The sequence below is a fragment of the Malaya genurostris genome, chromosome 1, assembly GCF_030247185.1.
Source record: "Malaya genurostris strain Urasoe2022 chromosome 1, Malgen_1.1, whole genome shotgun sequence".
Lineage (NCBI taxonomy): Eukaryota > Metazoa > Arthropoda > Insecta > Diptera > Culicidae > Malaya > Malaya genurostris.
This window is the reverse complement of record NC_080570.1, coordinates 104,736,004-104,880,182: the sequence shown is the minus strand read 5'-3', so window position 1 is coordinate 104,880,182 and position 144,179 is coordinate 104,736,004. Positions and strand designations below refer to the sequence as shown.

General features: G+C 36.9%; 2 protein-coding genes and 1 long non-coding RNA gene across 3 annotated transcripts; all 3 read right to left on the bottom strand.

Annotated features, from left to right (window-relative positions):
* Nucleotides 1-37,622: 37,622 nt before the first annotated feature.
* LOC131425312 (uncharacterized) lies at nucleotides 37,623-114,412 on the bottom strand. The gene is made up of 6 exons (XM_058587104.1): nucleotides 113,301-114,412; nucleotides 96,029-96,182; nucleotides 95,651-95,865; nucleotides 47,536-47,669; nucleotides 47,193-47,448; nucleotides 37,623-37,753 (listed from the first exon to the last, which is right to left on the bottom strand). The coding sequence occupies exons 1-6, from the start codon at nucleotides 113,344-113,346 to the stop codon at nucleotides 37,638-37,640; spliced, it is 921 nt and encodes a 306-aa protein (XP_058443087.1). The 5' UTR covers nucleotides 113,347-114,412; the 3' UTR covers nucleotides 37,623-37,637.
* Nucleotides 114,413-125,743: 11,331 nt separating this feature from the next.
* On the bottom strand, nucleotides 125,744-126,078 carry LOC131440297 (uncharacterized). The gene is made up of 2 exons (XR_009231370.1): nucleotides 126,046-126,078; nucleotides 125,744-125,987 (listed from the first exon to the last, which is right to left on the bottom strand). It is a non-coding gene; the product is annotated as an uncharacterized LOC131440297 (long non-coding RNA).
* A 1,692-nt stretch (nucleotides 126,079-127,770) lies between these two features.
* LOC131440295 (uncharacterized) lies at nucleotides 127,771-129,916 on the bottom strand. Its single transcript, XM_058611436.1, has 4 exons — nucleotides 129,680-129,916; nucleotides 129,565-129,621; nucleotides 129,285-129,509; nucleotides 127,771-129,229 (listed from the first exon to the last, which is right to left on the bottom strand). Exons 1-4 carry the CDS (start codon nucleotides 129,813-129,815, stop codon nucleotides 127,914-127,916), a joined length of 1,734 nt encoding a protein of 577 aa, XP_058467419.1. The 5' UTR covers nucleotides 129,816-129,916; the 3' UTR covers nucleotides 127,771-127,913.
* Between the last annotated feature and the right edge of the window lie 14,263 nt (nucleotides 129,917-144,179).

Sequence of the window (144,179 nt, the reverse complement as noted above, 5' to 3'; positions counted from 1 at the left end):
ACACACACACACACACACACACACTCACTCACACACACACACACACACACACACACTCACACACACACACACGGACATTTGCTCAGTTCACCGAGCTAAATCGATTGGTATATGACACAAAATTTTCTAAAGTTTGAGCGAAATCTATACCTATTTTATATATATATATATATATATATATATATATATATATATATATATATATATATATATATATATATATATATATATATATATATATATATATATATATATATATATATATAAAATATATATATATATATATATATATATATATATATATATATATATATATATATATATATATATATATATATATATATATATATATAAATATATATATATATATATATATATATATATATATATATATATATATATAAGGGTAAAAATAGGGAAGTTTTTATTCTTTACGCGATAGTATTGCAAATTTATCTTGAATTTCATCGAATTAGAGCTGTGAATCAAGACTTCCCCGGACCTCAATATAGGATATTGTTAAAACGTTAACTCGGAAAGTCTGTGAGTTTAGTGGTGCATTTAGACTCCTCTTCGCCAAGCTTGTATTTAAGTTGTGCATACTTGCAGTTATTTTTATAGCGTTAAGTTCTCTACCATTACTACCATTCTGTGATTTCGATAATTAACCGAGTTCATCTTACTTAATTTAGAAATCAATCTTAAGCACTAAAAATTTACCCTGGGATACTAGCAAATTTCTCAGATGGAAAAGATATCTTAAGGAGCTAGGGGAAGACGTGCAAAAGGTCAGGCGCACTCGTAATGGTGAGATGCTCCTCGAGTTGAAAAGAAACCCCAAAGCAGGCAGCATCTCGTACAAGGAGCTTATGGAGAAAGCTTTCGGAAACAAGGTGGAAGTAAGAGCCTTGTGCCCGGAAGTGACTCTCCGGTGTAAAGATCTGGACGAGATTACCACGGAGGAGGATGAAAATTAGCCCTGAAGGAGCAATGCGAGCTAAGAGAGGTCCAGATGACCATCCGTATCAGGAATTGACCTGACGGCACCAAGGTAGCCTCAATTAAGCTGCCAGTAGATGCAGCTGATAAAGCGTTGAAAGTGGAGAAAATATGTGTGGGCTGGTCTGTGTGCCCACTGAGCGTTTCCCAGCTACCGGAAGTGTCTGGGTTTTGGTCACTTCGCACGGAACTGTCAAGGGCCGGATAGGAGCAAACTATGCAGAAGGTGTGGCGAGGAAGGTCACAAGGCAAAGGATTGCACGAAGCCTCCGAAATGCCTAATTTGCGCTGCCACGGGAGATAACAAACATCCTACAGGCGGTAGCAAATGCCCAGCCTTCAAACGAGCGAGTACAACTAAATCCCAGTGGAGGTAGTGCAAATCAACCTCAACCACTGTGATACGGCACAACATCTTCTGCGGCAATCTGTTGCGGAACATAGATGCGATGTTGCGATAATTTCGGAGCCATAGCAAATTCCACCCGGAGATGGAAACTGGACATCAGACGGAGCCAAAACAGCAGCGATATGGGCAGTGGGAAAATACCCCATTCAAGAAGTGGTGCACTGCGCAGATGAAGGGTTTGTTATAGCCAAAATCAACGGAGTCTTCATCTGTAGTTGTTATGCACCTCCACGATGGACGATCGAACAGTTCAACCGGATGTTGGACAAACTAACGGAAGAGCTAACCGACCGAAGACCAGTAGTAGTAGCTGGTGACTTCAATGCCTGGGCGGTCGAATGGGGCAGCCGCCTCACGAACTCAAGGGGAAGCAGTCTTCTGGAGGCCCTAGCTAAGCTGAACGTAGATTTTGCCAATGACGGTACCACCACCACCTACCGTAAGGATGGTCGAGAGTCCATCATAGATGTCACTTTCTGCAGCCCGGGAATGATAAGGAGCATGGACTGGAGACACCCACAGCGATCACCAAGCGATCCGGTATTGTGTTGGACGCGACTCGCAGGTGAAATCAAGCAGAACGCAGTTTGGTGAGCGAAAGTGGAAAACAGCGAACTTTAACAAGGACGTATTTGTGGAAGCACTGAGGCTCGAGCGAAACACAATAAACCTCAACGCGGAAGAGCTGACTGCAACACTATCACGTGCGTGTGATGCAACCATGCCTAGAATGAGAAAACCCAGAAATGGGTGACGTCCGGCGTACTGGTGGAATTCGACGATCGCTGACCTGCGTGCACGTTGTTTCCATGCCAGGAGAAGGATGCAGATAGCTAGAAACAGCGGCGAATGGAAGGAAAGAAGGTTACCCTATAGAATAGCAAGAGCCGCACTCAACAAGGCAATCAGGCTCAGCAAGAAAGAGCTGAACAACAACGCCAACGAGAATCCGTGGGGTAATGCCTATAAGATGGCCATGGCAAAGATGAAAGGTCCAGCAGTTCCACCGGATAGGTGCCCGGTAAGGATGAAAACTATCATCGAGACCCTGTTCCCGAAGCATGAGCCTACGATCTGGCGGCCAGTACTGTACGACGTACAGGATGTCCGCGGCAACGAAATCCGAGTATCAAACGAGGAGCTGCTTGCGGTAGCGAAAGCCTTACCGGTGAAGAAGGCTCCAGGTCCAGGTTAACATTCTGAATCACTAAACTAAAACTGGAGCAATGAACGCAAATAAACATGTTATTTTAGATGTCGTCGTTTTCAAAAACATAATACTTTAATTGTTAATGCTACAGATTAAAAGAAATTCTTCGAGATTTGCACTGTTTTGATATTTAAATGTATATCATTTGAGACATTAGTTAAAAGCGCGTAAAAAATGCGTTCATCACACCATTCCATTTAATTCCTATTTGAAATCTTAATATTTTAAATCATAACACCTGAATTTATGTTGCAAAGATTACCATCATATCAAAACACGCCTAAAGTTATACCCAACAACGTCAAGTGATTTATGCTTAAATTTCAACGAAATCAGTCCAAATTGATCATGATCCGAGAACTTTTAATCATGGTGTATTATCATAACAAGAAAGTATACTATTTCCTTTAAATCATAACGCGTTTCGCTCAGTTATATAATTGGAACTTTGGCCGTGTTGTCGAACCAAAACAATCGAACTCGTGAACGACTGAACTCGATAAGAAATGGTCGAAAGCTTTATTGTAATCGATTTTAAATTTTCGAGTATGTATCTCTATGCGATTTATTTAATATAATAAAAGTAAATCAAAACTAAATTATGTCCAGTAACTGTAGATTGATAGACTATTATGTTTTTGTGATTTTCCGCGGTATGTTTAATTAAATTAAATTAAAATTGAAAATTTTATTCACCTATATATTAGATGTGTTCCAATATAATATTTGTCGGTAATACAGAAGTAAAATGTATTACAAACAATCACTTACGTAGCGCAAATATCAGAATATGCGTACAGATTTATTTACAGAGCAGTGTGTATAGGCTGCTGGACAAATGCATGTTAAGTTAAATCCGAAAAAATGGTTCACAATTGTAATGGAAGGAAAAATATGTGCCGTTCAATTTACTTAAGGGGGGTACGATGAAAAAATCATCATTTTTACGATTTTTTCCAGAATTATCGTCCAACAAAATCAATTCAAATGTTTTGCATGATAAAAAGCATCATTCGAACAACATTTTGAATTTTTTTGTGGAAAAATATTGAGAAATAATTCTGTGAAAAGGTATCTTTGAGGACGCTTCCTCAAAATCACGGTTTTGTGGTGTCTACTGTATCTCAGCGCAGACTAATCAGGAGAGAACAAATGAACGCATCATAGTTAGAGAAGAAGTTTTTTTAGACCCCAACGTTTCTGTTTGATTTTTTTTTTAATTTTTCGTGGTGAACAGTGAAAACCACAATTTTTCACGAAAAAATCCGCCATTTTGTAGCTGTTAAACCTCCCAATGTAACAAACAACGAAAAGGAAAACGTTGGGGTCTGGTTTTTTATATGCAGAAAGTGTGTGCAAAATTTGAAAAAAATTGGTGCAGTAGTTTTTGAATGACGATGAACACGGACTTTCAAAACATGCTTTCGAGAAAAACGCGTTTAAAGTTTTTTGTCTATAAAATCATTGGAAACAATTTATTACTCCAGGGAGCCCGTAGGGTCTAACATTTTCAAAAAATCGTATTTTTTTAATAATTTATTATAATGAAACATTTCAAGAATGTTTTGTTAAGTTTTGAAGTCAATCGAAGTAGAAATCTTGGGCCTGTGCTCCGAGCTCTTGCTTCTTCGTCGAATGAGATAGCCATGTATGAAGGTCTATGACTTCCATAGTTTCGTTCCAATAGGCTTGAAAATTTCACTGGAAATTATAGAAATGTTTCACTATAAGAAAATATGAAGAAAATAATAAATGATTTTTTAAAAGTGTTAGACCCTACCCGCCCCTTAAAATTCATATCACATATTTTTTTCACAAATTATTTTGCAAGTTAAACTATCGATGTTACATCTGTCTCGCGTGCATTCACAATTTATGAATAATATTTTATTAAATCGATAAGGAAGAATTATATACTTTATTTCAGCATTTTATTAATAACTATTTATTGGAATATGAGTTAAAATTAAATTATTGAGATTGAGATTTGAATTGGGTGTTCAGCCACAAGTGGTGACTTTTCAGCCCTATTATATACATGATTTGGTTGTTACCATGAGGACATTATTTGCTCCGCAATTCTGGGATTTTTGTGTAGGGAAAATTCTAAACCTACTTGTATTGTGTAATGGGGAAAAGGAACTTATATACTAACTTACTAACCAATACAGAGAGCGAATCGATTCAATTGAAGATTGCATCGATTTTTGTCGGAATTTACTTATAATATTATGTGACATTACATCTAATGATTCTATATTTGTGAGTCTGTGTAACTCATTTGTACTAAACCAGGGAGGACGCTTCAAAATCATTTTCAGAATTTTATTCTGAATCCTTTGAAGCGTTTTCTTCCTGGTGGAATAACAATTTGACCAAATTGGTACTGCATAAAGCATGGCTGGTCTGAAAATTTGTTTATAAATTCACAATTTGTTTTTTAGACAGAGCTTAGAATTTCTGTTTATAAGAGGATATAAACATTTAATATATTTATTACACTTTGCCAGGATTCCTTCAATGTTATTTCAGCATTATAAATGCAACTGACATGTTATACACAGAAAATCTTTTATTAGTCTTATAATTGCCATTTCCACTTTATATTAACATTATAATATAATTAAAGTTTTTCGGTATTTATAGAGAGTCACACAGAATTCATGTATGTATACAATGTGTTGTGGTTACCTGGGTAAAGTGAATAACAAAGAAAAATTATCTCTTCCATCTGGTGTTAAAACTCAGTATTGGCAGTATTGACAGGTTTTATGTTGGCCGGTATGACTAAAACGCGAATTCAATTTATATATAATTTTGCTCGTAACATTTTTTTTTGTTTCAATTACAGAGGCTTTAACATTAATGTCATTCGCTTTTCGGGCCAGAAAAACTTTCTGACCCTATGTGCGGGGTTGAGAATCGAATCCAGGCGGGCTGCGTGAAGGGCATCGACTTACCCATCACGCTACACCCGTCCCCATTGCTGGTAACAAATGATAATCGGACGGAACAATGTCCGATGAATATGGCGGAAGAAGTATGTACGATGGTTACACAGCTTATAATAAATAACGCATAGTTGATCCCACCCCATGCATAGTGATAATGTTTGTTATCTTCCAAATCAACTTACAGTCCAATATCTACGGAAACAAATTCATTAAGACTGTAAGTTGAATGCCGTAGTGACCAGGTACAGCGAAGCATGCCGGGTTTCCGTTTAGTCAATTGGACTTTCTCTTTATGTGTTTTCATATGCAGGGTAAAACAATTTCCCCGGTTAGAAGTTAGCAACGGGTTCGAGTCCCGTCTCTGCAGTCACATTTTGCGGTTTTCATTACATAATTGCATTCGAATGTCAATTTTTCCATCTGTTTCCCCCGTTAGATACTGAACATATTTAAAACTAGCTCAAGACGGATCTACGTCTTAACAAAAATTAAAAAAAAAACACAAAATCACCGTTTACTTATTTTAAAATACAATGACTTTACACGAAACTTTTCTCAATGTAAAAGTAATGAAGTAATGCTTATGACAGACATGTGATATTGGAATCACTGTACACTATGAAATCACATGTCTGTCACCCTGAATCACGGTGGTATCACGCGAGCATCATGATACAACGGTGATTTCCGTACTACGGTCATTGATCGTTCTACTGTGCAAAATCTCATCACTGTTCACTGCTACCAGCGCCATTAGCGAGCAATGGTGAACTCATGAAACAATATTTCCTTCTTTTAAGCATCAAATAATAAACAACCATCGCTTTATTTTGCAAAAAAAATCTCGGTTAAATGCTAACAAGCAGCATAAAACTTATATACATTATCAACGTTATAGCATATTTTCAAAATGCAGTCAACAAATAAATTTGATGAAGTTTTGAAATACAAATAAGGAAAACAATATATTCATATTTGTTCATAAAACCAGCACTATTGAGTAATTGTTTTCCATTCAATAACAAGTAAATTTATTGTTAAAATGGATTTAAAACATAAGAATTCATATTTTGAATGCACATGTGGTGAATAAATAATAAACGATAAATATCCAATAGCAAACATAAACCAATTGAGTGATCATCCTGTTTATTGATGACCTATATTGAATTTCATTTATCACATTGATCCCCTATATTCATTTCTGGAAACTCTAAATCTTCTAATTACTTTGTCTTATATCATCACGTTGAATGCCGTTGAATAGAAAGAAAACTTGTTTCGAAATTGTTTAGAAAAAGTTTTATTTTGGGTATGAATAGAGAACAGCGAATCATGTCTTTCAGTGTGAGTAAATTGAAGCAGAACACGTACTTCTAATAAAACCATTGTGAGATTATATTCCAGTCTAGTAGACCATTTTTCACACCATTTATGAAGCAAAATGAAGCATCAAACCTATGTCATATCTATTTCGGATTTCGTAACGAATAAATCGTTACGTTGATAGAATTTTTCTGAAATATGTGTATACCATGCCGTTTCTGATGGTTACATACTAATAATATCTTAGATGTATTTACTATTTTGATGCTCAATGTTAAAAGTTTATGGCTCTTAATTTTATCGTGAATATGCGGGTGAAAAAGGAATTATGACTTGAAATTTATTATGCAGATTTTGCAAAAGTCCGCATGATTTATAAATAAAATTTGGCTATTCATCACCTTTTTGGGTAGATATCAGCTTCTTTGCATAATAAATAGTGCTACTGTCTATCATATTTCCTCCGTTTTCTATTTTTATTTGATGTCAGTAAATGTTACGGTAGAACATCAAAATTATGGACATCAAATTTTCCCTAATGCAAATTACATTTAAACAATGAAGGAAAAATTCTGTATCCCAGAACAAATGTGTCATAAATGTACCTTAAAACCATAAAATTTGATATGAGTGAAACAGTCATCCGATGAACACTCACACACAAAACTAATTCAATAAATCAGAGAGGCATTGATTACATCTGTCATAAACCAGCTACTGGGAATACACTTCAAACCGCAAAAAATTGTAATTTCTATATTATCGATCATCGGAGCTGGGCAATCAAGCTAAGTTTTGAGTTGTTTCTTTTCACTGTATATTCATTCTGTGCGCAAAACATGTCTGTCACCTCATCGTTGTACGCGTACATCGTTGTACAGAAATCATTGTACGGAAATCACATATCTGTCAGCGGTATAACATTCTCCGCAGGAATGATTTTTCAGACACCTCGACACATTTGACACTACACAACAAATACTGCAAAATGATAAAAGGTGTACAAATAAGTTCGTGCCGTTTTCTAACAGATGGCGTAACTAGTTTCTAATTCCAGCAATTTACTTTTCAATTTATCATACTTTTTCAGAATCAGTGCGTCATTCAACTGAAGCGTAAATAACAATACTTGTTTTACTATGAAAATCGTGAGTTTTGTAGCGAGTAAAGTTTTCTGCGGGAAGTTCTTCTTCATTATTTAAATATGAAAGTCAGCGTGTTTTAGTGGAAGTGCATACTCTAGTACGTGCCAGTATCAATAGTTGTTTTTTTTTCGTAAAACGCCACGAATTCATTGCAATACCTAATAGCGAATTATTTCCTATACCTGATAATCAATAATATAATGATATATGAACAAACGTTACGAAAACAATAATTATTTGTATTCCAAATCTAAACTCCTAATAAAACATAACGATCTACAATTGAAAAGAACGCCTCAAAATCTTCTGACGCCCTTTCTTTGGCCCGCAACGGAGATACTTGGTTGGATTTGGCATCGTGCCATTTCGCGAACTCGGTGATGAAGTGGTACGAAACCAACGATATTCGTTTTGTGCCGGAAGAGGAAAATCTGCCAAACTCAGTAGAACTTCGTGCAAGAGAAATACTCATGGTGATTATGAAGTAGACGCTCCGGAAAACGGGGAAGCTTATCTAAAAGGAGCAAGATTCGAAGATAGAGCTGATTGATCCACGGCACCAGCGTTGTACAAAATTTGCAATATTACTAATATGTTCGTTTATTCCCTGTGAGTTTCAGAAATATCCAATCTGAAAAAAAATGTCGGTGCTAATTTTTGTCTGTTGATTTTTTTTCGAGAATAGTCTTTAAAAATGGGTTTCAAAGAAAAACATGATCAAATTCATCCCATAAGATCTGGTTCACTTAGAATTCAAGCACATAGGAGCAAGCGTTTTTTGGGGTTGGTAGAAGAAATTAAAATTTAATTGTAATGAGGAAATTTGGTCGTACTTTCATTAAAATAATTAGCGTCAGGAATCGTTTGGAAAGATTTGCCGATTTAACTTTTTTTATCATCTACCGCATCGAGCGACAATTATTTTCAGTTTTGCACCATTTGTGCAGCCTCTGAAGTGGATTCGAGAGTTCTGAGATTCACTTTTTTTGACCGCAACACCATCCTGCTTTGATTTCGATCCACGTAGCATTACGGTGTTCAAGCCACATAACTTTTATTAATGTATCGCTTGAAAACATTCGTCCTAATTGACATGGAAGTTTTCTACTTTTTCGCAATACCTAAAAATGATTTAACTCGCTGGTTGAATAGAATCAGTTTTGTCTCGCATTCCATATGGAACCAGTTTTTCAATGCTACGCGCATTCAAAACATGAAAACCTAAATATTAGAGACGCTGCTAAATATTAATTAAAGATTCCTGAAGATCCAAAAGGCACCAAAGATTGTTTTCGGATATTGAACTAATTCCAGAGAAAAAATTATGTATGACTACAACGATATTGCATGTTTACACGCGTTCAGCAAAAAATACATGAAATTCTGTTATGAGTTTCAATAATAAACTACTAAAATTGATTTCATACTCACCTGTCAGCCAAACACGTGGTACCGGCTTAAATAGATTACTCGGTAATGGGAAACAATTGAATTAATTTTTTGCGATAATCTCAGCTATAAAGGTTGAAAGGTTGAAAACAAAAAACTTGACTTTGTACAAAATTCGAACTCTAATCGCTGTCATACAACTATCGAGAAACTATGATGATTCGAGAACCTTCGAAATTCTACTAGTAAGACTCACAAACTCCCAATTATTCATAAAATCCACCGTTTCCCTCAGTAACATAACAGAAATTTCGGATAGTCAGAAATTTTCCTCCAGGAGCAAAGATCAAACGCTTCTGTTAATGTAAAATATATCAGTTTTTATTACAATTATTTTTAATTATCATAATTCATTATCCATTTCAATGCTTTTTAATACGCTTTAATGTTGCTGTTCTGCACACGAGAGCCTCGGTGTACGAGGTTTACATATTTTTTCTCCCCGATTCTCGGTGATTTTCCTCTCTGTTAACCCTACCATGTTGGCAGCACGGTTTTACATTTGAAAGTGGCGCTTTTAATATGCTTTTTTTCCTGCATTTATTGTGATTATTTTAATAGTTATGCCTGTTTGACAACACCACGCTCCCCCCGGTTTTGGTGAAGGGAAGGTGTTTGCGCTCGTTTACCGGGGGTAATCGCGCGCTCGTGTATGTGTGTGAGAATGATTCGTTTTCTGCTCTGGGTTTCTCTTATTTCGACGCGAATTCAAAATTCAATAAACGATGATTAAATAAAAAATTGAATACCGGCATAGATTGTCCGGTTCGATGACCGAAGAGAGCGGACGGACGTTTATTTCCGTAGTCTGGTTGTTCTCGTATGAATTCTTTAACAATTTTGTGCGGTCTATGGATGCGTTTGAATGGAATGGCTGCACGTGGACATCAAATGGAATTCCTTTCACAAATACCCGTCAATTGAATGAGCAGAAATTTTGTATTTAACTTTGACGGCATAAAAGCAAATATTTAATATACAAGAATATTTGGATTTGGGATAGCACAAAATCCACAAGAATTCTCCAATTTTCCAAGCTCAGCATGTTGAATTTTTCCAAGTTGCGGATTCAAATTCAGTAAGCCGGAGGCTGACTCAAACTTTATCATTGCGCTTCCATGTGTTATCACTTATGAAAATCATGAAGAGTACAATTAACAACAAAATTGTGTGAACAAAAGTTTAACACAGCAAACAAATATGGGAACAGTTTCCGAAAATCGGCAAGTGTTGTTCGAAACAAATGATTTTTAAAACTGTTCAAAGTAAGCGAAAGAACTTATTTTACTCTCTATCGGTGACTTTCTCATTGCTAAATTACTAGTTCGATTTCCACGATTGTTTGTTAAATATCACAACTAGCAAACTGCTGCTCAGTCTAGTCTAGAGCCATAGAGCGTAACAAGTGTAAGAAAGAAGAAGCAATGGCTCAATGCAATGACAAGTTTCAACCAAATAATAAAGCTTCTTTCATCAAAAATAGAGATGCAGTTTCTGATAATTTCGATCGTTGGAAACAAATCAACATGTTGTACTGCAATATATCCTTAGCTAAACATTTCAACATCTCATTCAGGTATACTTCAGCATATCAGTACTTTGATATTTTATATATTTTGAATAAACCATTACGCTTTTAATCTCATTTGGCCTTTGAATCAGAAAAACTTTGTGAGCCTATGTGCGTAGTTGGGAATTAAACCCAAATTGCAGTATTTCAGAATTTCGTAAGGTCGACGCAACTCTCCATTGTTTCAGTATATCAAGGCACAAATCTCTAAATAACTAGAGGAACGTGCCACTTGAGCCAATTAGTTCTGGTTCCTGATGTCAGTTTTCTAACATTGGAGTATTTCTGCAATTTTGCAGTATTCTTGTGTTTCAAAATCACCGCATTTATATATTTATGTAGATCTGTAGTTTTATAGTTCTGTATTTTTTCAGTTGAGTTGTCACTGTCAAACTTGTTCAGTTTGGTCTAAAATTTAATCATGAATTGACTTACGAACGAACAACGCTAGCAAATGGGAGCTGGCAAAGTTAGATGAAGATTCCATACTTCTTCCAAGGCGACGATGGGCGGAACGTTACTGTCAATGGCGAGCGCTACCGTATGATGATGAAATTTTTTTTTGCCGAAATGATAGAATTGTCCATGTCTGACATGTGGTTTCAACAAGATGATGCCACATCTCACATGGCATACGAAACAATGAGCCGCCTTCGGTAAACAGTTCATCTCACATTTTGGTCCCATTAATTGGCCGACTAGATCGTGTGATTTAGTTTGTTTGGACTATTTATTTAAGGTTCATGTTTGTAAGGATCAACCAGTAAAGATTGACGCACTGGAAGGTAATATTGAAGCTTTTATTCGAGAAATACCGGCCGATATGTTGTAGAGAGAGTGTGCCAAAATTGGGCCTTACGCATGGGCCATTTAAAGCGAACCCGCGGCCAACATTTACATGAAATCATTACCTAACATTAAATGATATTGATTGTTGTATCGATTCCAACAGAGATTGTAATCAATTTTCAAATCAAATCTTATAACTCTTAGAAAATCACCCTTTATTTCAGTTGGGCAGTAGCTTAGTACTTTATGCAGCTTTGTAACTCAGAAGTTCAGTAGCTCAGAAGTTCAGTATTTCAGTAGTTCATTAGTTTAGTAGTTCAGTAATTCAATAATTAAGCAGTTCAGTAGCTAAATAGCTTAGTAGTTCAGTAGTTCAGTAGTTCAGTAGTTCAGTAGTTCAGTAGTTCAGTAGTTCAGTAGCCCAGCAGTGCAGTAGTTCAGCCATTCAGTAATTCAGTAGCTCAGTGATTTAGTAGTTTAAATATTTCATTAGTTCTGTAGCTCAGTAGCTCAGTAGTTCAGTACAACTGGTTCTTAAGACCAACGGTGTATGCATCGAACCGCAAACCCGGGATTAAATTGTTGTACAGCCGTTTTTTTACGAGCATTGATTTATATTTTTCCTCAGATATGCATAAATGGTGTCATCTCGACAAAAATTGTTTTATGTCGACTCTCTTCGATTTTTTTTTCAAAATCTTTTATTTTGGAGCTTACACCAGATGTCAACGTCTCATGTATTTGTAAAACATTTGACATTCTCAAAGGTCCAACGGTAGATATCTTTCAACAATTTTTTTTTGAGAAATATCAAAAGTTTCGACGTTTCATGAATTTGAAGACATTTGGCATAGACAAATTTGTTGATAAGTTTTGCGTTTTTTTTAAATATTTTTACAAAGTTATGCGCATAAAAAAGACGTGAATATACTTCCGTACACTGAGGTCTTTTGGTACACTAGGAATATCACTGTGGGCAAAAATTAGTAAGACTTTTGAATTATATTTCGCGCGGAAACCTTACTCGACGAATTGTTTTTTTTTTTTTCTATTTTGGTGTGACTGTCAGTGATATATGTGCCAAATGTCACATTAAAATACTCAGTAGTATTTAGTATACGTCTGTCTTTTTGAAATATTAAAAGTGCAATCGGCAATTTTTACAATGAGTGAAATTATTCACCAAAGAAGTAAGCGTGAGGAATCAAATTTCTGGTGCCGAATCGTTAAGAATGTTGGAAAAATCCTTCAGTGACAATTGTATATCACGAGCAAGTGTTTTTGATTGGTACAAGTTGTTCAAAGAGGTTCGAGAACGCGTTGACGGCGAACAACATCAAAGCAAGTCAAAAATCACGGTACTGTTGAGATTGTATCGAGTTCCTTCCGACCGGCCAAACTGTCAACAAGGAATACTATTTGAGTGTTATGCGTCATTTGTGTGAAACTATTCGTGAAAAGAGGCCGGAATTATGGACCAACAACTCTTGGGTTTTGAACAACGATACTGCACCGTCGCATTACATTGATTCTTTATGATGTTTTCACCTAAAAGTCAACCAATATCGTTCCGCAACCACCGTATTCACCTGATTTAGCTCCGTGTAACTTCTGGCTACTCAGCAAACTCAAACGACCGACATCAAACATCAAACGTTATTCGCTACGCGCATTGGCGACTATTCCGGAAATTGCCTTAAACAACGTTGGCACAAGTGTATTGGGACGGGAGGAATTACTTTGAGGGAGTCGAAACAGATTTGGAAGAATAAAGAAAGAATTTTGAAATTATGAAATTATTATAGTCTTACCATTTTTACCTTTTTTTCTGCAGAAATCTGCGTAACAAAAAACAAATTTTTGTTGCCAAATGTCTTCAAAAATTCAATCTCGACCAAAATTTGTTTAAAAAAAACGGATTTCCGAAATATAATTTTTTTTATTCCAAATGACTTAAAAATGCGTGAAACGTCGAGATCTGGTGTAATCTCGAAAAATATTTTTTTGACGAAAATCGAAAATTTTTACAAACAACGAAAGTGTCAGAGACTGGACTGAAAATTCGCATAATAGAAACCGCGTAGTTTTGGAAATCCACGTAAAAAAAACCGCGTGAAAACCGGATAAAAAACGCGACCTCAGTGTATTCCCCTACTTTCTTACATTCGTACTTCCCAATTTCCGTTCGATCATTCCTCTATACTTCTGTGCATTTCTTCATCCATTCTTCCGTATTTTCGAGTTTTTGTGCTTCTGTATTTTGTATTTGGACGGCAACCTGTGGCTTCCGTAATCCGGTCATGCGCCTCTTACGCAGAGCTAATATCCTTCCCTTTACTTGGCATCGGCTGAGAACTTTAGGGGTACCTAGTCTAAAAGGTCGGTATAGTTATGGTTGCATGCTGACACTGGAGGAAGGAATACAGTCTAGTATCCAAGGGCAGTTTAGGTCAGCGCTCAATGCGACAGTCAAGATGGCAGTTGGATCACAAGATCTACCAATCGACAAACGAAACGGCAATGTTTAATGGAAGCTGTTTGAAAACTTGCTAGTTGAATCGTCAGAAGTCTTTTGGAACCTACGCGAATCAGATTTCTTGCTCGAGAGTTACAAAATTCTACCGAGATTTTCATCTCCTTAATCAGAAATCAGAATTTTCAGGGTGAGAATTCATTAGATTTTTTTTTGAAAATTTGACTAATTTTTCAAGATTCACTGCTGCAAAACTTTTTTCTAGCATTGGCCATTTAAGAAAATTAATAGAGCAAGTTTAGCCCTTTTTAAAAGACGGTCTAGATCAATTTTGGAAATAAAAGGTGATTTTTTTGAGGTTAGGATTTTCATGCATTAGTATTTGCTCAGATTTTTTGAGGTTATGATTTTCATGCATTATTATTTGCTCAGTATGCTCTGACATTTCATCATGAATAGACTTACTAACGAGCAACGCTTGCAAATCAGTGAATGGGCCCTAGAAAAGTTGGCAGAAAATCCGCTTTTTTATCGACAAATTTTGTTCAGCGATGAGGCTCATTTCTGGTTGAATGGCTACGTAAATAAGCAAAATTGCCGCATTTGGAGTGAAGAGCAACCAGAAGCCGTTCAAGAACTGCCCATGGATCCCGAAAAATGCACTGTTTGGTGTGGTTTGTACGCTGGTGGAATCATTGGACCGTATTTTTTCAAAGATGCTGTTGGACGCAACGTTACAGTGAATGGCGATCGCTATCGTTCGATGCTAACAAACTTTTTGTTGCCAAAAATGGAAGAACTGAACTTGGTTGACATGTGGTTTCAACAAGATGGCGCTACATGCCACACAGCTCGCGATTCTATGGCCATTTTGAGGGAAAACTTCGGAGAACAATTCATCTCAAGAAATGGACCGGTAAGTTGGCCACCAAGATCATGCGATTTGACGCCTTTAGACTATTTTTTGTGGGGCTACGTCAAGTCTAAAGTCTACAGAAATAAGCCAGTAACTATTCCAGCTTTGGAAGACAACATTTCCGAAGAAATTCGGGCTATTCCGGCCGAAATGCTCGAAAAAGTTGCCCAAAATTGGACTTTCCGAATGGACCACCTAAGACGCAGCCGCGGTCAACATTTAAATGAAATTATCTTCAAAAAGTAAATGTCATGTACCAATCTAACGTTTAAAATAAAGAACCGATGAGATTTTGCAAATTTTATGCGTTTTATTGTTTAAAAAAGTTCTCAAGCTCTTAAAAAATCACCCTGTACAAAGTATGCAGAGGGGCTTTATGTGACAAAGTCTACATGTTGTCAGAAAGTTTCACTAAAATCGAAGTACCTTCTTAGATTCTGAACACGATTTGGCACGAAATTCCTGGGTTACCAAAATACTAGTTTTCCAATATGTCATTAGACCAGTGATGGCTTATTTTATATTTTCGTTGAATTTTTGCTTCTTTATTCCTGTATTTCAGTAATTGTTTTTCTCGTTTATAGTAGTCAATAATTCTTTAATTTCTTTTCAAGTAATTTTATAATTTGCATCCGTGTCAATTGGAATTGTATATTGCTGTATTTTCATACATACCTGTTTATGTTTATCTTCTGCACTTCTCTATTAGCATTTGAAATATTATTCAGGAACACTGGTTCATTAGTCACCGAATATCTTACATTTACCCTGGTGAAAAATAATCACACTCTTGGTCAGCTTTTCCCAAACTGTGGTTCGTGTGGACCCCTGGGAGGCCTCCAATCATTTTCATTAACAACTTTTTTTTTCTATCAGCATGTGCAGTTGTATAGCCAAGAATTCAATATAATAAGTGTTTCTGTCAACACAATAATCATGTTGTTAGTTTTTCCAAACTAGATTGCCATTTTCCGTTGATACTGGGTATGTAATTTCCATTATAGAGTGTGAATATTTATTTCCAACGTACAAAGCTAATTTAAAACGTACGGGTTCGAAGAAAATTATTATGATTCCTGAAGAGTCCGTGATATGAAAAGTTAGAGAGTCACTGCTCTAGGTTGAAATTTTTATCTACTCTGTTATAAAGTCATTCGAATGAATGTGACATAACTGTAACAAAAACCTTCAACTATCGGACTAGAAAAGCTTCCTGGCCCATCGAATCGAACACAGGTAGGCTGCGTAAAAAGCATCTACTTAGCAACCAAGTTGAGCCCATCCCCCGGTAATTCACCGTTTCCATTGAATATGTAAATTTTATAACCAATAAACCCGCGTTTTTTGGATACACCTTTCACCATGCTGTGTCAATAATGGACCAATAAATCACGAAAACTCTGTTTCACTCCTTGAAAAGCGCCGATCAAAAACAAAAGGCAAAAATGTGTACAATCAGCTGTGGACACCGATGAAACAATTCCCTGTCGGTTTCGGCACTCTTCCACTTTTTGTTTTCATCTTTGTTGATTTTTCTGTCCACTTTCTCTACTCCCTCTCGGTCGTTAAAAAAAAAGGCTTGACTCGTTCCGCCACGCTCGTCGGCCAAAGAACCTAATTGAATTTTATCGAACCCATCAATTATGCGCAGTATTATTTTTGCTTTCTGATATGTTTAATTACTTTTACAGTTAATTCAATTGTTATTTTTTCTGGTTTTCGCCACACTCACGCAGGATGCTTCTGTCGAATTATCGAGTTTTATCATTTTTCAATGCCATTTTTTTAGGTTTAGGCGATTTTCATATCTTCATCCATATCGATTCGATTGGGAATGGAAACAAATGAATGTGAAATATGAACAAATTACCGAAAAGTTGATTAATTAGTTTCTCTTTCCAAGCCTTAGCCACTATAGTTTACACTTATTCACTGGTATTATTCTAAGTAGCAATTTGTGTGTATGTGTTTGTGTGTGTCTGTGTTTCACTCCTATACTAAATAGCGATAGCTTCTTTTCATTTAGTTTACTCTTAGGGTGTTTCCTTATCTTACAAAATTATCCCGTGCATGAACTGTGTGTTTTGCTTCTTTTTAGATTTCTGAATAGTACTCCATGAATTATTTCGACGATACTTCGTAGCGTTATATTCTTTGTTGTGTTTAAACAAATAGCATTGCTTTGGTTATATCGTTTCTTCTTGGCTTTTGCACCGATCGCAGGTTAAATTGTGACAAACCGTGATAGAGAGTCTAGTAGTTAGTTCAGTACACTTTAATTTGACATTTTATTTCGTTTTCTGTTATTTCTTCGAGTTAGAAAAAAAATCCTCCATCAAGTTACGCAATAGATACATACATCATATTGGTTAAGGGGTTAAAGTTTTTTTTTGTTTGTTTTTGCTAAACTTGATCTACTTTATGTGAATACTCTTTCATTTTCTTAACACACTTCAGTGCTTCGCATTTTTAGTTTGCTCTATAGAATTCATTCGACATTTCACAAGTGTTTTGTTTGTTAATTCCATACTAAATGTACAAATTATAAGGCCTCTTTTCATCTTCTTTTTCGTCAATGTATATGTGATGTCAACTGTGTCTCTAGGTAGTTCTCTATAATACTATGTAGGATTTACTAGCTCAACAAAAACAACACCACCACACATGAATGTCCCTCACTCGAAGCGACACAGTCAACCACCGGCATGTGCAGCCCAAAATAGTGAAGCAAAATTTTGAATCTAAATCCCAAACCATTAGAAGTCGGTCGACTTAACCTTAAATGAGTCGAGTAAACGTCCCACGATAGCGAACCGCTCACGATTCTTAACGTCGCAAATTACGTCGACAAACACAAACATTGCCCTACCGTCACAAGAATAACAAGTCAGGCGGCTAGCTCATGCATAAAGCTGGCTAGCTCTCGGTATATCGCATCTCAAGTTTGACTCCTCGGTATTAAATATGCAACAATTCACTTTCCCATAGAGAACTGACTCCAACAAAATGCGCAAAACAGACCGAACTGCTGTTGATATCATCCAGCACTGTTCCGTTCGAGGCTTTCCCCCCACACACATAGCGGCGTGCTGAATAATACATGGGCGGAATTTTTAGGGGGGATTGAAACAACTCGCACTAGACACTTCAGCATAATAATGTTAGCAATAATACTCGGCTTGCTGACAAGCGGGGGCGACATTTTGCGAGCCGACGGAAACAGTGTTTACATCTTGATGCTTTGTTATTGGTGAGAAAATTGAGCTTAACGAAGTTGGTTCTTCTGTTTGATGTATGTGCCGGTTCGTCAACTTTTTTTTCCAGTGAAGTTTAAACTGATTGTTACGGATACTTTCTGAACGAATTCTCCTGACAACTGTATTCTGTATAAGACCAACGTTTATCATAAAAATGGAACTATGAAAAGAAAGTTTACGCGGTTGTTAAAAGAAATCAGAGTTTCAAAACGTCTTTCAAAAATCAAATAAAGCAGATATTTACTATCTTTAAAATAAAAATTTTAGTATTAAAGCCTGGTTATTGTGATACTAGGCCAATCGCAGATATCCATTGTCAGAGTAAATTGGCTCAAGTAAAAATCAGCTCTGACCAAACGAAATCATTCGTTGCACCTACTCTTGCTTTTTCGTTTCCACTAATACCAGACGAAAAGAAATATTTCTGGCAAGCTAAAACGCTGATATTTTCTATTTAATTTCTACATGTGATCACTAGATTCGACCGTGAGTCATTCGAACTAAGTGTCTTTAAACAACATAACTGTCAGAATAAAAATAAAGATCTATCAGATTTCAGATTATCTGCTGAAGTGCTGATTTTACACCACAAAGAGTAGCGAAATTTTCTGCTTGGAAAACAGTACACTATCTACCAGGTGGATGGGAATGCTATAACTTCCTTTCACGACAGTAGACACCAGCACCGGACCCAGCATGACCGTCTAATGGTAAATCGTCCATATAACAAACTATGTGTTCATCAGCTTGATAAGTTTATTAATGAGAAGTAATATTTACCAGTTTATGAAATTCGTATATTTACAAGATCCTTCAAAGTTCTGCATTAAGCGATAACAGGTTGAAAAATCATTATCGATTTTTCCGCTAAATCAACAAGAAAATTGAGATCGCGAAGCGAGAAAACAGCCGTACCGCTAATGACACAAGAAATTTCTACGAAAAGATGAGGCCATGTGCCACAGGCTCATAAACGACTGTGTGGTGATGCAGAGGTGACGACAGCATTATAAAAATCACTTTAATGGAGTTGTAACGGGCAACGAAGGTATTGTCGCGGTAACGAACTTGTGAGCATGTACGTAGAATGATAGATCACCGTCCCCATATCTTCAAAATTTCGGGGAGGAGACATTGAATACACTAAAACCGCGAATTTCATTTACGCGACTTGTTTTACGCGTTTTATTTGAAATAACGCAATTTTTTATTTAATTTACGCGATGATCGCGTACAAAAAGGTTTTTTCAAAATGAAGGAAATCTCAATTCATATATACCTGTTTTCACCGAAGTTCTTGAACGACTGGGAACCTAGCTGGAACAGCTATAAACAGACAAGTAAGCGATGTTTTGTAGGGATACGCGAAGTCATTGGTTTATGAGGATAAACCAACAACGATTGATGCTTTGGAAAGCAACATTCATCGTGTCATTGCTGTCGCCCTCAAATGATTGAAAAAGTGGTCGAAAATTGGACCTCCAGAATGAGCTTTGTGATAAATAGTCGTGATGGCCATATGCCCGAAATTATGTTTAAATGTTAAATGCCAATAAATTATCTACCAAATAGAAATAAATATTTGGCTGTTTCGTAATTTGGTATACGTTTTATTTAAATTCGCAGAAAAGGTACCTGCATTCTTCAACTGACAGTTCAGTTCGCTTTTTCTAACTTAATCTAACTTAACAATCGTATGGAAGGAGTAATTGATTCGAAATCGTTTGTTGGACTCGAGCCCGCGTTGGTTCGGATTTCATACTGAATTCCACATTTTTCGCCTACTCGGATTTGATTCGGAATTCTGTCCGAGCTGCTAATGTGAGAATGTGCCAGAGACCAGCTATGAAAGATGATACCCGAGTACAGATTTCATGACAAACCTGTACGTCCAAAGGAAATCCTTCAATACGTTGGACCGTTGGTCCGGTGAATGCTAATGCCAATCCAATAAATAATCCATCTGGAGGCCTTCATTTCGAAACAGACCCTTGAACCGCGTGCCATTTTTTTTCTGGGAATTTTTTAACAAGCGGAACGTGTCACTTGTGCCAATAAGCTCCTTCGCTCCACCTCATACTCTGAGTATTTCATGGCCCTTAACAAAGTATATACAGTCTGGCACTGTGTGGAATTTACCAAGAGAGAAACATGCAAGTTGACAATTATCGCAGAAAATCGAATCGATGATTCGGCTGGATGATGCTCATACTAAGTTACAATATTTCAAAACCCTTATGTGCATTCATAGACATTTTCATTAGAAGTCGGGTTCAGGTTATATGAACATAGTTAGAATAAGCGGTAAAAATGATTCTATCGCAATTATCTACTGCCCGTATAGAATCAGATCTCAAAACGAGAATGAGTGACAGTTTGTTGCTTCAAAGCGAAGCCTTACAGCAGCGTGCTAACCGGCGATGATCAGACGGGTCATCGAGAGAAATTCGCTCTCGTACTGGTGTCCATTCTATGTTGAATGAACCATGCCAGTTTTTTGTTGCTGAGATGATATCCGTCTCTCTTTGATGGCACTGATTGAATCGTGTGAAGAGTTGCTAGAGAGCGTTCTTTGATACGATAAAAGTCATCCTTGCCTAGAACTTCGTTGGGTTAGTTTTACTGGAGAAATTAGGAAGTTACTAACTACCCATATTTTATAAATAAACACTACATAGCAGTACATTAATATATCGATTCGATGCATTGGCACAAGTGAATGTGTTTTTGTTTTTGCGAAAATGTAAAGTTTTTAGAACGCTTGCGGCCTATGTACAAAAGAATCGATGTTTCGGGTAAAAATTGAGGTGAAGTGGCGTCTATCCCCTACAATCGCAAAAAATCACGGAGGGAATAGTTTATAAGAAATGTAAAATTTTAAAAAGGTGGGAAATCTCACCTCGGTTTACCCTAATAAAATTTCTTGGTTAATTTTTAGGACTTTATAATAATACTCCTGTTGAATTTTTCAATAACAAGCAATGTTTATTAACTTTACTAGTTCAACATTTTACGGTTCATTTGGTTCTTTTCGAATTCATTCTTCGCAAGGGCTTTTAGTTTTCACATTATAGAAGGAACTCTAACGGCAAGAAGGTGGTCTTCCGTACCTGTTATTAAACATTGCTTGGGGACTGGTACAAAAAAGCGGGCATTTTCAGGAAATTCGTATTGACAATTGGTTTTGCCGATGACATCGACATTTAAGCACACAACTTTGAGAAGATTATGGAAATGTACAGTGAGCTAAAAACTGAAGCCAGGCGTCAGAGGTGAGGAAAAAACCGCACCGGTAGGTACATGCGCCTTTGCGAACGGCGCACACTGTGTAAAGCAAAGTCTTGGTATTACATTACTTTTGTAGAATTTGGTCTTTCTGTTTCACAGACTTTACAGCCGATTCATAGCGTACAGAATCATTGAATGGCTAGTACTACGATTTTACTGACACTAAGAATACTTCCAGGTCGGAGTTCGAACATACAATAACTTGCTTGTAGGACCAGCACCCTATGCATTGAACCACCAACCGGGGCTACGTTGTGCGCGGTGTTTTGTTTCGTACACGCAGTAAAAACCGATACCGAAGCTCTGTTTTGAAAACACAACCGAGTCCATCGGTACCGAGTACACATGTGCACGAGTTTTCAACCGTTATGAAGAAACCAGAACTGCTCGTTACATAGTTGGAATTTCGTGTTGCGAATATGTGTTTCAGCAGAGGAGAACATATGTTGAGATTAGGTATTACATGGATTGAAATGCCCTGGGTCTCTTACAGAAAAAACGTGCTTAATAAACTAGCAGTGAGATGATACTTTTTTTTATCAATCCGCATGTGTTTTCTGCATGAATATTCTTCGGTGTTTCAGTTTTCATGACATTATTTTAAAGACCGTCGTTTTAAGCGACAATCTGAGATTTTATTAACTCATTATTCTGTAATGTCAAAACTGCAAATTGGATCGAATTTGAATCTAAAAGTGGGACAATCGATTAATCATTCCATGACATGTCGAAGTAAGTTCCACTTTAGAGTTTACGATAATTTAAGGTCCTTTCAGAGCCGGTATTTAGGAACCAGCATAACCCAAACCGATTCGTATGGCCATATGACGAATAAATTGCAATAGTTTTGAGTCCAACTTTAAAGCTTTTCGGGATTGTCATCTTCTAAATCGGTTTGAATTTTAAAAATTCATTATCCTGTAATTCCAGAATCGGAAGTCAGAATTGAATAAAATTAATTAATTTTGTATGGGACTATAAGTTTATTTTAAGTTAAATTTTTGTTTCTGAAATTCAATTTGGCTTTTTTTTTTTGAGAAAACGGTTGAGCTTTTAGAAACGATTCGATACTGGAACTGAAAATCGAAAATCGGTATGGCCGAAGTCAGATAAATTCACTTGAGTAGCTGTATATTTTACATTTGTTTCAAAATGTTTGAAAATCAGTGTAGACATCTTTGAGAAATCGAAATTTTTTTGCTGCCTTCCGAATCGAAAACTGAATACCACTAAAACTGAAATAGGTTTATTCGGTTATCGACTATCCATATCTGCTAATTATCGGGTTAATTTATGTGAAATAGACATTTTTATACTAATCACCCTGTATCCCCGAAACCAGAGGTCGGAACCAAACATAATTCAGGAACCTTGTTTGGGAGCAAACGACTTTTCATATGAATCTGATTCTGTAAAAAACGATTAAGACATCTCCGAAAAAAAGGTAAAAAATTGAGTAAAATTATTTGTCACACACGCATTTGCTGATCTCGACGAACTGATTCGAATGGTATATGGGAGTTATGTTATTCCAGCATTTATTGCTGTAAGTAGTCTAAGTGCTGCTTTGCACACGCGACCCAACTAGCTCAATTTATTACAATCTCAGGGTCGGCTACTCGATCAACCCGAAACTTACCGGTTAACAAAGCGAACTTATGGAGAAATGACTCTGAAAATGCGTTCTGACTCTGAAAATGCGTTCTGACTCTGAATAAAAAAATATATTTTTACAATAGGTTCGTTTATTGATGGATTCCAAAATTTCTGTACGGCGGTGTACGATGAACGGTGGGGCCCATTGATGAACGATGAAGAGAGAAAGGAGAATGGCATACCTGGGATATTTTCGACGACGTGCGTGGCGGACAACAGGTGGCGTTACTTCTGGTGTTCACTGTTGGTCGACGTAGTCTGCAATTCCGACGGATAACCGTCCCAGCTGCTTGGAGATGTCTGCCGATCTGTCCAGGCGGCTAAACGAGGGACGCCGGCCTTCCGATAACTGCACTCGTAGGGTAAACGGGTTTTAACGTGCACTTTCACCGGCCCGCCGGTCAATGGTTTCACCGACACTTGTGTTGTAGGTGTTCCGGTGGATGAAAGCCGGAACAACTTATATGGCACAATCGATCTTTTGGCGGCTTTATTTCCACGCCGCGTTGAGCTCACTGAACTTTTATCGAAAATAAAGGACTCAACAGAAAACGTCCTATGCCACTCAAGATCACTTATCGAATGCCTTCATGATCCTCCGTCCAACTGTTTGCCATCCTCACTTCTCTCTTTCTCTCTCTTTCTCTCACTCGTTATCCGGATACAGTAGTGTTGTGGAGTAAAAATTCCCAAAAAGTGGTATAATTTTAGCTGTACTCCCGGTTCTCGAATATATTAGTATTTTAGCTATTAGTGCGGTCTTTTTGCCGTCTTTTGCCGTTGCGGTGTTTCCGGTACATAGTGGTTCTATATTTTTTTGTGCTATCGTTTGAGAAGTACAGCTGCGTTGATAAACAATGATTCTTGAATACCAAAAGGGAAAACAAGCTAAGCCCCAACACCTGGTATGGATGTTCCGGGGTGGACGCAAAAGGTCTCTTTTAGGTTTACCTGCACCATATGTTAAGCAGTGGGTCCGTAATTTCTCTAACGATAGCGTTTACAAACTTTTTTTTCTAATTCTTTTTGGTTTGTGCGTAGTTATGGGGTAAATATTTAATAGTGTTAGTACTTTTACTTAAAAACTATGTTAAACAAAAATACAAATTTTGATTTCAACAAAAATTAATAAAGCTAATGACAGTCTTTACAGAGCCAGAATAACAAAAAAAAAAACAAAATTTAATTAACTTAGGTACTAAATCTTAAATACTAAAAAAAAGCATTACTAGACATTTCTCCAATGTTAAACGTTCCAAAGGAACGGTAACAATTCTCCCCGGAACCGACCAAAAAAATAACGAAGTTATTTTTCGTCAATTGCCTCTACCTATCCTCAGTGACCACCCCCATCTATTCCCGCTATTACAATAGATCACTGGACCAACATAAATTGAAGCGAAAATCTGTTGGACGCCGTTGTGTTTAGGTTGTTCTTTTGTGCCTTTCATCTTCTAATCATGAACAATCGTATTAACTGCAAAGTTAATACCTGGGAGATATTATTTTTTTCGCCTAATCAAAGCAACAAAATCTAATTATCGCTGTTGAGAAATTATACAAGTTTCCTTTCATATCGACTCAATCATCCTTCTCAATCAATGGACGCGTCCTCCATAATTTCACTCATTCTTACATTCATCGTTCTCTATCATTCAACTAATTCTTATATATATCAGGGACACCTATTGAGGTAACTGTCTCCGGAAGGTAACCTAATACTATTTATTTTCAGAGACACACTTAGAGTTTTCTGCCTCCCGAAAATAATTGTAACCTTGAAAAGGCATTATTTTACTGCCTTATGGGTTGATAATATTATTCGAAAAGCATAAAAGGTCGACTTATCGTTTCGGGGTCATAAGGCATCAGTGTTGAATATTTCAACTCCGCTCAATCTCCAGAATCAATCTTTATATTAAAGAAAGTCTGCTACGGACCATCAACGTCGAATGACTCCGGTCTCCAGCGAACACGGTCGTTGCAGTCTATACTAAGCCGAACAATATTACCAATATTAAATTTAAATATGCATTTTTTTTGCGTCGTACAAATTCAAAATTTAAATTTGAATTGTAGAGCAGTATAATATCTACTGTATCGGTGAGCCAAGTAGCAACACTATTTACAAATAGAGATTCTGGCCGGTATGTGTTTAGCTATCGGGCAGTTCAAAATTACACTAACTGGTTCCCGGTGACATCTGTCAATTAATTATATCTATCTGGTAGGTATGAGAAGATGGCACTTTGTGGAGATTATTCGCAAAATTCGGTTCTGTATCTTTTTACGAACAACTGGGAAATTATAGACGTTTCTTCGATGGCCAGGATAGACAAAAAGTCACATCGTGAATGGATAAGATGTAGTTACCACGATGGAAACGACGAAAGAAATTCAAACGGACAGTGCTCATCGGAGGAGGTATACATTTAATATTTTGAACATTTCATGAGTCTCACTCGGTCTCACAAAACACTAATCAACAGCCATGCAGCGGAATAGATTTTTAACCACCACGAAGTGATAAACACAGATTACAATACCAATAATAATAAATTATCCTGGTTTTAGGTGGGCTGCAGGCCATACCCCCAGGTTTTTTCCTTGAGTGTCTTCCAATATGTAGGAAGATGTCCCTTTTCGCGCAATTATTTTAGCCGGAAGGTACATCGGCCCATATTTCGCATTATAGTTCTCGGCAGCATTTGATTGTTTCATATTTCGGCGGTACACAATCTGTCCGACCTGAAACGGTTGAGCTGTTGCCTTGTGACGTGAGTTATATTTGGCCTTCCCTTTTTCGTAAGTTTTTTTTTAAATTGGATTCAACCAAATCGTACACTCGTTGGAAAAGATCTCTTTTCGATTTTACTCTCTGCTCAAGAGTTAATTCTTCGTTTTGGTTAAGCCAGCGGTGTTCATTTCCCTTGGTAAATGCCTCATGCCCATGAATGACGAAGAATGGTGTCAATTCCGTGGCTGAGTGCATTGAGGTATTGAGTATATTCTCTATTTCTGCCAGTTGACTGTCCCACAGTTTTTGATCTTCTCGAACGTAGGTTCGAATTGCTGCGTTAATTGATCGATTGACCCTCTCAACCGGATTGGCCTGTGAGTGGTATTTCGAATTTAACCAATGGCGAATATCGAACCGTTCAAGAAGCGCTTTAAACTCGCGAGACAAGAATACTGTAGCATTATCGGTGATTATGGTTTCTGGCGTAGAAAAGCGCAGAAACCAATGGTTTTTCAGAATGTCACAAAGGGTGGTGCTATTAATTTTACGTACTGGGGTTAGCATAACCCACTTACTAAAAATATCAAGCACCACGAGAATATGTTGGTGACCCTTTCGGCTTCGAGGGAGGGGGCCGATGAAATCAGCGGCGATCATTTGCCATGGATGGGTGGTAAGTCGTTGCTCTCCCATTAAGGGTATCACCGGTCTACTCGCAGCTTTGACTTCCTTGCAAGTAACACAATTTTTTATATAATCTTTAACGTCTTGTGCCATTCGCGGCCAGTAATATTTTTGACGAATTTTCGTCAAAGTTTTATCGACACCTATGTGCATCGAATGATCATGGCATTCTTTCATTATTGTTTCTCGCTGTTCATGCGGAATTGCTTTCTTCCATTCAAATCTATAGTCAAATGGGTGGTTTGGGGTGGGTACATATTTATATAGGGCGCCATCTAAAATTTGAAAGTCTACATATTCATCCGGTTGATTGAGAACTTTCTTTTTCAGATTTTTATACCATGTGCATACGGACCGCGTAGTCACTAAGGCAACACATCGCGACAAGGCATCGGGAACTACGTTATCTTTCCCTCTGCGATGGATAATTGTCATATTGTAGTGTTGTAAAGAGAGACTCCATCGGCTGCATCGCGAGGAAGTTTTCCATTTTGTATTCATAATATGGGTCACAGCGGAGGAATCGGTTATTAGGGTAAAATGTGACCCTTCGATATACCCACGAAAGGCCTCGATAGACAAGAGAGCGGCTAGCGCTTCTTTCTCGCAGGCATGATAATTCCGTTGGGGTGTTGTCAGCTTGTGAGAATAATAGGCTATGACCTTCTCCTGTCCATCGTGGTCTTGCGTGAGTATACCCGCTATGGCCACATCGCTGGCGTCCGTTTGGATGGAGAATTCTTTCTCGAAATCCGGACTTATTAAAATAGGAGATGTTATGAGCTTTTCTTTTATAGAACAGAAAGCTTCCTCGGCTTCATTGTTCCAGCTCAAAGTTTTGGATTTTGTTTTCAGTAACTCCGTAAGGGGTGAAGTGATGCCACTGAAATCATTGATAAACCGACGATAATAGTTGGCCATTCCTAGAAAACGTCTCAACTTTGTAATCGTATTTGGACGAGCGTATTCAACAATCGCCCGCACTTTTTCAGGATTAGCCTGTAGGCCTTCGGTGGCCAGTAAGTATCCAAGGAAGGGTAACTCGTCAACTCCGAACTTCGATTTTTCCAAGTTAATAGAGAGGTTAGCCCAAGATAGACGCTTGGCAACTTCTCTGAGCAAACGCAAATGCTCCTCAAACGATTCGCTAACTATCACCACGTCGTCTAGATAGACGAAAACGTTAGGCTCTAACTCTCCATGCCCCAAAACTTGATCCATTAGACGGGATAGGGTGGCGGGGCTGTTCACTAAACCGAAAGGCAGTCGCGTAAACTGGAACATGCCCTTTCCCTGTATACTGAAAGCCGTAAATCTCCTGGATCGTTTTTCCAAGGGAATTTGAAGGAATGCTTCGGAAAGGTCGATTGTGCTTAAATATCTGGCCTTGGGAAGCTGACCCAAGATACGACCAGGGTGGGGTAAAGGGTACGCATCTTTAACTGTGCGTTCGTTGATCTTTCTGGCGTCTAAGCACAATCGAACCTTGCCGGACGGTTTAATCACTGGTACTACATTAAGAGACCAGTCAGAATTACAACGCTCCATTATTCCTCTGCTTAGCAACCGATCCAATTCTTCGGCAACCTTTTCACGCACCCTAGGGGACATGGTGTACGGATATTGGCGAATGGGAGGTTTGGATTTCCAATCATCTGAGATCTCTATCGTATGTTCGATTAAAGGAGTAGTTGGTAGACAATCAGTTCGCGCGATCTTGAACATCTGTTTTACCTGTTCAAGTTTGTTGAGTTCATCTAATGTAAGTGTCGACACTGGCTCACCAAGCTGGGCTGTGTCTTCCCGTGTAACAGCACACTGTTGTATTTGAGGGTAGATGTTAAATCGCGACCAGAAGTTCATTCCTAATAAACAGTCAACTAAAAGATCGTTGATCACTAAGGTTGGGACAATTTTCACTTGCCCATCGAATTGAAACGGTAGTTGAATTTCACCTACAATATGCAAGTTGCTACCATCCGCTGATTTCAAAATAAGAATGTCGTTGGGTTCTTTAGGTTGGTAGTGTCGTAGTCGTCGACATAATTTATTACTGATTAGGGTGCGATTACTACCTGAATCCAGCAGACCTTTTATCTTCACATGACCCACGTTGACCCAAGCGTACGGTCGATTGTCGTTTGCATTGGGCAACGTGATTTCTAGAATCTGTGGTGATTGGTTAATATACCATTCTGGTTCTACAGGCTCCCAGTAATCGAATTCCGAATCAGATAATGACGAACTCACGCTGACCTTTCGGATGACCGGCGACTTTCGGTCATCGTTAATCCGTTTTTTTGACAATATGGACAGTGTTGGGAATCAAAACCTTTGAAACCACAAATGAAACATATGAGACCTTTGAGTGATCGACACTGTTCCACCAAGTGGCTAGGCTGTCGACAGTTAAGACATACGCCTGCGGGTGGAGGTTTGAAGCCAGCCACTAAAAATTCTATGGTTCTCCTCGGTTTCGAAGGACCTTCTAGAGGATTGTTCGTAAGAGTGCTCTTGACATCGGAATTATTTTTCTCATCACTGTTCGATGGATGGTTTGACTTACCGTTTCCAAAGGAATCGGATGGTGGTTTGTAATTTTTATTTTCATTTTGATTCTGCCGCTGAGGTTTCGCCCCAGTGGTTTTAAAATTCGTTGATTCTTTCTGAGCAATGACATTAATAGATTTTTCATTACCAAACATTGTCTGATATAATGAAAAATTTGACGCATCAATCATATATCCTGCTTCTATTAATTCTGGAAGACTGTTTAACGGCTTCCAAAACAAAGCTTTTTTATAATCCGTCCGGAGATTACGCTTAAGCATTTCCAATTTTTCCTGATCATCCATTTGCGCAGACATGGATCTCAACATTTTTTCGACATCAAAGAAATAGTTTTGAAACGTTTCGTTTCTTTGTTGTCGCCGTAAATATATTCGAGACCGCATCATCGAGTCAAGTTCTGGATGACGAAAGGTTTTTCGAAGCTCATGAACCAGATGTGGCCAGCTATGCAAACGGTAACTGGATCGCATCGACATGTACCAGCTTGCTGCTGGCCCTGTAAATAAGTGGAATGCCGAATCAAAAAGCTCCTCTTCTGAAACTCTTTCAGAAAGCGCCAAATGCTCGACTAATGCTAAAAATTCGTTGAGCTTTAGGCCCTGATCCGTACCGGCGTACTTTTCAATATGCCATTGAGATACTGGTAATGTTCTGTGTAATGATCGTGCTTCATTTACTGGGGTTCCAGTAATCGATCGTGAAATAGAAGTTTTGCTCCCCAGCTCGTGGTTGGCTCTCTGAGTATAGGTAAGATAATCAGGGTGAATGTTATGAATAAACGCAGACTTTGAAAATGGTTGAATCAAATCTGCTGCAGTGGTAACTATCGGGTAGCCGGTTTGGTAACTCACGTTATGGGGTGGGTACCGATGGTTAATAGTTGATGTTGGTAGCGCTGTGAGAGGAATGTTTGAAGTAGAGTTTGTAGACCCAATATGGAAATAAGAAACATTTGAATTAGAAGATATAGCAGGTTGAACCAGTGGGGTAGTAATTGGTCTTGTATAGTTCGTAGTCATTGTAGTATTTGTGATAATAGTTGTTGAAGTTTTGGGGATTGTACCGGTGTTATTAACTGAAATTATAGGACTGTAGGGGGGGTTGATTTTATCTGGATCACTACTTTCTATGAGTTGGATTGATGTAACCTGACTACTGCGCTTATCACTCCTTTGACGCTGTTCATCGGGATGAGTATTCGATTGAGACTTGTGTTCTGCTCGAAACTTTCTTAATGAAGTCAACTCAGTTTCGAGAGCCAAAAGTGCGTCTCGAGCTTTGTTAATATCTGTTGATCCCCCTTCATCTTCTGCGATTCCCAATCTTTTAAAACATTGAAACATTTCTTGTTCCGCTGGATCGTTCAACTTGATGGAACTAGAAACTATTTCTCCGATACCAAGCACGTTAGAATTGTTACTTGATTCACTCACATTAATATTATCAACAGTGGGATCTTCGTTTCCTTTGCCGAAATATCGATTAAGATGCTCTAAAACTCGTTTCAAGAGCTCTTCTGCCTGCTGTTTATCTGAGTTACTGGAATAACTGGAAATTACTAATAACCGGTTCGCTAGATGTAACAAAAGAGATTGATTTTTGGGAGCGACACTTGTACCTGCCATTGCCGCCATTTCAAATCTGTCTAGCTTGTCCTGGCAAACATCTAATTCTTGCTCAGGAGTTCGATATAAAATTTTATCGAAAGATCCGTTTTCCCTTTCTTGTTTAAGCGCATCACGCAACATGCGTCGAAGACGAGACATTGATGAGTCTCCTGTTACTATTATCTTCCTCATGGCTAACTCTACCTCTAGCTCATCACCATCTAGAAAATCTACCCGCATATCCAAATATCTCTTTAACACATTTTCTCTAGAGAACATCTTGCCTATCTTCCCAGCACCTACTTTTTCAGATGAAACACTAAAAGTTGACCTAAACCTCTGTTCAATGGAATTCAAGGACAAAAGAACAATAAAACTGCACGTGGCATTCAACAAATTATTGTCACGCGTTTTTCAAACGGTCAAACAGTTATCATCTCATGCAAGAAATTTAGGAAAGCAATTCAAAGAAAATGATGGAGACAAGTGACGAATTATTTTCGATTCTCCCCTAATACGGCTAAAATATTCTAATTGAAGATTAGAATATTTTTATTTTACGTAGATCGCCAATTGTAAGTGCTGCTTTGCACACGCGACCCAACTAGCTCAATTTATTACAATCTCAGGGTCGGCTACCGTTTAAGGGAGGACTCGATCAACCCGAAACTTACCGGTTAACAAAGCGAACTTATGGAGAAATGACTCTGAAAATGCGTTCTGACTCTGAAAATGCGTTCTGACTCTGAATAAAAAAATATATTTTTACAATAGGTTCGTTTATTGATGGATTCCAAAATTTCTGTACGGCGGTGTACGATGAACGGTGGGGCCCATTGATGAACGATGAAGAGAGAAAGGAGAATGGCATACCTGGGATATTTTCGACGACGTGCGTGGCGGACAACAGGTGGCGTTACTTCTGGTGTTCACTGTTGGTCGACGTAGTCTGCAATTCCGACGGATAACCGTCCCAGCTGCTTGGAGATGTCTGCCGATCTGTCCAGGCGGCTAAACGAGGGACGCCGGCCTTCCGATAACTGCACTCGTAGGGTAAACGGGTTTTAACGTGCACTTTCACCGGCCCGCCGGTCAATGGTTTCACCGACACTTGTGTTGTAGGTGTTCCGGTGGATGAAAGCCGGAACAACTTATATGGCACAATCGAACTTTTGGCGGCTTTATTTCCACGCCGCGTTGAGCTCACTGAACTTTTATCGAAAATAAAGGACTCAACAGAAAACGTCCTATGCCACTCAAGATCACTTATCGAATGCCTTCATGATCCTCCGTCCAACTGTTTGCCATCCTCACTTCTCTCTTTCTCTCTCTTTCTCTCACTCGTTATCCGGATACAGTAGTGTTGTGGAGTAAAAATTCCCAAAAAGTGGTATAATTTTAGCTGTACTCCCGGTTCTCGAATATATTAGTATTTTAGCTATTAGTGCGGTCTTTTTGCCGTCTTTTGCCGTTGCGGTGTTTCCGGTACATAGTGGTTCTATATTTTTTTGTGCTATCGTTTGAGAAGTACAGCTGCGTTGATAAACAATGATTCTTGAATACCAAAAGGGAAAACAAGCTAAGCCCCAACACCTGGTATGGATGTTCCGGGGTGGACGCAAAAGGTCTCTTTTAGGTTTACCTGCACCATATGTTAAGCAGTGGGTCCGTAATTTCTCTAACGATAGCGTTTACAAACTTTTTTTTCTAATTCTTTTTGGTTTGTGCGTAGTTATGGGGTAAATATTTAATAGTGTTAGTACTTTTACTTAAAAACTATGTTAAACAAAAATACAAATTTTGATTTCAACAAAAATTAATAAAGCTAATGACAGTCTTTACAGAGCCAGAATAACAAAAAAAAAAACAAAATTTAATTAACTTAGGTACTAAATCTTAAATACTAAAAAAAAGCATTACTAGACATTTCTCCAATGTTAAACGTTCCAAAGGAACGGTAACAGTAGTTTAAGCCAACATAATTATGGAATTGCTTTCAACTCGAAAATGCTGTCATCATCTGGTTTACATATGTCATATTCGAACGATTATGTTGCCAAAAACGGACCGTGCTAAAAACGGTCCGAAGCAAAATGTCACGAAAAAGGATACTGTACACAGTCTTTTTGGTGCTTAGAAACAATTGTATGTAACAGTATTAAAAATCGTGTTTTACGTTGCTCCCAAGCATTTCTTTGTCATACAGCGCTCAAAACTCCCACTGCTGGAATAGGGGGAAAAGTCGCTTACACAAAAATTTTGATATTTCCGTTAAAAATGGACGGTTTTGAACAATCTATGACTTGTTGAATAGGTATTACCGTGCGGAATCTATGTCTGAAAATATATACTAGCAAAGAAAAAAGTGTTGTACCACCACGACAACGCACCGACGCACTCATGCATCAAAGCAACGGTGAAATTGAATGATTTGCGGTACAGATTGGTCCACCATCCTCCGTATTCCCCAGACCTGGTCCCCACCGACTATTATCTATTTCCAAACTTGAAAAAGTTTCTATAGGGAAATGAATTTTCGTCGAATGCTGACGTCATTGCAGAGACGGAAGCCTATTTTGAAGACCTTGACAAATCTTTTTTTTTTCAAAGGGCATCAAAATGTTCGAGGACCGATGGGTCAAGTGTATCGCTCTAGATGAAGATTATACTGAAGATAAAAAAGTTTTCACGGTTTAAAATCGACTTTTTCTTTATTAGACCCGGGACTTATCATTCCATGTAGTAAAGCGTCCCGTACCGAAAAAGGTATTTTACCAACGAAATTGTAAAACCTTCCATTAAGAGCACAAATTGATATAGATTAAGTTAAAATGGTTCATCGACTATTTCGTGTACTTGAGATCAACGGTGACTAATTACATCAGTAAATAAACTTGGAGATGCGTCGCAAAAGAATCAAGGTTACTTTTGACTTCGATTAACACTTCAATCGAGCAAAGCTCGCTTTCGCACGAAGTTTACCGTCTACAAAATTCAGATGAGTTCGGCCATTCTTCGCGATACGAGTCTTGAGCAACGGCCTAGGTCGGGAGCCAACAGTGGGTCGTGCGTATTACTAGAACATCGGTAAACAACCCGGAAAATAATTTTCGACAATGACCCGACCGGAACAAAAAGAAGGAGATGCGCGCAGCGGACAAATTAAATCGATCCAGTTGAGGATGACTCTGAACGATATTTTCCAACTAATGTCATTTACTTCTTCAAGACCATCGTCCCTGTTATAGAAATATCATGAACCAATACAGCGTCTTAGATTTTTAGCAAACGAGATACTGTTCGCTAATGATTAAAATATTGAACACCTATGATAGTGCATACAGATTTCAACCATTCAAATCGAATACGTAAGAATGTTTTCTAGCCAATTAGTATAAAAATATATCATTTCTAATAGTAACAAAATTTACTCAGCTGTAAGAGTTCAAATTCTGACAAATATCTCAACACTTCATCTAAAACGGTCACTCTAAAACGAACATAAAAATTGAACAGGTTTTATTCAATATACGATTGTAAATAGTACAAGAATAATTGTTTATAATAAAACATTAGAGTTTTGTTTAAAAAGATATGCGCACAGCTAATTTTACCCGAAGAAAAATTCGCAGCTTAGCATTTCTTAACTTTTTTCTAAGCAAGAAAAACTCATCGTAACGACGGGTTAATTGAAAAAACATTCACATAAAAATATTGTTATTCGGACTTATTATATCCGAATGCTTTAATTTTACGTTTGATTCCACTCACTAAGTTCTGCACAGTGCCCTCAATCACCTATCTGAAACCACTCCTGAACCGGTGTAACGAAAAAACTGGCCTAAACAACACAGAACTCTCAACTTTTGTCCTAATGATGGTAGCCGTTTTGGCGAAAACTTGTTGGCATTAACTTGTTGGGTAAGTTACGAAGATTTAACTCTTCAAACCACAACTAAAAATAGTTTGCCAAACCATGTGCTTTCTTTGAGAACTTCAACTTCAACTTTTTTACTTTGAAATGAAGGTCGACCTTACCAGGTTCTATTCATCCAATTTAATACAAATGGAATGTGTCCACACACTGACGATCACTCTACTGCACTAAACTTCACATTCCAGCACACAACCTTCGCTGTCGCACCGAATGGGCATCATCCTGTCCTTCATTCGTTTCTGTTTCTACCGAAGCTCAGTTTAACCACCGTCAGTTTATCATTGAGGTAACAAAATATCTCTTCCAATTGAGTGAGAGAGAGGCCTTTAAGATCAATTTAAGATAATGAATGAAAGGTAACACATATTATCGATAAAATATAATAAAAAGTAAGTTCTAGTTATGAATCATAGAGTGTAGTTGATTTTTTTAAAGTCCGATACGGACTTTGTTTTTTAACTCGCAGTATGGAACCCAAAACCGCGAAGTTGTTTGCAGTCTGCTCTTTCCTATTTAGAATTTTTATTATCTTAAACCGCTTCCTTCATAATTTGATCGGAAAAAGGACCTTCCGAACTTTTTAGCCATAACTCCGAAGGAAAAGCTTGCATTTCACAGGGATTTCAAATTGTCCTTCTGCTCGTTACCAGACTCGGATGTCCAATCGGGAGTCAACCGGTCTCGGATACTTTCGAAAACGCTACTTACAGTCAGACGAGTGATTACAAGAGATTTTATTATGTCATGATGCAATATATACGCGGTTTCCTCACTTTTGCGCAATATGTTTTTACGCATTTGTTTTTCGGGCTGTATTTTCAAAACAATACTTTTGCGTCAACAAACCGTTATTGTTATTTCGTTAGTTACTTGTTCACATGGATTGAAAAAAAATGTGTCTAATAAAGCATGGTTAAATTTTGCTGTTCTTATACCTTAACCATTAAAGGAGCCTGCATGAGCTAAGCTATGAATTTTAAAACATTTTTTGCTGCTCTTTTCTGAAATATTCACATACACGTATGCAGTCTTTGAAGCGAATGTCAATTTACGTCACTTGATTGAAGTTGTAACTTAAAAGTGCTTGCAATAATATCGTTTACAACACACGACGACAGTTAATTGAAATTCGAAATTCTCACCGTGCGCTAACCGCGAAAAAAAACATACTTGCTGTTGTTTCGGACAGCTATGACGACAGCAATGGAGACAGCCCCGGCTGACTACCGTGCGCGTGCCATTCTTACGTGCGTGCTTCATCAGTCCTCCAGACCATCCCCATGCCACTGGCACCAGAGGACAATCCTAACCAGACTATCGTAACGTAACACCACAGGACGTGGCACGCTGCGAGTATGGCCGACATCCGCATCCACTAGGTACTGGTAGCATAAATAGCTGACAGAGCGCGAAAATCGTGTTGTGTCTTTGGATACCATAAGTATAAACAGAGGACAGCCCACTGACTGCCGACAGAAGCGTCGCGACAAGGACTTTTTAGGGTTTTGCTGGTGGTGCCGGAGGCTGGTTGTGTTTGACTGTGTTTCTTTCGTTCTGAATGGGGCACATCGTGGAGCAATAGGAGGAAGCGGAATGAAATATGAATGAAAACGAAACCAAAACGAGGGAAATAGATTACGACAGCAACAGAGATGATGAGAAAAATTCTGTTTTTTCTATGAATTCTATTTTTTTTTTGTCTTTAACGCTTGGGTTTTGTGTTTCAGTTGCATGTAGATATACTTCTAGTCGTCTGGCTTTGGGGTTGGATCTGTCGTATTTTGCCACCCTAAGCTAACGCAAACGCCCCGTGAGCGCCTTTGGCTTTGATTTCGCAATTGTTTAACTTTTATGCTTTCCTTTTTTTCTAGTTATACTTTCGTAGCTTCGAAGATAGGGCTTCCCGTCAGTTTCAGTCCTCATGTGACCTTCTGCTTATACTGATACTGACGGCTCCGCCCCATTAGTTTCTCCCAAGCTATGTATGCTGTTCTCTGTATAAATATGCTGTTAACTAAAGGTTACAAAAATATTTATAAAAACTATCTAACTTTTTTTTCCTGCTGCTCATCTTTCATTCATATTATGACGCTAGACTTTCTCATTTTTGTATTATTTTTTCGTTTTTTGTTACTGCTAGAACTCCTTAGAACTCAGTAGGATCGGTTTATCATAATCGTATGCCAGGAAAAGGGGAGGTGTAGTAACATGTGTCAGATCCACGTTGGGTCTCTTTCCCTATCTTTACGTTTTTCGTGTGGCTCTTTTTTTTTTGGTTTTTGCAGGGAAGAGTTTGGCTATTTACAAGAATCATCATTTCTGTTCTTCCCTTTCTTGTATTATACAACATACCCGATAGAGTAGAAAGAAACTGTAACGAGTAAACGAGTTTCAATTCGTTCTATGTGTGAATGGGATTAATATTTATATAAAAAGGATCAACAGAAATTGCATCGCAAAATTAACAGCTCTAGTATGTTTCTTTTTTTTTTTTTTTTTGTTCTGTAGAGGTCACTATCACGCTTCTTGTTACTTACTTGATTTTCAGCTTTTATCATTTTTTTCCCACGCTTACCGAAGATTGTTACCACATTTGCCGGCAAAGATCAACCGCTGTCACTGCCATCCAGAGGTCGTCATCCAGCTTAGATTGGACTTTACAGGGCAAATAAAGTTATCACCAGCAGGGATAGAGCCAGCAACGATACGAACATTTGCTGCTGCTGCAGTTGCAGCTGATGATGATAGGACCGATGACGATGTAGAGATTGCGCTGCGGGAGCAAATTGGGAAAATGAGTTAGTAGAGATGGTAGTTGGCTTCGTGGTTTCTGGTTATTTCATACATCAGGACTGGAATAGGTTTGAAGATTGCTTTTTTCAGCTATAAAAAGAAACTCGACTACGGTAGCAAAAAACAAGAGGATTTGTGGAATAGCACTGTCAGTGCTGTTTGTGATTATTCGGAAACTAACATCCATCAAGCGACAAAAAAAACTTGCGATGAAATGTGAGTTAAGTTTAGTTGAAAAAGCCGGTTAGTTCAGCCAGAAGTTGTCAAGGATGGATTCTGATCTCCATTTCAAATCACAAAAACTATGAGACTCATTATGATGACATTCAACTCGTACTGAGACTTTGGTAACATTTCCCAAGCGTTAATCAATATCTCCGATTGGACAAGTTCTGTTTCAACTTTGAAACAGAGGAATATGTATTTTTTTAAAAGTAGAGTAATATTAGTTGATTCTGGCTTTCGATGTCAATGGAATGCCTGAGTTATTTTGACAACTATCAATCAATTATTACTTTTCTTTACGTTTCGTCTTAGACTCGTCAGTGCAGAGCAGTTCAAATTGAACTGCTTAGTGCAAACTTGAACAGTTCAATTTGAACCGCTAAGCAGACGTAAAGTTAATGCTACTTGCAAAACACTTTTTCAAATGGCACCGAAGTGCCATGTCTTTTCTGACGTGCCGAACGAAAACGTCTTTTTCGACTAATACTGGCCGATTCAGGTATGGTCATTTAGGGGTTATCCTAAGTTTGTGCTTTGGCACATAACCGTTTTTACTTTTCTTTACGTTTCGTCTTAGACTCGTCAGTGCAGAGCAGTTCAAATTGAACTGCTTAGTGCAAACTTGAACAGTTCAATTTGAACCGCTAAGCAGACGTAAAGTTAATGCTACTTGCAAAACACTTTTTCAAATGGCACCGAAGTGCCATGTCTTTTCTGACGTGCCGAACGAAAACGTCTTTTTCGACTAATACTGGCCGATTCAGGTATGGTCATTTAGGGGTTATCCTAAATTATCAATTAGCTTGATCAATTCGATTCAGTAAACTTCAATGTGCTACAAACCATGTATTGACACATCACTCAATAACTACAAAAAATACAAACACAAAAATCGATTTTATTCATCAATGTAATTTCCTTGTAGAACGATTTGTCTTTTGCTTCAAAACAGGCTTCAGATTCAGCAAACGCTACTTTATTTAACCCTTAGAACGCTCTCGTAAGGTAGATTTCTGTCCCAGAGCTACTTCAAACGTCCGTTATTGGTTACGGTTTACTAGAACCTTCGTTATAATTCTGGTGCATCCGACCGACTGAGCTTTTCAAATTGGAAGGGGTAGAAATATACCTCAGGAGAGCGCTTATGTTAGTGTTTTGTTGGAAGCGGAAAATATGGAAATTTAATTATAGCTTTTTTCGTGAGGAAAACATCTAAACATAGTAAGCGAGAGAAATGTATTAGATATTACTTGCTGCAACATTTTTTAACAAAAGCAATTTCTATCTTGTATATAGAAGTAACCATTTGATGAAAAATATTCTAGAGTAGTGTGGTATATACGAGTGAAGTAATGTCGATATTTTTGGCTTAACTTATAAAAGAGACAAAACACATTCGTTCAGCTGGAATATGCTATAATTTTTATACCTTGCAACACCAATGTTTATCAGCTTGCAACACATGATTTCTTATCATCTGCAGCGTATCTTCCTATCTTTTGCCTAAGTAATATACAATAGTTCAAATTACAAATACAAATATATCGGAACAAATACACTTTTTAACTGGTTTGGAAAACATTAGTCATTCATCAAAAAAACAATTTCAAAATCTTTACAATGCCACAAAAACTTTCAAAATCGGCTGTGAAATGCTGGAGTTATACGGAAATTAAGGTAAAAAGGGAAGTTTGACGTATTTAGGGACTTGTTTTAAAAAATATATATATCGTAGAAAGTATTAGAAAATTCAATTATTATCATGGAGGCTCCATTCCACTCAAGAGCGACCCAGATACTCGGACGTAGTACATCACTCTATCCATCGTTGCTTTGACCAATCGCGTCACTTTATCCGGAAAACAGTTTCCGTGAATGATCTGCCATAGCTATTCTCAATCGACTGTGTCGTATGCCGCTTTGAAGTCGATGAATAGGTGATGCGTGGGTACGTTGTATTCACGACACTTCTGGAGTACTTCTCGTCATCGGATCTCGTCTCATGTGGCAGTGCACGTTGATGATGCTGTAATTGAAGAATCAACCCTTTGATCTTCTATACGCACCTCCTATCACTGATTGGCTGCCACCCAATTACGCACTGACGCATCTTGCTTACACTACAAATCCCATTCCGAGAACGCTGGTTGTGCCACAGCTCTGGTAGAAGGTAGCCGCTCGATGCCCACTTTTACACACCTTATGCCCCGTCCAACAAAGTTCCTGCAATGCTACGACATCGAGGCCGCGGATTTGAAGCTCATCATGCAGCATTCGGTCGTATCCTGGAAAGCCAAGCGATTTGCAGTTCCATGTGCCAAGCTTCCAATCGTAGTCATTTGTTCGTCGCCTAGGACTTTGCCGATTATTCCGAGTCGTAGTCGTGATTGTACGTAACATGTGTTTTCCGGGCGACCTGTTAGGCCTGCACCAATCTCCGATTTTGCCGGACGGTAATCAGCCGCTCCTAACCTGGAGAACAGCCTGTTTCGAGCCATCCCAACATGGGTAACAGACGCACGGGTAGTCTAGCTCTCGGTTAAAGAGAAGCGTAGCCACGGGCAACATTTGTATGATATCATCTTCAAACATTAAATTATATTGATCGTTCTATCGATTCCAATAAAGATCTCTGTGTTTTGATTTGATATTATTTTAAATTCTTATTGTTTGTTTAAAGTCAAAACTGCGTTTTTCAAGGAAAACCCCGAAAGCCTCCCCAAAATAACAAAAAAAACGAAAAAGAAAACGTTGGGGTTGGGTAAGGAGTGTATCGATAAGTAGTTAGCAACATTGATTATTGAATAAAAAAGCGAAAAAAAAAATATTTTGACATCAGTTCTCGATATATTGTAGAAAAATAACATTTTTATGCATTTCACTGATTATAGAGAAGAAAATCCTTGTTTTTGTGAAACGCTCGCACTTTGGACTTGACATTCTTCATTAAATTCAGAACAGTTACTTTTGTGACTTTCCTGGTGGCAACTGTCCAGTTTTTTTTAACTCCTGTATGTTTTGGGACACTGTACCTTCCTTCCGAAAGTGCCGCTTGACAATTGCCCAATACCTTTCAATTGGCCGAAGATCCGGGCAGTTCGGTGGGTTGTTGTCCTTTTCCACGAATTGTACATTATTTTTTGACATCCAATGTTGAACGGATTTGGCGTAGTGGGCTGAAGCCAAATCCAGCCAGAAGAGAGGAGGAGCCTTATGCTTTCTGTACAGTGGCAGCATTCTCTTCTTCAAACATTCTTCCTCGTACACCTTGGCGTTAGTTATGCCCTTCGTGAAGAAAATCGACGACCGCAAACCACAGGTACAAATTGCTTGCCAGACCAACACCTTCTGCCCAAACTTTTCCATCACCACCGTGGTGTCAGCGTCGTCCAGGTCCTGGTACACCGATTTCGTATAATATTGCGGTTCGGGCAGCGCTCGAGAGTCTTCCTTGGCGTAGGTTTCGTCGTTGATCAAGATGCATCCGTCATTATTCTGTAGAATCCGGTTACACAGTTCTTGCGCTCTTGTTTTGGCCTGAACTTGCTGTATCAGGAACTTTTTCGGCACCTTCTGTTTCATGTACGTTTTCAGGGAGTTCCGAACTTTGATCCGTTGAATCATCCCGATGCTGGTGTTGCACTGCTTGGCCAAATCCCGCGACGACGGAGATGGGTTTTTCCTGATGTACTCAATCAATTTTAAGTCCCGGGACCCGTTTCCCTACCGGATTGGAGCAGATCCTTCATGGAAAGAGTCTTACCGAACTTCTCGATAATATTTTTGACACTGGTGTGGTGCACTTTCACCCGTTTTTCAATTTCGTTGTACGTGACACCACTCTCTGAGCACCAAGTGTACAGAATTTTCTTTGGCGTTTCCGGATCAATTCGACTCATCATTGAAACGATAAACCGTACCGTAACCAATCGATTGCGCAGCTGTTATTGACATGTAAACAAACATGTCACCGCAAAACACGCTGCAAAAAAGCCATTTCAGAGTAATAACTATTTGAATGTTGCTAACTACTTATCGATACGTTCCTTATTTTACATGTAGGAAGTGTATGCAAAATTTGAAAATAATTGATGAAGTAGTTTCTCAATAACGATAGATACGGACGTCCAAAACTTTCAAAGTTTATTGTCCATAAAATTGAAGGAAACAATATATTTTTCTAGTCGAATATTTTCGAAAAAAAATATTCTCTCTTCGCGTATTATTAGAATAATTCATTTCAAGAATGTTTTCTCAAATTTCCAAGCCAATCTCTTGGACCTATGTACCGAGCTCTTGTCTCTTCGCAGTCTGGGACAAAAAAAGGTAAAGGCCCTTAACTTGCGGAGTTTTGCTCCGATAGCCTGGAAAATTTGATGAAATATTCGAAAATGTTTTACTATAAGAGAAAATGAAGAGAAAATGAATAATTTTTCAAAACTGACTTTACGTCAAACCAAATTAACCAAATAAAATAATAAATCGTTAAAAACAATTACGGTTTGATTTTCCCGTACTAATCTGCATCTGGTAGTGAAGAGCAGACTAAGAACTGCAGCAACTGGAACAGTAGAGAAGGCAGCAATTGATCAAAAATATACTCTTCTACACAGTGCTTGAGCGAAAAGAATAGGTATAGAGCGAGAAGACTGTTTGGATATATGATACCGGTCGTGAGGCGGCTAGGATTTAAAAAAATGGCGAAATGATAATGGTAACGCGTATGCACGGAATGCTCAAGAACGCAAGTGCGAGTCCTGTCTCTGAGCGTATCTTTGTCCAAAAAAACATCTCTTCTGTGAGTTTACCATTCATTCGGCTTTTCCCATATATGTTTCACTCAATCATTGAAAAAACTGAATTTAGTTATGGCGGCTTTACCTCAAACCAACTAAAATTAATAAATCACAAAAATTACAATTATATTAAACGTAAAACAAAATAGAAGAATATTATCCGATTCCGACTTAAAATTTTGAAATTACAGGATGATGAGTTTTTACAATTCAAACCACCATAGCACATAACGATACCAAAAAATCTTCAAAGATGGGCTCAAAACTATTTCAATTTATTCGTCATGCTAATTCATGGACACACGATCTATTTTTGGGAATGCTGGTCTCTGAATACCGTTTATGAAAGTACAATAAATAATGACAAAAGCGTTGAAGTGAAACTCACTTCTAAATCTCATAGAATTCTTAATCGATTGTCAAACGTTTGGATTGAAAGGAATCATTTTAAAATATCATACAATTTCTATTTCCGATTCGTCTTGCAGTTCCAAAAGGGTGCAGCCAGGTTTGCATATAAAAGCTGCCCCCAAACAGAAAAAATAATTGATATAATACGTTTGAAAGGGTTAATATTAGAGATGATTTTCCCAGAATTTTACCCCTTTAGCAGCCATTTTGGTGGAGTTAGGGTGGTTCTTCTGACTTTCATTTTATTTGAATTTTTCAAAAACCTTTTGATCAAAAAAATCAGAAATAACTTAGGAATTCTGGGAAACCTTTCTGATTTTTTTCAGAAATTTTTGAAATCAATTTCGCACTTACAATGTTGATACCACTCTAGATTTTACATTAAAAATAAATCATTTATGAGTATATTACGCTGTATTTTTTCAGATTTTCAAAAAATGTGGACGGGTATAATATCAGACTTAAAATTTTTTTTCGGAAAACCATGCGTCTCCATCAAATTGTCATCATCCGGTGGAGACGCATGGTATTTAGTTCTAAAATCATATATCACATACGCTTAGAACTAAATACCATGCGTTTCCAATACAACTTGAGTTCAGGGCTTAAGAAAGAATTTTCATAAGGAAGGACCAGTGAGCGAAACATGAATTAGAACTAATGAATTGACAAATAAACATACTGTTTCAAGTTTTTATTTATGAACTGTTAAGTCATTTTATATTTATTTTACATTTATTGTATTCATATCAAATAATGACTATATTTAGTTAAAATTCTAAAGGACGATAGTTCTTTTGCAGAAAGAAGTATTCCTAGATACCAAGCGCAAAATCATGGAAAAAAAATAGAATATAACACCTTCCTACTCGAATAATGGCGCGTGGCGACGATACCGTGGTGGTTCATGAAGTCGTGTATTCATTCCGCGGATAAGGATACAAGAAAACTAATACGTCACCACAAGAAATTAATCAACGGCGTATAAACCACGGTTTTCAACAGCTACTCGGAAGCCCACTTTAGTATAGCTAAAATTGGACAGCTACGATCGGCAGGGCATGTCATCAGGATAACGGACGGCAAACATTTGAAAATAATTCTTGAATGTGATTCGGAAGGCTCAAAAAAAAGAGAAGCATAGCGAGCAAGGTGGATCGATCAAATGGAGGCAAAGAGTGATCATAGTCTGAGCTGTATGGAGACGACTTCTAGATACACAATAAAAGGGCTTGAGCTGATACATGAGAAAAGTACTCCACGAAACACCAGAAAAAGACCACTAAGTGCAAGTAAATTTGATGAACTATATTTGCGAAAGCGTTTGAAATTCAATTTTTATACATAGCTCGGTTCCTCATTCATTCTTAGTAAAGACATTGTTGATTTGTATACTAAATTTGGCCGCACTGCGTGTGATAATTATTTCTCACATGAGATTGGTGCTAACGGGGGACGGTGAGATAACAATTATGGCCCTTCTGGCAACTAGGTTTTCTGATCACGATCGATAATATAGCGCTCCCGCTCGCTCCGATCAGTCAGTAGAAATTTAACTTGTGTCGCAGCAGCCAGCAGCAGAAAATCGCTAATCCTGGTCACGGCACCAAATTTATGATGGCGCTCACCACACGATTATGATGAGGCTCATCTGAACCCTACGTTGTGTTTAAATTGTACGGAAATATGAAGTCTGGGACGGCTTCCAACTTAAGCCTGGGACGGCTTTCGTGCAGATTGGGACACTGCGGACACTTCGAATACATTAAGCCATGGCACGGCTTTCGCACGGATGGGGACACCGCGGAACACTTCGGATGTGATGTAATAAACTGGTACGCGTTTATTCTTGTTTAACTGACTAATATATTATAATGACTATGACAAACAATTACTATGACTACGACAATCACGACGAATATAAAAACTTGATATGCTATCGAAGTACCGTAGTACTGTAGTACCGTAATACCACAGTACCGTGATACCGTAATAGGTATCGTAATACCGTAAAGAACAGTATCGTGCCTGATCTGATCTGCACTGCCCTTATATAGTTTGCGTACATTATTATATGAACAAAGTTTGTCTCTACCGGAAAGCATATTACGTGGAATATGCCGGAAAGCCTATAACGCAGACGAATGTAATCGCAAACTCTCTCAACTACTAATAAAACTGATCGAATAATAAAGTTGATCGATTTCTACTTCATGTACAGTGAAGCTCACTTAACTTGTCTTCTGACATGCAATTGTGCATCAACAACATATTTCGATTAAAGCAAAAAAAAAAATACAATTTTCCGAAACTGTTTAACAAAGGGTGTCTCTTCAGGAAATAGCAAAACTGAAAACATTATGTTTAATAGAACATGTTGTTTGTATAGAAAATCGACGATGCGAATTAATACGTTATTTTTGGGTCTTCGGGACTTGATGCAAGCGATTCGACATGATATCTGTTTGGTTTACAATATTTCTTAAGACTGCTAATAGCTAACCTCGAAGCCTTCAGACTATCCCGCAAGATGTTGAAGTTAAAAACGAGTTACAACCGTCCGCTGGCATACATGTTCACTAATGCATTCCCTACATCATTGCTTGGTAAAGCGACCCAGGCGTGCGGGCGTGTATAAATAACATAAGGAATATAATTCTTTTATCATTATTAATTAAGTCAATAATCAAGCCCTGAGCTCAAGTTGTAGATGGAAACGCATGGTATCTAAGGGCATTTGATATATGATTTAAGAATTAAATACCATGCGTCTCCATCGGATGATGATAATTTAATGGAAACGCATGATTTTCCGAATGGTTTTTTTAAGTCTGATATTATACCCGTCCACATATTTTAAAAATCTGAAAAAATACAGCGTAATTTACTCATAAATGATTTATTTTTAGTGTTAAATCTAGATTGGTACCAAAATTGAGAGCGCAATTAAAAAGAAATCGAAAATTTTGAACATTTTTTTCACATGAAATACATTTTGAAAAATTCTGAAAAAAATCAGAAAGGATCCTCATAATTTCTGAAATATTCCTGATCTTTTTCAATTCTTTTGCTCAAGAGGTTTTTGAAAAATTCGAATAAAATGAAAATCAGAAGAACCACCCTAACTCCACCAATATGGCAGTTAAAGGGTTCAAATTTTGGGAAAATCATCTAAAATATAAACTTTTTCAAACAGCTTATATCAATTATTTCTCTGTTTGGGGGCAGCTTTTATATGCAAACCCGGCTAAGCAAAGCAAAGTCTTGGCATTACATTCCTGTGGTGGAATTTGGCCTTTCTGTTTCAACAGACTTCGCAGCCGATTCTTAGCGTACAGAATCATTGCATGGCTAGTACTATGGATCCTACTGACACTAAGAATCCTTCCAGGTCGGGGCTCGAACAGACGACAGCTGGCTTGTAAGACCAGCGTCGTATGCATTGAACCGCCAACCCGGGCACAATAACACGGCTACACTCTTTTAATTACAATTCGTTCAAAACGACGGTCATTAAAATAATTTCATGAAAACTAAGCACATCGAAGAATATTCACGCGAAAAACATAAGTTGATTGATAAAAAAAATAATAAGTAATAACAAGAGAAATAGTTTAGATATGAAACATTAATCGGGACTTGTTACCCATGGTCATGTCACAATAAACAATTTCATTACACATCGAAGCACATAAAATTGCGTTATTAGGAATAACATAATTTTGATGATGATACTCAGCCTCTACATTGACTCTGTGAAACTTATCTTTTATAGTAGCTTTGCTGAAGACAAAATTCCTCGGAAATCACATTTTTATTGTGCTGTTAACTACGACGAGATGAAAACATATGTCCAAATTTTGTAGCATTCAAAAATCACATGAAGAATTTTTCGGACAAGCAATTAACAATTGTAAAAATATTTGTACTACTTAACCAGACACCACGTTCATAAACCCTCACTATCTCCAATCCTTAGTTACTCACCCGAGCTGCGCCAATTGATCAGCTTCTGATTTCTCAGTTCGTCGGTCATCGGAATGTAAATGACCTGCGTGGACTCCCGTGTCCCCTGCGGTATTGAATCGATCCGGGCCAAACATTTGAGTGCTAGTTTACCCTTGATTTTACCTAGCCGATCCTCGTCAATGTGGAACCGAATCTCCAAAGTCCGATAGCGCAGTATGAAGCCATCGTTCTCAATCGTCGTCTCCTGCTGGGGCTGAAGGTAGTCCGAAGGAACCTTTGAAAAAAGAAAACACAAATTAAGGAAAATGTTTTTGAGACGAATATAAAATAAAACGAAGTAGCATTAATTCACGACACTCACAATTCGATCGTTGATAAACCAGTACAATCGAGCAGGTGGGCTGGACATGTCCGAAGAGCAGTTGGCTACCACGAAGTCTCCGAGGGCGTAGTTATGCTGCAAGCCATTGATGATTGGGTCATACTGCGGCAGCACTGTTGAAGATAAAATAAAACGAACGACTATAGCTCATATTTGTGTCAGCTCGGTGATTTTATAACTTCGCAAACGCCAGGGTACTGCCATTAAACAAGCTTTGATATGGCCACAAGTTCATCCCCCGGCCAATTCCTGTAGCAAATTGATTACAATTATTAATTAATGGCAACTCGGAAAGTAGCACGCGATAGGTTTGGGTAAGCTAATGGAGTCCACGCTCTCTGAGATCAATCACCGGCGATAAATTAACCTCCCCGCCGGGTTCTCGTTTCCTCATGACTTCGTAAAAGGTACAAAATCAGCCGCGTCCCCAGAGGCAAGACGGTTTCCAGCTTCTATTTGTACTTTGGTACACGCCCCATTCCCCCGGAATCGAAGCCCAAAGATGCTGAAAGCAAAGTTTTCCTCGAACTCAGATGTTTCTAATTAATCTTTGCGGATCTTCTTAATGAGCTAGCCAGTCTAGATTCGAACAACAATTTTCCCGGTGCTGCGGAGAGCATCTCCTGCTGGATACCACGAATGGATGGCGTTTCGAAAAATGTAAATTTTGTCGGATCGTGACTTTGGTAAAATGAAAGCGTTTCGCTGTTTGGCGAGAATCTTACACCTGTGGCAGCCTGCTGGCGGCGATTGTTGTCTCGGTGGGAAAATCGGTTGCAGATTGCAAAATCACGCCGTGAAAACATTGATAATAGATGCGAAAAATGATTTTCAACCCATGTTGGCATATTCTTTCGCTCCAGTTTTCGATTATGTAATCCTTAGTTATTTGTTCGTGAGTGGAAAATGATTAGCTCATTTTCACTTGTGATTTTACTAGAGTAGCATACTCGACAAGTGAGTCAGGTCGTGTTGCCTTGAAAAAAGGTTGCATTTGCAATTAGCATGGTTTCCTTCCAATCTACTTGTTTAACATATTAACCATTCACTTCGAAGCATGTTACGTACCGCTTCACCAGTTTCCTCTACTCATCTGTCAGCGAAATGAGCAATTTTTCAATGGAATTCTCAAGTTCCTTGCAAATGACCTAGAAAACAGACGACTGCACCTGAAATGGATCCACGAGTAGTGCACCTACATATATGCACATGTAAAAATAAATAACGACTTGTCAATTTTGAAATATACGCGTACGACTCTTACTTTTCGAATATGCCTCGTTAATCAGTTTTCCAAAACATTTTCAATATGCTAACATTTCAAAATTTAAAGTATCAACAAAAAACCATTTCATGGAACATAATTATATCGCTCTGCTTAAAGTTTCATAATAAACTGGAACTTATCCATCAGTTATATAAGTTTTTCATGTTGTTTCAGAACTTTATTTTCATTATCACATCACACGAAGCTTTAAATTGGCACAATCAGAAAAATTATCCACCTGATTGCACTTATGTCGTTTTCGCTTGAGAAAACTGAAACTGTCCCAGGGTAGTTTCATCAAACAAACACTTTTCACGAAGTTGTGTTGGTTTCGCACTTAGCAATATAAATACCAGGTTCGATGCTGACTAGATTTTCAGTTCAACACCGTTAAAACTAGGTTCGAAACTAGCTTCAAACAAACGGTTTGACAGCAGTTAGGGTGGAAGTTGTGTTAGGTCTGGCATCAAGCGAAAACGACATTAAAGTGTGCGGATATAAAGGGTGATTTTTTAAGAGCTTGAGAACTTTTTTAAACAATAAAACGCATAAAATTTGCAAAATCTCATCGGTTCTTTATTTTAAACGTTAGATTGGTACATGACATTAACTTTTTGAAGATAATTTCATTTAAATGTTGACCGCGGCTGCGTCTTAGGTGGTCCATTCGGAAAATCCGCTTTTTTATCGACAAATTTTGTTCAGCTATGAGGCTCATTTCTGGTTGAATGGCTACGTAAATAAGCAAAATTGCCGCATTTGGAGTGAAAAGCAACCAGAAGCCGTTCAAGAACTGCCCATGCATCCCGAAAAATGCACTGTTTGGTGTGGTTTGTACGCTGGTGGAATCATTGGACCGTATTTTTTCAAAGATGCTGTTGGACGCAACGTTACAGTGAATGGCGATCGCTATCGTTCGATGCTAACAAACTTTTTGTTGCCAAAAATGGAAGAACTGAACTTGGTTGACATGTGGTTTCAACAAGATGGCGCTACATGCCACACAGCTCGCGATTCTATGGCCATTTTGAGGGAAAACTTCGGAGAACAATTCATCTCAAGAAATGGACCGGTAAGTTGGCCACCAAGATCATGCGATTTGACGCCTTTAGACTATTTTTTGTGGGGCTACGTCAAGTCTAAAGTCTACAGAAATAGGCCAGTAACTATTCCAGCTTTGGAAGACAACATTTCCGAAGAAATTCGGGCTATTCCGGCCGAAATGCTCGAAAAAGTTGCCCAAAATTGGACTTTCCGAATGGACCACCTAAGACGCAGCCGCGGTCAACATTTAAATGAAATTATCTTCAAAAAGTAAATGTCATGTACCAATCTAACGTTTAAAATAAAGAACCGATGAGATTTTGCAAATTTTATGCGTTTTATTGTTTAAAAAAGTTCTCAAGCTCTTAAAAAATCACCCTTTATTAAATCCACCAAGCAATCAACAATTTACTTTTAAAACTTTACGAGTGGACCCGATGTGGCTGAAAATTTGCTCGGTACCCAGAATATTTCATCGCACTTCAACACCATAGCTTCACCTAATTCATAAATCTGCAATACACTACAATCATAGTACAATAAATTGTTAGTGACGATTGCTTCCAGTTTGCACGCAAACAAATTGAATTCTTCGCTCGATTGAACATTCAATTGTTTAGAAATGTGTTGATATTTTTTTGTTTTTATGGTAAAGGATTTTGTGGTATCAAACACTCAACAATACCACCCCTCCCTTCGGCTCTTTTATGTAGTCAATTAGACCCCACTTCTTTTTAGGTATACTTGCTACATCATTTCCCTGAAAATACTTCTAAGGCCTCCTCTGAGATAAGAGTATGATTTGATTATCTGTACTCGACAAAAAGATTCAATTCCCGTCAAATTCGATCAATTTTATGTCCTCTTGCTACGGACCCTTGCCACCCCTTCCCCTCTCATGGAATAACCCTATTGACTACTTTCAAAGTAAACGCTTTTTACATGCTTTGAATCAAATAGTAGGCCCTACCACTCCACAGCCTGCTATTGAATTGAATTTGGATTCGACTGCTGGTTCCGGATTAACGTGATAAAATGTGCTTAAGATACCCAATGAAAGGTTTAACGATCCCATAAAACGCGACTGATATTTTTAGATATGACCAGTTCCTGACTTACAAAAAAGTGGTCTAGAAAAGCTTTGGTTTTCTATAGACGTGAGACTACATGTTACTCAGCGTGCGCTACAATATACTACATTAATCAAAAAGTTCCCGGAATTTATTCATAAAATTGAAAATACAAGATAATTCATCAAAATCGATTATGTCGCCTTCAAAGTACTCCTAATCGACTGCAACACACTTATGCAAGCGCTTGATCCAATCCTCGAAACATTTTTTATATTCAGTTTTCGGTATGGCCATCAGAACCATCTGCGATTTTTTCATAATCTCATCTCGGGTGCTGAAACGCGTTTCTTGAGCCGACCTAATAGGCAAAAGTTGCAGGAAGCCAAATCAGAAGCTTCAGGTGGTTGCTGAATGTTATTCGTTTCGTTTTTAACCCAATGTTTACGGATAACGATGCACAGTGGTTTGAATCGACAAAAAGGCGTGTGGGTAATGTCAGAGACATAACTGGATGTCGTGAATACGAAAACAACTGACATGTTCCTTAACACTTCCGAATATCAATTGTATGAATTATGCACGCATTCTCCTTTTTCACATTTTTCGCAAAAACAAAGAAAGCTTCACTTGATCTCGATTACTGTGAATTTCACACAGCGAAAAGTGCACAAATCTAAGCAAACTGTTCTTGATTTGCAGTAAACTGAGGATAATTACCTGCGATATGCGAAAAACAAATCCTAATAGTTCTTTAGAAAAATTTTAGAGCCATTAGAACGGCTGATATTGTTTAATGCTCTCCACCGTTGGGAAAAAACAATGCTAATGACTGGCAGCTGTGACGTAATCGCTCTTGTCGAACGGCGAAACTAGCTGTGTAGACGACACAAAACACATCTGCTCGCAGTGGCGATAGAATCCAAACTGATTCAAGTTTTTTTTTTTTTTTTTTTTTTTTTTTTTTTAATCTTATTTTTGTGTATTACATCAACATTTTACAGTACAAGTGTTTTGACCCTTTGGCCTTTCATCTTTGTTGTTCATACGATTCGTTATTAATATTAGGTGTTTTAGTTACTCTTGTTTTACATACTAATGTTTAATCATAATATTTATTTTAATTGTTTATAAAATGTCTACCTACTTATAACTATCCCTAACCTAATACGTACAAATTTTGAATTATTTGTATTTCAGAGATTGAGCACCTCTCTTCAAATTTCGTGCAGTATTGTTCGAATTTTTGTTCTAGTATATCCAGGGAGGCCATCTCATGTACTTCACTAGTCCTTGTCCAAGGGGGTAGATTTAGAATCATCTTTAAGATCTTACTTTGAATGCGCTGGAGCCTAAGTTTGTGTGTTCGTGCACAGCCCCGCCAAACAGGGACTGCGTATTCAATTGCGGGGTAGATGATTTGTTTATAGACAGCCATCTGATTCTTCAGGCACAGTTTAGATGTTCTACAAATCAGCGGATACAGAGACCTAATGAGTATGCTGCATTTTTGAACGATTTTGTCAACATGTGACCTGAATATCAGATGTCTGTCAAAGGTGAGTCCTAGATAGATAACTTCATCGGACCATTGAATGACCTCATCACCGAATCGTATTCTGCATTCGTCTGATGGAACAAGTTTTGGAGATCTTGAATGTGGAAACAAGATGACCTGAGTTTTTGCTGCATTGATCACAATTTTCCAGCTTGTAAAATATTCCGTTAAAGCGTCCAGACCTGTCTGTAGTTTATTCTTCAGAGCATTAATGACACGACCTTTGTAAAGAATGGCAGTATCATCAGCAAATTGTGACAGAACACCACCACCCGGAAGAGGTGGGATGTCTGATGTGAAAATGTTGTATAGAATGGGACCTAGGATACTTCCCTGGGGTACACCAGCAGGAATAGTAAATCTTTCTGAAAGTGCATTATTCAGAGAAACCTGGAATGCTCTATCTGCAAGATAATTTTTGATAATTTTAATAAGATACATGGGAAAATTATACCGATGCAGTTTGAACACCAGTCCATCGTGCCACACATTATCGAATGCCTTTTCAATATCCAATATTGCCATGGCAGTCGTTTTGGACACTGATTTGTTTTGCTGGATGACGTTGTTAACCCTTGTGAGCTGGTGGATGGTGGATTTTCCTTTCCGGAACCCAAACTGTTCTTCCAGAAATATATCCTGTTCATCTGCAAAAGCAAGAATTCGCCTTTGTATTGACTTTTCAAACAGCTTGGATAGGGCAGAGAGTAAGCTGATGGGCCGATAGCTCTTGGAAAAGGAAGGATCTTTCCCCGGTTTCAAAACTGGGATAACTTTAGCTAACTTCCACATTGAAGGGAAGTAACCAAGCTCCCAGCACCTGTTAAAAATTTTAGCTAAGAAGACAAATGAGCGAATACTCAAATGTTTCAGCTCAATGTTGAATGTGTTGTCGAAACCGGGGGGGCCTTCATATTTTTGGATTTTTTCACAAAAGCCATCAGCTCATTCGCAGTGACTCTACTTTCCTCCGGAACCAAGCTGTCTGATTGGTCAACCTCAGCTACGCTATCAGCAACGGCTCTTTCATGTGGACTAACAATGTTGAGTCCTAAATTGTGAGAACACACAAACTGCTGGCCTAGCGCATTTGCCTTCTCTACTGGTGTGATTAAAGGTATTCCTTCAGCTGCGTCCTGGGGTGACATCAGAGGAGGAATAGGCTTCGGTTTTTTCTTAAGCACCTTCGTTAAGGACCAGAAGGGCTTTGAATATGGGAGAATTTCTCGAAGCTTTTGCTGGAAGTTCCTGTTGCGAAGCTCAGATATCCGTTCCTGGATTATCCTAGTTAAGTTGTTATAAGTAGTCTTCCTATCTAGGATGCCAGTTCGTTGATACTGCCTCCGGTAGATATTCCGAAGTCGGATGAGTTTCTTGGTGACACTGTCGATTTGAAGAGAGGAACTCGGCATATGTTGTACTGGAACCGTCCTATCACGAGCGACTGTGATTGAATGCTGGAAGGAAGATAGGGCTGCATCGATTTCCATCGGGGAATCTAGTGGAACATTGATATTAATAAGTTGGTCGGCGAATTGTTGAAATTGGACCCAATCGGTGCGATAATAGTTCCTCCGAGGTTGAATAGGCACTGTTTCTGGTGAAGATCCCAACGTCAATATTACTGGAAAGTGGTCAGAAGAGAGCTCGTAGAAGACAACCGGAGAGCTGTCTATGGCGATGTTGCTGATGAATATATCCAAAATGGAATGAACTCCCGATCTGGAAAGTCGCGTTGGTTGATCCGGAGCGAAGATGTTGTATTGTCCAGCTTCGTAATCTTCGGCAAGTACGAATCCGTTTCGATTCTGTCTTCTGTTTCCCCACAGCTCATGCCGTGCGTTCAGGTCCCCAGCAATGATGAATTTGTTCTGTCGTCGAGTGAGCATAGCCAGATCTCGCCTCAATGATGCACACGTACCATCTCGAAGATTGGTTTGTTTGGGGCAGTACGCTGCAATGATGATGATGGGTCCTATCGTCGTTGTAATCTCAATTCCGATGGCTTCTATGAGTTGCAATTTAAAGGCTGACAGAAGCCTGTGCTGAATGGATCGTTTAACGGCAATGGTAACTCCCCCTCCTCTGGTAGTTGTCCTGTCGAGCCTGTGAATCCTGTAATTGGAAATAAAAATAGAAATTTCAGGTTTAAGATGAGTTCCAGTTAAAATAGCAATATTGGCATTCTTCTCTTGAAGAAAGTCGGACAATTCAGCAGTTTTGCTCCTGAGTGAGCAAGCATTCCAATTTACTATAACCAACTCATTATATTGCATATTCGATGATGAATTTGCCTAAGGCGTTGATTTGATCTAACCGCGTTCTGCAGTTTCGTAGTTTTGTTGTCATTGTTTCAAAAATGACGATCAGTTGTTCAGCAGAGAATAAATCACCAGAGGCATCCTTTGCTTGTGGTTGATTATTGCCCCATCCAGGAGGGATTCTTGAGGAAGATTCTTTTTGAGATCCAGCGGCTGAAGTCTTTGGATTGCTGCGAGGAAGTGGCGGCAAATTCGGAATATCCCTCTTCGGTGGGAGCCGTGGGAAATAAATTTCATCCTTCTGTGGAACATTCTTGCGCGTTGATTGTTTACGGGATGCCTGTTGTCGAATTTTTGTGAACTCAGCACGTTTGGGACACGATTTGCTAGTAGATGGATGGTCGCCATCACAGTTCACACATTTTACAGCGATGTGATCTAGTAGGCAATCGTTGGTATTGTGTGGTTCGGCACATTTCCCGCACCGACTTTTCATGTGGCAATTCCTCGCTCCATGGCCGTAGTTCAAACAGTTCGTGCACTGTGTGACATCCCGATGTACCGGTTTATACTTTTGCCATTCGATGATTATGTGAAATAACGATTTAATCGTTTTCAGTTGACTCATGGTGATGGAGCCCTTCTCCAGATGAATCAGGTACAGTTGATCTCTAAACTTTTTGTCCGTATTATGTCGCTTCATTTTGAATACCATCAAAGGCTTTAGTCCAGCCTCCGACAGTGCCTGCTTTAGTTCGACTTCCATCATGTCGGGTAGTCCTCGAAGTACAACCTTCATAGGTTTGTTGGCGGCAATATCGTGTGTGAAGTATTCCGCTTTTGTCTGCTTCAGATAACATTCCACTCCTTTGTAGTGGTTCAAAGCCGGAACAGTTATTTTGTAGCCTTCAGTACATAAACGGATTGTTGCCTGTAGTCCTTTGCTGATCAGTGTGTTGAAATCCGAGCGTAGAGTTGGTGGGAAGCCCTTCAGGTAGAAAGGCGGCATTTTTTCCTTCTTCGGCAGTTCCTCTTCGACATCAACTGGCAGATCAGCATATTGGTTTTTACTCAGCAAACGGTCGTTTACCTGTACATCACTTGGCTTCAGACGCTTAGCATCCTTTGGATCCTTCTCGGATCTATGGCGGTTTTTACCCATAGCTTGGGTAGGTAGACAACTGCGAATAAAAAATAAAACAAAATCGAAATTAGTCGTAGTAGGTTATTCGTCTATCCACATCGAGTGTTAGATGACGAATTGATTCAAGTTTTGTTAAGAGATTTCCTTTTATGTGATTTCGTTTGTAGCTTTTTCACTAATGGGCGGTCCTAACGGCTATAAAAATAGCCGCATATAGAATTTGAATGTCGATTATTTCATTTCGGATTTGCATAATTTATTGAAAGAAACTATCAATATGCTGTAGGGATTCGTTTCTAGCATTCAGAAGGACCAAATTGAGGAACTCACTGCGATATTCACTTTTCGGAACATTTGTTGTACAGCAGCAGCTATTTTGTTCTCTTCCTCAGAACGCGTTCTGATTGGCTGATGTTGACATGGGTCAAAAGAGATAGGTTTTTCAATAGTGTACTATTGAAATACTTCAATGCTTTTGCTATACACGTTTAAGTTGAAAAATTTCGATTCTATTGGTAGTTAGATTATATAAATCCTTCCACAGATCACTGAGCTATGAGCTTTCAAAATACGAGAAAGGCAAACGCGCCATATGAATTATCCTCTTTGATACTCGTTTATACCAAACATTTCAGAAAAGTTGAATTTTGAACTATTTGAGATTATGCCACATAACTGAAAACTTTATCATAAAATTGTGATCATATTTCCGATGGCATGTAGCAAAAATTATGCTGATTCGTTAGATACAACAAGAGATATTCACGATCAAAAACTTATCACTCTCTCAGAGGGTAAACTTTGAAAAGGCACCCCATAGTAAAGTAAGTCGTATTCACGACAAAACAAAAATTCCTTCTTTGTTCTCATTCACAAAAATATACCTCGTAATTTGATCACAATAAAAAATGTGCAAAGCCTACTACGATAAAAGTTCATTTCAACAACTTTTTTCCTTTAAGAGATAGAAAAACGATGTCTTCTACAAAGTTTTGAAACTTCTAACGAGAAAAAACTTTGCCGAAGAAGCTATAGGTCTAACGCAAAAAGTTTCGGATATATGAAGCATTTTCGTTTGAAACCACTTAGAATCAAATTTTTGTACATAACTTTTTTCGCAATTATTTTCAGTATCTACTATGTTCGAGACAATTACTAAAAACGTAAAATTACACATATTCGTTGAAGACTGTGTACGGTTTGGCCTTTTCCCTAAAATGTTATTTAACATTTAAATTTTTATATATACTAACTTTAACTACTAATAAGAAGCAGGGTCGCAGACCAAAAGGCACATACATATACTTTTTGGAAAGCTTAAATCAAGTAATATAGAGTTACGAAGTGTGTAGGATGGCCTTTTTAAATTGTGTGAATGAGACAACAAAATATAGAGAGCTTTTCTGACCATTTTCTTAGGAAAACTTACATTAATAAAATTGTTTATCTTCATATCATGCGTTTTTGGTGATATCAACCGATAAGTTACTTTTAGGCAACAACTTTTGCCAGAAATTGCAGTCGAGGTATAAAAATAGAGCATTAGTTTTAACACCAGACGAAAGAGAAGACTTTTCACTATAGCTTACTATCATGACTTACTTTCAGCGAGTACCGAGTCTTTCGGAATTCATCTTCAAAGTGAATGTTGATAGGTGTCTTATTGACCATTATCACAAAAAAATCTCGATATTACCGACTTCATTAAAAAATGTAATAGAATTGCAGTAAGACAACAGATTAGTTACAAATTCCCTAAAACCAAACAAACTTGTTTTTGTTGGTTATTATTCTTTATTCTTAGTCTGTGCATGTCTTTATACTCAAGTTCAGGCATTTATCTTTTAAAAAAATGTCTAGACTCATAATTTACATAATTTGATTTGATACTTTACCGTGTACGCCTGTATGAAACGTTGAACCACTCACGCATTTTATTGAAATATTATCATCGACCAAATGCTCCAGCATTTGTATTATCAACCAACTCTTTAGTGTTCTTAAAAATAATATGCAGCGCTGCTCTCACCAACACCAACAGTGCATATTTCGAGCAGGAAATTTAATATAAAGTTACTTCTTTGTGCTTCATTTGTCAATATACTGTAAGAGTAAAACTAAGCGTCAATTAAATAAACGGTCATATTCATTAAAATTAATATATTCCAATTTAGTTTTACAACGAGAATGATTTTGAATCGAATTTTTTATTCAACTGATGTCCATTTCATAGTACTATTTATTTAGAAATCGTGTGAATTTCATTATTTTTTTTCTGTGTTGCTTAATTCATTAGAACGTATTTCGAAGAACGACATGATTTTACAAAAAGGGTTCAGCCTTTCAAGCAGGCTACACTTACACATTTCAACACATAAAAATTAATCTCAGAAGACTTAAATTTAAACGATGTTTTTGGGCGTACTGGTAATGGTGTAAGATATCACCCTTGAAATGAATTGGATTGGAATTAAAAGAACGGATAAGGAATATTCTATTTAAAAAATACGTGAAACTTTTCGAAATTTAATGAGAACGTTAAAATGCTTCTTTATTTTGATCAATTGCATACAAGAATGCATCATGAAATTATATTCAATCATAACACCATTGCACAAAAGCTACACTAACGACCGATTCCAATTTTTGAACATTTCCTACAAAGCACCTTTTCATAAACCAAAAATAATCGTTTTAGTAAATGTTTTTGCTAAGAAAATGGTCAGAAAAGCTCTCTATATTTTGCTGTCTCTTTCACACAATTTAAAAAGGCCACCCTACACACTTCGTAACTCTATATTACTTGATTTAAGCTTTCCAAAACGTATATATATATATATATATATATATATATATATATATATATATATATATATATATATATATATATATATATATATATATATATATATATATATATATATATATATATTTATATATATATATATATTTATATATATATATATATATATATATATATATATATATATATATATATATATATATATATATATATATATATATATATAAGCCTTTTGGTCTGCGACCCTGCTTCCTATTAGTAGTTAAAGTTAGTGCATATAAAGGTTTAAATGTTAAATAACTTTTTAAGAAAAAGGCCAAACCGTACACAGTCTTCAACGAAAATGTGTAATTTTACGTTTTTAGTAATTGTCTCGAACATAGTAGACACTGAAAATAATTGCGAAAAAAGTTATGCACAAAAAATTGAGTTTAAGTGGTTTCAAACGAAAATGCTTCATATATCCGAAACTTTTTGCGTTAGACCTATAGCTTCTTCGGCAAAGTTTTTTCTTGTTAGAAGTTCTAAAACTTTGTAGAAGACATCGTTTTTCTATCTCTTAAGGGAAAAAAAGTTGTTGAAATGAACTTTTATCGTAGTAGGCTTTGCACATTTTTTATTGTGTTCAAATTACGAGGTATATTTTTGTGAATGAGTTCTCCAAAGGAACTATGTATATCAACGGTTTAACGGCTAGAGAATTAAGTTCACGTTTTTGTCGATTCAAACCACTGTGCGATGGCATTGTGTGACGGTGTGTTATCGTGGTGCAAGATCCAAGAGTTGTTTGCCCACAAATTTGGTCTTTTTCGGCGAATTGCTTCACGCAAACGTCTCATGACGCCCAATTAATACTCCTTGTTGACGGTCTGGCCTTGTGGAAGTAATTCATGATCAGAGCCGCCTAGAGAAAATTCGGGTCCAGGGGGACTGCAATATTACGGGCCCCCAAACATGAGATTTAGAAAAAGTTGTGGTTATGGGAATATCATCGTATCAAGAAATTTTCAAATACATTAATATAAAAACATAATTCGTAAGTCAAGCTTGTTTCGATTTTTTACATTTTGTTTTGTTATGAAGAACGAAAAAAGAATTTCGAATCTTCGAACTTCCGGGCCCTCTGAAAAAGTCCGGGCCCGGGGGATTCTTCCCTCTCGTCCTCCCCTCTCGGCGGTCCTGCTCATGGTACACAACACCCTTGTAATCAATGAAAACTGCGATCGGAAAAATCTAACCGGATGACTGAGAGCGCCACATGGTGGTGATTCCGGGAATTTTTTGAACAAGGTAGTATTTGTGTTGGAAGTTAGATAATTATATCGTTTATTTTGCTCCGTTCTTTACTTTGAAAGTCGTTCACCGGATGGTACCTTGAATTCTCAGCTATTTCAGATACACAAGCGGCAATGAGATACAATAATTCTCAAACGTCTTTACCGAATGAACGATTGGAAAGAAAATGGTGTTTTTTTCGAAAAGTGGCTCGAATAAAATTTTTACTGGAAAAAGATAGTTTGCATGTTCAAGTTTAGCCTCTGATGTGTATTTTCACAAATTTGTACTTCCGCAGTGCTAGACATTTACTTTTTTTCGAATCTGAATCTAAGCTGATGAATTTTTGTTCTGACTGGGTTAACTAGTGTTTTGCAGTTTAAAAAATATATATGAGACTACGTTGACTTTCGTTTCTCATTCTTCATAGTATTGCTGAATTTTATCCGGATCTGACTTGCAGTTCCGGAATAACAGGGTAATAAGTTTTCGAAATTCCGTATAGTGCGACGATGCAAACGAAGGAAAAAATCTTCACGTCATGTAAGTTACTGACCGTATGAATCGTGCTCGGCTATACCGGAAATAATGGAACTAACTCTGTCTGTTTAAAATTTCAAACCGTCACTTAAACTCATACTACCAAAACTGAAAAAAAATCATTTAATTTTAGCGCGAGAATATTTCGATTTTTAGTCTTTGCTAGTTTGGGCTCGAATGAATTTATCTGTTTATATGCAATGAGCAGTTTTTTACAATATTCTTTACGTTTCGTTTTCGACTCTTTCGACTTTTTTAAGAATACCACAACAATATTGCTGAGAATACACATCACATGAGAAAGACATCATCACACCACTAGTTGAATTGAAACAGGTTTTGTTTTGTATTTCTTAGCTCTTCTCGTAATGATTGTGCGATTAGAAAAGCAACAAGTTTCTTGTTTGATAATTTTCACAACAGTATTATATGGAACTGCTCATTAGAACGGCTGATTTTGTGTAATGCTCTCCACCGTTGTCCCCCTTTCGAAATTTTTTCATGAATGCAAACGACTAGCAGCTGTGACGTAATCGCTCTTGTCGGAAGCGAAACTAGCTTTGCAACTATCAGAATTTTGTACAGGATTCATTTCTGCCTTTCAGAAGGACCAAATTGTGCAACTCACTACGATATTAGGCTCTGTTCGGAACATTTTTCTCGAACGATTTGTTGTACAGCAGCAGATATTTTGTTCTCTTCCTCAGAACGCGTTCAGATTGACTGGTTTTTACATGGGTCGAATGAGACTGATTTTTCAATAGTGTACTATTGAAATACTTCAATGCTATTGCTATACACGATTAAGTTGAAAAATTTCGATTCTATTGGTAATTAACTTATATAAATCCTTTCACAGATCACTGCGACTTATGAATTATCTTCTCTGATACTCGTTTATGCCAAACATTACAGAAAAGTTTAATTTTTAATTATTTTAGATTATATCACACAACTGAAAATGTTATCATAAAATTGTGATCATATTTCCAATGGCAAGAGATATTCACAATCAAAAACTTATCACTCTCTCAGAAAATTTGAATAATTTTGAAAAGTAAAGTAAGTCGTATTTACGACAAAAGTAAACGAAATCAAGAACAACAGCGTATTGGCTGACGGAGAAACTAGTTTAATCGATGTTTTCCTTGCCATTTCTTTGTGCTGTACACACATATAAACAAATACACACACACAGATATTTGCTCGATATATCGAGCTGAGTTTATTAATATATAAAACTCGGACTTCGGAATTTTGTTTTTCAAAGTTTGAGCGAATTCTGTACCTTGGTTTTATTTATTTTTTAAGATATATAAAATGGTAATAAGGAAGTTATACAAAATTGTGAAAATGTTGGTAATGACTATGTAATCTGTCTATTCGCATTCGTATATTTAAATTTTTTCGGATATTACTACAATGAAATATCGTTCTGCACCATACGACGCTATTGAATTTTATGCGAATAAAAAAATAACAAGTTTTTGAGTACGATCGACTAAAATGTGCGAATAAACATCTGTTTTTACTTATCTTTCACACTACTATTTCACGCAAAAATAGGTGGTACCTTGGAGTTGTTGATCGCTTTTTTCTAGTATTCTCGGAACCGAACACCGAGACGTGTGTAACCGAGTAAGTTTGTATGCACATCAACTAATTTTAACTACAAATTGAAACAGTTTTGTAGGTTGAAAAGCGGCTTAAACTGTTTAACACTCATCACAATCAGAGCTTAAAATTTTCACGCATTCTCAATGAAAGAAACCATTCCAACAGTCTCTTTTTCAATGTTCTACTGTCTCATTCGTAAATGACCGACACCAGAACAAACGAAAAGAGGCGAAGCATTTTCGTTTCTCATCGAAAAAATGAGAGAGCATAATTACCAACGTCACTCTTTCCTCTACGACAAGACGAAACCAAACTAACGTCTTCAGGGAGCATCAGCAGAATTTCAATTCTCATTCTTTCATCGATGTATTGAAAATCTGTGACGCTTGGCTATAAAAAGCGACTAAAATATGGCAAATCGAAGTAATTACATCCCAGAACTTCTTTATAAAGTTGGTACTACTATAAATTCGAGCACGAACAGTTAATACTTATTGTGAAACCTTTTTCTGTCATTTTCAATTCTCACAGCTTTGGTTGAATATCGACACAGCATACTATGGGATTTTCACTGAAAACTGCAAGTGACTGAAAGGGTAAATGAAAGAAAAAACACAATTTTGAAACTACTGTCCCGCTTATGTCATTGACTGGACATGTATTTCGTTCTCATAGTTTGCAAGCGAAGCTGAGAGTGACAGTAATTTCTTGCCATTTTTGTATTTTTAAGCAAATGAAAATGACTTTTATTAGCTCTGATCACAATATTATTTTGGAACCAGATCCAATAAAATTCAACAATAGCATACGAGATCGTGAAAACATTTATTTTAACATAAGTTTATGAAAATCGGTAATCCATTTAAAAGTATTCGACCACTGTTTCCAATATACCCGGAACAGAAAACCAGGGACCGAAATTAACGAAATCAGATTGGCCATCGACTAATTAGACCTCTAGATGGTATCAAATTTGGGCTCGGTTAAGAAATTTTTATGTGTTTTGCATCGACATATTTTATGACGATTTTCGATGACGATCACCCTGTAATTCCGGACCGGAAGACAGATGTCAAGATAAACAAAGTACACAATACCTCATGAGACCGTAAAATTTTTCATTAACATCAAAGTTTGTGTAAATCGGTTAGGCCAGCACTGTGAAATCTAAATAAGTTACATTGTGGAGATTTTCATCATTGCTTCTAGAACTGGAAACCGGGGACACTTCGTAGCGAAATAATATTAGATTAGATGTAGAATATCAAAACTACTTATCAATTTTAATAATTATTGAGGAAAAATATGGTTATAATGCTCTATGCTAGTGGCCCCAACCTTTTTATATCGCGGACAACAGGACAAAATATATAAAACCGATGGTTTGCCGAAACGCAAACAGACAGCGTACCAATTAAAATCCGAAAAAAAAAACTCTAAATTCACGCTACAGACTCATAACGATTATTGACGGTAATAGAAAAGTTAAACGGATAAGAAAATGACGTTCAAATTGAAATGGCATAGCAGTGGGCATTATTGGAAAACTTTTTTTTCTTCTAATTTACCATTCAAAATTGTTGTCTCGACAACATTTGCGATTAACTTTTGAACTTTGAACTTTTTTATGCACCTGTTCCTCTATTGTCTGCTCTTCCTTTTGTACTTTGTGTGCTTGTTTCTGTAATTTGTGTGTTTTTTTCCTGTACTTTCTGTGCTTGTTTTAGAATTTGTTCCTGTACGTTGTATACCTGCTCCAGTATTTTCCATATTTGGTCCTGTAACTTTTGTAACATACTTATGTCTGTACCATCTGCTCATTCTGTACCTTTTTGTATACTCAATTGTGCCAGTACTTACTATACTCGTTTCCCTCATTTCTGTACTTGGTTTTGTACTTTCTGCACTTGTTTCTGTACCAAAATCTCGTCCAATCAATCCTTCAAAGGTATAGCATGGGAAATGGTTATGAAAAATTTAGGCCAAGAAAATTTCCTCCTAATTCGAATGAAATTGTTCCAAAAAGTAAAGAGCCGAACCGTTTTGGTGTTTGAGTTAACGGTTTTAATTTGAAGTGGCAGCACACCTCAATTCTGTTGTCTCAGTGCATTGTGACAGAAATAATTATATCTATCAAGAAGATAAGATTCACATTTATGGAATCTTAGGAAAACAACGAATCATAAAAAACGTTAATCACTTTCTTTTCTTATAGACGTTTTATAATTTGACTTCACGGCATTGAACCCAATTTTATATATCGGAAAATGGAAACCTATGCTGTTCAATGAACATGTGATTCGAAATAAAGAAACACGTGAATCAAGCACAAATCAGCTCGTTTGGCACCAAACGGTTTTATTAATAATCTAGTATTCATATTTTGCTCTCCAGCGGGCAGCAGCATTGCATAACTCGATACGCGCCAAACAATCATTGGAGATCTAGCATGCATTGAATAGAAAATTTCCAATTCTAAACGAACCTATTTTCTAGTTTTCCTCTACTTTCCCGAACAATTTTCCTTATTTACTATAGCCAAAAACCTCCGCATAAACGTTACCTTTCGAACAAAAAAAAATCATTTGAAGATCGATCACGCATACCAGAGAACATTAGCAACACACACCTTTTTCGCTATTATTTTATATATATATATATATATATATATATATATATATATATATATATATATATATATATATATATATATATATATATATATACACACATATCTGAATATGAGTTCTTCAACCGAAAGTCATACACAGATTAAATTAAATAGCATTTTATGTCACGTACCGGGTTGGCGGTTCAATGCATAGGGCGCTGATCTTACAAACCAGTTGTCGTATGTTCGAGCCCCGACCTGGAAGGATTCGTAGTGTCAGTAGAATCGTAGCACCAGTCATGCACTGGTTCAGTACACTCTGAATCGGCTGCGAAGTCTGTTGAAACAGAAGGTCAAATTCCACTACAGGAATGCAATACCAAGGCTTTATGTGCGTATTGGACCTTTTATTTGAATCTAAGTTTAATAAAATCGTGTCAGTCCCAGAGAGGTAGGATTCCAGATCCTAAATTTTATTGAGTAGCTCCATTTATACAGTTGGTAGTCGTGTGGAGAGTCCCACACTCTGTGTATAAATGCTTTTCACCTTGTGAAAAAAATTCGGCGAAGTTATTCGCAATGTATGAGACACTCAACCTTTCCAGCCTCGATAATTCAGTTGGTTTATCACCCTCAATCTCGCTTCCAATTCCGGCGGATGTACTGTATAATGTTTTATACAGTACGACTAATGACTGATCAGGTGAAATTTCTAGAGTAGAAATATTTAGGATTACTTTTTTCTAAACCAATATTTCTGAATCGGACAATTATTAACAAAAAGTAAAATATCTATTAAAAGATCTGACTGTGAATTCAAAATCCCCGAATGGTTCACATCCTTAATCAATATGTTCCACTACTGTCACCTATAGTAATCTGATATTTTTGTTAATAATCGATAACAAATACTCGAATATTTTAACGGATAATACTACATTACCAAATAATCGTAGTAGAAATGATGATTCATCCTAGATTTCATCTCATTGTTCTGTCTCAATGAGCAATATTGTGACTAAAAAAAACTAAGTCGAAAAATGTGTTTTTATCAATCAATATTCATCACTTTTAATAGAATCATCTCAACATTATGTTTCTAAGCCGTATTAAAATTACAGTAATAGATTATCAATACACTTTTGTATAAGCTTGAACAAATTTTAATAACATTTTTTCTACTCTTATTGAGGTAACCCCGAAACATCGGTTTTGAACGCTTCAGGAGTATTGAATCGCTCTCCATGCAGTTTATTCTTCACGAAAGGGAACAAATAGAAGTCGTTAGGTGCCAAGTCAGGACTATACGGTGACCCATTAATTCAATGTTTGCGGTTATTTGAGCTGATGTGTGAGAGCTTGAATGATTTTTGTTTCACGAAAAACTTCTGCAAACAAATGATAGTATACCAATCAGAATTGATGGTCTTACGATCCTCTAAAACAACGGCAGCTGTATGTCCGTTTAAACCGAAAAAACAAGCCACCACCATTTTCTTTGAAGTGCTTCTAGCGCGAACAACTTTTGTTAGATTTGGTTCTTCTCGGAATACCCATACAGTCGACTGCTGTTTCGTTTCGGGCTCATATGAGTGAGTCCATGTTTCGTCACCTATGTAGATGTTATACATTAAATTTGAAGCACCACGATTGAATTTTTTCAGCATTCCATAGCACCAATCGTCACGAGTCTTTTTTGGGGGAGTAGGGGGTGCTTTAGGAGTAGGGTCTAAATGATTAAAAAAAATCATCATTTTTGCAATTTTTTCTTAAGAATTATCGTTCAAAAAAAAAATTCAAATGTTTTGCATGATAAATAGCATCATTCGAACAACATTTTGTAAACTTTTCGTGGAAAAATATTGAGAAATAAGTCTGCGAAGAGGTATTTTTGAGGACGCTTCTTAAAAATCATGATTTGCGGTGTCCACTGTATCTCAGCGCAGACTAATCAGAAGCGAACAATTCAAAGCAGCATAGTTAGAGTAGAAGTTTTTCGTTGTTGTTCAAAATGAAAACTGCTATTTTTCCCCAAAAAAATCGCCCATTTGTAGCTGTAAAACCTCTCCAAAGTAAAAAAACAACGGAAAGGAAAATGTTGGGGTCTGGTTTTTTGTATGTAGATAGTGTGTGCAAAATTTGAAAAAATTGATGCAGCAGTTTTGAATGACGATGGACACGGACTTTCAAAACCTGCTTTCGAGAAAAACGCGTTTAAATGTTTATGTCTATAAATCAATGGAAACAATTTATTATTCAAGGGAGCCCGTAGGGTCTAACATTTTCAAAAAATCATATTTTTTCTTTTATAATTTGTTATAATGAAACATTTTTAGAATGTTTTGTCAAGTTTTCAAGTCAAACGAAGCATGAATCTTGTGTGTCGAGCTTTTTTTCGCAGTATGAGATAAACAAAAATAAAGGCCCATAACTTACAGAGTTTTGTTCCGATAGACTTGAAAATTTCACAGAATTTTCTTGAAATGTTTTACTATAAGAAAACACAAAGAAAATAATCAATGATTTTTCAGAAGAGTTAGACCCTACCCGCCACCTAAGGTGATAATTTTCAATTTACCGATACTAATAAACGAACTCTCGTGACTTTAACATTTTCCATTGGAAATCCATCGCAGTTATCCATTTTTATTAGCAGATGGCACCCAATCCAAACTCAAAGACCCTCAGATTGACGGAATAATCGCTGTGGTTATTGAGGCGTAGCGGTCCGACAAAATTAATACACGGAGGGATGCGGTAAAAATTTAATCTTTAAATAATTTAAATTCCCAGAGAACCTCAATCGATCCAATTCATTCTATTGAACAGATTTGTTCAGCTTTCTACGATGGCACTTGATGGGCCGGAACATCTGGCAGCGTCAGTGGGTTGGACCGAAAACGAACGGAAGATTTGATTATTATTATCACATCGGCATGACTGGTCAGAGATTTGCTTCGCTTGGTCTCATCTCGTTTCGCAAGCAAGAACCAAGAACGCCTGGTGCTTCCGGCCGTCGTCGCACTTCCTGTCCCCTCTCCTTAGCACCATACCATACCTAGCCAGTAGTTCCCAGTATGGGAGACAAGAAAGAGGGAAGGGCTCATGAATGCCGGAAGATTTTCTGCATTTTCATGGTTATCTTTTTATTGTCATCCTGGAATGTGTCTCATCCTGGTTTACGCCTGCAGCAATCCCCGATTGAAATAAGCCGTGGTAAGATGGTAGAGCTGAGCTGTGCGTCTTTTCTGTCTCTCCGTCGTGTGGCGCCCCTTGGTGGTGGTTAGTGGGCTCGAGAAAGAAGCTTAATGTTGTGGAAAATTTATTGTTTCTTCTCTATCCGTCACTTTGGTACTGATTTCATCCTTCTGAAACCGAAGCCAGGGCCAGGAATGGGATCATCTGCGCTGACGGCACGTGAAAATGTACGCATTTATGTGTACTCGCAAAAGTTGTGGATTCCAAGAATCTACGGGCAAGTTGGTGTAATGACGAATTTTTGGCGAAGTGAACTGTGGCATTGCGACTGCTTGTGACATCTGTCACGTACTGATCAATCACTGCTAATAATGAGACATTTTGTTGGATGACTGCTGACTTTTATACTCTTAGGTTGACTGGTTGATTTATAACACGTTTTCTTTCGCCTTTTTTTGGTAGTTATGCTTTTCTGGTACATTCGTCGAAGATAATTATGGTTATACTGAGCAAACCATTTGCATTTAATACTCAGTAGAAAGTACAAGGAACTATCTCGTGATAGTGGTTGTTATCCCAACAGATTTCAATCATCAATCCAAAACGGATATATTTGCATCCTAGCGCTCCTACATGATTAGACCAATGTTGCAAATATTCTTCGTGTAACTAATTCATTCACGCATCCTCGCTGTGATTATACTGCCTTCGAATATGCCAGTCTCGAACAACGTTGAACTATTCACTGCTCGAAAGAGAGAAGGGTGTAAAAGGAATAAGCAATAATCGTAGAGAACCCGAATATACTAATACATTCTTCGCTGCTGGTATACATCGTGCATGTTCGTTTTATACATTCGTTTGTCATTCGTTCATTTATTTTATTCTTCGAGTTGGATCGAATAGCGTCACGGCGAAGATCGTTGGTTTCCATTCTTCTCGAAGCATTCTTCATCTAATAAATTCATCATATCTCGTTGGATAGCAGCAATGGGAGAATACTGGAATATGGTTCATCACATACACATAAGACTATGGTAATAGTGCGGGGGGAAACATCTTAATTTGCATGTTTCAAAGACAGCACGAACGATCATCGCGAATTAGGTTTGGCGATGATCGCTGTATGAATATTCGTTCGATATTCACGTTAAGTCATTCGGGAGTATGTCCAATGCGAATAACAACTGCAAGGAATATATATTCGTGCAAGTAACGAAGCAGCGTCGGCTTCGTTCGCGCCCGAATATACGGACAAGTCCGAATACCAGAACGATTATCGAACAAAGGCGAAGGAAAGCGAGCGATGATCATTGACATTCGTTGTATTTTTGATATTCGAGCAACATTGGATTAGACCTTGCTAAATAAATTATTATTCAATTATTCAGATAGCTTTGAAATTGTTTTCGATCAAAAAAAATAATGAAAAACGCAAATATTTAGCACGATGGGCGTACCTGCTTGGTAAACATTCCGAAGAAATCGAAATCCTTGGCATCGAGCGTCGCGTGGTATCTTTATGGTAAGAATTAAGTACTGATCCTCTTTGAGATTGAATTAATTATTAGCTATTAGTAGCAAGAAAAACTTAGTTAGGTTGCATAACGTTATCACAGTTATGATACTTGTTTGGCAGTTATGACAAGTTATGAGCAGAATTTGTATTATTTCATTCACAATTAAGCTACTGATTTCGAAGATAGCTGCCTAATTAGGTTGATCTCATCACTCAAATTGCTAAGATATGTTAAACATTCGATTGACACCGAGCGTGTTGAGTGTCAAAACTTTCCATAGTTTCTTGGATGCCCAGATTAATCCGTTCTCTGAACTGAGCTGGTCGAAAGAAGAGCAAGTGCAAAGAGCAATTCTGTGCAGTCGCAATGAAAATCCGGATCTGTCAGTAAGAAAACTTTCGAAAAAAGTTTAATTTTCCTGCAAGCACTGTACATAACGATCTTAAATCTTTCGATACCCGCTTGATAACAGTCAGCAGTACTGGGAGTGAAACAAAAACTGATCTCAGAAACCACCAGAAGAAAACAAATATTGCATAAAAGACCAGATCTTTCGGTAGGGACTGTGGCTAGAAAAATAAAAAATGTCTTCTACTTTTGTGCACACCTTCAAGCACCGGCAAACTATGAAATCGTTTAAGTAGAAAACTGTACCGATCCGTAATGATAAACAAGAATGTGACAACAAAACCCGGGCTCGAATCGCGTTATATCGCGAATATTTGACGAAGTTTTCCTGCGTGATAATGGACAATGAAACTTATGTGCTCGTGAATTTTAAGCAGCTTCCCGCAATGTCTCTTTATACTGCTATGCAACGGAACGGCATAGTCGAAGAAAAATACCAAGTTTCCCAAAACAATATTTTGTTTGGCAGGCGATATGCAACTGTGGTCCAACAAGCCAAAGTTCCATCGCTATCGGAACAGTAAACAAGGAAATAGACCGTGAAAAATTCCTTCAGGGCCTGTGGAACTCATCAATGACGTATTAGGACATAAACGATGTAATTCTCAGGTTACGACCACAAACTACAGTGGGGAAAATTTGTCATATTTTTAACACATATGTAACGCTTTCAACGATTTCTTCTGCAACATAGGATCCCGATTAGCTGCGACGATCAACAGTGATCAAAACATCACACGTTTTGGAACATGGTCGCCACGCCAGTTCTCAATATTCCTCAAACCCACTTATATAAATGAAGTTATAATATCTATAAACAGATTGAATTCAATGAAGGCTTCGAGCCCTGATCGTATATCTGCTGCGTTCATAAGAGAGCATCATTTTTTTAACAATCTCAAATATGTACGAGTAATTCCTATCATTAAATCAGGCAACGATACACGGAAAGACCGAAACCAGCGTTTTGGCAAAAAATTAGTTGATTCTCTGATTTTATTTAGTTATTTTTTGAGACAACTAAAAAAACCTTACTTTTGCTAATTCAGATTTTTTAATTCTAATTCCCTTAATATTAATAAAATATTTGTCAAAATTGCTATTTTTTAGTTGAATTTACCAATTAAACGTGCTGTCATTTCTTAGCTAAGGAACACTTCATTTCCATTTTAATAATTTTTTAATTGAATTAGAGAAATAAACCGTTGCTTTCAACCAACATAAATGGTTGAACTGGCTTCTGCAACTTGCAGCTATATGGCGCACTGTCACCGAGAAAATGTTAACACCGTAATGACTACTAGCCACTAGATGGCACACTACTACCGAAAAAAAATTCAGTCGCGGTTGTCTTTTCTATATTGGCAGGTATAAATACGATGTTGTATAGGAGAAAAAGACATAAACGAAACATAAACTTCTTTTTGAAAATTTTTCTTCTGAATCGCTATTTTCTTCATTCGACTTCGCGAAATCGACTCTCTCACTGAAAACTTTGAGCACTCGGGAAACAAAAACCGAATACAAGTAGCACACCGGACGGCGTACCCCGGAAGGTTGGAAGATACAAAAACATTATTTGACATATACAATTAGAGTGCAACATTCGAAACTCATTTCACTGTTCCGCGTAAAAACATTATTACGCACAATCGCTTCAAATGCGCACAAATTCTGAATACACTTTCCACTAAGAGTTTACGTCATTTTTACAAATCGGTTTAGAAATTTTTATATGGATATATCGTAACATAAGACATACGAAAAACATCTAAACAATTTACAAGCAGTTTCAACAAGACTGTCCTTTTTAGCTTTTTAATGGATTGTTTTGCTTTGACACTTCGCATGAGTTTTTGGCTAATAAACTTGTTAATAAAACCCATTTCATTTTTGTTTTTTTTGTGCTTTCCCTTCAGTAATGATGGTGATAGATAAATAGAATCAATTTTTCTGATTCTAACAACAAAATTAGTTGTCAATGAGAATTTCGTGTTGGATTGAAATAGTGCTAGTTTATGTCCAGGATATTCGCCAACTAAACACATTCTCTAAAAATAAGAGTTTTTTCAGCAAAGTAAATTCTTAATTTTAACTAATTTTATAGTTATTTTGGAATATTTGTTGTTAAAATCAACTAACTCATAAACAGTAATACGAATTAGGCGCAGAGCTAATTTCGGTCGTTCCGAGTACTTCAATAAACCACTATCGTCAAATCTCTATGATATTGATACTCAATAAAATAAATTAAAAGCTGATTATCACTAGACTCGTGAACTACGCAAATCGCTAAGGTGAAATTTTTTATTACCAATTAAAGGGCGGGTATGGTCTAACACTTTTGAAAAATCATTTATTATTTTCTTCATATTTTCTTATAGTAAATCATTTGAAGAATTTTCTGTAACATTTTCAAGCCTATTGGAACGAAACTCTGGAAGTTATTGACCTTTATGTATGGCTATCTCATTCTACGAAGAAGCAAGAGCTCGGCGCACAGGCCCAAGATTTCTACTTCGATTGACTTCAAAACTTGACAAAACATTCTTGAAATGTTTCGTTGTAATAAATTATAAAAGAAAAAATATGACTTTTTGAAAATATTAGACCCTACGAGCTCCCTTGAGTAATGAATTGTTTCCATTGATTTTATAGACAAAAACCTTTGAACGCGTTTTTCTCGAAAGCAGGTTTTGAAAGTCCGTGTCCATCGTCATTCAAAAACTATTGCACCAATTTTTTTCAAATTTGCACACACTTTCTACATATAAAAAACCAGACCTCAACGTTTTCCTTTTGGTTGTTTGTTAATTTGGGGAGGTTTAACAGCTACAAAATAATGGATTTTTTTTTGTGAAAAATCGTAGTTTTCACTTTGAACAACCACCAAAAATAAAAATATATCAAACAGAAACGTTGGGGTCTAGAAAAACTTCTACTCTAACTATGCTGTGTTCATTTGTTCACTTCTGATTAGTTTGCGCTGAGATACAGTGGACACCGCAAATTATGATTTTAAGAAGCGACTTATTTCTCATTATTTTTCCACGAAAAAATTACAAAATGTTGTTCGAATGATGCTTTTTATCATGCAGAACATTTGAATTTATTTTGTTGAACGATAGCTCTCTCAAAAAAAATCGCAAAAATGATAATCTTTTTCGTCTTTTGGACCCTACCCTCCGAGAATACGAATTCCTGCCCATGATCCAATCGTAATTGATGGTGAAATACTCATGGAGATAATGGAGTATGAGTTTTTTGGGGTTACTTAAACCCTGCTATCCTGCTTTATTCTGATCCCAATGAACCGATACTGCCTATCAAAGCATTACATGAGTATTCAACACTAATACAAATGCAGAATATTCTCACAAACTGAACCACTCACCACAACACCGTTTTGACTAGTATACAGAGATATCGCTCGTCAACACAAACATGGCATTTTTTCCTTATAAAACCCAACACAGAGTTCGGGTGAAAAAAAAATCACCTTTCTTGGAGTTAAACTGTATAATACCTTGCATGCTAGCTGCAAAAACTTGACTAGTCTTCAAAAATTCATAAAAACTTTGAAAGAGATGCTGAAACTCCGAATATCACAATATCTTATCTGGTACTGCTAACCAGCTCTTGTCACTGACCGTAAATCTCAAAGCACCAAGCCACTCGTCGTAAAACTCATCGGTACCACCTGTCACTCGCCACCCATTGGTCAATCACCAGCCATTCATGATTATAAACTATCGTATATGTTAGACTATTATTAATGTAATCATTCCGAAATAGCACTTTTTCAACAGAGCAATAGTAGTGAAAATAAATCATATAATTGTTAAATAAAGTGTAAATTATGAAGAAAAGAAATAAGAGGAGGTTTTATGCCTATGGGAGAATGAGATTCTTATCTATTTGTAGTCCCACGGGCTTTTTCCTGCTCAAAAAAGTAAAGTAAAGTATTAAAAACAAACTAAAATATTTGGTAGTAATTAATATTAAGGTGAAATTCAGTGCCGAAATAAGCCACGTTATTTCACAACCGCACGAATTGAAAGAATCTTCGCACAAAGCGTATTAGATATAACCGATTCATGGAAATATGGAAAATTGCAGTGGTTGAGTGAAGTAGGCCTACGACATGTTTTGTTCGCTAGTAAAACAGACAGTAACTCTTTATGGTTATAATCTATGTGTGTTTTAAATCAACTAACATGAGGGAGACACATATGTGCGTGTTGCTTGAGACGGTCATTTTAGTCATTCAACTTATAGCCAAAATGCTTTTATAATTAATTTTCATACCATTGCGAAATTATTCACTCTTTGTTGTTGATCAAAATGACAATACTTAATCTAGCTGATTCCAACTACTGCATGGAATGAAAAGTCCCGTCACAATCTCACAGAAAAGACGTGAATAGCTTCAAACCGTGTATATTTTTGTTGAAAACAAGCCTCTAGAGTTTGAATAACAGTTGATCGTGTCAGACGAGTTCTAGTTCTTATCAAGCTATAGAAAAATATACACCAGTACGGATTGGTCCACCATCCCCGGTATTCTCCAGACCTGGCCCCCAGTGACTATTATCTATTTCCAAACCTAAAAAGGTTTTTCCAGGGAAAGAAATTTTCGTCGAAAGGTAATTGCAGAAAAGGAAGCCTATTTTGAAGGCCTTGACAAATCTTTTTTTTTAAAGGCCATCAAAATGCTGGAGGACCGATGGGTCAAGTGTATCGCTCTAGATTATACTGAAGAATAAAAAAGTTTTCACGGTAAAAAATCGACTTTATCTTTATTAGACTCAGGACTTCTCATCCCATGTTGTATGTATCATTTGATTAAAGAAATGATATGATATACAAACAAGTTCTTTTTTATATGGAACTAACTGAATTACCCGGTGTTGCTCGGAAATTTTTCGTCAAAGGAAGGCCGAAAAAAAATCTCGAAGTTGTCCTGCTTAGTAAAATACTCTGATTGTAGTGAAACATAACTTAGACGGCAACCCGATTGAACAATACTCTGTTCATGTTCAGATTGCGAATGATCAGTGAGCTCACAATAATCACAATTTTCATGGTATTCTCGACAAATTTGGTCAGTTTTATATTTGAGCCCTCTCGTTAAAACATTCAAGGCACCTTTCTCTCTATAAATACCTTCTTAGTAACCTCCGAGTTTTATATGTATATGTGCTTGTAACATACTTACGTACTTCCTCATCACATTCGATCTACAATACTTTTGGCTTTCATGGCTATAAACACTTGCTACTCTCTCCTCTTTATAAAAATTTTTCTACGATCATTATTTCCACGTAATTGCTCAAAATTTTCCATCTGATAATGATTATTTTATAACGAAAGGCTGTTTAACATCATAACTACATTCCTACTGTAGAATAACGTTTATATAATTTATTTCACCCCGGCTTTAACCATTTTGGTCGTTCACCGTGGAGGAAAATCTATAGAATAACGATTCAGTTAATACAAATGTTGTTGTAAACTTGTTTTCCTCACCTTGATTCGACTGTTTTCTCAATTTACATAAAAATGCACATTGATTATATGATTTCTTCAATTCTGATCAATGTTGAGAATACTTATTCCTCCTCCCTCTTGTGAATGTTTTTGTGAACCTCACTTAGTTGCTAGAAATATGCAGTACTCGTAAAGAAGTAGCAATTTTTCGTAAAACCCGATAAATTTTCCCTTACACTTTCTATGTTCGGGGCACTTGCTACACTCTCTCACCCTCAAAATAACCTTATAATCTATTGTGATTTAACCTCCTTTTTGTCAGTAAACTTACTACAGATCTCCTTCATGATTACCCTGAGTAGTGTAGAAAGTATGTGTGCTTTTCGAAAAATATCGATTCCCCCCTTTGGGACATGTGCCAAACTTGGTGGCGATTCGTTTAGTTGTTTCGTAGTATCGCTGAGACTTCAATACGCTCGCGTTCATAGGCAGACAAGGATTAGTTTCCCTTAGTTCTTTGAATTCCCCGGCAAAATGGAACCAGATTTTTTTTAAATATTAAAAGAAAATTGCGTTTCATTCAAATGAACAACAGCAATACTATCTCCGCTCAATAGTTCCCTTATAATCATATATAAGTTGTGCAAAAAGTATATATGGTCTTCAAAAAGTACCTATTCTCGTCAAATTAGATAAAAAAAATTCATGACCTCCTTTGTTAACAACACTTGCTATGCTCCCTCACCCCATAAAAATATTCATATAACCATCTCTGAAGAGCAAGAAGTACAAGTGCAAAGTTTGATAACAGTCCGTTAAGCAGTTTCGGAGTTATGCCATCACAAACATTGCACCCCCTTATTTGAAGTATTTGCTACATCCACGTCCCGTATAGACATATCTAAGGTATGCAAAATGTTTCCATGGTCTTAAGAAAATATCGATTCTCGTCAAATTAGATAAAAAATCATGACCTTCCTGTTAAGGACACTTACTACTCTCCCTCCCCCATTAAAATACCTTTATGACCATCTCAGAAAAGCATGAAATATTTGTGCCAAGTTTGGTGACAATCCGCTCAGTAGGTTCGGAATTATGCCGTTTTAAACATTACGCCCCTCTTTTCGAAGCCACTTGCTACATCCACCCCTCCTCTAGTCATATCTAAGGTATCTTCAAAACGTGTTAATTCTTGTCAAGTTTTATTAATTTTTCCGTGACCTCCCTTGTTAATGACACTTGATACGCTCCTTCCCCTATAAACATACTTCTTAAAGCATCTCTGAAGTGAAAGAAGTACCTGTGCCAAGTTTGGTGGCAATCCGTTCAGTAGTTCCGAAGTTATGGCGTTACAAACATACAAACTTACATCCATTTATATATATATATATATATATATATATATATATATATATATATATATATATATATATATATATATATATATATATATATATATTATATATATATATATATATATATATATATATATATATATATATATATATATATATATATATATATATATATATATATATATATATATATATATATATATATATATATATATATATATATATATATATATATATATATAGACAGATAGATTACAACTGGTTTGTAAGATGTTCACTAAAAATAATTAGTTTTTGAAGTGCATAACATATCAGAATAAAAATGAATAACACATTATCAATTCTCATGATTTTTCGAAGCAATTATAGATACTTTTTGTCCACGCTTACTGAGTGAACATCAATAGTTTATGTTTTAAAATTCCTAAATACGGTTAGAATTCCTAAATTCGGTTTATGTATGGATACAATTTGTATTTTCTAGACTAGTTTGACAAGTAAGTTATTGAAATTAATGTCATATTAATTTCCAGCTTAAATTTAGAAATCCTAGGTCGCTAAAATCGATTTGTTTTGGATTTTTCAATTTATTAAAGAATTTAAACATTGCATTTTTTATTCATTCAGTCTAGACCCCTACTCAATCCCGTAATTTTTTTGCTCTAGTGTGTTCCGCCTTATAATTGTACCGTTACAATTATGCAAGTGATGCATTGAAAGTTTACTAAATTCACACAATCTAATTCATTAGTATGTGTAATTATCCCGGATTTATTGAAAAAGAATGTCAGTTTTATTCCTATTCTCGTCACCCAGTTATGTCACTGCCATTACCCTCTCCCGCTATTTTATTCCAAATTTAAATTGTCCAGATTTTATCACGAACAAACCTTATCAAAAAAAAATAAGACTGTAAAAGACTAATGAATGACAGATGTGAAAATTTGTAAAATTCCATATCGTTTTTCTATCCAAGCAAAATTTTGTGCCAATCTAATTCCTAAAATAGATTCGACAAAGTCCCTTCTTAATCGATCTGTATTATCGTGTGCCAGTCAACAATATAAGATTTTTTTCAAGACATGCCTCTGCAAACAGAAATCAGTTCACTGTCAAAACTATTGCGTCATTCATTTGCTACAACATTATGTTTCAAAAAATCATTGCTCTTTTTGTCAATGGCAAGTTAGTGTTTCACACATTGAGTGAAGTGAACATGTCAAAATTCTTGCCATTTAAAGAACATTTGTAAGAAGTTTATTCTATTTGAAAATAGTGCTATTGAATCTTAACGAATTCGAACTTTCATTTCCTGGTAACATGCCGGTCGGACTTGTGAAAGTTGGTTTAAACGATTTAAGAGTGACGACAGACAGAGGTCAACATTTCATTTACACCCATCCTGAGATCTTAGATTCTGAGGTTGGTGCACTCAAAGCTAGATTACGCCCGTATGAAAAGGAATACGTTCCTTAAATCACATGCATTTTTGTAGCTGAAAACTTTTGAATAGTATATAACATTCTGAATGAAATTATTATTATCTGTACTATTTTTTGCGCAAAATCAACTTATTAGCCTTATCATCAAACTATAATGCTATACATTGTGCGAAACTATTGAAAAAAGATGCTTCTCGTTTCCATCCTCCGTTACTGGCTAGAGTGTTAGGATCCTAAAATAGCGTCCATCGATAACTAGCAATTTCCCGCTCTTTCAACTGATATAACGATTCATATATCACGATAATTAGATATGGGTTAATTATGCCAGTTATGTTTATAGATACAACATGTACTTAGGTCAGCGATATAATCATGTTAGGTATTGAATAAGAATAGTTAATTAATTGATTGATCGATTGACTGATTGATAATAATAATTGATTGCAGTTTAAACTGTTTGCTCCTGTCTTAACGTGTTTATTTATTTCTATACAATTGTAGCACAATGTTGTTACTTAGATATTCATTTTGAAATAGTATGAACAATTGAATGTTCTTTGATATGCAGCCGGAGTAAATAAGCTTTAAATGCAATTCTTCGAGGCGTACATTCTCGCATGCCTCTCGTGATGAACGTTCATCAGCTATTTTCGTCCATCACATCCTCCATCTTTGCAAAATGCTTGCTCTTCGCCCCCTGCGTTAAGCTCGTAAAACTTTCGGTCCATCAACAACAGGTGTTAGGTCCAACCTAGCAACCCTACGCAGTCCATTCATTCGTCATCTGTTAGCTAATAGAGAAAGAATAGTTCCAAGATGGTGTGAGGGATTGGCACCAAGATTGCTTCACACGTCTGCTGAATATTAGAATCTGAGGTAACACTTGGTAACAATCTGAGAAACTTTATCTCATGATCACATTGAATAGCGCTTGAATTAAAGGACAATATGTGTTCAAGGCACGTTTTGTTTTCATCTGCCCCAAAATGATGTGTCAAGAAAATGCATTTTGAGAAGTTTCAAACAGTTACCTTAACATAGGTATATTATCATTGGAGTACGTTGGAACTTGGAAGGATTCTTAGTGTCCGTAGGATCGTAGAATTGGCCACGCAACAACCCAGTATGTTTAAGAGTCAAGTTCCGCATCTATTTTATTGATGTAATTTATTAGCAGTGTGTTCACAGACAATCAAGCTGGTTTCATTTCATTCATAAACTTTCAGAGATACATTATTATCCAGTATATATTTAAATCCGGTAGTTTATAGTGAAAATCAGGGCTAATAGAAGTCATTTTCATTAACACAAAACAGACTAAAATGACGAAAAATAACTGCCACTCTCAGCTCCGCTTGCAAATTTTGAGAATGAAATCTATTTCCAGTCACCGACAAAAGTGGAATAGTAGTTTCAAAGTTTTATCTTCTTTCGTTTACCCACGGAACGACCGAAATTAGTCCTGCGCCTAATTCGTTTTACTGTTTTTGAATTAGTTAACAACAAAACTGCCAAAATAACTAATAAATTAGTTAGAATTCAAAATTTACTTTGCTGAAAAACGCTGTTGTTTTAAGAGAATGGTATTAGTTGGCAAATATTCTGGACACAAACCACAAAACTTTCAATCCACCACGAAATTCTCATTAGTAACTAATTTTGTGGTAGAAATCATAAAAATTGACGCTATCATACTATCACCATAACTGCTTAAAGACAGCACAAAGAAAGCAAAAATGAAATATTAATAGAAATAGGACTACATAACGGGTAATAAAAATAAGATTATTAGTCAAAAACTCATGAGAAATGTCAAAGCAACACAATTCATTGAAAAGCTAAAAAAGAATAGTCTAGTTGAAACTGCTTGCAAATTGTATTGTTGTTTTTGCCTTTCTCATATAGAAAGGTTATGCAATCACTGTGAAAACCGACTTTTGAACCGAGGCCCGGAGGGCCGAGTGTCATATACCATTCGTCTCAGTTCGTCGAGTATGCAAAATGTCTGTGTGTGTCTGTGCGTATGTGTGTATGTAACCAATTGAGGTCCAATTAAATAGTTTTTATCAGTATATGGTCAAACAAACCGATTTCGGTTATTCTTTTATGAATCGAAGAAAATTATTTTGAAGAATACCACAGTATTATATATGATAGTATGATTGGTATGAGAAAGGCATCATTACACCACTAGGTGGATTAAAACGAATTTTCAGTGAGAGAGTCCCTGTCGCTTAATTGAATAAAAAATAGTAATTTTGAATAAAAATAGTTACGCCGATAGCAGACTGCCTGAGTTTTATTTTCGTTAATCTCTTTTCCGTAAATACAGCACGGATAGTCGCTATCGTATTTATACCTGCCAAAATAGTAAGGACAATCGCAAAAGGAATTTTTTTCGGCAGTAGTGTTCCATCTAGTGGCTAGTAGTCATTACAGTATGAACAATTTTTCGGTGACAGCTGCAGATGGCAGAATCTAATGTTGGTTGTTATAACCAACAGGGCCGGTGAAAGAGGTGGGTACGATGGGTAGTACTACCCACCAGAAAATTCCAAAGGTAGATAATTAATCACCTGAAATTTCTAACGGAAAACAATGGTAATATAAGTATTATACATGAATATCGAAGGTTTAAGAGTAAGTATTATTTATAACAATAAGAATATTTTTAATGTAACTCGGAATAATAAATAAAATCAAAATTATAGAACCCTAGTACTCAGCTAGTAGAGTAATGGTGTGAAGATATACAGCAGAAAGGTAAGATGTGACAAGGTACGTTTGAGTAAGCAGAAATCTTTTAGTAACTTAACTTTTACTTTTTTCCAACCAGAGGAGACGAGCTAAAGCATCTGATCAATGAATCACTCGTGTATTGGAAAGTACCGATAAAAAAGATAAAATTACTCAAAATCTTTTGACGTTTGCTATACCGATGTGCAAGTTCAAAATACAGGAAATGAAACTGTACAAACAGTGGTTTGAACATTTACATCTCAACTATTATTCAACTGATTTTCGATATCATTATACATACTGCTTGGATATATTTTTACGCAACGATTCGAGTAGATAAATCTATATATTTTAGATAATTGGTGATTCAAACTTCAATGTGTAACGATCCATGTCTAATTTTTCTTGTTTCCCAAAACATTTTATCAGGATTTCCCCGGTTTTCATAAGATTTCTGCTCTTCAATTAGTACGTTCATCTTTCGTAACATCACCATCACCGCCCACGGAAGACCGCTCCAGTCGATGACCAGCATGCGGACCACCCACCGGGCCTCCGAAGGACAAGTAGTCGCTGGGGGCTAGGTTATTGAGAATATGGTGGGTGAGGAAACAGAACGAATACCAATCCGTTCAATTTGGCCATTATTTTCATTGACTTGTGGCACGGAGCACTGTCTTGGTTAAAAATGGTTTTTTTGATGTCGAATATCTGAAAACTGACGCCATGATTATTCAAGCTACCTGTTACATTTTCGGACGACTTTCTCCGTATGAATGCTAATATGACTCCGGAGAAAAATGGTGGATCCAAATTTCGTTCACTGTTTCATACAAACGAAAGAAATCCTTTTTACAGCTCTCTGGATCGTTAATGCGTTGTTGATTTTGTTCGATTGGAAAAAAACCTTCTATTTTGCGTTCATTCATCGCGATTATCAAAACTTGCTTGACTTTTTCTGACGATTGCATCATTTGGTCCCGTTTGAAATCAGAATACACACAAATCTTTATTTTCAATGGATCCAAGTGCGGGAAACACCTCCCAAACCGTTGCTCTATCAGCATACAGAACTCGTTATTTCCATTTTTTTCATAAGTGAACAAGTAACGCCACAGTGAGATCAAGGTGAAAATTGGACATCTGAAGGTTGGTTCTATCGAAAAATGAGGTAAGTTTAACATTTGGGTCAGTCTTGGCACTTTTTTAGCAATGTGTTATGCACATCAGCGACTGGACTGTTTATGGATTTGTTTTATGCGCCGTTCGATTTGCTCGAGCCATATTTTGATCGAACACGATCGCACGAGACATATATGCCCGATTTCAGCACCTTCCATCATCAGCCCCAACGAACTTAACGGTCAGAGTAACTAAAATTCTCAAAAAATTAATTTCGAAAATTCGCACACACAAATAAGTTTCTACGGAACAAGACAAGGCCACTGCCCTAATACTCAAAACAAATATTGGCAGTGATTTTGAGTCTAGTTGAGGAGTCCTATGTCAACAGTTCGAATAACCCCACAGTAGTTTCATGGCGTATTTAAACCTTAAATGTGCAATTTCGTTTTAAAACAAAATACCGAAAACGCTTCAAACTTCGTATTTACACGTTTCATGCAAATTAATAACGAAACAAAATATTGTTAATAAATCGAAAAACTACCCTCCTGGGCTTAACATGTTTCACCGGCTCTGATAACCAAATAAAAGTTTGGCAGTATTCCAATTTCACTATCTACCGACGAAATCGGTAGCCTGCAAGATCGGTTGTATTCAAGACTGATTTCGTCGTGTACCGTCGACTCTTCCAATATTTTAGTATATTATATTTCATTATATTATTAACAAAAAAAAAACAAAGTGATATAAAAACAAAAAAATGATTATCCCTTATGCAATATATGGCTATGGATAAGTGCGCTCATTTAAACATTTTTTTTGTAATTCGGAGATATGTACTGAGAAATTTTGTCAGCATTGTTATAAATTATAATTGATTTCTAATACCTAGTTGAAATAGAACAAAATTAAACGAATTATTAAATGTGGTGTTTAAGATCAATATTTTAATTTAGCTAATAATAGTAGAAATATTATATTATATATATTATTTTTACCAAAATCAACTGTCGACATAAGTTCAAATAATAAAAAAATGTTGATATCAATAACGACTTTAGTGTAACTATTCAACATGTTTAATTAGTTGTTATCAAAAAATTCATACCTAAATCAACAAATATTATTGCTAGAACCAACTAATGATATCTATTGAAATCAACAAAAATATTTTTGAATTTAGGAGCACCTTCTGTTGCATTCAACCAATCATATTTGTTGAAAACAATATTTTATTTTGCTAAGTCAACTAAAAAATTAGTTGAATGAAAATGGAGTCTGTCTTAGCTAAGAAATGACAGCACGTTCTAGCAACAAATGACTATGGTTCTAGCATTTAAAAAAAATTAAAGGTAACCAATCCAAATTAGCAATATTAGGAGTTTTTCAATTGTCCTAAAAAATAATTAGTTATAACGGATGATTTCGGTCTTTGCGTGCCCTTTTAAAAATTTTCGATACACTATGATTTTACCTTGATTAATGTCAGTATCTGTAGTAGTTTTGGTTTCCAAAGAGGTTCTAGGTTGCAATAATTTTGATTTATCATGTATTAGACTCTGTTCATATCTAAACTTCACAGATTTTCAATATATTGTAGAAAGAATGAGAATTGAAATTCGGTTAATTTTCCATGAAAATGATATTTTGGTTTCATCTGGTCGTAGGAAACGTCCAAAAACATAGGAAACGAATGACGTTACCTCTTTGTTTGATTTGAATGCGAACATTTACGAAAATGATGCTAGGAATCGTCTTTTGGAAAGTAATAACAAGACATTGCTTATACATTGTTTCATATGAACGGCTGAGTGCAAAAGTCGGATACTAAGTGCTACTTAGTTTGGAAACTCTGACTGAGTAGAATACAAAAATTGAACTACAATACCAAACTACTTAAAACAGCCCATAGTGTGTCTCAAACTGATGATGTGTAACAAGCCAACCAAGATTTTAAATGGGTTTTAATCGATTTTTCCTATTCAATAGTAAAAATCTTAAAAAAATATTATGAATGCACAACCGTAAGAGCGGAATATTTGATCATCAATCCCGATTATCAAACCATAACACGTTCATAACAAAAAGCTCTTTTCGAAACAAGTGTTGATATAAGCTTATTAACTGAAGTAACAAATCTTTCTAACAAATAACAAAAACAGATATAGCTTAGGTATTGCATGCCATCGATCGATTCTTATCGATCATCGAAAACGCGAACCAAGATCATGGACTGTTCACTTTATTTTACAATTGGCTAGCATTGGATGAAATTATATCTGTAACCGAAAAGTATACAACTGTAATTAGTAGTTGCTTGCTTACGTATTCGAGATTTCAGTACTCAGCCACTTTGCGTAAAATTTGTGTTCAAGATTTGCTTGTACATATTCAAATCTAATTACGTTTTTACTGGAGGCTAAATTCAACACAGCTTTGTCCCCTATTGCAACTTTAATGAAGTTCGTTTTAGTTTCAAGCAAACACGATATAATTGTTGAAGCTTACACACCTAGAAAAAATCGTGTAAATGTCTTCTGAGACATGTGCGTCAAAAATGACTCAAATTTACAGTAAATCTAACTTATATTCAATGCATTCTGACATGTTTTAAATGCTAAAACATCTAAATTCACACGTTTGCTCAAAAGGCGGGCTCAAAAGGTTTTACGTATATTAATATCATTCTTGTAAAATTCAGTCGTTTCACGGATTACGTTCTTATGAATTGTGTCATATGTGGATTTGCGTCATCTGTAAATATCATAATTCTTTGCTGGGTATATAAACTAGTTTTTCAATCAGACACAATCGACCTTACTCTGGTGCATCTCATTTTCACCGCGTAAAATTAAAAGAATTCACAAAATTTGGTTTATTAATAGACATATGTTTTTTGCTCTCTTACTGTTGAATTTCTGGGATCGGAAAATAACTATCAAGAAAAGTTATTCTGATCGGTATTATTTTTGATAACAGAGTAAATAACCGCTGAACTTTTAAATTTTAACCACCGCTAAGATATCTAATAATTCACTGGATAGTTCACACAATAAACATTATCTTTCCACCTGAACAAAAAAGTCGAGGATGTAATGTCACAGACATAAATAAAGGACATGAATAATAATCAAATTTACATGTTTCTTCCACACAACCGAAATTCGATAATCGTTCGTATTGGTTGATTGTTTGTGTGAATTTTGCCATGCCGCTTCCAGAATTGTGACGAAGTAGTAGATTTTATACTATTACGACTAACATATTCTGCTGCGCAGACCAAATGAGTAAAAATACAATGTTTTTTTGTAGATTTACAGGACAACTTCGGGGAATATTTTTATGTGGAATTTATCCAATGTTTCAGGAATCAGATTTAATTGGTTCAAGCGGCACGTTCCCCAATTTATTTGGAGATGTGTGTCTTGTGGTTGTTCTTATCATTTTCCTGATGGGAAGAGAAGGAGAAAAGGAAGATGGAGAGAAAATGTGAAGTGGGTGAGATGGGAAAACAGCACAAAACAAAAGGAAATAAATCGATCTGCATCCATAAAAGGACGCTGAACGATCTACAGTGGCCGAAATGCACATTCAATAAAACCTTGGCACCGTGATGAACTAACACAATAAACAAGTAGAGCAAATAATTAGAAATTTACTTTTGATGGCTTTCGCTCCACTGGAATTCATTTAATATGGAAAGTATGAAGTCATCGACCGGTTATACGACAAATATGCCGAAAAAAAACAAACTTTCTGTCTATGCCTTCAATTAGTCAGTTTAACTATGACAGGATTTTTGAGCTCCGCAAAGGCAAAGCCCACAAATATTCCGTTTACGACTGCCTTTTTCGTTCAGTCATTCGGTCATTGGCACGGAAACACACCTTGACTTCCGAGCTCCCATTTTAGTGGCCTTTTACGGCATGGAGCAGTAAACCAGTGGATCAATTCTTGGTTGAAACGAATTAAAAAACTAGATTCAGTTCTAAAGTATAGTTCCGAAATTCAAGTTCCAAATTTGTTTCCTGCAGTTCATAAAGTAAATTCTAAAACTGAAATCAAGGATGAAATTGTGAGTCCAAGGTCAGTTCCAAAATTCAGACCTGGAGTTCAGATCTAAGATTTTGTTCCAGAATACAGATCAAAAAGTCATAATATGAATTCGGTTCCAGATCTCTGAAAGTGAAACTCTGAATCAGAATTCTGGATTCGAAATCCGAACATAAATTAAGAAACTTAATTCAGTTAAAAAACACATCAAATGCATCAATGGAAAATGTTTATTAGTGGAAACAGAGCTGCTAAATGTAACTATCAACTAGCAACTTTGCACGACGAAGATTGGAAAGCTTATGTCACTGAGTGTCAGAGAGCCGATCTGCAATAACTTAAATTCTCTTTATATTACACTCACCAGGACGCTTATTGATGCGATTGATATTATCTTCATTTCTCCTGTCACTACTTGATTACAATGTGACTAAACATTAATCAAGCAGCATAAACTTTGAATTAAATTCATTTACACCAATAAACTGCGAAGTCCGATGACTTTTTGCAAAGAACAATGAACTTTATCAATTTATGTTTATGTTAGTACTCTCATGGAATTTTTTTACTTCAAGAATGAGAGAGAAAACAAAAAAGTCGTCTGTCTTTATCTGAGTATACTTCTACTTGGTCATAGAACTATCAAGTATCTCATTTGACAGACACTTTGGCGGTACCGATTACAGTTGATGATGATTTCAGTCAGTCTGTCAAGGTCATTTGACATGATTGACAATTTGCAGCTCTGGGTGGAAACAACTCAGATCTATTGAAATTATGAGAGGAGAGAAAAAAACAAGAGAGAATCGAGCAGATATCACTCTTCATAGAAAAACTGTTGTAACTCGTAGTAGGTAATATGTATGAGGGAATAATAATACCGAGTGAATAGTAATATGGACATGCATATTAATTAACTATCAATACAACCCTCATAATCACCAATTTTAGCGTAACATCTAAGATCACTCAGAATTTGTTCTGAAGATCACTCAGAGAAAAAGTTAGCATTTTGCGGATACACTAAATTTACAATTTGGCCAACCTACCCCAATGCATGTTTCCGAGAAAAACCACGATTTAAACTAACAAAAATAAGAGAACACTGGAATCCATCATACTGTTTTGTTTTATATGCAAACATAGAAAAACCATGTAAATTTATGTCATAATCGAGTATTAAAAATGACCCACTTATACAGCTGTTTCAACAGAACATTCAAGCATTTTTATTTATTTTTACGTGCTCAAAAATGTAATATTATGTTCCTGTGTGCAAAATGTGGATATGTTTGTCTCTGATTTAAGTCATTTTTATATAAATTTTTGCAGTGTGTATGAAAGGAATTTGTCTCTGGGTGCAAAGTCGAAAGAGTTCTCCACAAAAATATTGAACTTCCTCTTGGGAATTTACTGCAACGCTGACATCATCATCACTCAGTAAATCCATAAAATAGGCATCATTCTCGCAGAATTAGCCGGAGCAGCTGAAGATTTATTTGCACACAAAAATCTTATTACAACGCGAACTTCTAAATTGGCGGGAGCAACAACTATTGCGGACATTGTTTTATTGTGCGCATAGATAGGCAACATAGTAAACATATAAGTATGCAGAGGCTTAAATGTATCACGGATTTAGAAAAAATCTTTGATTTTGCATATAACATATACTATTTCAAGATTAGGTAACCCTTATTTTTTTGTAATTCACGCTTCAATTTTGGAACGAAAACCCTCGTTTACATGTGAAGCTTTCATTGAGAGTGATGATAATTTACCATTTGAAATTCCAACTTTATTGATAATTGATAAGGATGTTTGGTTTGTACTCCTTCCTACTCGCTCAAACAACTGACAACAGTCAGTTCGTGCTCGCATCTCATCAGACACAGTCGCAAATCGTTTACGGTCGAGGCAACAGAAACAAAGACAATACAGTGTAGTGAACAATAGAGTGTACGAAATGGGAAAATACGATTTAACAAAGCCTGAAACTTGGCCTACAAGACCAAATTCAATTTGTATTGATTTCAAGCACTGCAAAGTTAGACCAGCAGCAAATGAAATTGAAATCTTACTTAAAGAACGAATGCATCTAGACGCTAATAATGTAAGTGAAATTCAATTCAACAAGGCGTCTAATTGTGTGTACATTATGTTCAAACGTGAAAGAGATGCAATTGCATTCCCTTCGGTTAACAACGAGGTGCATAGTGTTGATCATGACAATGTTAAATTTAAAATCCCTGTGTACTTGGTGGACAATGCCATAGAAGTACGCGTGCATGACCTTCCTCCGCAAACCAGCGATGGGTATGTTCAGAAAAGTATGTCGCAGTACGGTGAAGTTCTTTCCATCAAAGGGAGGTATGGCGGAATTTTTTCCGGAATGGCGTGCGAGTGGTACGTATGCAACTACGTAAAGCAATTCCATCTTACATCGTTTGTGGTCAAGATGGAATACATCCGTGTAAAACGCTGATTACGTAAGAAAATCAACTGGTTACATTATAGTTTTGTGAACAACCTGCACACTACGGCAAACCTTGCACTGAAACTGCGAAAACAAACAAAACAAACAAAAACAAGGACAACCACTCAACAACGAAAACTAGTGAATGCAGTGCTCCTGTTTCAAAAACACCTTCACCATCTAACCAAACTGCGACCAATGAACAACAAGGCGCTTCTACAGTAACTAGCAACGAGATCAACACTGCGAATAACAAGGAAAACGAAAATAAGACGGAAATCAACAATGCCACCGATGCGTCAATGGACGACGAGACGAGCCACGAACAAAGTGCCCCTCAATCCTCGCAGGAAGGAAATGGAAGCTCCTCTCCCTAGTAAAAGGGTAACAACGAGATCGAATACAAAAATTTTTTTATTTTATAAATCGGCTTAATCGGCCACGTAAAGCTTGTACGCAAATAGGCCTGAATAAAATTTACTTTTAAATAAAAAAAACTGACAACAGTTTTTTGTTCAACCAGTAGGTTGTAAGAACAGTGCAACCAGCAACTTTAAACATTTTGTGTTTATGCGTTGTGAGAATACTCTATCTGCCAAATTCACTAGAGATAAGTGATAATTGAAATCATAAGGATAATGTTAGCAAGCTTATTGAACTAGCTGGTACAATTTCACCGTACTAACAAGGCGGAGTAAGTTCATAGAATCAAATAGGAAATGAAGCATTCCTCGTAGTATTGTAGAATTCAAAAAGCATGCATTGTTGATAGAAAAGAAAATAACGAATGAAAATTCTCATTATTTTTAAAGCTAGTCACTATGTTTTCTTGTCCGGATCTCTTTCTGTTCAGTATAGCATATAGTTGTACTATGTTTCATGAAGATTGTTGATAATAGAACAACCTGCTGTATTGTGCAAGCCATCAAAACAACTTGCTGAAATTGGATCGATGATGAACTCTGAGGAAAAAATCTCGAATAGCCTGCCTCTGAGATAAAGGTCAAAGCTTACTTGTGATTCCAAGACTGCCAAGATGAGCATAAACCCTTCCGTCCCGAGGCAATATCACTATTACATCAGCACAAACAAAACAAAAATGGCATGCATTGCCGGAGTGATAATTCCTTTTACAAATCTACAACGCATAGCTGCTGCTAACTCCTGGATGATGTTCCGATGCTTCACCGTCCATCCAGAAAACATTTTTGCACCCATTTATGTTTTATTCTTCGACTGTGTGCGCTTTGCAATGGCTCCCACCTCACGGCCGTCGTACGAACCACTCAACTAAATTGAAATCTGCCGGGTTTGATGATAACTCGAGCGTTGTGCAGAGGATCGTCATGTTCGACCGTTCAATCTTTAGATTGGATTTTTCAAAACACTGAATCCAAAATGCTCTTGGTAGTACTTTACCCAATCAGTGAGCATGGGCAATCATAACACATTTTACATTCCACCCATCAGTATACTGTTATTTTGGTAGCATTGAAGCCATTGCATTTCAATAACTTTTTCTCTAATCAATGTTATTTTGTGGTATTTATTATAACCTCACAGTTATGAAATTCAAAACTGTGATACAAATAAGTAACCAAGAAACCAGCACCAAATAAATGTTGACTTGAAAATTATTGGCTTCAATGAACTTTTTGGAAGGCTCGCAGCAGCGTTTGATGTTAGGTAATGTAATTCAATGGAACCATCCAAAAATAAACCTAACATTTCAATTCATTTTATGGTGATTCTGTTGCTATCAATCCTCTTGATATATGTGATATAACTTTCCGAACATTTTGCAACTAGAGATTTGAACAAGTTGCAATTGCTAAATTTGTGTCCTGTTTTGCACCAGGGAAGCGTTAGATCCGCAGTATCTGAAAAGGTCCAGCAGGACGAAGCCAAAAAAGAGTAAATTAGTTGCTAAAATATTTTACATCTTCTTAACATAGGATAAAATAAGTGGATAATAGAAGTGTCACTGTTTTCATTTTCAATACATATTAAAATTTTATGCATATTATAAAAATTTGTTAATAACACTTCACTCAATAAGTAGTACACCTTACTAGAACAATTTACATCTCTATAGATGCACATAAAAGGAGCGTTACGTTTACAATTAAGTTTTATATTCACAATTCAAATATTGTAAAGGTAAGTCTTATAATTAACTTTACAGTTAAATAAGGTAAAGCCTACATCAATAGAGACGCAACTTATATGTTTACGTTATTAATTGTGTTGAATTTATTTCAAGCGTTAATTTCATTTTTTCTAAGAGTGTTTGACTATCGTGTGCGTGTGTGTATCATTTTATTATTTTTCATCGATGAAAAAAAACACTGTACCAACTCAACAATGGCTTCAAAAGTGTTATCCGGACTCTGCTCTATTGGAAAGAACCATTTGTTATTGGTTTGCTGAATTGTGAACGTCCTAATCGTCCAATTGAGATGGTTATTCCGGAAAAAAATTGGAGTAGGTAAACAGAGACATTTCCGCAAGATTGACGTAGAATTGCATTCGAGATGTGTATAGATAGCAATTGATTTGATACCGTTTGACCGTTTAAGATTTGTAGTATTGAAAAGAACCATTCGGTTTAAAAGGATTGCGTTTTTTTGCTCTCTGACGCTTAACGCGCTTCGCATTTGACGAATTATTCGAACATTGGTTCTCGCGCTTCCTCTTAGCATTTGCCGAAACGTATTTTGCCTGCAAGTATTGATACATGCTTAAGCTTTTACTAATCTTTTACAAAGATAAAACTAAACGATTGGCTACATTTCTTTTATATCTTCAAAATAACTACTTCAAGCTTCGGCCATATTAGGTTTTCAAAACTAAAGCATTTGGAAAGTTGCTTCATGTAAGATTTCCGATATGGAACTGTGCTAATATGGTGCCATATTGTGGAATTTTCTCCAATATTAAACACTGCTCGGTGCGTTTTGTTGAACTCAAAGCAACTGAATGTTGGTTTTATTTGCATTCGTTTAATGGGCAGTCCGCACTGCGAACGGTTCAACGGATTAATTCATTAGATTTTATCTAAGCGGATTATTTCTGTTTCCGAATTGCATATTTCCGAAAAAAAATTTTAATAGTCTATTTGGAAACCCTTAGAATGTCCGATTAATTGATTTTTCTGCGTCGCTCCCATTTCGATGTATTTTTTTCGAACGCGAACGACCAGCAGCTGGATGATGACGCAATCGCTCAAATATTTAAATACTTCATTTATTTCAATATTTCAGTGAAAGAAACTATCAGAATGCTCTACGGGATTTATTTCTGGCATTCAGAAGGACCAAATTGTAGAATTCTCTACGATATTAAACACTGTTCGGAATATTTTTCTCGAACGCGATGCAGCAAAATGATAGCTAACGTCCGTTTGGTGCAAATTTCGCACAGCGAAATCTAAATTTTCAAGATTTGCACTAAACTGATGATTTTCACTTTCTATTGGCAAATAGTTCTTTAGATGACATTTAGAGCCATTAGAACGGCTGATTTTGTATAATGTTACCCATTGTTGTCCACTTTTCGTTTTCTTTTTCTCCAATGCAAACGACCACCATCAAGATGACGCAATCACTTTTGTTTCGTTGTTGTTTTTTTCTGAGTTTAGGCTTAAGGAACAGAACCTCATATTCGCCATTGACTGAAACACCAGTTGAATAATGCCGGATGTAGTTCCACTGTCTTGGCGTAGATGGCAGCCTGCGCACTCGATGTGTCTCCATTTATGGAATATCATAGACTAAAGCTAGCAAACATGCAACGGGGTCTATTTATTTATCTATTTGTTTCGTGAAAGAATTAGAGAAAATACTCAATTAGGGAAACAGTCATTAAGAAATCAACTCTGGAGTAATTTCGTTACACTTTTGTGTCGTGAAATTTTGAAAATGCATCCAGGTGAGCATAGTAAAGAAAGGCGTAGTCCTACGTCAAAATGAAATAATACATGGCACGATTTATGTACTTAGCATTATATCTAACTATGTAAATAATCAAAACTTTAATATGAAGTACGAGTTACATTCAATCAAGTTCCGCAGATTTCAGATATCGATAGTCCTCCTAATACTCCAATAGCTTACTAGCGCCTTCTAGCAATTCTTCGTGAACAATTCTAATTTTTATTTACAGAAGACCATCTTTTAGATATAATAAGAACTCATTCATTTAATTGGTATTAAAACCCTAGAACAATTTCTTGAAGAAACCATTTAAATAACCATTTAAAATGATCTCGAGCTACCAGAATTTCCAACCACACTTTTGAATTGCACACTAGGCCTACCTATGTGAGAAATTTTAACTACTGTTTACACTACTTGATCTATTTTGAACTGCGGAACATTCTTTCCGAAAAAACCAACATTGTACCTTATAATCAAAAAAGAACCGGAATTTTCATTTTAAAATTCCCGCGCTTGTCCAATCGGTAAACTTTTATTCTCTCAACGTTGGCAACACTTTTATACACATTCTGTCAAATTTTGACGCATATCGTAGTATTAGTTTTTGCTTGGCGTCTATACAAAGAAGTTGACAAATTTTCGTGTGGCGATTTTTAAAAAGGATGAAAATTTAGAACAACGGCTCGCCTTCGAAGCGCCATTCGGTCGATTGTTGTGCGGTTTCGACGTCATATTCATAGATCCACACCTCATCACCAGTTATGATGCATTCGATGAATGTGGGGTCACTATCTGCGTTGGAAATCATCTCTTTGGCCACATCAACACGACGCTGTTTTTGAATGAAATTCAGCTTTTTTGGTACCAGCCGAGAAGCGACGCGTTTCAAACCCAAAACATCAGTTAAAATGTGTTCGGCTGATCCATAAGAGATGCCCAACAACACAGCAATCTCTCTAATCGGTACAGAACGATTTTTCAACACGATTTGCTTCGCCGATTCAATGTTTTCTTCAGTAACAGATATTGTTGGGCGGCCAGGGATTTCATCATGATCCAAGCTTATACGACCACCTTTGAAGCATATATACCACTCGCATGCCTGCCTGTGTTTTTCCTAGACACGATTCACCAAAGGCCTTTTCTAACATTTTCAATGTTTCGGAACACTTAAATCCATTTGCAACACAAAATTTGATGCACGCACGTTGTTCTAAATTTTCATCCATTATAAAAATCGCCACATGAAAATTTTTCAACTTCTTTGTATAGACGCCAAACAAAAACTAATCGTACAATATGCGTCAAAATTTGACAGAATGTGTACAAAAGTGTTGCCAACGTTGAGAGAATAAAAGTTTACCGATTGGACAAGCGCGGAAATTTTAAAATGAAAATTCCGGTTCTTTTTTGGTCATTAGGTCATTTTTGTAGAAGACAAAATCGCTCTGAATCTTATAGTTTTCGAATTAGAGCATAATTAAGATATTGAAATTTGCACACAGCAAGCACACCAATTCCATCTGACGAAGTGATTCCGAAATATACTTTTAACTTGTTAATAAACTTTGAGTTTCTCGAAAAATTGTTTGAAGATTCCAGATGCTAAAATATTCGCGATATTTCATGTTCAAATTGTTTCCTCTATTGTAAGCATATGAATTATTTCATGCTCTTTTCAAAGCGCCCCCGATGGAGTAGCTCTCAACTAATTGTCTACCAAATGATTTTAAATGGTGGGTTTGAGTAACTACAACAAGTTTGAAGACTGTATGGTGCTATCTGTTGACAGGACCAATATAATCGTTTACAGCTCCAATCAATCGAAATCCCATATGCTCTGGGTATCGTATAACGCGGAATCGATTTTCACTCTGTATGTCGAAGAAAAAAACATTGTTTCACCAAAACAATACACCGATTCACAGATCACTGGAAGTCTTAGTCTTAGTCTTGGCATTACATTCCTTTCGTGGATTTTGGCCTTTCTGTTTCAACAGACTTCGCAGCCGATTCTTAGTGTACAGAATCATTGCATGGCTAGTACTATGGATCCTACTGACACTACGAACCCTTCCAGGTCGGGGCTCAAACATACGACAACTGGCTTGTAAGACCAGCGTCCTATGCACTGAACCGCCAACCCGGGACATCACAGATCACTATAAACGATGATTAAATTAACGAACTACACTTCGTATTGCTCATCCACCGTATAGTCCTGATCTGACCCACAATGACTACTGGCTATCCGCTGGTCTCAAAAACATGCTCGCTGGCAAGAAATTCAACTCATATGAAGAAGCATCTGCTGAATGTGAAGTCGTTTTTGCGGCAAAAGACAAATCTTTTTACAAGTACAGAATCGAAAAGCTAGAGAATCGTTGAAATGATGGTAATGCTATTGGAGGAAACTTTTTGTAGCATATGTTATAATTAGTTACAAAATTATTATTATTATTATTATTTACAGATATATTCTGTATATTCTTAGAGGAGACGTTTTACCCCTTCATCCCTTAACATCTACCATACTGTGTGCATTCTTTATCCGTTACACGCAGGCTCATTAAATTGCGAATATCCAACAATTTCTTCTGCCAAAAAAAATCTTTCATAGTGATTGGATTGGACAAATCTCTTATCCAATAAGGAATTACCGAATTGTCGCTCAAAGTATTCTTTCCGAATTTTTATTTGCTAATACTACGTTTTGCTTTCGACTCATCAGAGCGTTAACAGTTTATATTGAACTACTAACGAGACTGGGTGCTTAAAATTGAAATGTACGAGTGTATTCCCAACATCATGTTCATTGATTTGTATGCAGTGCAGCTACCAAATTAAAGTAGTACAAAAATAAAGGATTTTAGCGAGTAATTCAAAGAGTTCGTTATACGTATTGAATTCCAATACATCGTTTCACCGAGCAGAAATGAAAAATAATATCCCTATTCGGCATCAAAAAATAACAGATACATGAAATAATAACACGATAATTTGGGACAAATACATAAGCATAGAGAGAAAAAAAAATCAGTTACATACAAGATACATACTTTGGAGAATGAGTTCACCTACATTGCACTGTTATAAATTGCACTGTAAAATTCTGAGCAGCTGCTAGCCCCACCCCGTAATCCACAGACAAACTCACCTGCCACACTCATGTTTCCCACCCCGTGGGTCAGTTTGAATTCGGGTGCATCGCCGGAAATTTCGCACCGATACGAACCACTCGATTTGATGTTGAGCTGCTGCAACTGGATGCTGCACATGAAGCGATTGCAGAAATGGGCCGGCGATTTCCGCACCACCGCAACGCCATCCACCGGAAATATCATCACATTCTGTTCCATTAACGGCGAATACCTGGAACGAAACGGAACGACATCACGAATTATCAGCACCACGAGTGGAAAACCTGGGCCGGCAATTATCGAGAATCTAATCAGCGCGGTTGAAGGATTAGTCCTATCGGTACCGGTCTGTCCGGTGGAGTCTGGCCGCTGGCAATGACAATGGTTCTGCGTACCTGAAGAATTCCCGCTCGTCTTTGTACCACTTGACCGAGTTGAGCTTGTGTGTTCCCATATCGTAGCTACAGGACAGCGTGGGTGTGTCGCGAACGTCCACCACATCCGGTACGACGATTTCCGTCAGTTGCAGTGCTCGGATTAGCTTGAAATCTGTGAACAGAACGATAAGAGAAGAACCACGGTTATTAATGCAATTCGAAAACGCATATCTGCCGGGCCCGGATAAGGATAATATTGACTGCTGAACTAGTGATGCATGATTTGCTAGGCAAGTGAGTTGTATTTTCTTGTTTGGTCGTTTAGCCTGCAGCTGATGAGATTACGACTAGAGCAATCGTTGTTATACGATAATCGAGAACACATCAAACAAACAGCACATCAAAAGAAAAGCTGATTATCATTCGGCAAGACTGGATTGAATTTGAAGTCTAATATTAGATTCTTTAAAATGAACAATGAATTTCCCTTTCATACTTTGCATAATATGTGAAATTGTTGTCTTTTTTCACAAAGAAAGACTGTGAAAATCAACTTTTTATCCAGGACTTGGTGAGACGAATATCATGTATCATTCGATTCAGTTCGTCTAAATCAGTAAATGTCTGTATTTGTGTGTAGGTACACATATGAGCCGGCGCATATGAAATTTAAATGGATGGTCTCATAGCATGCTTTTGTATTTTATCCAGATTCGATTTGCAGTTCCGGACTAAAGCTTGCTTCATTTAGAATTGGAACAAACTTTTGCTCATATTGTGGCGCTCATGGTGGACGGATTTGGAAGCTCTTGGCGCTCACGTGTCGGTAATTTTGTCAGCTTCACGTATGATTTTTGACATTCCGCAAATCGACTGTACTTTGTAAATAATCAACATGGAAGCCAAAAGAAGGGAAAAAATTGTGCACAGTTATTTGGAAAATCCATTGTGGTCTGCATCTAGGCTAGCTAAACAGCTGAAATTGCCCAGAAATACCGTATGGTGCGTTATCAAACGGTATAAGGAAATATTGACGACGATTCGGAAACCTCAAGCCAATCGTCGGAGTGGAACTGTCGACCGGAAACTGCGTGGTAAGATTTTGACGATTAAGAGGAATCCTAATCTGTCGGACCGTGTTTTGGCCAGAAAATTTGGTGCTGCCCATACTACCGTGAGGAGAGCTCGACTCCGGGAAGGAATCAAGTCGTATCGAGCTAGCAAACAGCCAAATCCGACCATAAAACAGAATAGTGTGATCAAAATTCGTGCTCGGAAACTATATGGCCAGGTGCTGACCAAGTTCGACGGGTGTCTTCTGACGTACAATGAAACCTATGTCAAGGCTGACTTCGGGCAAATCCCAGGTCAAAAATTTTACTTGACAACGGCTTGGGGGATGTTCCAGCCAAGTTTAAATTTGTTTTTGCCGACAAATTTGCAAGGAAATTTATGATTTGGCAGGGCATTTGCAGCTGTGGTAAAAAACGAAGGTTTTCGTTACAAATAAGACAAAGACATCGGAACTATACCAGAAAGAGTGTCTATAAAAATGAATTTTGCTGTTCCCGCGACCATCCCGTAATGTTTTGGCCAGATTTGGCAAGCTGTCATTACAGCAAAGTCGTCCAAGAATGGTATGCAGAGAAAGGGGTCCAGTTTGTTCCGAAAAACCTTAACCCACCCAACTGCCCCCAGTGCCGCCCTACAGAGAAATACTGGGCAATCATGAAGAGGAGACTTAAGGCTAAAGGGGAGGTTGTCAAAGACATCAATCAGATGACGACTTGGTGGAATAAGATAGCTAAAACGATGAACGAAGAAGGTGTGCGCCGCCTAATGAGCCGTGTTACAGGAAAAATTCGAGATTTCCTTCGAAACCGTGACGAATAATTTTATCCGTATTTTTTCTTAAAAGTATGAAGAAAACGCTTCATTTGTATAAAAAAGATCTTGAATTCAATAATAAATAACTGAAATACAGGCAATTGTTTTTGTTCCAATTCTATCTGAAGCAAGCTTTAAGTAGTGTTGTGTGCATAAGATGAAAATAAATGCAATCGAGTTGTTCATGTACCGCTCAACAGATTTAAATAAATGTACCTATAAAAGAAAGCTTTCAAAGGCCCATAACCGGCTGGACTAATTTTTATAAACTCAAATTCAAATGAAATGTTTCATAGACTTTTGATTTTTAAATAACGAGATGAGATGTGCAAAAAAGTGCACTGGTTTTCTAAAAAAAACTGCTGCACAAATTATCGTAAGCTCTCAGAGATAGCCGGACCGATTTTGATCAAACTAGACGCAAATGAAAAGGTTTTACCGTCACCCAGAACGCAATTGAATGGTTTTGAGATCGGATGTTTACTTTTTGAGTTATACGAAGTTTTATGTCAAAATTTTCAGTTTTTTTGACAGTATCTGTCACACTTGACCTTGAAAACAGAGTATGTTTCCAGAATTAGATTCCGCACGGTAATAGTTATCCAACAAGCCATAGGTTGTCAAAATCCGTCCATTTTTAACGAAGATATCGACATTTTTGTGTAAGCGTCTTTTCTCCCTATTCCAGCAATAAGAGAATTGTATGACAAAGCAATGCTTGTGAGCAACGTGAAATACGATTTTTTATACTGTTACATATAATTGTTTCTAAGTACTCAAAAGACTGTGTACAGTATCCTTTTTCATTACTTTTTACCTTGGACCAATTTTAGCACGGTTCGTTTTCGGCAACATTATAGTACGAATATGACATATGTAAACTAGATGATAGTAGAATTTTCGAGTTGAAAGCAATTCCATAACTATATTGATTTAAACTACTTACATCAATGAATGCTGGGAGAACATAACACCCATATACCATTCGAATCAGTTCGTCGAGATCAGCAAATACGTGTGTGACAAATAATTTTCTCGAAAAATTACTTTTCTACAAACTCAGATTCATATGGAAAGTCGTATGCTCCCAAGCAAGGTTTCTGAATTAGGGTTGGATCTGGCTTCTGGTTCTGGAACTATAGGATGATATGTGAAATGAAATGAAAATTGTGTAACTCATTTTTCTCGTAGATGGCTGAACCAATCTAAGATTTAAATGAAAACTAAGAATCATCTAAAGACTATCCCAGAAAGTATGGACGCACTTTGATTTTGCTGTGAATAACTCACAAGTGTTAGATATTCAAATTTTATTCGATATACTGATAATATTAGACTACAACAAGAGAATATTATTCTCAACATTTGCTACTAAGCCATTGCAGACTAGCTGGCGCACCTTCTTGCGAATATTTCTCATTAAATTCCATACCGACTTTTGGCGACAAGCTTTGACAATTTTTCCAATCTTTTTCGAACTGTTGAATGGTTTCGGCTGCCGAGACATGTTTCCTAAGATGTGCCTTCGTTAATGCCCAAAATTCTTCAATTGGTCGAAGTTGTGGACAATTTGGTGGATTCATGTCTTTTGGGACGAAAGTGACATTTTTGGTAGTATACCATTCTACCGTTGATTTCGAGTAGTGGCAAGAAGCAAGATCTTGCCAGAATACAACAGGATCCGTGTGGCTTCGAATCATGGGTAGGGTAAAGTGTTATAATATGCCCCCCTTAAGAAAACATTGAGATATTTTCAATTGTATTGATATATTTTCCTCGAGAATGTAAGTATTTCATTGTAATACGGATGAGGAACATAATTTTCAATGACTCCAATAGAAAAGATGAGAATTGATTGATATAAACACATTTTCCAAAACGGCCACATTCTTAGTTTTTTTCGTTCGCCTCAGACATAATGCTCCAGCAGCCGTAAAATATGTCTCACACCAAATTAGTGGCATGACACACAGCAAAAGACATTTTATCCCACAACAATGATTCATTATGCTTCTTGAAATGTCCATAAAGTTACTGTTTTGAGATAATCAGTATGTCAAAGAAATGGCGGATAAAACATCTATTTAGTCGAAGCAAAATCTTACATCGAAAAGCGGCCAAATGAAATTTTTAGGTTTTTCATACTTTCCTGCAAACGACAACCACCAAACTTGCATAGCAGAAAGATCCTACGAAAAGATAGTGTTAGTGATAAAACTTTGGTTCAGAAAAGTCTTCAATGCTTAAGAAAGGAAAGGGGGCATTTTGGCTAGCAGGGGCGCTTTACAAGACTTTCCCCTAGAAGTCGTTTTTGTAAACATTCCTTGATGCATATTTCGCTGTTCATTGAAGCAGTGGTGATAAAGGGTTTCGAAATCTCACCGCAGCTACAAATTGCTTGCCATACCATAGCTTTCTTACCAAATTTTCGACTTCAATCGATGTCTCGGACTGGTTCAACACTTGCTTTTCTCGCACCGTACAATATTGTGATCCGGCAAGGATTTGTAATCGATTTTCACGTAGATTTCGTCGTCCATGATTATGCAGTTCAAATTTCCAGCAAGAATCGTATGTACAGCTTTCGAACCCTCGGCCTGATCGATGCTTCTTGTTTCAGACTACGTTTTGGTTGTTTCTGCTTCTTTTAGGTTCGAAGATTCAAACGTTCTTCAGCACGAAGAACACTAGACTTCGAAGTGTCCACTTTTTTGGCCACATCCCGAACTGAAACCTCCTTCTTTTGCTCGAACGCCTTCAGTATACGTTTATCCAACTGAGGGTTAGCGGGACCTTTTTTTCGACCCGTTTTCGGTTTATCCTCAAAGGTGTTATCCTCACCGAACTTCCTGATTGCATTTCGCACGACTTTTTCACTTACTCCTTCCATTTTTGCTATCTTTCTCAGTGACAGTCCGCGTTCTGTGCACCATTTGTACACAATTTTTCGACGTTGTTCTGCTTAAAGTCCACGCATTTCGAAACAAACTAATTAAAACGAATAAACAACTGCACAAGTGGTTAGAGAAGAGTATAAACAAAAAGACGCAGCCATAAAAATTGACAGATTCTGAACCATTGCAAAATGGCAGCGGTTTTTGGTTGTGTCCATACTTTCTGGGACAGTCTTTAAGATTCAAATGAAATGTTTTAAGATTCTATAAAACATCTTGCTTTTCAGTTCGATCCAACTTCCGGTTTAGGGGATACAAGGTGATTAGTATACAAATTTGTATTTCACATAAATTAATCAGATTTATCAGGTTTGCAGATTTGGATAGTCGTTAACCAAATATACTTATTTCAGTTCTAGTGGTATTCAGTTTTCGATTCGGATTTAGTTGGCACTACAATTTCTCAAAGATATACAGTGATTTTCAAACATTTTGAAACAAATGTAAACTATACAGCTACTCAGGTGAATTTATTTGACTTCGGCTACACCGATTTTCGAATTTCGGTTCCAGTATCGAATCGTTTCTCAAAGCCCAATCGTTTTCACAAATCGACAAAGACAAAATTAATTAATTTTATTAAATTCCGATTTCCTATTCTGGAATTATAGGATGAATTTTTAAAATTCAAACCGATATGGAAGATGACAATCCCGAAAAGCTTTAAAGTTATACTCAAAACTATTGCAATTCATTCGTCATATGGCCATACGAATCGGTTTGGGTTATGCTGATTCCTGAATACCGGCTCTGAAAGTACCTAAAATAACTGTAAACTCTAAAGCGGAACTTACTTCGACATATCATGGAATGTTCAAACGATTATCACACGTTTAGAATTGAATTCTATCCGATTTGCAGTTTACAAATTACAGAGTAATGAGTGATTAAAATCTCAAATTGCCGCTTAAAACGACGGTCATTAAAATAATGTCATGAGAACTAAAACACCGAAGAATATTCATGCAAAAACACAAAATGCGGATTGATAAAAAAGGTATCATCTCACTGCTAGGTGGATTAAGCACGTTTTCTTATAAACAACAAGTGGAAAATCAGCATCAGCAAGATAACCAAACTATAAGACCATCATTAAAATTAATTCGGAATAAATAAATTTCGTGTCATTTGGTGAATGTTTTCCTCGAATATGTGTGTAATGCCGTTCTTGAAAGATGATTTCATAGTATATTAAATTTTATTTATCACTTTGAGGCTTTATCTGAATGTGAATAATTATAGCGCATTAATTTTTATCGTGAATGTATATATGCAGAGAAATAATGTAGTAGAGGGTTTAAATAAGTTTGTGAAGTTATTTTCGAAATTTTAAATAACCTCTACTTTTCCACATCTTGCTTGCAAATGGCCATTGTGGTCGTTTTTTTTCTTGCAATGCTCAGCTCAAACGAACCAATTATAATGGGTAGACCTCTCCCACAATTCTTACACTCGGTTGCAGTAGCTCATAATAAACCGCACCCAGCTGGTTTCGCCATATACAAAGGATAACCTTCTAGTCCTAAATATTATGAACGGCCGTCGTTCCATATGTATCCATATGTTACCAGACATTTTGGGTTATCGTAATAGGCCCGTAGTAACAGTTGAATGAAAAAAACCTCTTCTTTTGTACTTTTGAAGCAGTTGTACGCACGTCAATAAACGGCTTCAATTCATACGCCACCCAATTGCCTACCTTTCGGACCATTGCTATTACTTTTAAACGTTGGAAAATGGATGGTTGTGTAACTTTGAGTAATTATACAATTCTTTTATTTGAAAATTTTGGTGTCTTTCCGGCTTGTTCTACGATTTCCAAATCAAAATTGCCATTACTAAACCGTGCAAACCACTTCCGATACGTTCGCTTAGTTAAAGCACGCTCAACATACACTTCCACCACAATACTATTTCGGCGGCTGTTTTTTTATGTTGAAATAACTCTCTACTCTTCATTCGTCACAAAACTCGAAATTTTCATAGTGAAAAAAATATTATTGTTTACGTCTAAAACTGTAGTTTTCCAACGCATATTAGGAGATGAAAACGGCCCGATTTTTTTTTACAACTATTAACTAATCGCTTTGAAATTACTGTGGTTTTAGCGAAAGTCTGCAAAGTTTATAGAAAATAATTTTGTTGATTAATCGTAATTTTGGTGTAAATCAACTCTATTGCGTCAAAAATTGTAGAGGCGTTCTGAAAAAGATAAATAGGAGCCATTTTCCCCTTTTTGTATTTTGAATTGTATTTGACATCAATAAATGATATGGCTGCCATTTCGTGTGTTGATGAAACACTACTTTTTGATGAAAAAAAGTGCCGCCGTTACCGAAAAATGGCTTGATGAGTGTTATCCAGACTCTGCAACGGGCGAAGCAACAATTCGTAAGTGGTTTGCAAAATTTCGTACTGGTCATATGAGCACCGAAGACGATGAACGCAGTGGACGTCCAAAAGAGGCTGTTACCGATGAAAACGTGAACAAAATCCACAAAATGATTTTCAATGACCGTAAAGTGAAGTTGATCGAGATAGCTGACACCCTAAAGATATCAAAAGAACGTGTTGGACATATTATTCACGAATATTTGGATATGAGAAAGCTTTGTGCAAAATGGGTGCCGCGTGAGCTCACAATCGATCAAAAACAACAACGAATTGATTATTCTGAGCAGTGTTTGGAGCTGTTATATCGAAATAAAACCGATTTTTTCGTCGATATATAACAATGGACGAAACATGGCTCCATCACTTCACTCCGGAGTCCAATCGACAGTCAGCTGAGTGGACTGCACGCGATGAACCGAACCCAAAGCGTGGAAAGTCTCAACAATCGGCCGGTAAGGTTATGGCGTCTGTATTTTGGGATTCGCATGGTATAATTTTCATCGACTACCTTGAAAAGGGAAAAACCATCAACAGTGACTATTATATAGCGTTATTAGAGCGTTTGAAGGACGCAATTACAAAAAAACGGCCTCATTTGAAGAAGAAAAAAGTTTTGTTTTATCACGACAATGCACCGTGTCACAAGTCAATGAAAACCATGCTGAAATTGAACGAATTGGGCTTCGAATTGCTCCCTCATCCACCGTATTCTCCAGATTTGGCCCCCAGTGACTTTTTCCTGTTCTCAGACCTCAAGAGAATGCTCGCTGGTAAAAAAAATTAGAAGCAATGAAGAGGTAATCGCTTGAAACTGAGGCCTATTTTGAGGCAAAGGACAAATCGTACTACAAAAATGGTATCGAAAAGTTGGAAGATCGCTATAATCGCTGTATCGTCTCTGATGGCAATTAACAGTTCGGCTGAAAAGTTCGTATCGTTTAATAGAAACACACATTTTTGTGCCAAAATTCGTTTTTATTATTCAACATAATTGTCATTAGAGGCGATACAGCGATTATAGCGATCTTCCAACTTTTCGATACCATTTTTGTAGTACGATTTGTCCTTTGCCTCAAAATAGGCCTCAGTTTCAAGCGATTACCTCTCCATTGCTTCTAATTTTTTTTACCAGCGAGCATTCTCTTGAGGTCTGAGAACAGGAAAAAGTCACTGGGGGCCAAATCTGGAGAATACGGTGGATGAGGGAGCAATTCGAAGCCCAATTCGTTCAATTTCAGCATGGTTTTCATTGACTTGTGACACGGTGCATTGTCGTGATAAAACAAAACTTTTTTCTTCTTCAAATGAGGCCGTTTTTTTGAAATTTCGTCCTTCAAACGTTCTAATAACGCTATATAATAGTCACTGTTGATGGTTTTTCCCTTTTCAAGGTAGTCGATGAAAATTATACCATGCGAATCCCAAAATACAGACGCCATAACCTTACCGGCCGATTGTTGAGACTTTCCACGCTTTGGGTTCGGTTCATCGCGTGCAGTCCACTCAGCTGACTGTCGATTGGACTCCGGAGTGAAGTGATGGAGCCATGTTTCGTCCATTGTTATATATCGACGAAAAAATCGGTTTTATTTTGATATAACAGCTCCAAACACTGCTCAGAATCATCAATTCGTTGTTGTTTTTGATCGATTGTGAGCTCACGCGGCACCTATTTTGCACAAAGCTTTCTCATATCCAAATATTCGTGAATAATATGTCCAACACATTCCTTTGATATCTTTAGGGTGTCAGCTATCTCGATCAACTTCACTTTACGGTCATTGAAAATCATTTTGTGGATTTTTTTCACGTTTTCATCGGTAACAGCCTCTTTTGGACGTCCACTGCGTTCATCGTCTTCGGTGCTCATATGAACAGTACGAAATTTTGCAAACCACTTACGAATTGTTGCTTCGCCCGGTGCAGAGTCTGGATAACACTCATCAAGCCATTTTTTGGTATCGGCGGCACTTTTTTTCATCAAAAAGTAGTGTTTCATCAACACACGAAATTCCTTTTTTTCCATTTTTTTCACAATAACAAAAGTAGCTTCATTCAAAATGCAATATCTCACAAACTAATAATCAGACAGCTGTCAAATTTATACACGTATCTTTTGAAGGTTGATACTAACTGAAAATGGTATGGATTTAATTCTAGTGGCGCCCTCTCTTAGAAACGATACGAACTTTTCAGCCGATCTGTTATATTGAATAATAAAAACGAATTTTGGCAAAAAAATGTGTGTTTCTATTAAACGATACGAACTTTTCAGCCGAACTGTTATGTTTCATAGATGTACTTTAAATAATTAGATTTGCTATGAGTGAAACTGTTTGCCAATGAATGCACACATAACTAGTTTTGTGTAAGAACTGAGTTGTGAACAATGTTGTTAAGGGGATATTTAAGGTGAAGATATGACGAAACCAGAACATTGAAATGTAAATGGATTGATTTTACCGTGCAGTAGGAATATTTGTGAGTAAAGGTTTACTAATGGCGTTTTCGTTTTTAACTAATGGCGTTTCGGTTTACTAATGGCGTTTTCGTTTTTAATTTGCTCTACACCGGTGCAGTGCTACACGGAGGCATGAATAAACGAACAAAAATGACGAAAACATAAACAGTAACCATTGACTACCATAAACGATTCCATTGCACAGAGCTACACCAAACTTTTGATGAGTGCTACACCAGTGGTATCGGTGCAGAAAAAGTGTAGCACCCCACTGAGAAAAAAACGTTCAACGGTGGTCCTTCGTTGGTCCAATACGTTGGATCATTGGTCCAATCAAAGTCCAATCAATCGTTCAACGGGAGGCCAACACGGGACCTTCGTTTGCCGATTTTGAAACAGACCGTTGAACCGAATGCCATTTTTTTCGTTCAATAAACCCGGCAGACAGAGGTCCATTGTTGAGCGATTTTTAACATGAGGAGTTGGAGCCCCGTTGGACTAGTTTTACTGCAGAATTTTTGAAGTTTTTTCCACCTATTTGTTTAAACTACATACATACCAGCACAATACTTCTACTTCACGTAGAATAACAACAAATTTTCTTTCTATGTAAAGGTAACACTTAATTTTCACACTATTTTTGCAAGAGAAAAAACAACAACAAACCTTTCCAGCAAATTGAACGAATATTTCGTGCAATATGTCAACAAGCGCTCAAAGACCAACAAAATTGAACGACCTGCTGAGAGGGACTGGTGTAGTGCAATTGGCAACAACGAACGGTTTCAGTGCAACCTTACATACACCGGTGCAGTGCAATTTAAAAACGACATAATATTAAAACACAACATGGCAGTCATTTTACAAGAAATCAGATCAACAAGTTTGTTTGATCTGATTTCTTGTAAAATGACTGCCTTACACATATTAAATAGTTGGATATAACAAATTACTTCTTCATTCAAATACAAAGAGCCGCTGAAATTATTGCGAGATTTCTGGATATCATGCATATTTGAAAACGATTTGTTACTAATATAAAAACAAACATCATCATAGCTACGGCGCATAGAGCGACTTGACGTTTAGGTTGCTGTCAGAGTTAAAGAGTAACGCGAAGCGTTGAGGTACGCGTGCGAGCTAGTTGTAATTTATCAAAGCAAACCTGTCAGAGTGAACGCGATGCGATAACAGTACATTGCATTGAATCGCTTCGCTTCGCATCGCGTTTTGCGCTTACTCTGACATCAACCTTACTGTTTCGGTTCAACTAGTCATTAAACTGCGACTGACGGTGAAACGAGTTCATCGAGAGGTCCTAGTTTAATGATACATGCAAAATCATTGACCATTCAATCTTAAGTTTATCTTTGGTAGATCTAGCGCTCCAACTACTCTGTTCTCTATGAATTGGCTACCAATTTTTTTCGAAAAAAAAGCTAAACCTCAACCCCAGTTTCTTCTTTTCTCTGGTTTGCGTCACCTCACTTGAGATAACGCCGATTGATGGGATGGGATGGGCTTAGGCTATATTGCCAGTTTATTTTCGTTTATAGTCCAATGAACTTTCTTTTCACTGAACTACAAGCGAAATTCTCGCTGTGTAGCTCTGCCGAGTCTCCAAAGTACGCATAATTTTTTTTTCTTTTTCTTGAAATACTCGAATTTTCACCGCACTAACAACGTGCTCACCCTTTAAGAGATTCACCGGAAGTCGCAACCCCGGTATAAATTGCTAAGGGATGATGTTCGTACATTGTGTAGTCCAGTTTTGACAGAACACGAACTATCCCGGCTTGACGGAACAATGCATAGGGCGCTGGTCTTACAAACCAGCTGTAATATGTTTCAACATCGATCTGGGATCATAACACTATCCATGCAATGGTATTTTGTTAGTACGCTAAGGCCGTTTTTTTTTTCAACTTTTACCTAAAATTTGACAGTGGAGCAGTTATTTTTTGTCGAGTATTAAAATTTAACTAAAACTAGCCCATTTAAAAGTTTGACGGTTGGAAAGTTATAAAAACCAAACTTTGAAATTTGTAATTTGATGACAAGATCAACCCGTGGCATGGAAAAAAAAACTCGCCTAATCCACCTAACAGTGAGATGATACCTTTTTTTAAATCTGCATGTGTTTTTTGCGTGAATATTCTTCGTTGTGTTTAGTTTTCATTAAATTATTGTAATGATTAAATTAATAATATTTTGGAACTGCAAGACAAATAGAAGATACAAATTTTACGAAACCCTAAAATCACTTCTTTCGATCTAAACGAGTGACAATCGATTAAGCATTCCATGAGATGTAGAAGTGAGTTGAAAGTTTTTGTCATTATTTATGGTATTTCCAGAAACTATATTCAGAAACCAGCATAATCAAAAGAGTTCATATGTCCATGAATTAGTATGACGAATAAATTGAAATAGTATTGAAGCCCAACTTTGAAGATTTTTTTGTATCGTCATCTTCTATTACGGTTTAAATTTTAAAAACTCATCACCCTGTAATTTCAAAATTGGAAGCAGGAATTGAATAAAATTCACCAATCTTGTATGGGACCATAAGTTTATTTTAATTTGATGTTTTGTTTATTTAATTCGTTTTGGTCTTTTTTAAGATTCTCTACTCCCGATTCTTTCGGACACGGAATTCGGAAATCGGTGTTGCCGAAGTCAGTTAAATTCGCCTAATGGATTGTAAACCATTTCATTAGATTCGAAATTTTTGAAAAGCATATAAAATGTTTGGGTGATTAAGAAACAAACAGTTTTTATGGGTCCTTAAGAACTTTTATTTGAATGTTAGATGGACGAAGTCGGTTCAGCCATCTACCAGCAAAATGAGTGACATTATTTTAATTTCATGACATATACCATCCTGTAGTTCCGGAACCATATGAGTTTAAGTTGGTAAAAATCAGTTAAACCACCTCCGAGAAAAATAATGAAATTATTTTCCACAAATTTGTCTATCTCGACGAATTTCTTCGAATATTATACCTATGGGTGTAAGAAGTTGTGTTCTTCCAGCAAGTATTGTTGCAAGCAGTATAAATCAACATAAATATGAAATTGTTTTGAACTTAAAACTACTGCCATCTTTCTTATACATATGTCATGTTCGAACGATTATGTCGCAAAAAACGAACCGTGCTAAAATCGAAACGTCATGAAAAAGGGTGCTGTGCATGGTCTTTTAGATGCTAAGAAACAATTGCATGACAAACAGTATTGAAAATCGTGCTTCACGTTGGTCCAAAACAACGCTTTATCATCAAGCGCGTAAAATTCCTACTGCTAGTATAAGACGAAAAGTCGCTTACACAAAATTATCGATACCACCGTTAAAAATGGACGGATTTAACAATCTATGGCTTGTGGGATAGTTATTATCGTGCGGAATCTAACTCTAAAAACATACTTTGTTTTCAAGGTCAATTATAACAGTCATTGTCAAAAAACTGAAAATTTTGACATTAAACTTTGTATAACTCAAAAAGTAAACATTCAATCTAAAAAAACACACATATACGTACATTTGCTCAGTTCATCGAGCTGAATCGATTGGTATATGAAACTCGACCCTCCGGGCCTTGGAAAATATTTCTAAAGCTTGATCGAATTCTATACCTATTTTTATATTTATAAAAACGTATTTTAATCCACCTAGTGGTGTAATGATGCCTTTCTCATATTACTTATATTTTCAGAAACATCACTGTAAGATTCTGTCAAGTTTCTTTTTTTAAAACTTGAATAAAATCAAAAACTTTTTTCGGTATAAGCTACCATCACCATTTCAATTTGTAAATAGTTATGTCAAGTTAATATCGACTTAAATGTGGTAACCCTGCACCATAAATCAAATAAACATAGATTTCCCAGTGTAATACTAATGTAGTTGAGCAACCCGTGACAGCAAAAGCACCGTCTGGTGGAGAATGGGTGCGTAAATGCTCCTAAAATGCATGCATAAAGTTGCCTGCGCATTTAACAAAACCGCAGTAGCATAAATTAAGTAAACATAGATTTCTCACTGTACGGTGACACTAACAGCACCTCTAGTGAGAAACGGTCACGGGTTTCTCAACTACAGTACTATTACACTGGGGAATCTAGGTTTATTTTATTTAAGGCAGTAGCTAATGGAAAAAAGTACACCCGTTTCTCACTAGAGGTGCTGTTAGTGTCACCATACAGTCGGAAATCTATGTTTATTTGATTTATGCCTGCACGCTATACAAAATTGATCAAAGCACGCTGTGTGTTAGGCGGGTGAATTTTCTTTTTCTTCCGTACCGGCACGTACAAACGCGTACTTATTTTGCATCATTTTGAATGACAGTTTGAAAGTTTTGATACTCATTGCATTATAATTTCGGAACCGGAAGTCGGATCTAGATGCAATTGCACGGTATATTTTAAGACAATGAGAGCTTTAATTTGACTAATGATTTGTGAAAATCAGTTGACCGTTGCTAAGAAATCGAAATTGATTCCATTTTTTGAAGCTTTTCTTCACTATTACCGGTGCGTTCGGAAGCGGTAACCGGCCACTAAAAGTCGCAAAGTAGATTTATATATCCACCAAACAAAAAGGTCTGTCAACTAGATGAATTTACCAGTAAATTTTATAAAAATGTGCACCTAGTTTCGCCATCGCTTGTGAAAAAAGCCTCATGAGATCAAATCTCACTGTAATACCAAAACTGGAAGTCGGATCTGGATAAACTTTTCGAGGACTTTTTGAAGAGCCTTACATTTACATCTTAGTTTGTAAAAATCAGTTGAGAAATTTCCGAGAAAATTGATTCTCGCATTTTCTCATAGATTTGCCTTGTAACTTCGGAACCGGAAGTGATAAAGATAAAATTCAATAGCGATCCATGGGACCATAAGACCTTTCAATCTGAGTTTGTGAAAATCGGTTCAGCCATCTCTGAGAAAATCGAGTGACATTATGTGTCATACACACACACAAATATTTGCTCACTTCGTCGATCTAAGTCGAATGATATATGACATTCGATCCTCGGTTTAAAAGTCGGTTTTCACAGTGAATGTATAGCCTTTCTATATGAAGAAGGTGAAAAAGGTAAAAATGCAACCCTCAAAACATCCTGCCTTTAACAGTGAGAGCAACAGCAAGAGAATTATTGGAGACGAATGATTGAAATGATTGAGATTTGTGAAACGAGGTCACCAGAATGTAGTGACAGGATGAACTCCAACCGACGCAAGGAAGGGAGACCGGGGCTGGTTGGCCGAAGAGAGGCGACATCTGTAGTGATTTTAGTGGAGTATTAGGTCACCCGAACAAAACTCGTCCATCAGAATAGAGTCTACTGCAGATATCAGCCTTTTTGAAGACGTCAGACCTCTCCCCAAGGCACCTGATTCGGTGGAGCGTCAAGGTCGTACATCGCGGATTGATCCAAATTTTGACAGAACGTAAGCGTACGCTGGTGGAGTGAAAAGTTGATACGAGTGCTAATAAAAGCTTACTAATGCTTCCCAAACTAAGTCTAAAATAATTAAGACTAAAAAGTAGGGAGGGGAGTTTTTTACGTACCTACATAATATAAAATGTCACTTGCGAGCTTTTTTCCCAAATAAACGTTTTCCATTGATGCATTTGATTAATTTCACATATTTTTTTCAAACTCGACCAACCTACTCCGGCTCTGAAGTTGGTTGGCCGCTTTTTTTCTCCGCAATGTATTGTTAATGACTATTTACCAGATTTTTATTCAGGAATGAAAAAAATCGTATATATGCTCAAAAGGTGTATCTTCCTGACAGAGCAAACCGTTTATCTAAAAGTCTAACCAGAAAAAGTACAGAAATTCCAAAAGTAAAACTCAGCCGATCAGCCCCGGTCTCCTCTAAAGTATCATGCACATTGTTTCGTTATGTTTAGGGGAAAGTATTATAAAGCGTCCCTGCTGGCCGGTTCTCTTCATTTTTCAAGTATTCAAGACATTTCTAAATAAAAGTTTTATCACTATCTTTTCGTAAGATTTTTCTGCTATTAAAGTTTAGCAGTTTGCTGTCGTTTGCTGGAAAATATGAAAAAAAAACTAAAACTATCATTAGGCAGCTTTTCGATATAAGGCTTTGCTTCGACTAAACAAACATTTCAACCGTATAAAACGTCTAATGGTCGGTTACTACTTAGTAATTAACTTTTAGCAGTGCTAATGTCTTACAGTGTAAAAATCCGAGTAACAAAGCCATTTCTTCGATGTACGAATTTTCTTATAACAGTCACTTCACGGGCATTATACCTACTGCAAGCGAAAAAACTGAGGATGTGGTCGTTTTGAAAAATGTGTTCGTATCAATTCTCATCACTTCTACCGAAATCATTAAAAATTATGGTCCTCCAGGCTATTGCGAAATTACATTTTCGAAAAAAATATATCACTACATATAGTTATATCTCAATGTTCTCTTAAAAGGGGGGGGTGAGGGGGGTAGTCATATTATAACACTTTCCCCTAATCAGATTGGCTTCTAAAACATGTAACAAAGTAGCCTCTTTTTGGTAAAGATCTCCATGGTAAGAAGAAGGTCGTGGGTTCAAGTCTTTCATCTTGCGATTCTTTTTCATTTATCCATCTTCCCTTCCGGTCTGTTTCTCACACTGACACTCACACTCACTCTTCAGTCACACTGTATTTCTAATGTAACTTTTCTTACTCGGATGTTTGCCCCCCGGTGAAGGAGCAAAAGGTTAAAGCCGGGGTAAAATCAATGATATTAATAATAATAATAATAATAATAATAATAATAATAATAATAATAATAATAATAATAATAATAATAATAATAATAATAATAATAATAATAATAATAATAATAATAATAATAATAATAATAATAATAATAATAATAATAATAATAATAATAATAATAATAATAATAATAATAATAATCATAATAATAATAATAATAATAATAATAATAATAATAATAATAATAATAATAATAATAATAATAATAATACTCGGATGCTTTATTCTGATTTAAATAAAAACACATTGGTAGAAATGAAGTTCCATTCAATTAGAGAAACACAGATTTCTCACTGCCTTCAAATAACCAGTGTCTCTACTGATACTTGAATTCAATGGAAACTTGTCGAATATTTGAATATGACTCCCAGACATGTGCAACACGATTCATACTTCTTTGTATTATTCACCATATCGACCGACCACTCCAATGCATTTTTTGAATTTTAAGTGTATCCAAATTTACATACGTGTCTTGATTTTTGTTTTTCCCATATGTCAGAACTATTGATTTGCGCATCCAAGAAAGGTTTCAATTCAAAATTCTGTTTGAAAGGTGGTTGACTAAAGGTAGGAATATTGGAAAAATTTTCTGAATAGAATGCCTTTGAACCGTTAATAATCTCAATTGATAAAAAAATCGCTTCTTTTATAGAAAAGATTCAATTAAATGAGCTTTGATTAAAGGTGTATATTAGAACATAAGAAATGGTTTATGCTAATGTATTCAATCCTTTTATATGATTGAAAATCATGCAAATTATGATGGTAATATTCGATATACAACTTACACAAGAAAGTCCAGATCAGCGACAAAATCACTTTGATTTGATACATTATTAGCTAGGAACCCCGTTACGCGCACGTTTCCAAATATCCTTGAACAGTATTATCTATTATCAAGTAGCACAAACTTCAATTATAATGAAAAAGAAAAATATCACTAACGACAAGCACGAGGCAGTAACACACTTTTCGAAATATTTGAAAATATCCTCTCTAATCCTCTCCGTTAATTTAGCGACCCATTCAGATAATCACGTTTTGCTTGGGACGCCAACAACCGATGATGTACTTCGTTCGTCAAACCACAGAACTATGAAGCTCCAAACCACGTATCCACATAATCATAATCCACTATACTGCGACATTTTCCACGGTCTTCTCCGCCCGACCGTTGCTCCGATAAACAGAACAACCAAAATGTAATATTTTCGTCGAATTATTTCCCAATTTTTATTGCGGCTATCTTCCGGGCACTTGTGGGAAGACCAATCGTCTCACCCACACCGTCTCAGTTGGCGAGCTGGGAAAAACACACGAACCAACGAATGTAAGTTGTCAGTAAAAAAAAAAGAAGCATCCCACTGGGGGCGACTTAATCTCTTTATTATGATTATGGTTGGTTGTTTTCTATAGCATCCGCTCACAGCTGCGGAAGCTCGACGGAAATCTTTCTAGTGTTTTTCGCGTTATCATGTTTCCTTCTTCCCACACAAACACACACTGCTCACCGCCAGTGACATAGCAGCGAACCACATCACTTCATCCCCTCACAGCTCCATTGGCGACCACAATCCTAGGTTGCTTCCGTAGCAAGTACGCGTTGATTAATTTGCTTCGGAACACTCCGTTTCGGGGTGTGGTACGGTTGGTTTGCAAAACAATTTTACTAGTTTACCCGCAAAACCCAAACAACCGTACGCAAGCGGGGTCAGATCAATTAGGACGTCAACCAGCCAGAATTCCGCACGGGACACGACCATACACGCACCACCAGTAAAACAGTGGAAAAACTCACACCGAAAAGGACAAAAGCGAAACCGCAGCTAATGCTGAAAAGCCCACAGAACTTTTACGTCCCCAAATCAAACGCGATTTTTCCTTTTTAGACTATCCGCGCCCGAGTCGTAATATTAACTGAAAGCCGAGTGTCCTAGTGATGGCTCGGGATGCTATCCCAGAAGCAGATAGAATCCTGCCGTATCATTTACTCTCTCCTTCTCATTCTGGCAGGGATGCTGTGGAAAATGCTCACACCGTCATCATCATCATCATCATCATCATCACCATCATCGATGACATTCTACTCTCCGAAAAAGATGGCCCGATGACACTTGGCACCATCGATGACGCCAGATGGCTTACAATCATCGCTGACGACCAGATGCAATCATCGTCTGGTGTCACCGTGAAAATGTGAGAAACTGGAGTAGCTGACTGGCCCTGGCTGACTGAAGGGAGTCTGCGCTGGATCGGCTAGTGTTCTCATGTGAGAGAACCTCGAAGTTGGTGTTTTGCCGAGCATTTCTACTCCGGCTCACGACTCAGCACTATTTCTCACCACTCACTGCATTTCTTCTAGTGTCATAAACATTGTTCTTGACGAGTTTTATGTTCGTTCCAGTAACGACAGTAACGAGATAATTTGGACGTCGCCCCGCCGATCGGAACCGGTGGGGATTGCGATAAAAGGCATAATGCATAATTTTATTCACTCGACTTGATGAAGATGTTGTGTTTTGGGTAAACTGGACGCATCGTTCATTGGGCGATTGGCCTCCATAAGTGAGTTGAGAAAAGTTAAATAAATCGCCAATAAATTGAAGGTTAAACAATGCTTTAATCAAGGCAAGGTAACCTAACAGTATTTGAGGAATTCTAAAATATGTCATTCTAGAAATTCTGATTCGATCGGAAAAGATGCATAGCATTTCCTGAACTAAATTCACTTGAACAATATTCCTCAGGGTATTTCTTGAAAACATATCAAAACAAGCAAACAAGATAACTATAGGTACGTAGAATAATTTCATTTCATTAGGGGATGTATTGAATCAAACATCCGATTGCTCTGTTATCGGTACCAGTAATCTCTACTTTTGCTATATTAAGTATTATTATCGTCTAGTTGGCATGGAAGATTTTTAATTGATGTACTTCAGTAAATCTAAAATTCGATTTTGGGGCAATGCATTGAACGTAGAAAATGGATTTCGCTCTAGCTACACGAAGAAAGACCTAAAACGAATGAAAGCGCGCTTTCCTTTGATATGATACGACAATGTTACAAGATAACAAGCAAAAAAAATCAGATTAAGATTTAATCTTCTTTGGCTAACTTTGGCCATTTGCTATGGAAATAGATTTATAAAAGGCTCAATATCATTTGTACTTTTCTCTAATTAAACAAGATAAAATTTGATAAATAAATCAATCATTTTCGGTAAATATTAACTCATTATCAAAATCAAAATGTATAAAACAAAACAGTGGTTTCCAAACTTTGTTGGCCTTCTTTCTACTGACAACAGGTAAATCGAAAAATCCTATATTAATAGATTTAGTATTTTTGCTATTAACTTATGTTAAAAATGTAAAGTAGAAAGAAAAGCCAAAAAAAACAGTTTCTCTCTAATTCTTCAAGGTTAAACAAATATTGATTCAATATCTTCTCGAGGAAACATTGGATAAGAAAAATAAAAGGGTTAGATTACAAGGGGAGGACTAAAATTTGAACCATACCGACCGTGCACAGTCAGATCATTTCCCAAGATCTTTTCTACAGTCTTCTTAGTTGTGTTTTATCACATCCACAGTAGTTCAGTTGACGGAACGATTTCCTCATATTGGAGAAGGTTGAGAATGAATAACTATCTGTTATTTCCATTTCACCAGTCATATTCTTAATCTGCCTTTCCATTGGGTAATAGAAAAAAGTTCTTTTTTGGGTGAGTTTTTTTTGTCATTTGTGAAAAAGATGATGATGAAAACATGTTAAAATATTTATGGGTCTCAGTCACTTATAAAACTTGGTCAGATATCTTGTAGTTTGAAACGCATATTGGCCGAGATTATTAACCGCTGAACGCAGCTCTCGGACATGGTTCTGGTTTTACTTCTAGTGTAAGAGAAAAAACAACTAATGACACAAGTTTCAATGTCGGTGTGTGCATGATTGTATTTATCAATTTGGTTCGTATTTCGTTCTTTGATTGTTAGAAAAACTCACAAATCTTCCAACTCAGTGAAAATTATGCGTAGTTTGGTAACCAAAACTACATTGAATCTTTTGTTGACAGCATTTGAAGAAGGAATCGCAATAACTTTTTTGTAACAATGTAGCATAGGAATGAACTGTTGCGTCCAATTTAAAATATCGTCAAATCTCGAGATAAAGTCCTGCGGTCCTTTTAAATAAGCGCGGTATTCCTGTAGATCTTTTGCCTGCCATTGAGCGAGATACGCGGAATGTGTAAACTTCCGGTATCTTATATTGAGTTTAAACTTCAACAGTTTGCATGCGAAACTTAAAAGTTTTTTGTCTTAATAAAATTGATCGCGTTGAAATTGCAAAATGTTCTAATTGAAATTAGAGCACAAATTTTTCCTGTACGCTATATCGCATTCAACCTCAACAAACATCATTTCCACTGTTTGATTTTGACATTTGAATCTTGTTTATGGATATGGCATCTAAGCAAAAGTAGCGACCCGTCAAAATTTTGCTTGTGTATCACGAAAGTCCATACTACTCGTCCGTCAAGTTGTCGAAATTGATGTACTAGCAAAAACTTTGCCAATGAAAAGATCATAGTATCAAATTACCTGTATGGTTCAATTCACAACTGAAATATTCGAAAAGTAGAAAACAACATGCACACAAAATTTATAAACAAGAAAAAAGCGATGCTCACTTCCAAAATTACCCATATCTCTGCTTTCAACTCAAAATAGCCATCAACACAGCACATGAAGAATATAACCGCCAAATTGAAAACGAAATGAAGACTTGTAATAAGAACTTTTGTAGATAAAAAAAAAACTAAAACTAAAATAAAAAGCAACAATTTTCCATCTCAAATGTATCTCGGCGAACATGTAGGAAAATATAGTATGGAAATCATCAATCAATCGTGACCTTGAATAGTTTTCTTTCATACCTAAATTTTCCAACTCTATCTCCCTAAGCTATCTGTCAGCAGGGCCGGTGAAACATGTTAAACCCAGGTGGGTAATTTTTCATACTGCGGAGAACGACCCACTATTTTGAAGTATTTCTCTATTCTAATGGAAATTATATTCATCCCTATATTTATTACTCTGCACTTTAGTCGTTTTTTTTAAATAAAATATTGATTATATAAAACTTTTCATGAAACACGTAAATTAATAAAAATGAAATTACCAGAAATGAAGGTTTGTGGTATTCTGCTTTTGAACGTGGCTAAATGAAGCAGTCAACCGGAAAAAATAAGCAACTTTTGATGAACGTGATGTATGAACGCAAAATCAAATTTATTTGATGCGGATGCGACCAGTTAATGTTGTTTCAAATAAAGAGATGGCTTTTTTGGACAATTGGTTTCTGGTCAAAACATTTATTTTTCGTAGAAGGGCAACGTTCCGAAGGTTATACCTTCATCTTCAGGGCAACTGTAATTTTACGTATTATTAAGTCACAAAATACAATAATTTTACAAAATGTACTCACAACGACTACAAATACATTTCGTCAAGTATGGTGTAACATTTATAATAGTTGGTTGAAAACGGCTACTCTACACTAAAACACAAAAACGAGACATAGGGTAAAGTGTTATAATATGCCCCCTATCTGACAGTCACGTAGCCAGAGGGGGGCCCATGGGGCCCTGGCCCCTCCCGAAATCAAAAACATATAATTATTTAGAATGTCAATAAAATGGAATGCGTTGGTATGAAACAGTCGACGAAACATTTTTATCTGGAGTCATACCAGCATTCAGACTGGGAAAGCCATCTGAAAACGTAACAGGTTTTTTTTTTTTATTCAATAATATAACGTAACAGGTTGCTGGAACAATCATGGCATATGTTTTTAGATGTTCGAGGTATAATTAACATCGACTATCTTGAACAGGAAAGTACCATCAAAAGTGATTCACCGTTAACCAAGACAAAGCACCGTGCCATAAGTCAATGAAAACAATGCAAAAAATCCTCATCCTCATCCACCTTGTTCACAATCACCTAGCCCCCAGCGACTGCTTGTCCTTTGCGGATCAAAAAAAGACACGCCGATTAAAAATATTTGGCACGAATAAAACAGTCATCGCCGCAAAGGAAGCCGATGTTTAGACCAGTGAAAAATCATTCTATAAGGATTGTATTGCAAAATGTATAAAGTGCTAGAACGGTTGCATGTCATTTGAAGATGATAATGTTGATAATAAAAAATATGCCTGCACACGAAATTATGTTTTTTCTGGTTAGTTCCTGGACTGTTTGAACAATGTGTTAGCAACTTTTACTTCTTTTCTGAACCACACAGAGTTCAAGTTCATTCGATACAGAATCTTGGTTCGTATGAGTGATTTTCTTAAAAGCAAACACACTCATCGAAACGCAGAAATTTAATGGAAACTGTGAACTTGTATGCATTTGTTAGAAGAAACCATGACAAAGATTTTCATTACTAACTGAAGTTTCGATCACCAATTATCTGAATATATCAACTCCAATCGAAGTGTAGAAATATTTTTAATGCAGTTTATGTAATGATATGGAAAATTAATTAAAAATGATTGAGATATAGATGTTTAAAACCTGAGCACTGTTTGTACGGTTCTCAGTATTTTGAATTCGCACACCGGTATAGAAAACAAAAACGTTGTCATCCGCCCGATTCTCTCGATCTTCGTCCCAGTCCACCATCTTCATTGGAACTAACAAGATCTTTTTTTCATTCTCTTTTCCCCCGTCTCTTCACCATCTCGATAGCAACTAATTAGATCTCTGTCGTATTTAGACATGTTGTTCCCACACCCCCTTTTTACCTCGTTTTCCACAATATATACTTCACTTTCATTCTCTTCCGTAACATCACCATCACCGACAACGGAAGACCGCTCCAGTCAATAACCAGGCCGCCGGGTGTTCGTAGCCTGGGGGTATTTCCCGCGGACCACAGGTCTCCTACTATTTACTATTCCGGCAAAACTACCAAAAGTTGTTACTTTCTACTTGCTACTGCATTCTTCTTTTGCCGGTTCGGAATGTAAAGAGTAAAAGACCTTTGTCGGTATTTTCCGGTATCTCAGAGACCCGAGTGATTCGCATTGATGAGATGCTTAAGCTCGGCTTCTTTGCCGGAAGGGAAAAGTTAGGTTACTAAAAGATTTCTGCCTGCTCAAATGACCCTTGTCACGTCTCACCACGCAATCTTCACATCCTTGCTCTACCTTGAGAACAAGCATTCTATAATTTTGATTTTATTTATTATTCCGAATTACAACAAAAATATTCCTATTATTATGGATAATGATAATATTTCCATTGTTTTTTGTTTGAAATTTCAGGTGGGTAATTACCCACCTTTGGAATTTTCGGGTGGGTAGTGCTACCCACCGTACCCACCTCTTTCACCGGCCCTGTCTGTCAGAACATGAGATTTCAACAGCATTGAAAAAAATAAACGCCTCAAAGGGGCCTGAACCTGACTGAGGACCTGGATCTTGTTGAAGAACTTACATTACTACTACAACTTATCATCAACTTTGATAAATGTACTTTTCCTAAAATATGGAATTTTTTTTGTGCCAATATTTCAATCTGGTGCAAAATCTAACATTCGGAACTACCGTCAAATAGCCGTTATCTCTAGCATTTCAAAATTATTTAAAAAAACTGTATACGAAATACTTTTTCACCAACTGAAAAATGTAATAACAAACAAACAGCATGGCTTTTTTAAAGGGCACTCAACTACAACAAATCTGCTAGAATTTGTAACATTCACTCTGAATGCAATGGATGCTGTCAGCCACGTAGAAACTCATTGCGCTGAATTCAGCAATACTTTCGAACGTATTGACATACCAATACTTCTAAACAAACTACAAAAACATGACATACACTTCTAGAATGGCTTAAATCATACTTAACGAATCGTGTACAAGTAGTTCGCTTCCAAAACATACTGTCTGAACCAATTAACGTAACATCTGGCGTACCTCAGGGCTCTCACCTAGGATCTCTTCTTTTAATTTTGCATACAAACGACATTTCCTTCACACTTAAATATCTGAAAGTTCTTATATAGACTGGCGACATGAAACTCTTCATGGAAACTCTTCATGAAGCATCTCAATTTTGAACAAGTTTTTTTTTTGTTTTGACGTAAATACATCTAACTTTACTATGGGCGCCTTTTCAAAATTCACTCTGGAACTGGAATGGGTAGAACTTAATCATAAATATTGCACCATAATTATTTCTACACACTTTCGGAACCATGTTCAGAAATTCACGATAAAATTTTCAGTAGTATGAGATAACCACAAATAACTCAAAATTGAAGATTTCTAAACTGTTTGGTATGAACGGATGTGAAGGAGAAATTCAGTCCCAAAAATATTCCCTCGAAATTTCAACCGCACAAATTGAACGAATCATCGCCAAACCGACACATATAAATACGTCGTATTTCTAGTGATTGAGAACAGTGGGCTTACGACACGTTTTGCACCCTAGTAAAACAGGCACTAACTATGGATGGTTACAAACCATGAGAATTTTTAATTCATCACTACGAGAGATAAATATTTATAAAATTCATAAAGTTGATAATTGATTTTCTCGATGATGATTCCGACATCCCTAACCACGCCAAGGTAAGGTTTTTGGATTCGAGCACCATGTACCGTGTACGTTTTGAGTACCAGCAAAAAAACACAACCGAATTGCTGGATTGTGTATGGTGGTTCACACTTTTCCAATATGCAAGTGTTGTCAACATTTTGTATTGAATCATATTACCAATGATCGGATACAGTTGTATTGACGTTGTTTATTTGAAATAAAATGATGCTAGATGAAGGTATGAAAATGATTATTTTGGTTTGTAATAAAATTTATAATCTTAATTTTACATTTTCTATTTTTAACGACTAAGTATACGCCCTTATTCTGAATAATAAATAATGTAATAATCCAATATTTCTTTTTTCTTTTCGCGATATTCAGTTCACCACAGTCCATTTTGTAGAAACAAGAAATGAAAATTATGGAATGATAGTACTCAAGGGAGAACAACGATGTGAATATACTATATAGAACGGAAAGGTAAGTAAGTAGGCAGAAATCTTTCAGTAACTTTTACCTTCTACCAGAGGAGTCGGGTTCAGGCATCTGATCAATGCGAATAGCCCGAGTCTCTGGTATGTTGGAAAGCTTTCAACTTTCTGACCTTATGTGAGGGGTTGAGAATCGAACCCAGGCGGGCTGGGTGAAAGACATCGACTTACCAATCACGATATATCCGTCCCCTAGTCATTACACTTCCCGAAAAGTGGCTATGATTTTTCTCAACCGCACCGTGTACAATCAAAACCAAACACCGGTAACATATGTACTGGAACCTTCGCGCAAATTAAAGGTTCAATTTCATTTGCATTTGGAATACATAACATGGAAAATCTGACTACGTTCATATGCAACAGCATCGAGGACCATCTGAGTACATTTTGAGACTATAGATCCATAAGAGGTATTCCAAGATCCAAGAACTACTTGGAATATTGTCCTTAGGGACTACATTGTGCCACAGCAAGAACTACAACGGCTTATGTGTATGTTTTGCTTGCTGTTCATGATTCTAGAGCTACACATTGCTTACTTGTCTGTTAATAGCTGTTCCAGGTATGTTCTCAGTAGTCCAAGGGCTTCAGTGAAAATAGGTCATAAGATCTACACGAGCAATCAGCAGCTTATGAATAACTTTTCAATGTTATTTATAGTCGTGGTGCTACATACTGCTTACTTGTCTAATTTGATCTGTTCCAGGCATGTTCTTAGTTGTTCAAAAGCTTCAGTGAACACAGATCTCAATATCTGCACGAGTATAATGTTTTATTGTTGTTCACGGTCGTAAAATTACACACTGCTTATTTGTTAATTTTGATCTGATCCAGGAACGTTCCCAGTCATCCAAAAACTTCAATGAAAACAAGTCTTGAGATCTACACGATCATTCCGTAGCTTATGAATATCTTGTCAATGCTGTTCGTAGTCATGGTGCTACAGAGTTGATGAGATGATGATGAAAACAGATCTTAAGTTCTGCACGAGTAATCTGCCACTTATGTTATCATTCACAATCAGTCTATTAATTTCTTGGGTTATCACGAGTATGGGCCGACGACAATTAGCATATTATTGAAGTTTCTTATGCTTAAGGCCTGAGCTCCCGGTAGTGTAAGGGTGTATAAGTCTCTTGATTGTAAGTGGTATCACGAGTATAGACCGTGAACAATAAGTTCGTGAATGCCGTTTGTAATGCTGGTAGATATTAAGGTCTGAACTCCAGGCAGTTTTTGGATGAACAAGCACTTCTTCATAATTCATCACAATGGCCCCTTAAATTGAACGTGATACTAAGAGTATGGACCTCAGAAAAGAACAAAGAGACCTCAAGACCCATATTCCAAAGAGGTTTTGTATGGACAAGAACTTCCACAGACATCACAGAATGTTGATTTGCTAAATATAGTACTACCAGCAGATAACGCAAACAAAATCATACAAATGTCACTAGTCACGTACAAAAAAGACATCCACAACTACCGTGGAATTACCTCGCTCAGTGCTATTCCAAAGCTTTTCGAAATGGTGGTACTGGAATCTATATTCAATCATTGTAAGTGGTTTATTGCAGAAACACAACATGGATTTATGCCGAAACGGTCTACGACTACCAATCTCTTGACCTTCACGCCGTTTGTGACGGATGCTATTTCCCGCGGTTTACTAACTGACGTTATCAACACGGATTTTTCCGCTCCCTTTGACAAAATTAATCACGCCATTACTGTTGCCAAGTTGGACTGATTGGGCTTTGGTTCTAATATGCTGCGTTAGTTTGCTTCATACCTTAATAATCGCCGATTAGCAATCAATATAAATGACTCTGTATCCAAAGAGTTCATCGCTTCTTCTGGGATTCCACAAGGCAGCCATCTCGAACCCCTGATCTTCCTCGTGTATTTTAACGATGTTAATCTTTCTCTTAGATGTCCACGCTTATCTTTCGCTGATGATCTCAAGCTATTCCAAATAGTTCGAAGTAACGAGGATGCTGTTTTCCTTCAACACCAACTTGAATTTTTTTAAAATTGAACATTGATAAATGCTCAATCATAACGTTCACATTCAAAAAAGTTCCTATGAGATAGAACTACTGCCTTGATGAAGTAGTGATCAACCACATGTGTTAAGGATCTCGGTGTAATTCCAGACGAGCAATTGTCTTTCAAGCAGTATATAAACTTAATTGTAGCAAAGGCATCTCGTTGTGCTTACAAACATTTAAAAAAAATCTGGTTCGTTCCCGGTACCTTCTAAAATGACCGCATTCACCTCTAGGATTGTTATCATTTCAACCAAAGTGTGCCATAGAATCTCAATATATACAAATGAGCTAACGAATCGAAAGGGTTCTCACGGTTTGACAGTTGCATTATGAATGTGATGATGGGAACTCAGCAGTGCAACCAATTTATCACCATTGGTGCCAGTCTCACGGAGGACCGAAGAGGTGCGCCAAAAAAAAGATCTTGACTGTCATGTCTGGAAATTTGTTTGTGTTTGAACTCCGAACCTAAATTTTGGAACTAATGTATGAGTGTATGAGCTTGAATTTAATTCCTGAATTCCGTTTCTGAATTTAATCTCTACATTCAATTCAGAATTCATTCCCAGGATTCAGAACTAGCATACTGTCTTGAACTATCCACCCCATTTCTCACATATGAATGTAGGAAACCAGAAAAAAATGCATTCTGGATGGTATATAAAAAATGTTTTTTTAAAAACATGCAGATTTGAAATTTAAGTAAAACCTTCCAAATTATGATACAGCCATTTTTTTTATTTTGGTGGATAATTTGTTGGCATTTAACATTTAAGCATGATTTCGGCCATATGGTCACAAACGAATTTTCAGACAGTCACGATCTTTTTTTGGCGCACATCTACGGTCCCCCGTGAAACTGGCACCAATGTTGATACATTGGTTGCACTGCTGAGTTCCCATCATACATTCATAATGCAAATGTCAAACCGTGAGAACCCTTTCGATTCGGTAGCTCATTTGTATATATTGAGACTTTATGGCACACTTTGGTTGAAATGATAACAATGCAATTAATATCGCGCTCCACCAAGCGGTGAGTGCGGTCATTTCAGAAGGTACCGGGAATGAACCACATTTTTTAAAAATATTTATAAGCACGTACATGTCTTTATTATTTATCTTTGATATGGTCGCCACGATTATTTTTCACAAAGGTCATTCTGGACTTCTGGAGGTTCAATTTTCGACCATTTTTTCAAGCATTTGAGGGCGTATTTCAGTAATGACATGTTGAATATTGGTTTCCAAAGCTTCAATCGTTCCTGATTGATCCACATAAATCAATGACTTCACGTATCCCCACAAAAAATAATCGAGTGGCGTCAAATCACACGAACGTGGAGGACAATTCAACCGACGACACGACCAGACACTCTGAAGGAAATTCGGCTTGAAACATGTTCGTTAATGATTTACCATCAGTTACCATAAATTGAGCGATCCCTCGCTATTGACAAAAACAATCTTATCGAACAACACTGTTTAGTTGCTACGAACAAGTTTCCAAGGAGTCCCAATATAAATAAACAAAGAGTTTGTCTCCAGAATTTTGCTACAGGTGGAACAAACTAGAGGGTCGGGTTCGGGTTTCCCGTATCTAGTGCAGCGAACAATCTCCAAAAATTCAAATTGACCCTGTCGGTTAAGGGACGATACGGTTAGATTTCATTTTGTTTGAACCACTGATCCATTCTGGTTCCGATCACTCATGAGGCTCGAAAACATACTCCGTTACACTGCTGATATCGAGGGAAACCGGAACGTGCACGATTATTACGAGCAATTATTACGATTACCTTAAAATGTTTTTTATTAATACTGTATTATGTACTGTATTAATACTTAATTATATCACTGTCCTCTGCTTTGGTACTCCATATGGAGATATTTGATACGTCTGACAATACAGCAATAGCTCGTAGACATCCAAAGTAAAACCATCGATGCTAATTTGTCAGCAAAATGTGGTATATGCATCACAAGAAAATACATAGAACTAATTAAACTAATGCATTGAAAAGCAATCGTTTAAGTGTATATGAAATAAAATGTGGAGCTAAGTCGATTACGGACATTTCATTTATTTATTATAAACGTATTATTGAATGAATAAGGTAAAATGTATTCATTCACAAAAATCAGGTAGCTGGAAAAGTATTCTGGGATAATAGTGCACCTCAGGCTATTCTCCAGTCGCCAGATCCTCACCACCCAACTAAGAGAGGATCTGAGTTTTTAAAAGTTTCGACTAGTTTGCAGCACAACTTGGTAGATTGTACTTGTTGTTCGGCTTTCGAACGGGAACCTGAAATAAATAACTATGTAAAAAGCTGTCATTAATGCATATTTTATGAATACCTTACCTAGAATTGATAGTCATTTTCTCGCTAGCACAAACACATATCGGTACTATTTTAGATTTTTTTATTTTTCAACAGAACAACATTGGTAACTATGGTTCTGTTATTCGAAATAAACAATTTTTGGCCCTTGTTGCCAGTTCCAATATTTTTTCAAGCTATTCAGTTTTGACATTACCAGTTACTGAGGGGTAGTTAAATTTGCGATACAGTTTTAATAGACGAGTGGCAGGTCGTGTCGTCGATTCAACGGTCCACTTCTCGAAATAATGTTGTCGTTGAAATGTTCTTTCAATAAGTTCAACCAAAAATGCGTTTCATCATTCAAAAGAAACAGTTTTAATTATACACTGATTTTGAAAATAGATTTCCATGATTTGGTAGCGCGTTTCTGGAGTTAACCTGCTCATGATGATTTGCCAAACAATACTGAGTAGAGCCATGACTTTACACTGTCAAAACAACTTTCAGACAATAGAGTAATCGTTAATGAAAAAACAAACCTCCTCAATAACACCCGTTACCAAATAGATATCAAAATTTTATATAAAACTTGTATTCAGAAGTCTCTGACCACTAAGAACACTGGAACTAAGAAGGAGGTGCTAGTTGATATCCAACAGATTTTTTTTCTTTCAAATATAATGTCAACCCATTATAAGTGATCAAGTTTCTAAAATACATAACCAGAGAGAACTATTTGATTAAATGATGACATAAATATAAATAAACTGTAGCATTGCATCGTATCCGTGCACTGAACTCAGCGATAAGTACGCACAGAATTATGCAGCCATGATGGATGCCGTTTAGCGATGCAACAAACTTGTTTTTTATCAGTCCGCCTTTTGTTACGTGAATTTGGATAACTTTGCAAGGGAAATCATGTCACCATTTCACGAGTCGTTTCAAAACTTTTTTTAATTGGGTGAAAAAGTACTATTTCCATTTATTCAACTCCCTCTCCCTTACTTGGTTTTAGAGCGGATTAAGGGTTTGCAGTTTGTGGGAAATGAAATGCTTCGGAAAGCCAAAAACGAGAAGAAAGATTGGCGCTGTTTCAGGCGCAACCAAATCTCTGTTCTCCATTGCAGCACCATCACGAGAACCATTTCCTCATCTTTCGCGTAGTTATGACTGGTGATGAAGGACATATTTTAGGAATATCTGACGCGGTGCAGCTCAGAAGTGAAGAAAAATATTCGCAACTGTCGTTACCTTCTCAGCTGGGAGACTGAAAAACAACACAGAAACTGAACATCCTGCTAAAAACGCGATGATAAATATTCCTCCGTTTACACCCGACATCAATCACCACAACCATGGGGAAAATTTCCGCCGAGTTTCAACTGGTTGAGCTCGGTTTGTCCTGGTAGGTACTCACATTGTTCATCGTATTCTAGTAGCTGACGCGCGCATGCTGGAATTTTCCGTGCATTACGGACTCTGCTGGCTGTTCGACTTGGTCGAATAAACGTACGAAAAAGTTCGTCGCATATTTCCTTTGTCCCTTTTGCTAATTAATACTGACTTATGACAAGGGTCGGTGTTATTAATTTTGTCCGCTGATACTTGTGCAAAAACTTGTGATCCCTCCTTCCTTTTGGAATGCGATGGAATGCAAAGGTCGCCGTCGGGCAAAAGAAAAAACACCCAGCCTGGTGTCACATTACACAAGCGATGACAGTTCATTGTTGTTTAAAAAAAAACCCTTGTTGTGGTGTTTTATTGTTTATTAGGCGTGTTAATGACCCTTTAAGTTAAGTGACCAGATAATGATGCTTCTTTGATATAAACAGACTGACGACGAGATGCGAATACTCAATCGATCATGATCCAGCAAACAGGTATTAGTAATGCAACGAACGTTCCTATTGCCGCATCCTTCCCGTGGAGAAATCGTAGTCATTCGAATTCCTTCTTAGTATTCCTATTCGATCTCGATCCGCACTTGTCCCTTCCAGGCGAATTTTATCCACTTGATAGCAAATTCTGTCCAGCAGCTTGCAGACAGTTTCGTCGATGTCCGTTAGTCCATGTTCGGCTTTACTGAACAACGTAGAATTCAAATCTGGAGCAAAATCCGCTTCTATCTCTTCTAAATTTTCCGTCAAACTTTGACCGGACACAAAACCAGATTCGGCTTTCGACTTACTCCGTTCATGGGTAGAGAAATTTATGTTCGGAGGACGTCGAGAGAGATTCGGGAAATGCATGCTGATTTGATTATCGGGATCATTCTGCCGACTCTGGTCCATAGATTTTCCAAACATAGTACTGGACGGTACATCGAGAAAAGTTGGTTCACGAGCACTTGTCAAGTTCTTCTCTGTAAAGCCAAACTGCTGATGACCGGCTGGTGTAGATTTGCTTGGATAAATCATTGTTGGAACTCCAGGATGAGATCGTGCCGATGCCTGAGTTGTTGGATCAACGTTTTCAAACGATCGATAAAGATCAGTATCGGATTGTCTTCTGCCCAGTCTTCGCATATTGCCATGGCGCCGATAAATTTCGAAGGACTCTTCGTCCCCTGGTGTGTAAGAATGCGGAGGCATAACTTGATCTGGGCGAGGAGAAGGGTTTTCTGCGTGAGATCTATATAATCCTGGTTCTACTGATTTGCCACGTCGCTTCACGCTGCCATCAGGGCGAGCTATTCTGTATGATCCTGCACTATTTGGGACTGCTTGTGATGATGTAAACGAAAAAAGCGTGTCGTCTGGCAATGATACAGAATCTAAATCCATCGCCGGGGACATTGGCGGTAGTTCTCTAGGAGTGAAGTATGTTTCAGGAGCAACATTTGTTGATACGTATGACCGATCTGGATGGATTCTAGCATATCTATCATGATAAATAGGAGCTCTAGGAGCACGAGAAATTCGAAAAGATCCATCAGTTTCCGACGTCAAGGGTTTAGCAGATGAAGCCTCCGGTTGTTGTTTACTTATAATCCTTTTCAAATGACGTTTGCGATGGATTCCAGGTGGTGCGGATGGGGGTCCAACCGCAAATTTAGGTGTACAGGATGTCGATGTTGGCATAGGTGCTACATATGAACGGTACAGATCGGGGGTTTCTCGTTGAGCCCGTCGTTGCACTGGTCTAGAAGGACGAGTCAATCTGTAGGACGGTTCGCTTTGATCTAATGATCTGTCAATTTCTTCGTGAAACCTATCGGAAACTAACCAACATATGGTTTAGCTAGATAGAAATAAACATGAAATTGCTATCCTCACTGCATTCATCTGGTCCTGCGCCATCATTGACGCATGCAAGGGTGTCTCGTGTATCATCGAAGTGAATGGTTTTTGATTCCTCCAGCTCAGCTAGGGTATCGAGAGGTTGTCTTTGGTACATTGAGCTCATCGGATGCACGCTAAAAGGAGTCTCCGGGAAATGCATTGTCCGAGACTCCACAAGTTGGTCTATTCCCGTATCTGTGAGTGGTTGATATCTTGAAGCTGTGCATATAAAACGAATATTAACCCATTCAACCCAAAAAAAATTCGAACTTACTTTCAGTTTTATTCATGGATGCAGTTGGAAAAGCACACGAAAATTCCCGTTCCGTGACTATAATAAATAATATTGTTAGAGCTTGTTCAACAGCATATGACAGTATGAAGCATACTTTCATCCGACAATGCGTTACTTGCTTTCTGGAGGAGCTCATGAAGGTCTTCAGAAACGCCCGATTGATGAAGCAACATAGTGGCGGCCATTGTGAGTACTGTTCTAGTAGCTGATTCGACAAATTCGTTATCCATTTTTTATGATTATTTGATAATCTAACGGAAGAATCACGTAAAATTTTGAACACTGTCAAAATACTAGCTATCAATCAAAATGTTATGAAGCACCATTTCGATCAAGGATAACTTTGATTTACCAAAAAAACGAGAAGAAATCCGAGTTGAATGTTTACGAGAAAAATGTATTTCCTGCTCATTTCCATTAGTATTTTAAATTTAAAGACAAAAAACTTTGCTTTAAATCCAGAAGGATGAATCATCATTTTCGATGGTGCACATTCTTGCAATCACTTATTTATTTTTACTGAAAACTATTAACTTTACTAGTAACGAATGGTTTTGGATCGATCATCTTGGGTTGGGTGAGTTTTTTTTTTCGAGTCAGAAATATTATCTTGGTGATTCATACGTTTAGGAAATAAAAAATCTGTTTTAATCCACCAAGTGATGCATTGATGCCTTGCTCATACATAATACTGTGGTATTCTATTCAAAATGTTTCTCTTCGATTTTTTAAAGAAACCAAGGGATAGTTAGTGCATTAACTAGTATAACCTACAAAATGAAACAGTTCTTTATTCGAGTAGGTCATCTTTAAGAAAACGAAGTGGGTTCGCTATTATATGTAATTCCAACACCGGAACCGAATTCAGTTCGTACGGCCACCAACTAACATGACGTGCAAACTCTACTAGTTTTTATTCAAATTTTGATGATTTTTACGATTTTGCCATCGTACTCTTAAAGACGATTAAAATTTTCGTTGTATCCAAAAATATGCAGTAATTTTTGGACGAACCAAAAGATCTTTCATTTAACCCTAAGATTGGGAATAACGGTTTTGAATCCAGTTTACAACATTTTTTACGGTTTTTGTTTCGTCAGTTTAAGTGACGGTGTATAATATTGAACACACTTTACCCTATAACTCCGGAACCGGAAGTCGGATCCGGATGACGGATGAGTGAATATATGACTACTATTTCCGATACTTCCGGAACCGGAGACCGGAAACCAGGACAGCTGGAATCGGTTTGTTTAGTTGCCTACTGATAATAGCTATCAATTTGTGTAGTTTTGAGACCAGTTTAGAAATTTTATTACGTGTTTTGTTTCGCCGGTTCAAGTGACGATGTACAATATTGAACACACTTTACCCTGTAACTCCGGAACCGGATATCGGATCCAGATGAATTTCGATTGGGAGTATGCCGTGAGTGAAAATAAACAAACGTTATCGTCATGGTAACAAATTGTTTGTTTTGAAAGATGGGGTAGCTTTGTGTTTTGAAAATCTGTGGGGGAAAATCTCCGATTGTTTCTTTGTTCCAATTCACAAAGGCAACCGAACGGTAATATATTTTAATTTTTTTCATATTTTTGTATTCTTCAGTATTTGAATAATTGTAAAATGCGCTTTTTCCTAGTATTGAAGAATGGATGGGTATTGAAAGCAAGCAACGAGCTAATGAAAAAGGCAAGATGGAAAAATATAGGCGAACAAATTATAAAATAAAACGAACCCGATTAAATCAAGAATCTGATTTTTTCCAGCCAATTAAAAATAAAGAGGATAAAGATGTTGTAGTCCCAATTAGTACAAAGAAATTCATCAATACTGAAAAATGTGTGACAATGCTGGAAAATTTTCTATCTAAATTCCCACAGCGAAATACGATTCCAGTCGAGCAAAGGTGATTGGGCTATTCCAAAAACAAACTCTTCAACATAAAGAGGATTTTTTTTCAGACTTATCTCTAGTATATATTTTAAGTACATTCACTGATTTTGAGAATGAAATGTGGCATGAGCCATTTGCTTTACCCTCAGAGGCGTAGGGCTATGTTTCCCGCGTCCCTGCATATGGCTAACAAAATGGAAGTCCAGTGATTTAAATCAATCCCATCAATAATAACAGGGAGCGCCACTAGTATCAAATCCATACCTTTTTCAGTTGGTACCAACCTTCAAAAGATACGTGTATAAATTTGACAGCTGTCTGATTATTAGTTTGTGAGATATTGCATTTTGAGTGAAGCTACTTTTGTTGATGTATTTTGGGATTCGCATGGTATAATTTTCATCGACTACCTTGAAAAGGGAAAAACCATCAACAGTGACTATTATATAGCGTTATTAGAGCGTTTGAAGGACGAAATTTCAGAAAAACGGCCTCATTTGAAGAAGAAAAAAGTTTTGTTTCATCAAGACAATGCACCGTGTCACAAGTCGATGAAAACCATGCTGAAATTGAACGAATTGGGCTTCGAATTGCTCCCTCATCCACCGTATTCTCCAGATTTGGTCCCCAGCGACTTTTTCCTGTTCTCAGATCTCAAGAGAATGCTCCCTGGTAAAAAATTTAGAAGCAATGAAGAGGTAATCGCTGAAACTGAGGCCTATTTTGAGGCAAAGGACAAATCGTACTACAAAAATGGTATCGAAAAGTTGGAAGATCGCTATAATCGCTGTATCGCCTCTGATGGCAATTATGTTGAATAATAAAAACGAATTTTGGCAAAAAAATGTGTGTTTCTATTAAACGATACGAACTTTTCAGTCGAACTGTTAGTAAGTTTTTATTAAGATAAATGTTAGTTTCTTTTGTTAATTAATATATATGTTACAGTTCGTCTTCATCGCTGCGGCTTCTACTAGGATCTAGCTCACAGCTCCGATGTTTTATATACTGTCTCCAGTGATCTTCTATTCCTTTCAAAATAGTATTGTTACCAATAAATAAAATTATAAAATTGATGTAATGAATAAAATGTATTGGGTCTATTTCACACCATACCGAAATGATCAAATATGATATTGTGCCTCTAAATAATACACGTTATATATTGTGTGCCACTCTGTGCCCCAAGAAACAGCTACTTGTCAAAACTGAGTCCTTTGTGTGCCGCAACTGTGCAAATGTATGAAAACGTAAATGCACCAACATGAGTTGTATTAATGTGTGATTGGCACATTGTTCTAAGCGTCCTCCCCTTGCCTACCTTGAACATGGCATATCTGTGTATACAAGCTACATTTTCGATTTGTTGTTTATGGCAATGGAAAAAATTTCGTTTCATCAAGACAACGCACCGGGTCACAAGTTAATGAAAACAATGGCAAAACTACATGAATTGAACTTCGGATTGCTCTCACATCCACCGTACCTGCAAGATTTGGCTCCCTTCGACTACTGGCTGTTTGCAGACCTGGAAAAAATACTCGCTGGTAAGTAATTTCGCACGAATGAAGAAGTTAGCGCTGAATCTGAGGTCTGTTTTGAGGAAAAAGATAAATTGTTCTACAAAAGTGGTATTGAAATGTTAGAACGCTTGCATTGCTCTTGATGGAGATTACGTTGATGAATAAAGTTAATATTGAACCAAAAATCGTGTTATCTTTGTTTGACCCGGGACTTTTCAGTCCATGTGTCATTTTAAACCGCTATTTACATCGAAGAAGCAGAACAATTTGAACATTCTTTTAAATTGAACTTAAAACTGCTTTTGTTTGTAATTTATATTATCTGATGGTTTAATGATCCGAATTCCACTATTAGGAGTGTATCGAGAATAAGCTATTCACATACATTTGTGTTGTACGCATGTATTTGTTATGTTTTTTTTTGCTCAGATCACAGCATGCTGTGCGTTTGGCTGTCTGCTTTCGTTTGTACTTGTTTGTGCGGATGAAATTCTGCGTTTTCAAAATGTCGCGTATTGAAAAGAAAGTGAAAATTGAGGTTCTGGACACATGGCTACGTGAGAAGGGTATCAATATGCGAAAATTAGCGAATCGGTTTGGAATTAATCATGCCAGTGTTAAAATCATCATTAATAAGTTTGGGGAACACTATTCTTTGGATGAGCTACCAGGAAGAGGCAGAAAACCCGATTATTCCAACCCGAAACTGGACCAGAAAGTGGTATCTCTAATCATGAAGAAGAAATCAATGTCAATACGTGATTTGGCCAAAAAAGCAGGAACGAGTTTCGGAATGATCCAGCGTATCAAGAGGCGAAATCACCTGAAGACCTATAAGAAGCAGAAAATCTCGAAACAAAGTGTAGAACAGAAGAAGCGAGCAGCAACAAGGGCCCGAAAATTGTATTCGCGTCTTTTGCAGTGTCCGGATGCATGCGTTTTGATAGACGATGAAACTTATGTAAAGGAGGACTCAAAAACCCTTCCAGGTCCAGAATACTTTACTGTCGTCGTTGGGGAGGATGTGAGCGATGCGGACGGGTCGATTCAAGTGGATAAATTCGGTAAAAGATACTGGTATGCAAGAAATATTTTCCTGTGGTTTGAAGTCAACCAATTTTACACTATCGGAACTATAAATGCAGAAATCTATCAATCTTAGTGTCTCCAGGAGAGATTGATGCCTTTATATAAGAAACAATAAGAAACATAGTACACCTGCACTGTTTTGGCCGGATTTAGCATCGGCTCACTATATCAAAACCACTCTCGATGAGAAAAATATCAATCCACCAAATTGCCCTCAGCTTCGACCCATCGAACGTTACTGGGCAGTCGTGAAGAGGATCATCAAGAAGACTGGTAAGGCAGCTGGGAACATGCAGGAGTTAAAAAAAATTGGGCTCAAGCATAAAAAATATGCGATGCAACACTTGTCCTGAACTTGATGAAGAACTTTCGATCAAAAGTTCGAAATTTCGTGAAGGAATAACTTAAATTTCATCCAGTTTTCATTATGCTCAATTTTAATCTCGTACAATAAAGGATCAATTTTTAGTTTGAATAAAATATCGTTTTTTATCATAATTTGAAAGAAAAATTTGTGGGTAGCTTATTTTCGATACACTCCTTATCCGAAAATTATGGAAACAGTGGTCAAAATCTTTAAAATGGAGCAATTTCTCAAATACGGTTGAATCGTTTTTCACTAACTTAAATTCAAATGTAATTTATGAAATGTAGTAGTATTCTGCAAATGAAGTCTTCTCAACTGGGTTCTGAACATTTTTCGCCTTTCTCATATAGAAAGGTTATGCAATCACTTGAAAAACCGACCAGTAAAAATTTCAAGTAAAGTTTCATGTATCATTCGCTCAGTTCATCGAGCTAAGCAATCTCTCTCTCTCTCTCTTTCTCTCTCTGTGTGTGTATGTGCCTCACGGCTTTATACGGAATTCCTAAATTTCATCCGGACCCGACTTCCGGTTCCGGAGTTATAGGGAGTTGTAAACTGGACTGAAAAATGTTATTCCCAATCTTAGGGTTAAATGAAAGGTCTTATGCTGCTACCAAATTACTGCATATTTTCGGATGCAACAAAAATTTAAGTCGTCGTTTAGAATACGATGGCAAAGTTGTATAAAATCTTCAAATTTTGAATAAAAACTAGTAGAGTTTGTACATCATGTTAGTTGGTGGCCGTACGAACCGATTTCGATTATACCGATTCTCGGGTTCCGGTACCGGTAGTGCAACCCACAGTGGACCCATTTCATTTTCTTAAGGGTGACCTACGCGAACAAAACACTGTTTCATTCTGTTATACTAGTTTATGCACAAACAATCCCTAGGTTTCTTTCAAAAATCGAAAAGAAAAATGTTGAATAGAATACCGCAATATTATATATGAGAAAGGCATCATTACACCACTAGGTGGATTAAAACAGGTTTATTTGTAGTGTTTAGATTAATCTAGCTGTAATATATAGGAGATATATGCAATTGTCTATTTAAAAAAAAAGTTCGTTCGTCAGTCCTGCCTTAAGATTGTGTTTCCAAAGCAATAAAATTTGTAAAATACCAAAAAAACAACGAGTCTTAAATGTGTGCTGAATGTGCCTTGTAATGTGAGGCTAAGAAACATGATCTACATGTAAAGTTCATGAGAGACTTCGATTTATTCATTCTTGCAGACGGAGCCTCACACAGCCCGCTCAGGTTTCGATTTAGGAACTTGTTCATAAACATTTACCGCTAATCCTATCGTTTGACTTATGCAACATCCGAAGACTATAAGCTGAACACTGAACACATAACCCGACAACCAACGAACACCAACGTAAGCTTCATAATGTATCCATGAAATGAAGTAAAACTTCAAATTTATCACCCAGCTAGCAATATATCCGGGGCAGCCATCGTTAGCCTTACTGTCCGAGCAGTAGCGTTCACCTCCAGCCAACGACGGCGTCCATTTATTTACGATTATCAACTTTCACACCTCGTTGGGCAGCGCGTTGGCAGCGGATGCAACTATCTCCGAATCGGCCATATTTCTCCAGACTGTAGCAAGTCTTTTCGCTGCCGAACTAAATGAGCAGCAGCCTGGCACAGTGCGCTTTTCGCCGGTTCTCGTATTTCGTTCGTAGTCGAAAAATCGGATTGGAACGAGTCCAGGAGAAAAAAATCCGTAGCCCTTCCCATCCCGAATGCATAAGAAAATGCTTCGCTACTCTAGTTGATGGGCCGTTCGAAACGGGAACAAAAAATCTATCGTTCGACTCCACGGCATATTTGGTGAACTGTGACGAATGGATAAATTTACGATGCAAATACATTTGCTGATGCGAACTGCTGTCCCGGGGCTGGCGACCGAAAGCTTTCCCGATGACTGCTGTGCAGTCTTCGAAACTGAACCACACTTTCTCCAGTCTGTAGGTTTGGTGTATGACTAACACAATGTTTTCGCCATCGGTTCGGAAACGAAATGAAGATGAGACTGCAGATCTACGATTTGATTGTAGATTTCCACATCAATTTGCATTCACGTAACTCTTTGAGTTAAGAGAAAAATAGATTATATTTTTTTGAAACACTTCATCTAACACAATCTGCGTTTCCTTTAACCAGTACTTTACAGTACTTAAAATTTGTACCAAAAGGCTAGACATGGAAAGTTGATGTAAATATGAGCCGAAGAAAAAATATAGATTTATTTTGCTTTCTGCTTGGACTTGGATTTGAACCGAAACTTTAGACCTTAATCTAATTAGGATTATAGGTATAGGGAACGACGAGACATATTTTGAATATGTGCCCGCTGTAAGCAATATCTACGATGTTAGACATATGCAACAATCCTAACGAAAATGATTTGGGTTTTTTTTCACCGGAGCTAATAGAATAAAATATAGAGAATTGAATGTGCATCTCGGCGATTCCTAACAAAATCGAACTTAAACCCAACCACTATAACACATGTATATCAGGTATATAAACAACAATTTTGTTGGAACATCGCTAAATGCTCTACTTGTTCAAGAAGGTATATCGCGACCCTCCGGGTTTCGTGTAAACACAAATTCCCTGGTTAAATTCAATTTGTTGAATCATCTGCCTACGATGTGCTAGATTTCATTGAAAAATTGAAAAGAATGAAGGAGTCTTTAGTGGGAAACCCAGTATATCAAATCTTGGCTATAGAAAAATCCAGGAAACAGTAATTATTTTTTATCAGAAATGCAATTTTTCACTTGCTATCACAAGGAATTGTAAAATACACGAATAAAATGCAACAGACAGAAATGGACTTCTCATCAAATTCTTTGCAACACTTGCGCTATCTTTCCTTCACACTTTACTTCACTCTTTTTATTCGACCTTCTTCATCCGAAACATCCAGGCAGAACTTGCCGACGAAACACTCCTGGCCGGAAATCTGCTTAGTGTTTGCTTGAATGTTCCACTTGCGATACAGCTTCCTGGTGCGGGATTTGGCCATCGTAGTCTGTTTATTGGTTTGGTAAGACACTTTCGTTACCTTAAAGAAGCAAAACTCGGCCCTCTTCATTGCCGAATTTACCAAATTAGCCTCGTCCCGAATCAAAGCGTTTGAATTGTTCTTAAAGTAATCCCTTATCATCTTTGCATTGTTTTATCGTTTTTGTTCTGCTGCCAGCTCGTCATCTGGGTCTCTTTGAACGGTTTTACCACACTTCTTTGATAATCGCAAAAACGTTGAAAATAGTCAAATCAACCATGTATGATGTGCTCAAACCTTTCAGGGGGCGAAATAGCGTGGATCGACTGCCTCAAGGTAAGCGTCGTCGTGACCGGCAGCTGAACTAGAAGGTGTAGAGAACCGTCAGAGCAAACCTTGGACTATCAGTGAATGAAATCGCACAAAAACACGCTGTTGCTCGTAGTACCGTTCGAAGAATTTGTTTGCAATGTTGAAGCAAAATTTCGTCACCAAAATTTGAGCTCGGAAATTGTACCAGAAGGTTTCGACGAAGTACCTAGGATGCCTGCTCATCGACGGTGAAACCTACGTCAAAAGGGATTTCCGACAGCTTTCTGGTAAAAAAATCTGCTTAAGTTTGCTTTTATAGACAAATTTGCCAAAAGCTGATGATTTGACAAAAGATGTGCAACTGCGTATTATCTTTCATAAAGGAGGGGTAAGAGATAAATAGTTTCGGTAAATCGTTTTTTTGCATATTCTTGTAGTTTAACATTTCAAAAACATGGTACCGAAATTTCAAGTCAATCGGAACAAAACTCACTGCTGACTTTTTGAGAAAAAAAAATTAAACGCGCACGGAACGACCGAAATTAGCTCTGCGCCTAATTCGTATTACTGTTTTTGAATTAGTTGATTCTAACAACAAAATTTCCAAAATAACTATAAAATTAGTTAAAATGTAGAATTTACTGTGCTGAAAAAAACTCTTATTTTTAGAGAATGTGTTTAGTTGGCGAATATTCTGGACACAAACCAGCAATATTTCAATCCAACACGAAATTCTCATTGACAACTAATTTCGTTATTAAAATCAGAAACTTTGATTCTATTTATCTATCACCGTCATTACTGAAGGACAGCAGTGTCAAAGCAAAACAATCCATTAAAAAGCTAAAAGGGACAGTCTTGTTGAAACTGCTCGCAAATTGTTTAGATGTTTTTCGCATGTGTTACGTAAACTGTTAGTGGAAAGTGTATTTATTCAGAATTTGTGCGCACTTGAAGCGATTGTGCGTAATAATGTTTTTACGCGGAACAGTGATGTGAATTTTGAATGTTTCACTCTAATTGTGATGAAGGTTTTTTGTATCTTCAAACCTTCCGAGCTGCGCCGTCCGGTGTACTATTTGTATTCGGTTTTTGTTTTCCGAGTGCTCAAAGTTTTCAGTGAGAATGAAGAAACAGTGATTTAGAAGAAAAAAAATTCAAATAGATGTTTACGTTTCGTTTATGTCTTTTTCTCCAACACAACATCGTATTTATACCTGCCAATATAGAAAAGACAACCGCGTCTGAATTTTTTTCGGCAGTAGTGTGCCATCTAGTGGCTAGTAGTCATTAAGGTGTTACCGTTTCGGTGACAGGGCGCCATATAGCTGCAGATTGCAGAAGCCAATTCAACCATTCATATTGGTTGAAAACAACATTATATTTCTTTAATTCAACTAAAAAATTAGTTGACTGGATATGAAGTGTGCCTTAGCTAAGAAATGACAGTACGTTTAATTTGTGAATTCAACTAAAATAAATAGTCATTTCAACAAATATTTTATTATTATTAAGGGAATGAGAATAAAAAATCTAAATCAGCAAAAGTAAGATTTTTTTAGTTGTCTCAAAAAATAACTAACTAAAATCAGCAAATCAACTAAATTTTTCGCGAAAATGCTGATTTCGGTCGTTCCGTGCGTTTTTCTGAAAACCAACTTTTCGAAGTCCGTGAACACGATCCTGTCAAACCTCCTGAACCGATTCTTTTCAAACTTGGAACATAGTTTCTTGGTATGAAGTTTTTGAAATTTTTCCATTTTCATGTTATGGTAATTTTTCACCTAATTTTTTGGCGGAAAATTTAGCGTAAGATCGCGTTTTTCGCTGGAATATGTCACGAGCTGTTAAAAAATCAAAACAATAACTTGAAAACGACGGAGGGGAACATTTTTGATTTCAGATAATTCTACGCCGAGTAGTCGTATTCAACGCACAGCGTGATTCTCAAAAGAAGTTTTGGGGAATACTCTGTTACCGACTTATTTTTCAATATTAATTTACGGAAATTTAACTAAAATATTCTTTAAATGATGCTTCATAATGTAAAAAAAAGTTTGAATCAATTTGCTTAAGCGGTTTTTTTATACAAATCATTCCTTACTCCCCCCTTAAGGACCATAAAGGTCCGGTGAAGTTTTGGCTAGATTTGGCGAGTTGCAACTACAACGTACAGCGATAACAACGTAGATTTCATCGATAAAAACATAAATCCACCCAACTGCCCTCAGTTCCGGTCCACCGAGAGATTTTGGGCAATAATGAAGCGGAAGCGGACTCAAATGAACAAAATGGGGAACAAATGTGCCAAAGAAGTTGACTCAGAAGGTGTGCAGCATTTGATGAGACGAATCAAGAAGAAAGTGCGAATTTTCCATAAATTTTCGATGTATAAAACTTATTTGTACGTAAATTCGTTGCCAAGATACAGACGATTTTATTATTCCGGATGGAGCTACCACGTTTGGCATAAAGTCGTTTGGCCTAATAGCGTTCGGCATAATGATTATTTGGCATAACAGATCAACATTTACATTTATTTACAAAATTTACTGCGATTTTGAAATGTCTAATGACGCTACACCTCATCGTTTTTTTCACTCGTTCGGACTTAACTGAGGTGACTAGGCAGAAGTGATTTCTGCGGGTCGCCGGCGCACTCGCGGCCGTCGGCTGTCTCGACCTGTATCATCTATGATGAATAGAATATTGTGCCAGCACTAAGTGAGTTGCTTATATAGTATGACAGTGTGCTATTTACTTACTGCCATTTCACCTAATATCATCGAAATATTTGGACCGAATATACCATTCACACATTTCGTTCGAATTTTCCTTGCAAAACATCACTCGATTGAAACTCAAACAAAATTACTATTACGACAAATGGCATTATGCCAAATGACCATATACCAAACGGGCCGCCCCGTTTATGAGAGTTGATGATAATTGTGACCAAATGTCAAAAAACATTTCAAGTTTAGTTTCTATGTATAAATTATGAAAGAATCTGTTTACAAAAAATATATTGCGAATGTAAGGAGGTATACTACAATGCCAGAGTGTGGAATGTTCAAATTCCTTTTGATTTACCGTTATAAAAAAAAGCCAAATGAAAAATATATACCTTATGATCAAAAAAGAACCGGATGCGTAGCCGCATTAGATATTTTTTTCATTTTCACTTAACAAACGGAAAATACCACCTACATTTGCCTGGTAGATACACCTATGCAATTGGTTTGATGCTTAGTAGCTAATAGTCAACAAGTTTTCTTGGGAACTACAATGGTAGGTCAACAAAACGGGCGTTAACGCTATCATCTTTCGTTTGTTTTTAATTTGAATCAATTCTAATCACGATTTCAAGACGTTTTCAGGATTCGGCGAAATGACCCTTTCGGCGAAATGGCTTTCGGCGAAATGACCCTGATCTGTGTTAAACTAGTTCGAGACATCGATTGAAGTCGAAAAATTTGGTAAGAAAGTTATGGTCTGGCAAGCAATTTGTAGATGAGGTAAGATTTCGAAACCCTTCATCACCACTGCTTCAATGAACAGAATGTTTACAAAAATGACTTCTACCCATGATTCGAAGCCACACGGATCCTGTTGTCTTCTGAACAGATCTTGCTTTTTGCCACTACTCGAAATCAACGGTAGAATGGTACACTACCAAAAATGTCACTTTCGTCCCAAAAGACATGAATCCACCAAACTGCCCACAACTTCGACCAATTGAGGAATTTTGGGCATTAACGGAGGCACATCTTAGGAAACATGCCTCGGCAGCCGAAACCAATCAACAGTTCGAAAAAGATTGGAAAAAAAGTGTCAAAACTTGTCGCCAAGAAGTCTGTACGGAATTTAATAAGGAACGTTCGCAAGAAGATGCGCCAGCTAGTCTACAATGGCTAAGTAGCAAATGTTGAGAATAATATTCTGTTGTTGTAGTCTAATATTACCAGTATATCGAATAAAATTTGAATATCTAACACTTGTGAATTATTTACAGCGAAATCAAAATGCGTCCATACTTACTGGTACAGTTAATTTAACTAAGACGATTTTTTTTATAAAAAATGTGTTAAAGACCTACAAGATGATTGATGAAATATTTCTTATAATATCTCTCGGGTGTTGCCAGTGTAGCTTATAGCCACCTAGAACATATATTTTTAAATAGGTATATCCGTTTAATATTTAAAATAAATATTTTCTTGGTGGCTATAAGCTACTAAATAATTATTTTGATTTACTACTAAGCATCTGAAATCTAAGGCTTTCAATGTAGTAATAGTTCGATTTTCGTGAGTAATGGGTATTTTCAGAAAGGAATTTTGCTCGCGTAGAAATACTATGCAATCACCGTTAAAATAGAATTATATAAGATTTATATATTAAAAATTCTTTAATTCTATGAACTGAATTTTGATTTAAAAAATTACGATATAAAGAAGAGCGAATACTTTAGAAGTAAAATAGTCCAACTTAGAAGACTTTTTAGATGAGGCACACAAAAAATAGTTCGGCCATACCGTTCCCTAAATTCTGGAAGCACCGGGAACAACGGTAAAACAACTTTGGAATGAAACTCACATTGAACTATCTCAGTGATGGCTGAACCAATTTTCACAAACTTGGATTCAAATGCAAGATGATCCCAATTGTTGTTATTGCATTTATCAGTATCTTGGTATCAGTAGAATCGTAACACCAGCCATCAAATGGTTCTGTAGGTACGCTCTGAATCGGCTGCAAAAATCTGTTGAAACAGATAACCAAAGTCCACAAAAAGGATGTAATCCAGTATAATACTATGCTGTACTATGCTACATCTGAAGGATCGACAGATTTTGACAAAAATCTTTTCGTTGATCATGGTTAAGGTTCCAACCAACTGTAACAAGGCGGCCGGACAGGATGCCGTAAATTTTGTAAAATGCTTAATAGACATAGGAATGACGGAATAATTGTTTCATTGAAATTGCATTTCTGTATCACCAATGTAAATCAGTCCAATTTTAATGTGTTCATTAGGCTGTTGCTTTTTATACATTCATTTCTTGAGTTTCACAAAACTTTTGCCTTGAAAGTATTTTTTTGAAAGGCGAATATCAATTACAAAATTTACTATCTGAACACTAATTAAGATTTTAATTTGATGTTGTTGCCATAATCAGATTACGATATGTTCTCATTTTGACATTTTACTTTATACGGGTTACACTATAAACTACTGAACTAAACTTCCTACCCTTGGCATCTTAGAGCTTAAGCAGTGTGCCTTAATATTATATTATATTATTGAATAAAAAAAAAACTAAACTTCCAGCCAAACCCCTAAACCAGTTTCTCCCATAATTGAATTAATTGCTACCCATTCAAAAAAAAGGCGGGTGGGTAATGTCACCGACATAACTGGAGGACGCGAATACGAATAAAACTGACTTCCTTCTTTACACTTGCGAATATAGATAATCGTTCGTATTAATAAGTTGTGTGGATTTTGCTTCGCTTCAAGAATTGTAAGGGTGTAACTATACTAAAGTATACCTTATTGACGACAAATATATTCTATCAATCTATTAAATAACTCGAAATAAATAGTTTACGTATACAGTTGAGTCGGTGACATTACCCACCCACTATTATTTCTTGAACGCGAAGCAGTCAAATGCTGGCTTCATTTGCTAATATATTAAGAATATAACCAATGTGTTATTTTGTAGAATCAAACCTGTTGTTTTGACATAATTTCTTTACTTGTTTTGTATTTCTACGTCAACAGAAGATTTCCTTAAGGAACTAAATCATCACTCAGACCTTTACATTCAAATATCTCGGAATCTTTTTCCAATGCACTTGGCACCAGAGGATGTCCCATTGAGTATCTAAAACGTAAATGCAAAAATAGAATCTATTTCTTCGTTTACTAATCGTTTGATTGTGACATAAAGGGATCTCAAATCGAAATAAATAGTGCATATAACAGCACTCTTCGTAAACTTTTCCATGATACAATCATGGCGACAATGAGGGTGTAAAATTTACTTTGATCGCAGTTCTTGTTGGACAAGTAAAACAGTTTTCAGTTCGCAAAAAAAGTAATTACCTACGCAGGCACAGCACGGCAGAATGGTTTCGCTTAACTGCCCTAACTCTGGTATAGAAATTTAACTATCTCTGCACACAAATGAGAACAGAACAATATAAATTCTAATCAAATGTCTGCGTTAAAAATCCTCCGATTGTTATTTCGACACTTATTGCCATTATTTCCACAATATAATGGCGTAACGACCGTTCTCTCTCTCTAAAGCATCACCTCATCGCATCAGCACGGCACGCAAATTTCCCACAAATAAGCCATTTACGTTGCA

What these genes read in the sequence shown, in the direction of transcription:
- LOC131440295 (XM_058611436.1), bottom strand. Translation starts at nt 129,815, where the DNA reads ATGGATAACGAATTTGTCGAATCAGCTACTAGAACAGTACTCACAATG. An exon ending in TAACGCATTGTCGGATGAAA is followed by an intron (nt 129,622 to 129,679) that starts GTATGCTTCATA and finishes TATTTATTATAG; the next exon opens with TCACGGAACGGGAATTTTCG. An exon ending in ATCCATGAATAAAACTGAAA is followed by an intron (nt 129,510 to 129,564) that starts GTAAGTTCGAAT and finishes TTATATGCACAG; the next exon opens with CTTCAAGATATCAACCACTC.
- LOC131425312 (XM_058587104.1), bottom strand. Translation starts at nt 113,346, where the DNA reads ATGTATCAAATCAAAGTGATTTTGTCGCTGATCTGGACTTTCTTGT. An exon ending in GCTGATCTGGACTTTCTTGT is followed by an intron (nt 96,183 to 113,300) that starts GTAAGTTGTATA and finishes TTCTGTTCACAG; the next exon opens with ATTTCAAGCTAATCCGAGCA. An exon ending in GATCAATTGGCGCAGCTCGG is followed by an intron (nt 37,754 to 47,192) that starts GTGAGTAACTAA and finishes TTGCTCCCGCAG; the next exon opens with CGCAATCTCTACATCGTCAT.